The sequence below is a fragment of the Anticarsia gemmatalis genome, chromosome 20 (genome assembly GCF_050436995.1).
Source record: "Anticarsia gemmatalis isolate Benzon Research Colony breed Stoneville strain chromosome 20, ilAntGemm2 primary, whole genome shotgun sequence".
NCBI classification, from domain to species: Eukaryota; Metazoa; Arthropoda; class Insecta; order Lepidoptera; family Erebidae; genus Anticarsia; species Anticarsia gemmatalis.
In genome coordinates this window covers 11,257,706-11,394,475 of record NC_134764.1, presented here as the reverse complement: position 1 = coordinate 11,394,475, position 136,770 = coordinate 11,257,706, and the positions used below count along the sequence as shown (strand labels likewise).

The 136,770-nt window shown below is 38.5% G+C and overlaps 17 protein-coding genes and 3 long non-coding RNA genes across 28 annotated transcripts; 9 read left to right on the top strand and 11 right to left on the bottom strand.

The window, feature by feature from the left end:
* Positions 1 to 6,082: 6,082 nt before the first annotated feature.
* On the top strand, positions 6,083 to 16,300 carry LOC142981714 (poxin-like). Of its 7 annotated transcripts, none has more exons than XM_076127802.1 (5): positions 6,083 to 6,231; positions 14,462 to 14,611; positions 14,855 to 14,968; positions 15,222 to 15,413; positions 15,793 to 16,298. In XM_076127802.1, exons 2-5 carry the CDS (start codon positions 14,468 to 14,470, stop codon positions 16,063 to 16,065), a joined length of 723 nt encoding a protein of 240 aa, XP_075983917.1. In that variant the 5' UTR covers positions 6,083 to 6,231; positions 14,462 to 14,467; the 3' UTR covers positions 16,066 to 16,298. The 7 variants fall into 7 exon arrangements, with proteins under 7 accessions (XP_075983917.1, XP_075983912.1, XP_075983918.1 ...); XM_076127797.1 differs by lacking the exon at positions 6,083 to 6,231 and adding an exon at positions 8,162 to 8,283 and having other exon boundaries at positions 15,793 to 16,300; XM_076127803.1 differs by lacking the exon at positions 6,083 to 6,231 and adding an exon at positions 9,269 to 9,505.
* A 1,493-nt stretch (positions 16,301 to 17,793) lies between these two features.
* On the bottom strand, positions 17,794 to 21,367 carry Pex12 (peroxisomal biogenesis factor 12). Its single transcript, XM_076127872.1, has 7 exons — positions 21,177 to 21,367; positions 20,309 to 20,417; positions 19,810 to 20,012; positions 19,462 to 19,691; positions 19,231 to 19,372; positions 18,789 to 18,874; positions 17,794 to 18,689 (listed from the first exon to the last, which is right to left on the bottom strand). Exons 1-7 carry the CDS (start codon positions 21,294 to 21,296, stop codon positions 18,578 to 18,580), a joined length of 1,002 nt encoding a protein of 333 aa, XP_075983987.1. The 5' UTR covers positions 21,297 to 21,367; the 3' UTR covers positions 17,794 to 18,577.
* A 1,908-nt stretch (positions 21,368 to 23,275) lies between these two features.
* LOC142981447 (uncharacterized) lies at positions 23,276 to 40,049 on the bottom strand. Its single transcript, XM_076127377.1, has 11 exons — positions 39,734 to 40,049; positions 31,419 to 31,481; positions 29,451 to 29,617; positions 28,992 to 29,112; positions 28,781 to 28,902; positions 28,488 to 28,705; positions 27,599 to 27,731; positions 27,395 to 27,520; positions 26,551 to 26,722; positions 26,299 to 26,385; positions 23,276 to 26,074 (listed from the first exon to the last, which is right to left on the bottom strand). The coding sequence occupies exons 1-11, from the start codon at positions 39,917 to 39,919 to the stop codon at positions 25,982 to 25,984; spliced, it is 1,488 nt and encodes a 495-aa protein (XP_075983492.1). The 5' UTR covers positions 39,920 to 40,049; the 3' UTR covers positions 23,276 to 25,981.
* Positions 40,050 to 40,675: 626 nt separating this feature from the next.
* Positions 40,676 to 45,834, bottom strand: LOC142981915 (uncharacterized). Its single transcript, XM_076128056.1, has 12 exons — positions 45,737 to 45,834; positions 45,395 to 45,534; positions 44,941 to 45,244; positions 44,578 to 44,689; positions 44,376 to 44,463; positions 43,940 to 44,115; positions 43,572 to 43,757; positions 42,930 to 43,109; positions 42,267 to 42,414; positions 41,713 to 41,890; positions 41,190 to 41,332; positions 40,676 to 40,956 (listed from the first exon to the last, which is right to left on the bottom strand). The coding sequence occupies exons 1-12, from the start codon at positions 45,813 to 45,815 to the stop codon at positions 40,843 to 40,845; spliced, it is 1,848 nt and encodes a 615-aa protein (XP_075984171.1). The 5' UTR covers positions 45,816 to 45,834; the 3' UTR covers positions 40,676 to 40,842.
* Positions 45,835 to 46,724: 890 nt separating this feature from the next.
* On the top strand, positions 46,725 to 47,525 carry LOC142981963 (uncharacterized). Its single transcript, XM_076128161.1, has 2 exons — positions 46,725 to 46,768; positions 46,993 to 47,525. Exons 1-2 carry the CDS (start codon positions 46,739 to 46,741, stop codon positions 47,488 to 47,490), a joined length of 528 nt encoding a protein of 175 aa, XP_075984276.1. The 5' UTR covers positions 46,725 to 46,738; the 3' UTR covers positions 47,491 to 47,525.
* A 2,709-nt stretch (positions 47,526 to 50,234) lies between these two features.
* On the bottom strand, positions 50,235 to 58,652 carry LOC142981754 (uncharacterized). The gene is made up of 2 exons (XR_012959945.1): positions 57,665 to 58,652; positions 50,235 to 50,477 (listed from the first exon to the last, which is right to left on the bottom strand). It is a non-coding gene; the product is annotated as an uncharacterized LOC142981754 (long non-coding RNA).
* Positions 58,653 to 58,762: 110 nt separating this feature from the next.
* LOC142981752 (uncharacterized) lies at positions 58,763 to 62,268 on the top strand. The gene is made up of 2 exons (XM_076127851.1): positions 58,763 to 58,868; positions 60,740 to 62,268. Exons 1-2 carry the CDS (start codon positions 58,842 to 58,844, stop codon positions 61,928 to 61,930), a joined length of 1,218 nt encoding a protein of 405 aa, XP_075983966.1. The 5' UTR covers positions 58,763 to 58,841; the 3' UTR covers positions 61,931 to 62,268.
* An 819-nt stretch (positions 62,269 to 63,087) lies between these two features.
* On the top strand, positions 63,088 to 64,652 carry LOC142981753 (uncharacterized). The gene is made up of 2 exons (XM_076127853.1): positions 63,088 to 63,224; positions 63,953 to 64,652. Exons 1-2 carry the CDS (start codon positions 63,198 to 63,200, stop codon positions 64,436 to 64,438), a joined length of 513 nt encoding a protein of 170 aa, XP_075983968.1. The 5' UTR covers positions 63,088 to 63,197; the 3' UTR covers positions 64,439 to 64,652.
* A 10,944-nt stretch (positions 64,653 to 75,596) lies between these two features.
* LOC142981914 (uncharacterized) lies at positions 75,597 to 78,210 on the top strand. Its single transcript, XM_076128055.1, has 2 exons — positions 75,597 to 75,648; positions 76,315 to 78,210. The coding sequence occupies exons 1-2, from the start codon at positions 75,622 to 75,624 to the stop codon at positions 78,208 to 78,210; spliced, it is 1,923 nt and encodes a 640-aa protein (XP_075984170.1). The 5' UTR covers positions 75,597 to 75,621.
* Positions 78,211 to 80,063: 1,853 nt separating this feature from the next.
* LOC142981600 (uncharacterized) lies at positions 80,064 to 81,300 on the top strand. The gene is made up of 2 exons (XM_076127614.1): positions 80,064 to 80,188; positions 80,389 to 81,300. The coding sequence occupies exons 1-2, from the start codon at positions 80,162 to 80,164 to the stop codon at positions 81,196 to 81,198; spliced, it is 837 nt and encodes a 278-aa protein (XP_075983729.1). The 5' UTR covers positions 80,064 to 80,161; the 3' UTR covers positions 81,199 to 81,300.
* A 2,597-nt stretch (positions 81,301 to 83,897) lies between these two features.
* Positions 83,898 to 85,050, top strand: LOC142981624 (uncharacterized). Its single transcript, XM_076127658.1, has 2 exons — positions 83,898 to 83,990; positions 84,187 to 85,050. Exons 1-2 carry the CDS (start codon positions 83,964 to 83,966, stop codon positions 84,907 to 84,909), a joined length of 750 nt encoding a protein of 249 aa, XP_075983773.1. The 5' UTR covers positions 83,898 to 83,963; the 3' UTR covers positions 84,910 to 85,050.
* Positions 85,051 to 85,981: 931 nt separating this feature from the next.
* On the bottom strand, positions 85,982 to 88,106 carry LOC142981642 (uncharacterized). 2 transcript variants are annotated; one of them, XM_076127681.1, is made up of 3 exons: positions 87,997 to 88,079; positions 86,760 to 86,991; positions 85,982 to 86,541 (listed from the first exon to the last, which is right to left on the bottom strand). In XM_076127681.1, the coding sequence occupies exons 2-3, from the start codon at positions 86,787 to 86,789 to the stop codon at positions 86,239 to 86,241; spliced, it is 333 nt and encodes a 110-aa protein (XP_075983796.1). In that variant the 5' UTR covers positions 86,790 to 86,991; positions 87,997 to 88,079; the 3' UTR covers positions 85,982 to 86,238. The 2 variants fall into 2 exon arrangements, with proteins under 2 accessions (XP_075983796.1, XP_075983795.1); XM_076127680.1 differs by having other exon boundaries at positions 86,760 to 88,106.
* An 837-nt stretch (positions 88,107 to 88,943) lies between these two features.
* LOC142981833 (uncharacterized) lies at positions 88,944 to 90,516 on the top strand. The gene is made up of 2 exons (XM_076127959.1): positions 88,944 to 89,087; positions 89,404 to 90,516. The coding sequence occupies exons 1-2, from the start codon at positions 89,070 to 89,072 to the stop codon at positions 90,298 to 90,300; spliced, it is 915 nt and encodes a 304-aa protein (XP_075984074.1). The 5' UTR covers positions 88,944 to 89,069; the 3' UTR covers positions 90,301 to 90,516.
* Positions 90,517 to 91,984: 1,468 nt separating this feature from the next.
* On the bottom strand, positions 91,985 to 93,763 carry LOC142981676 (uncharacterized). Its single transcript, XM_076127746.1, has 3 exons — positions 93,615 to 93,763; positions 93,070 to 93,273; positions 91,985 to 92,619 (listed from the first exon to the last, which is right to left on the bottom strand). The coding sequence occupies exons 1-3, from the start codon at positions 93,627 to 93,629 to the stop codon at positions 92,488 to 92,490; spliced, it is 351 nt and encodes a 116-aa protein (XP_075983861.1). The 5' UTR covers positions 93,630 to 93,763; the 3' UTR covers positions 91,985 to 92,487.
* A 121-nt stretch (positions 93,764 to 93,884) lies between these two features.
* Positions 93,885 to 99,404, bottom strand: LOC142981675 (uncharacterized). 2 transcript variants are annotated; one of them, XM_076127742.1, is made up of 6 exons: positions 99,340 to 99,404; positions 97,086 to 97,710; positions 96,422 to 96,601; positions 95,336 to 95,434; positions 94,861 to 94,966; positions 93,887 to 94,691 (listed from the first exon to the last, which is right to left on the bottom strand). In XM_076127742.1, exons 2-6 carry the CDS (start codon positions 97,098 to 97,100, stop codon positions 94,513 to 94,515), a joined length of 579 nt encoding a protein of 192 aa, XP_075983857.1. In that variant the 5' UTR covers positions 97,101 to 97,710; positions 99,340 to 99,404; the 3' UTR covers positions 93,887 to 94,512. The 2 variants fall into 2 exon arrangements, with proteins under 2 accessions (XP_075983858.1, XP_075983857.1); XM_076127743.1 differs by lacking the exon at positions 94,861 to 94,966 and having other exon boundaries at positions 93,885 to 94,691.
* A 1,073-nt stretch (positions 99,405 to 100,477) lies between these two features.
* Positions 100,478 to 101,242, bottom strand: LOC142981783 (uncharacterized). The gene is made up of 2 exons (XR_012959947.1): positions 101,051 to 101,242; positions 100,478 to 100,696 (listed from the first exon to the last, which is right to left on the bottom strand). It is a non-coding gene; the product is annotated as an uncharacterized LOC142981783 (long non-coding RNA).
* A 2-nt stretch (positions 101,243 to 101,244) lies between these two features.
* On the top strand, positions 101,245 to 103,966 carry LOC142981784 (uncharacterized). The gene is made up of 3 exons (XR_012959948.1): positions 101,245 to 101,464; positions 101,790 to 101,848; positions 103,643 to 103,966. It is a non-coding gene; the product is annotated as an uncharacterized LOC142981784 (long non-coding RNA).
* On the bottom strand, positions 103,086 to 104,981 carry LOC142981782 (uncharacterized). The gene is made up of 5 exons (XM_076127887.1): positions 104,802 to 104,981; positions 104,261 to 104,308; positions 104,105 to 104,134; positions 103,634 to 103,776; positions 103,086 to 103,205 (listed from the first exon to the last, which is right to left on the bottom strand). Exons 1-5 carry the CDS (start codon positions 104,968 to 104,970, stop codon positions 103,104 to 103,106), a joined length of 492 nt encoding a protein of 163 aa, XP_075984002.1. The 5' UTR covers positions 104,971 to 104,981; the 3' UTR covers positions 103,086 to 103,103.
* Positions 104,982 to 105,716: 735 nt separating this feature from the next.
* Positions 105,717 to 111,675, bottom strand: LOC142981913 (nose resistant to fluoxetine protein 6-like). Its single transcript, XM_076128054.1, has 9 exons — positions 111,448 to 111,675; positions 110,497 to 110,639; positions 108,785 to 109,103; positions 108,420 to 108,531; positions 107,604 to 107,691; positions 107,169 to 107,329; positions 106,564 to 106,749; positions 106,069 to 106,248; positions 105,717 to 105,897 (listed from the first exon to the last, which is right to left on the bottom strand). Exons 1-9 carry the CDS (start codon positions 111,524 to 111,526, stop codon positions 105,717 to 105,719), a joined length of 1,449 nt encoding a protein of 482 aa, XP_075984169.1. The 5' UTR covers positions 111,527 to 111,675.
* A 1,450-nt stretch (positions 111,676 to 113,125) lies between these two features.
* LOC142981671 (nose resistant to fluoxetine protein 6-like) lies at positions 113,126 to 125,223 on the bottom strand. Its single transcript, XM_076127730.1, has 12 exons — positions 125,119 to 125,223; positions 118,227 to 118,369; positions 117,539 to 117,866; positions 117,195 to 117,306; positions 116,988 to 117,075; positions 116,732 to 116,898; positions 116,267 to 116,452; positions 115,831 to 116,010; positions 115,324 to 115,474; positions 114,871 to 115,048; positions 114,435 to 114,577; positions 113,126 to 114,170 (listed from the first exon to the last, which is right to left on the bottom strand). Exons 1-12 carry the CDS (start codon positions 125,168 to 125,170, stop codon positions 114,063 to 114,065), a joined length of 1,836 nt encoding a protein of 611 aa, XP_075983845.1. The 5' UTR covers positions 125,171 to 125,223; the 3' UTR covers positions 113,126 to 114,062.
* Positions 125,224 to 136,770: the final 11,547 nt, after the last annotated feature.

The window sequence follows — 136,770 nt, the reverse complement described above, 5'->3', positions numbered from 1 at the left end:
TTCATTTCATTCATTTCATTCATTTCATTCATTTCATTCATTTCATTCATTTCATTCATTTCATTCATTTCATTCATTTCATTCATTTCATTCATTTCATTCATTTCATTCATTTCATTCATTTCATTCATTTCATTCATTTCATTCATTTCATTCATTTCATTCATTTCATTCATTTCATTCATTTCATTCATTTCATTCATTTCATTCATTTCATTCATTTCATTCATTTCATTCATTTCATTCATTCATTTCATATGTAGTAAGATTTACGATTTCATGAAGCTATTTAATAATTTCAAGGAGTTAAAATATCATTTCAGGGAGACGTTATAAGAGTTCAGGGAGTCATAATATAATTTCAGAGAGATATAAGATTTCAGGGAGTTATTGCATATAAGATTTCAGAAAGACATTATAAGATTTCAGGGAGTCATAATATCTTTTCAGGGAGATGTTATAAGATTTCAGGGAGATGGAATAAGATTTCAGGGAGTCATTATATCATTTCAGGGAGATGAAATAAGAATCCAGGGTGATGGAATAAGATTTCAGGGAGTCATTATATCATTTCAGGGAGATGTTATAAGATTTCAGGGAGATGGAATAAGATTTCAGGGAGTCATTGTATCATTTCAGGGAGATGGAATAAGATTTCAGGGAGATGAAATAAGAATCCAGGGTGATGGAATAACATTTCAGGGAGATGTTATAAGATTTCAGGGAGATGTTATAAGATTTCAGGGAGATGTTATAAGATTTCAGGGAGATGAAATAAGAATCCAGGGTGATGGAATAAGATTTCAGGGAGATGTTATAAGATTTCAGGGAGATGTTATAAGATTTCAGGGAGATGTTATAGGATTTCAGGGAGATGGAATAAGATTTCAGGGAGTCATTGTATCATTTCAGGGAGATGGAATAAGATTTCAGGGAGATGAAATAAGAATCCAGGGTGATGGAATAACATTTCAGGGAGATGTTATAAGATTTCAGGGAGATGTTATAAGATTTCAGGGAGATGTTATAAGATTTCAGGGAGATGGAATAAGATTTCAGGGAGTCATTATATCATTTCAGGGAGATGGAATAAGATTTCAGGGAGTCATTATATCATTTCAGGGAGATGGAATACGACTTCAGGGAGTCATTGTATCATTTCAGGGAGATGGAATAAGATTTCAGGGAGATGTTATAAGATTTCAGGGAGATGTTATAAGATTTCAGGGAGATGAAATAAGATTTAAGGGAGTCATACTTTAATTTCAGGAAGATGTCATAAGATAGCAGGGAGATAGAATAAGATTTCAGGGAGATGAAATAAGATTTCAGGGAGATGAAATAAGAATCCAGGGTGATGGAATAACATTTCAGGGAGATGTTATAAGATTTCAGGGAGATGTTATAAGATTTCAGGGAGATGGAATAAGATTTCAGGGAGTCATTGTATCATTTCAGGGAGATGGAATAAGATTTCAGGGAGATGAAATAAGATTTCAGGGAGATGAAATAAGAATCCAGGGTGATGGAATAACATTTCAGGGAGATGTTATAAGATTTCAGGGAGATGTTATAAGATTTCAGGGAGATGTTATAAGATTTCAGGGAGATGGAATAAGATTTCAGGGAGTCATTGTATCATTTCAAGGAGATGTTATAAGATTTCAGGGAGATGAAATAAGAATCCAGGGTGATGGAATAACGTTTCAGGGAGATGTTATAAGATTTCAGGGAGATGGAATAAGATTTCAGGGAGTCATTATATCATTTCAGGGAGATGGAATAAGATTTCAGGGAGATGTTATAAGATTTCAGGGAGATGGAATAAGATTTCAGGGAGTCATTATATCATTTCAGGGAGATGGAATAAGATTTCAGGGAGATGTTATAAGATTTCAGGGAGATGAAATAAGAATCCAGGGTGATGGAATAAGATTTCAGGGAGATGTTATAAGATTTCAGGGAGATGTTATAAGATTTCAGGGAGATGAAATAAGATTTTAGGGAGATGGTATAAGATTTCAGGGTAATGTTATAAGATTCCAGGGAGATGAAATAAGATTTCAGGGAGTCATACTTTAATTTCAGGAAGATGTCATAAGATTTCAGGGAGATAGAATAAGATTTCAGGGAGATGAAATAAGATTTCAGGGAGCCATAATATCGTTTCAGGGAGGTGTTATAAGATTTCAGGAAGTTATGATGTAATTTCAGGGAGCCATAATATCAGTTTAGGGGGGTTCAAAAACAGATTCAGTATTGGATATGGATTCGGATTTGGACATCACGATCATTTCATTCATTCCATTCATTTCATCAATTTCGTTCATTTGTGGATGAATGACCATCTCATACACATCGAGTTCCTTCGTGTTTCAGAAGGCACGTTAAATTGTGGGTCCCGGCTGTCATTTTCGAAGATCTTTGACAGTCGTTAACAGTAGTCAAAAGCTTGAAAGTCTGACAAACAGTCTTACCGAAGGGTATCGTGCTATCCCAGGTAACTAGGTTGTGGAGGTCAGATAGGCAGTCGCTCCATGTAAAACACTGGTATTTAGCTGCATCCGGTGAGACTGGAAGCCGACTCCAACATAGCTTGGAAGAAAGGCTAAGCTGATATATATCATTATAGTCATTCGTTTCATTCATTTATTTCATTAATTTGAAAAAGGTTGGGTTACAAGCAGAGAGATAGATAGTAGATAGATGAATCTGTCGATGTTGCGTACGCCCGTAACAAAATGTTTGTAGTAATCGCTTCACATTTTGTGTAATTGTTACGTTAACAGCTCATTGTTGTCGGCTCAATTGATGACGTAACTGATTTAATATTATAAAGTACTCGTACTAGCTGATCCGTGCGGCTCTCACGTCAATGTAGTACTGTTGCATTCGTTACAGCACACTTAGAGCTACTCTCAAAATAATATACCTATATGCAAATGCGCTAACGCTGCAGATTCGGTACCGTTTCTTATCACCTGGTTATTTTTAAACATAATCAATGTACAGAATTGACCCCTCCACACATTTATTATAACTGTACTGTACATTTGTATTAGTGTTAAGTTAGAGAGTTTGGTAGAAGCTCGATTCTCTACTAGTATCGACTATTGACAATCTCTTACAGGTGTCGTAGATACTGTTTTGGCAGTACATTTGATATGTCAAAGTTTCGATACTCGACAGTACCGACTGTAAAGCATCGCGCTGTAGTTACAAATTATTATTTTTAAGTGTTATTCGAAAATGAAGCATTTGCAACATTCATAACACAGTTGTGATAAGGGGGGCAATCATAAATTACGTGAGTATATTTACTTTAATTTTCTGTCCCTTTTTGTTCCCCCGGGTAAGGTGTCGTGCGGTTTTACATCCCCTCCCCCATTCCCCAATCTCACGTGAGATTTTTCAAAACGTGGGTTTCTTAAGTAAACACGTGGGATTATTATTGTAAGAAAAAAAAAACGATTACTCTTAAGATTAAATCTTAGGCATGTACAGTCTGGATGAATTGGATCAAAATAATAGGTGATATTTGCGGGGACCCCCACTCTCTCCAATGTAATGTTAGGTGCGATTTGACTTGACATCCCCCCAGGACGTAACGTAATTTATGGACGCCCCCTTATGGGATGGAATCATTCATTCAATCAATTCATTCGCACTCGTGGTGTCGTAAGTACGTTGTAGTGCAGCAGCACCGCCGCGCGTGCCAGCGCCGCGTCACCACTCACCATCACTAACTACACGAGCACAGACAATGTAGAGCAACAGTGGCACGACGCGTATCATCTGTGCCTGTGGGAGGGAGTTCCCCGCAGCACCGACTGAGCAGATTGATCGCTACTATTGGGTACACTCGACATGGCGGTGATTGCCAGCGCGTTCATGTTTATTGTAGGGGTCAAGAGGTTGAGTTTAGCGTAAACATGTTTACGATAATGTTGGACACTGCGACGTATTCTATGAATTAGTATTACGTGTAAGGAGGTCGAGGTCACGCGTTGATGACGTGGAGGGGCGACACGGTCCGGGACGTCAGGGCGTCGCAGGATTCTCTGGATATTTGTCGCGCCACGAACGGAATCAGAGTTTTGGTCTTTTGAGATAAAACAATATTAAATAAATAAAAACCCATTACTGTCCCACTGCTGGGCAAGGGTCTCCTAATGAGGTAATGAGGGAGGGGTTAGGCCTTGAGCCCACCACGCTGGCCAAGTGCGGGTTGGGGACTTTGCATGCCCTCAATAAATGTATTAAACATCACGATGTTTTCCTTCACCGTCGGAGTATGTGACAATCATTTCTAATGCACACATAACTTCGAAAAATCATTGGTGTGTTGCCTTGGGTTCGAACCTGCGACCACTTGCGTGGGAGGTGTTAACTTATAGGTACCACGCGGCTATCACGGCTTAAGACACTAAAAACTAGTATTTTAGGATATTCCGGGATAAGAGAAAACGGGACACCACGCAGAATTCCGGGATAATCCCGGACATCCCGATGCCATCTGGCAACCCTTGCGACGACAACGCTCTTGTAGAATTTTTATGTAAAGGTATAATGTATGTGTTTTTCGCAAATGTAAGGATTCGACCATTCACATACATCCTCGTACACGTCGTGGTATTCGTCTCCGTCTCGTAGATTCACACTTGGCTCACGAGACACCTCACATTACACCAACCTCGTTAGCAAGCACATATTTGTAGCAGTGGCCTCTGATAATAGTTTGGGAAGGAAGGGTATTGGCAATAGAATGAAAACTTCACTTTCAACGCAAAGCTTCGGAATATTATAAACTTACTCATAGATCTTGACCTACATCGAGACCTTTTATTCTAACTTATAAATGATTTGCAGCTCAGAATAGTTTTGATTAAATTACCTATTGCTTGATACGCACATCGCAGGTAAGTAGTGACGTTTTCATTTGTTCTACGCTTAACTTCCGGGAGTTCCCCGAGCATAGATAACGTAGCTCTCATCTGTGATCTGTCACATCACAGAGTACGCGCTATTCTCACGTCTGTTATCAGTAGTATTGCCTAATCACACAGTCGATTGACGTCGTCTCTGTCTTGCACAGTGAAAATATTCATGTTGGAAAGAGAGCAAAATACAGGCGGTACTCTTGCTTATAAAACTCGTATTGTAAACTAGGGCCGTGTCGAGGGTGACACACGCCCCGCCCACTAGACAGTCGCAGCGAAAAACTTATGTCTGTCAATTATTTGTATGATGTTTATTTATCACCTGACTGATCATGCAGAAAATAATGTGTGTACCTAATAAGAAACAAACATGGTCCATTATGTATCTATGACATTCTTGTGTACCGGGAAACAGAAAGAAAAATAAGGTCGAAAAATTTACCGTTTAGGATGTAGGTAGGTATGACGATTTAGTCATGGTTACTGGTTAGAAACGCTTACCTTACGCTAGAGCTTAAAAAAAGTGGGTAGGCATGTAGTGTGTATAGTTTAAATTTAAAAAAAGGTCTAATTATTAAGAGGAAAAAAGAAGTATTAAGTACAGTCAACTTGGGTAACTTTGAATCATTTGGGTAACATTCAACGTGGGAATTTAAACTAGTTTCGATTATTTTTTCATATGACACCAACACAATTGATAAAGATGCATTTTAGGTTTGCAAACTTCTTTCAAAAAAAAAAGAAATGTTGTCAAATTTACAAGGTCTCGCATGTGGTGTGTGTCCTTCAGGAAAGCGGCCTCGAGATCGCGGCACTCCCGCCCTTCTTCCTGACCACTGACGCTCGTGGCGTGCCATGCTTCACTTGTAAGGCGATAGTAAGTCTGGTGACGAGTTGATGATATATTACGATCACCTGTGCATGGTGTTGTTAGTTACTGTACAATGTACACGTGTGAGCGTGCGTCGCAGAGTGAATCATAGGTGATGTCGGTAGATGCGTGGTCGCGTGGGTGTCGCGGGTGTCGCGGGAGGCGCTACTCGGCGGCTGTCAACACTCAACACTGAACACTCGACAGTGGCCACCCTCAGCCGCGCTGATATAAAGCACCGGCTCTACCACCTCGCCACATTCACCACTCACTCGAGGGTGCAAGTGGTGCTGAAAGCTGATCTTACAGTATATTACAGTATAGATTGACTGAATTGTTTGTGTCGTGTGTCACGCAGTCACCCAGTGTATATTCAACAGTACAGTGAAAGTATTGTTGTGTTGTGAACCTTAAGCTGAGGTAAGTAAACTTAAGTTGTTAACATTTTACATAGATCAGTATTCCTACCTTTACTCGTGTTTAATACGTTTTATTTTACTTTTTTGTAGGAACAATTACTTTTATTTAATTACTTACAATAACGCTAATGTTCATAGCAAATACATTTAATACATACATACTTTTTGGTAAGGTAAGACCTTTCAAGCATAATGTACTTATGTATAGGAAAACTTCCTTTAAATATTGTGAAAATCCTCATGTGATGTAGCTACATCATACCTATGTATATGTCAGCGGAGTGAACGACATTTTCAGCGTAGTATCAATTTAGGTAAACTTTTTGGTGCGGGGGTGCCTGCTGAAATTGTGCGGGACGACTGTCTGAAGAGATTATATTATCAATTAAAAGAAGTCTTGCTATTTTGTCATCTTAATCCATTGATTTTAGAGGTCTATCAGGTAACAGTTCTGTGCCAGCTATTATTTCAGCTGTAGTGATTTGTGCTCGGCTACAAGTAGGTAATTCCTTAATTAGGTTGTTTTACACTTTGTGTCAGTCATGTTGTAAGATAGGGTACATTCACATAGGGTACGTAAGGTCGCTCACCAACTACACATATAATAAATATCTGCGCTATCATTCAATAGCTTTACATTGATTTTCTTTTGGAAATAATCAAAATCGGTATATACTTGCTTTTCTACGTAGGAAATGTAGTAAATACTTCAGCTGTGAGGAAATTCCAACACTAATGAGTTCACATTGAACTGTTGTATTAATGTGATTGTATGCATCACGCCTGTATTTTCCCCGCGACTACGTATTTAGCTGAGCACTCTATCAGTGTTATTCGGTGCAACAACGATCATGGTGCAATACATAGCAATTCCACTCTAACTGAAGATTTATAAAACATTGAGCATTCGGGATTGAAGCTTTTTGGACCGAATGTTAAAAAACACTGTTAAATACTGATGATATCAACATGAGAGCAGGCAGCCTGGGTGTTCACGCAGCTCGTGCCAGCTCGCCCGGGGACTATAACAAAGAACCCTGTCCTCTCTACTCAAATCATATCTATCAACCAAGCGGTCATGGGTTACATTAAGTATAGTTATAGATAATCGTTTATAAATTTAATTTCAGTGCAGCGTGTGTTCTGTGTTTATCCTGAAGTATGTAACTAACTGTTTAGACGAAATGATTTGACTTGACCAAATTTTAATAATTCTTGTATAATAGGAGGACAGTACAAGTCTGCAGTGCAATTGACAATATTAGTGTGTGAACGAGCGATGTTCTGAGTGCGTCCTCTGCCTAGTACATACTGCCTCTGTGGCGCGGTCGGTAGTATATGCGACTGCGGTGCGAGAGGTCTCGGGTTCGAATCCTGGGTTCGGGCCAAGAAGTCTTTTCTGAGATTTTCTGTTAAGAATTTCCTAGAGATTGCCCGGAGTTAGGAAGTTGAGGTCGAAGACCTCCGTGCCTCAAAGAGCACGTAAAGCCGTCGGTCCTGCGCCTGACCTCTCACTGGTCGTGTCGGTTATCCGTCCCACCAAACTATGAGAGTGATGGAATAGAGAGTGTACCTGTGTATTGTGCACACACTTGGACACTATAAACAAAGTCCTGCACAGATGGCCAGTTTCAATGAAACTGACCGCCGTAGCCGTATATCGGCTAGGAGGACATTATTATTATTATTACATCTACTGCGGCGAAAATTATAACAACCTACTTTTCCGACGAAACGTCCGTGTCTCAAAGTATTCAGGGAACAACATATTATTGAATGATGTGGGAAGTCCCCCAAAAACAAAATCTTGAACAAATATGCGTTTCTCGTGTTTTTCGCCGAGATTCGCGATAAACGATCGATTTCGCTACACTCAGAATCAGTATCAGTGAGCACAGTACAGTATATATAACGTTTGAGCTCGGCGCTAGGATGTAGTGTTAGTTGAGTGACACACAAGTACACAGCACACACGATGGGTGTCCAGTTAGTGATGTACTCGGCGCTGCAGCTGCTGGCGCTGCACGTGGCGTGCTTCACTGAGGCTTCCGTGGTGAGTGTTAACTGGTACCACCAATATGTGGTGTTGTATTGTTGCATGTAACCATCATTGATGGAGGTTATATTGTGCTGAGTCTGCGCTGGCCAAGTTGGGCCATTTCACAATCAGTTGCGGGTTGGTAATGGCGCAATCCTTCAGGAACTGCTCAATGAACTGTCAGGCGCGTAAGGTGACATCGAGTAGTCATGGCTGAGCAAGCGATGATACATTTGTTCTGACACTGTACACACATAACTTTGAAGTCATTGGTGTGCCTTAAGTTTGAACTTCGATCACTTGCGTGGGATTCGAATGTCATTCTTTTGCATTCTACCAAAACCAAAAAAGGTCAGTGCGCGTATAAACGCAGACTCTCAGGTTTTTTTTAATAAACTTATATTCAAGCGCACTGATGCCTGATATGTTCAAATACGTAAGAACACGTGAGGGCATGGAGCATGGTAATGAACTCACGACGATGAAGGTGACGTAGCGAGATGACGTCACTCCTAGCTGAGTTGTAAATAACCTTGACAGGTCATCATTAGAAATGTTCAGAACTTTGTCAAACAAGCAACGCCAGCTAGTAAATGATACATTGTGACGAGTTAATGATTTAACTGCGTTTTTTATTACTTATATTTCTATTAGCTATATTGTCACTCACTGTTAGTTTAGGATTTTTTTAACGTGCGCAGAGAATGATACTAAAAATAATTAGTTAGTTTTTGTTATTTATTGATGGAATAATAAACAAAACTGCGCATAAAACTTATCCTTTACATTAGCATCACACTTGCGCGTTTGAGTGTGGAATGTATTTTTAAGTACTATCTTAAGTTTTCAATTATCTTGTTAAATGTGTTAAAATTCCTGTAGTTTTTTTATTGTTGGCAAACTAACAAACGAACCTATTTTGGGTAGTGCCGCTTACGCGCTTGTGTCATACATGTATGTATGAAGTGCGTGATTGAATGTGTATTGTCTTTGGTAGATGGTAAATGCGCACAAACTGACATGTGTGAGATAAACTGTACGCTATGATATGATCTGAGATCATAGCAGCGCGGGCGAGATCTATTCAGTGATATTTATATAAGTACAAATGTTTTCGTGTTTCAGACTTTAAACAACTTGTAGTTAAATGTGTTGATTGTGAAAGTTTGAAGTGAAATCAGTATGAATAGTGTTAATATATTCAACTTTAAGTAACATTTATATTGTGAGGTTTGTGGTAAGTTTATTGACAGTTAAACTGGACGTGACGCTTGTCAAACAAGCCTGCTCCACTGCTCCTACTTCATTATATTTGTAAGTGGAACGTCATTGTTGTTACATATTTTAAATATTTTATTTGTAAATGAAATAAAAGAACACGTCTTTCTTACTAAAATAAAATCGTGGTCGTACCTCTTTTAAAAAATGTTAAAATTAAAAAAAAGGATCAGAAAGGGGGTAGTGCGGGGATGTTTACAGTCTAGTCATTAACCATTGTTAAGACAAGTAAATAAATGTGAGTGCCGTGTAAATTAACATCAAACTGCGACGACCACTGTTCATTCTTCACACACCACAGTCACCACAAGCATCTCAGTGACAGTGCATCATGACTCATAGTGTGTCACACTCGTGACAACGCAATGTTAGCTGTTACAGACACTACTTCCGTTTACACGATTCACGTAGTATAAATAAGTAGTTCTTAATTGTTGAGTAAATAATCGTACCATTATGGAGGACATTGTGAACTACCTACCTTACATACAAACAGCTCATCTCGATGAGATTCAACGACCTTTGTATGAGTAATAGGAACACATAATATGTAGGTAGCGGTCCCAGTTTGCCGCCACGTCTCACAGGAATCCCCTGTGATTTGAGGACGTTTTTCCTGTCAACGAGTAGTGGACTAGTGGTGATAACGCAGGAGAACAATAACATTAATCACTGCACTGTAGCGACATGCGTGCCGGGAGAGTGTGTATGAGTGTGCGTCACATGCGTCACATGCGTCACACGCGTCACACGCGTCAGTGTGGTACTCGCCGGAGCCGCCAGTCCGCGGCACATGAGAGTCATGAGACATTATGAACAGTTACAACAACATTTCACAACATGAAGTAAGCCGGCAGACGCGCGCCGCTGTCGATTGAGTCGTCCGTCCAGCGAGCGAGCGACGAGACTCGAGCGCTACCACGAGCTCTCAACACAATACCTCGCCATCATCCGTCTCTACATTATAACCTTATTATTATAACGGTATTAACAAGAGTCTCACTCAGGTCAGATTAAAATTAAATTAAAATATTTTTACCAATAAAAACATACTTACGACACACACAAATGATTCCTGAAGCGACTGACTGTATCTAAATAATAAAGCTGTAAAAATCTCGGAATGCGGGAGGTGTTATGCTTTAAATACGCTATCAGATAACAAGGAATTAGAATGAGCGTGGTTATCCGTGGAGCTCATCAGCTCAGTGAGCTTAGCTAAATCCTCTGAGATTACAACAAACAGTTATGTGAGTTATCTACCAAGTAAGTACGCGTGTTGTTCACCTTTCTTAATAAAACCTGAAACAGTGTAAGATTCTGAAGGTTTATTCTTTAGTAATATTATTATATAAAGTATTTGTTTTCTGTGTATTTGTTCCGTTAACAGCTCATGGTAGTCGGTTAAACTGGTGACGTTAGCGTCCTAATGTTATAAGGTATCATAAACATTACTAGGCTGAGCCTAGGTGCTTAGGTATTGTTGTAACGCGAGCGACTCCGCGGGGAACACCACATTGTCGTAATTTCAGGAAACGGAAATGTGCCGATGGCGAGTATCTGTCGATCATCAGAATGTGTCAAGAGTGCGTGCGGCACCAAGTTTAGTTGCTGTATTGATACTACAAACTGAACAAAATGATGCAACTACGTAATATTACAATACATTTGTTTCCTAAGTGTGTCAACTGCTGTCTCGCGTCTGGAATTCAATGAGATGGCTCTCTAAGCTGTCACACCGAAACCGATAGATTGATGCTCAGTTGTTTAGGACGATTGCTGATAACGTACGCAAAATAAAACACAGTACTTACATTTCAAGATACTTTAACATAAAAGCTACATAGGTTTATTCTTCAGAATGTTTTCCTAATGTATTCTTTAAGTATCAATTTTGAGGTTGAACCATATCATTATGATACTTATGGAAAAATATACATTTGCGTTCGCTGCGCCGTCTTAATGATTGATATCTGGATATTTCCCAACTGTGTTTTATTTGCGAAGAGGGGATGAATGACTCATATTTTATTATTAAGGTAGATAATGTTTTATTACGCGTCGCGTCGCGTCAGTGTGACAGAGTGCCGATCAGCTCACACTGCTCACACCGACACACCGGCTCAGTCACCGTATCAATAGTAGGTACCTACGTACTACGTATGTACGACGTTCACCTGTTATCAGTGTTAAGATACTGTTATCGTGCAGTGGTCCACTGTGACACACTCCGACACTCGCCGGCACTCTCGCCGATTGTCTCGCGCTGTGTGTCAGTCTTCGTTCAACCACAACCACTTACTTATCACAACACTAGGTATGTTGACGAGACGTTTATTATTTTATCAGAACAACTTGATTCACGGATTTTGATTTGATTTCATTACTCAATTACCCTTATTTAATATTAGAATAAATTTCGAACTAAACTTGTGTAATCCAAATATATAATGAATACGGCTAAATGTAAATAATGAATGAGTGTGACATGTACGATGTTATCAGCTGTTCTCATGTTTTCCTTTCTCTGCTCTTTACATATTCTACATAACAAACCATAAGTAATGAATAAGTAGTAGAGACTCGGCTGAGATAATTAAGTACTTATTTTTTATATTTTTAAACTGTTTCCAATAATATATTGTTTATCATTTCTGATAAAAGTGTAATTGGCAGTGGTTTGGTTTTGTTATCAATATTATTAATAAAATATAGTCATTATTGTTGTCGCGCGGCCATTGTGAGACTGGAGTAAAGCGGTAGTTAAGGTTTAGTTTCGGTTTAACTAAACCATGGTTAAGTCGTAGCGCGGTTCCGCGAAGTGGCTAAAAGTGGACGCTTCCATTCTATGACAATAACTACTGTGCACACTGATTGCTGAATTATAATTGACAAGTTTGAATGCAGGTGCCTAGTGCAGGTACCTAGTTTGTGTCAGTGGTGATTTGGTGATTATATTCTATTGTGTATCGCGAATTCGCGTCTCTTTTCGTCCTGTCGGGCGTCAGGGTACAATAGCATTTAGGTACAAGTAGTAAGTAAATGAGAACAATAATTAATTAAATGTGATTACATATTTATGTTAGTATTAATGAATGGTAATAATAGTGGCGTTATATGAAGTATGTGGGAATGTTCCACGAGTATTAAGGTAATCTCGTAATTTATTGATATAGGTATTATGTTCACGGCTCGTGGCGGGTTGATTTTGTCAAACATGCTTGTGATTGTAAGATCGGCCATAAATATTGAAACAAAGGAACTGTAGGATACTTCCATTGTTTTTATTTTTATTAGTTTCTGCGTGACTCACACGACTGACTGACTATTAGAACACGATGAACCATGATTCATGTTTAGATTTGAGTTGACTACATACTTGGATATTGCTCGAGGGCGCTGCGGCCATGCAACTGTTTCATCAAGTAATGTGTTGAGGCTGGAAGTGCATGACTCCACTACACTGTCGCAAGCTTTATGGACTCTACTATCAAATATGTCACGTACGTCGCTCGTCGCTCGCCGTACGAGTACCTACATTGTGGGTGATAGCTACTGTTGCCACCTGCCCTGACTGAAGGACGTGATTGTTGTTATTTGTACGGAATATTCGAGTCCGGTATCAAACTAATATGTTCCTGAGTGAATAACAATCAGATTTGCTCGATCCATTACTCGTTATCAGCGGGGAGTGGCAGTCATCTGATTGTCACAAACAAACAAACGACCGATAATTAATTACTTTCCATTCAATTATAATATTCTACGTCTGTACCTATTATTTGTATTATAACGCGCATGGAAAATTTTGTTTCACGGAACCTACCTAAAGTAATATTTGACTTATTAATGTATCATTCCCCTCACGACTGTGTCGTTCTCTCACTACACTCTTAAACTACTTACATTGTACCTCCACCACTGAGCACTGATACAAGTGGATTGTCTTTAAACAGTTTCAGTAGCTGGTTGTCAGCGCAGTCGGATGGTTTCCTTGTAAGACATGTCCCTATCATCTCAAACGATAGTATAAGTTAAAGTATCACGATAGTTATTCGTGTGTAGTTACCGGAGCGTGACGCGGGACCTTGATGCCTTAGTCCAGGCGTTTTTGTAACTCACGTCTTACACCTCACTGCTCTCGGATACATTCTGTTTTGTTCCACGTCTGAATCGGTGCAGGCGTAAATATTTGTAGTGAATCTCTATAGAAACATGTCAAAACAATGTTGATATATAATGTATATTATTTGTGTAAGACAGAGGTGCTCAATGTTAGCCGCGTTGATTCATTCATGAATAGTTTACGATCGCTAGCGACTGTGAGACTGTGGCGCGTGGCGGGTGTTGTACTCATATTAACGTAATACATTTAGTGCCGCATTATACATATATCTTTATTGTGAGCCATTCCGTCGTGTGACGTAGGCGATAGCAGATCTTACTTCATTATTAAACGTTATCGTCACATTTGTGAGTTTTTGTTAACAGTAGGTCGATATTTACTTGCCTCCAGAAAATTTGTTTATTTTGTGCTGTAAAAGATACGAAAGATCTGTAGTTTATTAGAAAAATAAGTAACATCTCGAAAATAGTTAAAACAACAAGTTGTATCTGAAAGTAGAGGCGTCCATAGCCAGCTGCGTTCACCGGTTAGTAAACAATCTGTGGGTTAAGCAACCCTTGGCGCGGTCATTCCATAGATGGGTGACCGCATAGTGGTATTTGAGCTGGGCGTCTCCGTGCTTTGGAGGGCACGTAAAAAGACGGTCCCAGCTGTAGTCAAGGTACTTAGATAACAGTCGTTAAGCCACGTCAAAGGCCTCTCGGGCGGCTTGAACAACTTTGACACAAGGTTGACGACTAATTATACGACAATCAAACAAACAATGTGAAAGTAAGTTGTTGTTGTCAGTTAAAGATGTCGAAGCGCACGGTGCTGAACGAGAGCTACAAGGGGCTGGTGGAGCGCATGTCCATCCCGGCGGAGCTGCACGAGCGCGCCGGCCGGACCTACGCCAGCTTCGGCTCCGTCGTGCCCATCCACTGCTGCACGCCCGAACAGGTACACCACTCTACGTGCACACGCGACACTAGGAGCTAACAGCTTTACTTGTTACATACTTAATTATCACTGCACCTAAAGGTCGCGGATTCGATTCCCACACGGATTAATAGTTAATGCTATAAATAGAAACAAGGAGATGTTTTGTAACATTCATGTAAGAAACTCAGAGAGAGCGTTAGCATCAGCCGGTTTGTAACGGAGTTGATTGAGTGGTGTGTAATGTGTTGTTGTGTGTTGCAGGTGAAGGAGATGTCGAACACGACGCACCACTACTGCGACATATTCTCGGAGCAGGTGCTGGCGCCGCTCGGCGAGCTCGCCTACGTGCGCCTCGACGAGAACACCGCCGAGAAGGTATGCAGCCTCACCACTACGACTACACCACTACACCACTTGTACACAGTCACTGACATACCTCCACGCAGACGGGAGAGATGATCGTCTTGTCATTACGAATGATGCTTTGCAACTGTCGAGAGTCAGTCACCCGTCTCGGTATCTCTCTTTAGGACGTTTTCAGCGACCTCTACGGGACTGTGGCGTTCTGAAAGCGCTCGCAGCAGAGTGTCAAAGTAAACACTAGACGTTGTTATTTGTTGCGTGGCAGGTGTTCATAAACCGCACGAAGCGCATCCTGCTGGTGTCGAGCGACGGCGTGCTGGCGCAGTGGCGCAGCGCGCCCACCTTCGAGTCCGCCAACCTGTACGTGGCGGGCGCACCCATCGTCAACAAGGAGGGCGAGCTCGTGTCCGTCGTCACCGCCAAGCGAGGGAACCACTACGCGGTCTCTAATGTCGTGGTCAGTGTCACCTCACTCACCTTATTATAACACTGATTCATTTTTGGTCCTACAATCACTCAGAGAGAACTCCAACTCAGTAGATTTGCCGACTTCAAAAAGTAGAGTTCCCATTTCTAAATTATTCACCAGTAGGTATGCGTATTACGTATCTCAGTTGACGATTAACGTACGTCAAATCGTCGGTCACTGTTCAGTAAATCGCCGCTTCGACGAACGTGTTTGTGACTCGTCTGACATCACGTAACGTTCTGTGTAAGTACTATGATTCAAGGGAGAAAACAATGTAGCATAGTGGCTTTCGAATAGCCGTCAACGGAGATACGCGATAGCCGGCTGGTGTTCTTAATGTTAATATCGTTGGTGGGCGTGGTGGCAGGGCGACGGCGGGTACTTCGACACGCCGGAGCCGTGGCGCGTGCTGGACACGGCGGAGGGCAGCAACATCTACGGCGAGCGCACGTTCGCGAGCCGTGAGCTGCTGCGCCAGTACGTGGCGTCGCTGCCGCGCGCCGAGGTGTCGGCCGCGGCGCCGCCCGCGCCCGTGTGCCACCGCGGCCAGTCGCCGCGCATCGCGCTGGTGGCACACAACGGCCGCCAGATCTCGCACCAGTACATACACGGCGTCGCCACCGACGTCGAGTACCTGTAGCCGGCGCTCACTGCGCGCACTGCGTCACATGCGACCGTGCGAGGAGTCGCTCTCATCCGTGGCGAGCGACCGCTTGTTCGTTGCTGCGACTGTGCCTATATACATTAAGTCGATGTTTAGTTTCAACACACTGTGGTAATATCGTCCCGCCGCGTGTAGTGTTGTGACGATATTACCACGAGTTATTAGTTGTACGATTGTATTTAAATTATAGTTTGTATATTTTTACTTTATTAAACTGTTGTAAATATAAATCTTCTTTTATTTACACGCAATGTGGAGCAATCAACGCCACCTACCTAGTGCTGGCGAGTTATTGTAGTGTAAGTGTATGTTATGTTACATGCTCATTCGTCAAATAATATCGACGCCCGGGATAGTCTGGAGATGCACCCTTCAGTTCACCGACACTTTAACATGTTAGGTAGTAATAGTATTTTAAACACTTCCTGCTTACCATAATACAAGCGTTCTACTATGTATTATGCGTATCTTATCAGGGAACAGCAATGGTAATTGTTTCACAATGGCTCCAAGTAAATTATCACACCGACTAGGTTCAGTGTTATCTATTTAAAAAGGAACAATTCTTGTAACTCATACATATGTAGGTGTTACATTGTAACACAACCGGTACTTACACTGTAGTGAGTGTAGTGAGAGACGCGAACATGTCTCTGCGTATTTTACTCTTCACTGTGCTTTGTATCATCAAAGTGAATTGCCAGCCAGTATTTCAATCGATAAACTACGAACAAACCAGACATATCGAAGCGTTCAAGGATATTTTGATACAAAACTTAATCCTGACCACAGACAACCTCAAGTCTATCCTACATTTAGAGAGAGAGTTCACTCGCATTCATATCGAGGGTGCAGATACAACAGAAATAAAAGAAAATGAGAAAGTTGTCAATAATCTAGACATACTGGATCTACTAGCGAAGAGATCTGCACAAGATAATAAAGTACCAACAGGAATTGAACTGAGAAAGCTTCCACCGTTACATTCAAACGATATGGAGAGTAATAAGATGAGAGGTGACAAGCGATCAGGCAGGCAGGCGGAGCCGGAGGGCGGTGACAGTCGCGACGGTATCACGGACGTGATCAGCGGCGACGACACGCAGGTGGTGGTGGGCACGTTCCAGGGAGTCATGAGATCCACTCGGCTGGCCGGCCTCATGCCGACACAATAATGTAGAGCTACGATATCGTAGAGGTATATTATATTGTGTGTTTCTTTTCTGATAGTCTGCCGGTGACTACACTACCTTAAGTGCTATTATAGTCAAAATTAGGTTTTTATGTTTTAATTTGTATAAATTGAAATAATCAGTAAACAGTTAATTGTGTATTATGAGTTTCTGGTAAGCCAAAACAATAAATCACAACTTGGAATCGTTTTTCTATTTGCCAGAGTATGGCGTTAACATTGTACAATGTACTGGGTACTGGAGTACTAAAATTAATATTAACCATTAGTTACACAAACTGTATTATTTATGCTAAATCTATAAACATACAAGCAATAGGTCACGCATCACGAAATTTTAAATTTCGCGGGATATTTTTAGGACGTAGATTGCTCGGACGTGGAGTTTGTGAAAATCGACAACATCGCGATTTCACCAATAGGAGTGGAGCAATCAGATAAGTTGTAAACGTACTCGAGGCCGACCGCTGGTTAACTATTAACTATAACGCTGCAGAAGGTGAAGCGAAAAACTAAGAGAATGACACATTTATAAATGAAACTAAAATAATAATTTATTAAACAATAACGAGCTATAAATAATAATATGTACAAGTATAATAACACTACCGGAGCCCTTACACAGTAAGGTACATGTGTACGTAACGCACTGGTAAACAGTTCAACACTAACCACCAACAAACTTCAAATTAACCTAACTACTAATGTTCATCTACCAGACAAACGGAAATATATTTTCACGAGTTTTTTTAACGCTATAATAAGTGATATCACTTATAAGTATATTTGTAACTGTCATAGTATTAAGAATTATATAAAATTACAATACATGTAACTATGACGACAGCATGGCTGCGCATCCACCTGTCGTCTGATCGAGTTCTTAAACAACAGTGATGCTATTAAGAAATGTCCCTTAACCGTTTTCACCGCAACCATAAACAAAGTAAAGAGAGCTATAGACAATAATATAATCAGGCTCTATGGCCTACTTACGTACTACACTTACGGTTCAGTCTGTTAGCCTACATATTTTTATACTGATGTTGCCCTGACATCACTCGCATGGAATGTGGCTTACGTTTTATTAATTTTCTTCTGATTTTGCTGATATTGTTATTATATCGCCGAAAGCGCATTCTTATAAGTAAGTGTAAAGCACACAAAGCATTGGGACTGTTCGTAGTGAGCGTAAAATAAGTTTCGTCGAGCACTATCTATGTGGATCAGGTACATACAATGATACAACTACTGTGGTAAGGTGGTGTCAGGGGTCACGCGTTCTGCCGTCAGCGCTCAGTCGACGTAGAGGCGGACGAGCTCGGCCTCGGCGGCGGGGCAGCGCGTGACGGGACACGCCGAGTGCGCGCGCACGTGCCGCGAGATGCACACGTAGCAGAATATGTACCTGCACAGTGCAAGCACGTCAGCGTCCGTCAGGTTACACGTTATGTCTGTGTATATGTTACATATGTCTGACAAGAGAGTGTGGCTACTGGCTACTCACCCGGACACCGGCAGCACAGTGGGTATCTTCCAGGACTGCAGACACAGCGGACACTTGTTCTTCCATCGCACCGCCCGCTCGTCACGCTGACAATGTCACATACATGTTATTATTATCTAATGCCACTCGTGCACTAATCGTCGTATTCTGAAGCACAAAGTCCATACAAATTCAATTCACGTTAGGGGACCGAGACTAGGTCTTCGTAACACTACCGTGATAACATTGACGTACGAAAGAAGCTCGCAAGAATGAGTAAGGTGTAATTTTGTTGAAAAGAGTGGAATAACAAAGTGTAACAAAATGTATATAAATATCATAAGTTTGTGAGATTATAAAATTTTAATTATGAAGAATAATTCTATCAAAAGCTACGCCCGAACCACCGATAATCGCATTACCGGTAGTTCAATCAATACTAGCTAAACGAGCGGCGGCATACCTGCGGCGGTTCAGGCGGCGGCAGCGCACTAGACTGCACGTTCCTGGTGTCCCACCAGCGCAGGAACTGCACGCCGAACGCGCCGTACTCCACGCCGCGCAGCGCCAGGCCGCCCAGCATCGGGAACGTGATCACCGCACTCCTGCCGGCCGGGCGAGAGAGAACGATTACGTCCGAAGGATAACACGACACAGAGCGGAGAGAGACACGCCACTAGAACGTAGAACTGACCCGATCTGTCCGGAGACGAGCGCGCGCAGCAGGTCGGGCCACGTGTGCTCGTCGGGCGGGCGCGGCGGCGCGTCCCGCAGCGCCAGCCCCAGCAGCGCCAGTGAGGGCGAGTGCCCCACAGCGGCGCCCGCCACGTAGCGCGCCAGCTGCACGAGGCGGGCGCACGCGGCCACCGTGTGCACTATGGAGTACGTGCGGATGGCCGCGCGCCGGAGAGCGTCCGATCGACTCTGGGGGTTTAAGTGTTCGTCTTATGACTCGTATCAAGTAGTCGGAAGAGTATCGAGGATAATGATTACAGTTCGGCACGACCACTGAAAAATCCTAATCGTTCGAAAGAGAGCTCACCTTCCCGAGGCGGCCGTCCTCGTCGTCGTCCCTCCAGCGCTCCACGAGCCGCTCGGCCTTGTCCCGCGCGTAGGGCAGGAGCACGAGCGCGGCGAGCGAGGCGCGCTCGAGGTGCACGGGGAGGTGCTGGCCCGTGTTGAACTCGCTCGTGAAGTGTGTCGGCACGCGCAGGAGCCCGTAGAAACTTTCCGAAAATGATGCCGCTACAAAATACAAAATTAGATCAGTTATTTGCAAGGAAAACTGATTATAGTTACCTCAAATAAATAACACATGGCAAAAATTATTGCAATTAATCGATCACTGAACCATCCATTGACCATTTACCCTAAAAGTAAAAGGAATTGCCTGTCAATCTATTATACTTTAACTAAAACAAAATCAAAATGTGCTTTTGAAGGGTCCAAAATATTTAAAATTAAACTTGAATTGTGCCAGTGAGTTCTTGTGAAGTACTTATCTATATTTTTAGAATTAAATAATAGAGAGCAGTACTGACCATAATGCTTGAGGTAGTAGTACTGCAGGAAGCAGTCAAACACCAGGAACAGCTCGTCAAACCACCGCACGCACCAGCTGCACTTGTTAGGATATGTTGCTGCAAGGTACTGCAAATCAATATAATTGTGTTTTAATGTATGTTGCATAACATGTACATACCCCACATTTTTCATTAGGAAAAAATACTGGAAAGCCCTTAGATCAGTACAGCCTGATAGAATTATGTTTCTATGCAGTAAAAAGCCCACTTGTTGAAAATGTCACTTATTTGGTGATTCTAGTGTTGTAATTTAACAGATTGTAACTGCATGTGTCTAAGTGCTACTACTGATTATGATGCTCTGCCATGTGTGAGGGAATTGTACAACCACACAGTAAGTGTTCCATAAATAGGTTCACAGAAACAGGGTACAGTAGTGTAACAGTAATGTAAAGAACTAAATATACATAACACACTATTAACTGTATCGCGTATCTGTATCAAGCCCTCCCAAATATGTAAATACTTGAGTAACAGTTATCTGTGGACGGCTTATAGATAATAGATTATTATACAATAAATGTGATGCTAATCAATATATTATGCTTGATCTTTTTATAGCTTTTAAGATATTAAAATTTTAATATGACATTACAACGACACGCTATATTTTTGAGACCTTAAAAAAGTTTGTTTTCCTACTTTCTATTAAGTAATCTCGTTCTGTTTGGTCTTCACATGTGGTTTTTATAAATCAGATTAAACTCGTTTAAAATCTTGTGCTTCTTCCATATATTTAAGCAGATACATAATCCTTTCACGAAGAGTGCATAAAAGCTCATAAAAACTAATGTTTGCAATAATATAGTAATCGAATGAGTGTTACCTCGACAACTTTTTGTAGAGCAGGTTTAACCGTGGCTCCGAGTGCTTCCTGAGCGGTCACTTGGAATATGGACGGAGTACCTTGTAACGTCCTCGTCAAATGTGCAGCGTACACTGCCATTATCACTTTATTTCAATAAAACTCCTCGTTCACAAAGTCCAACACCAGTTTGTTTATCATCTGATCCGACAAGTAACAAACTGACGTAAGGTGTCAAACTCAACACTCACATGTCAACTGCGTTTAGTTTTTGCTACTGTTTATGCTGATCAGTTTTAGGAGTAAAATATTGCAAATCGTTTTGGTATCCCTTAGGGTCAGCGCAGATAGAAAGGAGCGCGGCGGAGAGGATTTTATTAACGCACTTGAAAATCAACTTTAAAATTATTAAAATAAAGTATAAATGCATGAACCTGACAAAAAATGCTCGCGCGTCCTAGAAGGTACGCGGGAATCCCCGCGCGGCATCGAGTCGCCGCCGGCATCTTACTAGTACTTTCAATGTTGTCACTGACTTTAAAGAGGGAAAACGTCATTTATTTAGATTTTTAATCCATAGTAGGTACCTGCATACCGAACGCAAAATTTATATGTTTCGTATCATCTCACGAATTTTGTATCATTAAACATTATATTAATATGTAGGCTTGCGCGGTCGCGCGCATGCTCGAGCATACGCGAGCCACAAAGAAAATGCCCGAGACCGCGCGAGGATTATTCATCTTGGTCTACGCTGAGCCTTACTAATTGTTTTGCGACGTTCGTCGTTAAGATCTGCCATTAAATTACGTCATTTTCAATTGAATCGACTCTTCATTAAATGTATAAAGGCCCATTTAGACGGGGAGAGTTTCTCGTACGGTTCCGAGCGAGAAACTATGCGCTACTATCACAAGCAATAATCGCCATAACACAATCGTATCAAAATGTTTACATGCAGGAAAGAACTAAAATCTCGCCTACGATAATGTCATACGAGATTCGCTTATGACTTATCGCTAGGCGATAATTGCCTATGTTGGTTTACACAACGAAGGTGTAGTAAGTAGATTGTTGCTTACGAGAATCTCAACTTGTATAAACACGATCTCGTGTGACATATTTTCAAGTTGATACGAGTATCGTACAAATCAGTTTGAATCGTTTTTAGTGCGAGATTTGTCATTCGAGTTTAGTGATCCAATGCATTTTCGAGAGCTGATAGCGACACACAGTGGTGGAATTCAAGCATGCAAGATGACTTTCCAAATGATTCAACGAATGCACAATATTAATTTTTTTCCTAATATCTCTATATTAAGTTGATTTATTATAAGCTAATTGCCATTTATTTGTTTTGTAATCTACCTTATTAAAGCAAGACTGATTTTGAATAAATACTTAGATAATCTTTTGATAGTTAAGTGATTTTGAAATTAATCGTGTTTTAATCATACCTTAATGAAATCCTCCAATGCTATGTAAATAGCTTGCAGAACTTCTACCAAAAAGTAACTTATGGTACACCATGGTTTGAAATGAATCTCCTGTAGCCAAATATTTTAAAGTTATTTCCAATTTTGTACGAGCGGGTATAGCTTGACGCATATTTGTATCATTTTTTTGTATAGATGGTCCAATTTCTTGAAGTAGATATATGAGTTGAGTTTTGGTAACCCGAAATATATTTTTGAATGTCTCTTCATCTTTCAATTGTAATTCAAGGCACAACATGTTAGATGCTCCCAAATCATTTCTTCTAGCTATCCATTTTCTAACCCAACGCCTTTTCTTCTTTTTCCGTTTACCTTATTCTTGCCTTAGAAGAGCAGATATAATTAAAACACCATCGCGCACTGCACTCATAGTAGCAACTGGAATAAAATCTCGAAATACGATTATTGCTTTGAAATTATGTTTACACGGACATAACAATATTACATTGCAAGGCAATTCTCGCCCAAAGCAACGAGCGAGGAGAGCGAATGTTTAGACGAAAAAAATGTTTTATATTCTTTCGATAATCGTATCTTCGAGACGAGAAACTCTCCCCGTCTAAATGGGCCTTTATTAAGCCCGGGACTCGTAGGAGTATTTGTTACAAGAAATAAAAGGAGAAATCTTATTAAAATACTTTATTCATTATTAAAATTAACATTTAATATTATAATACACAAAAATACTTATCTACAAAGCGATCATATAGCACCTATGATACATTTACGAAGCGCATGTGTCTGACTGTGCACTGTTATAGTTACAAGTGACTGTCGTTATTGACTTCACTGCCTGTGATGTCTCTATATAAATATTAAAACCTTATAATTGCTACAAACTTGTAAATTGAACACATATTTCGCGATCTTAAATAAATTGTGAAAAATAAATACATGAATTTATTAAAAAAAACCGATGACAGCCCATCTTGTTTTCCCCCTGAATATCTAGACCGCGAACATTTTTTATTGCCCACATTTCAGGCTAAGCCCACCAAAATCGTACAACCCACGAAAGCTGGCCTTACATGAAGATAGTGGAGCGATAACGTGTTGGTCCTTTTATTTTATTAAACGCCATCTATAAGCGATATAAACTAAGTGACTCGCGAATATGGCTATCTAAACAATGCTAGGAACGATATAATAATTAACATTAGTCAACACAACAGACCGGCAACTATCTGTTGACGAACTTGTTGCTTGAAAGTTGCTCGCTTCAATACATACACTTTTATTTAGGACACAATGTTTTGCCCGCGAACAATAACTTTTGTAAATAAATAGGTATTGTCGAACCTTTTCTAGGCTGAACATACAATACGTATAGTTAATAATATCAAACATGTGACATACGAATATTTATTACAAATAGTGGGGTTTTCTATAAATATTTAACATACATAATGCTCATTTGGAATTGTTATATTGAGCAAAATCGTGGCGTTAAAAGCTTTTACCAATTACCATTAAACACAGAAATAGGACTTCATCTGATAAGTATCTAATTAGTCGATACAGAAGTTATAAATTGAATAAGCATCGAATAGGTGCAAAACAGATATTGAATAGAACGAACATAGAAGCAAGTCGTAACCTCGTGAAATCAAAGCTATTTAGATAATAAATAAATATGACTAAGTACAATATGGGTACTTGTTAATAGTAATTGAAGGAAAGCTAGTCATTAAGCAGGAAACATGGAACAATATTTCTTAACAAATACTTGACACAAAGAGACTGGGAATTGACGTTCACTAACATACTTGTGTTCTTAAAGCCAGCATGCATGTGGCACGGGACGGCTACTCTCCGTCCCCTCCTCTCAAGCCGCGTCACGTCGATCTGCAGGCTTACATTTTTATAATGGAAACTTTTTTACACTGGACAATATGAGAATTAATCATAAGCAGATATGATACAAAGACCGTACAAAACCGGAAATCATCTATGACGCCTCATTTTTACACAGTGTGGTTCTACAGTTCATAAAGTACAGTTGTCAGAGGGATATAAGAAACGACAATCAAGCCAAAGTAAATATGCAAGAGCCAGAAAATCCCGATACAATATTAAACAACGAGTGTAATAACGTCAACAAACTGTAAACATATGAAGCTAATTTAACAAAGAGTTCAATAAATGTTCAACACGTATTATTTATTGAGAAAACATTGAACATTATTTAACTATTGAAAAAAGCCGTGCACGGGTGCAAGTTAAAACAGACAATAATAAAACATACGTACTTCACACATACACACAACACATTCCTTTGGATACAAGCCACTTCTTGTGGCACAACAATCGCGCGACAGTTGCGCGACTGTTGACCGATACAGATCAATATTAAATGTTTCATTGTGTTAGCTCTAAGCCCATACATTATGTTTACTTGTTAAAATATTAATTACTTAGTCTTTTTATTTACTCAAGGCTTTCGGGTTGTTTGTCAACCCAGTACAATATCATCTATATTTTTGCTAAACATTAATTTAATTTGGTATTAGTATGAAATTAATTACCATCAGAGATTTTTATAGTGTTGCAAGTTTTGCATGATGCATCTCTTTTCTTCTGAGCATTACGGAAAAGGACAAAACATTTCCTTTATTGAGAAAGTCAGAATACTCATTAGTATTGAATCACATTATAAGGTAAATTGTATAATACAAAATGATATCATTTTACAAGACGATATATCGCACCTTTCACGTTACAATGCGGGCTACGCACGTTACGCCTTCATCGAATGCCCTTAGTCAGCACGCAATGTATAAATGAGTACATACTTTGAGTTTGTAGCATGAACAGTGAAAAATATTAATTATTTAGAGACTACAGTCAAACATGTATTTAGTTTGTTTAATGCTTTAAAAGAAACTCACATGTTTGTTTGAACAGTTAACAGTAAGAAAGTGAGACCGATATATTATTTTAATAAATAAACTTGAAACAAATGAATAGTAGGTAATAAGAAAGTTGTGGCGATGTGTCATAAAAAATATTTAGTTTGTATCTTCATATATTCACTGTGACCCTTCGACACGTGGTATCGAGTCGCTAATGTAAACAGTGCCCTTAATATATCTATATAACTGTTATTATCGTGATATGAACATTCCATTGCCGTCTCCCTTCAGTTTTAGTCATTAAGTCGGAGTAATAAGTCGTTAATGTATAATTGCTTGCCGGTACCACGGTATACGAAGGATTAAATAGTGTAACCCTTATAATCGCCGTAATTCGTTATCCATTGCTGCGTGCGTCCGGCTTGCTGGACGAGTGCGTGGTAGTGAGTCGTCAATGTAACGTGTTCATGGGTGGTGACTAGCTCGCGGAGTTGTTGTACTGGGGACGGCCGGCTAACTCTAAGAGGTAGCGGTCCGGATGCTCTATCCAGTCGGCCGCCGATAACTTAACCTGGCGATAAAGATATACAAATAGCTATATACATATTATACACCTTTTAAACAAAACTTTGAACTTATTTGAAGAAATATTAACATAGATATTGGGTGCTTATCTATATGGGCAATAATAATGACAGTTGTATGTATATATAAGCGCGGTCCCTAAGCGTGGTCAGCCAGGCGACGACACACACAGCCGGCCATATTAGTATAGTAAAGTATCAGGTGACATACCTGTCGTTGTCTCTCCGCCTCTCGCACTTGCCACTTTTTGATTTCTAGCTGCGTCTCGCGGGACGCCTGGTCGCCGCAACCCCACACCTGTTACACAAGACACAAGACACAGTTACACCGGCACGTTGTACTGATGGAATAGAGAATATAACTGTGAACTTTGCACACACTAGGCCACTATAGACAAACAGTTGCCAAATTTGTTAGTCGAATTTATTTAGTTTTCAGTTATAGAGAGAAAAAGCGACTCACTTCAATATTTTGTAAGGGATAAGGAACGCCCTTGAAGGTCAAGGAGTCGAAGTCCTCCGCGATGTTGAGCAGCGGCTTCCTGGGGTCGGAGCCGGCGCGCAGCCCCTTGGGGTAGCCGCGGATCGACGTGTTCAGGTACAACATCTTTGCTGCACGCTCTACTATACTGAAACTGTAGCACAACATATTGATTATATTATTGTTTGTTTGTTTGTCGTATGGTTAGTGGTCAACCTAGTGTCAAAGTTGTTCAAGCCGCCCGAAAGGCCTTTGACGTGGCTTAACGACTGTTAACTTAGTAGACAACAACCGGGACCGACTTTTAACGTACCCTCCGAAGCACGGAGACCCCCTGTTCAAATACCACTATGTGGTCACCCATCTATAGAATGACCGCGCCAATGGTTGCTTAACCCACAGATCGTTTACCGACCGGTGATTATATTATTAAACTTAAAACTTTCGCGCCAATCTAATATTAGAAGGGAATAACTAAAGTTAATGCTATCTAAGATTTAAGACCGGGTCCTACATGAGAGCCCTGTAGAACACCATATTCGACGTGATATTTCAGAAACTTAGATAGATTCGAGGTTTATTTTCGTAACAGATTTTAAGAACACTTTTCATAACTAACGATGTGCAATCATTACATAAAATATACAGTCACATTACTAAAATAAATTATGTGTGGGAATAAATCGAAAGCCTCATCAAATATTAAATTAAAAGGAATTTACACTGGTTGTGCTATTGACGCGTATCACTATTTTGTATAATATAAGAGTTAAGTAATCAATCGTAGTAGAATTAGAATTGTGTGTGAGAGGGTGTGGGATCTCACGTGGGATGTATCTGCAGCAGGGCGCAGTCAGGTCCGCCCCAGTACTGATGCGTCTCGCGCCACTCCTGCGGGCTGCACACCACTATCACCGACTCCTCCGCCTGGATCAGCACCAGCGTCGGACCTCTGCGACATACCACGTTATCAACATTATATATTATAACCGACGACATGGAAGGCTGCGAATCATGAACCGCGACGTACCTGTAAGCGAGCGTGTGGTGCAGGAAGCGGTTGGCGCCGAGCCCGTGGTCGCGCGACGCGTACAGCGGCACCCAGTGCGACGGCACCGCGCACACCAGCCGCGCCAGCCACGCCGCCGACGCCAGCCCGCCGCCTGCGCATGCGCTATTGTTGTACACCTGCGTCACCTGCGTCACTCACACAGACACGGGCTCCACGATGCTCACTATATAGTGCACCACATGCGTACATTCTGACATCACGCAAACGGATTTATTTCGGTAATTATCATCGAATATCTCATACTGTATGGAAAAATGCTATGAACTCGTGGAAAAATGTATATAACATAGTAGACATGCGCAAGTAATGTGCGAACTGTACAGGAAGAAGTGTTTCGATACCTATATCTAGGATCTGAGGATCGATCTTTGGCTTTGAATGTCTTTATTTTGTGTCTTATTCGCGAACCTCGATCCAAATAAAATTGTTTCCGATTCGCGGTCTCGGAATGTGCGCTCGAGTTTGCGTGAAATTTGGATTTAAATAAAGAGCTAAAGCGATCGTTTTTAAATGCCAATTTTTATAAACAGTTTTGTAACATAACGAAAGCACAGGATAAAAAGCCGATTCTAATTCTAGTGTCACTGACGAAAGGAACCACGGCAACTAAGTTTGAAACATGCAATGCGTTATCGACACAATAGTTCGGCTAGATCCGACGAGGCAGGCAAACAGGCGGCGCCGAGCTTTCGCGCGTAACGTACCCAATTCTGCGTCTGCGTAGGTCGGCGGTTCCACCCCGCGACGAACAGAATAAATATTAAATATCACATCATAAACTGGTAGATAAATACATAGTTATAGTACGGCACAACAATATATAAGCAGTAAGTAGGGGGCGCGTTACCGGTGGGCTGGTGCGGCGGCTGCGTGGGGCGCGAGTACAGCGGCGGCGCGGTGCCGGCCAGCAGCCAGGCGCGCGACAGCGGCATGAGCGCGCTGGCCACGGACCACGCGCCGCGCTCCAGCACCGGCGTGGCCAGCTCCAGCCCCGCGCCCTGCCCCAGCGACTCCACGCACGCCTCCATGTCGCGGTGCCGCGTGGCCAGCATGTGCACGCAGTACCTGCGCACGCCCACCGCTACCGTTATACCGACCCTCACACTCGCTCGCTCGTCACCCCGACCGAGCGCGACTCACCTGTGAACGGGGAATATCAACCGGTGACAGTGTTCTTCGAGCCAGCGCACCACGAAGCCGACGCTGTGCGAGTCTTTCTTGTTGAAGCATCCGTTCACTACCGCCGATAGTGTCTTGTTGATCTATGTGTGAAGAACGAAAACTATAAGCGCTTTGGATCCGAGTGACCTAGGCCTTAACTCACACTGAATAGGCCGGTAAAGTGACTCACCATTAAACAAGTCTGCGGCCCCTCAGGATAGTGGTCCATGGATAGTTTGTAGCTGGTGTAGAGCAAACTGCGGAGGCCGTCGGGAGTCACCGTGTTCTCGTCTGTGTCGTCGCTGAACATTCTGCGTCGAGATATTGCATTGTTTATCGCTTGTCAGTTATATCCGAAAGTCTCTATTTCCAAGAGAAGACAGGTGGCCAGCAGTGGGACAGTAATGAGTTAAATCTGCTTAACTAACTACATTTATGTAGGTTGTGTAGCTATCGTCCGAGACTGGACAGCCCAATTGAGCAGATATATTGAGAAGCTGATGGGTGACGTAATGGACGGACACTGATTGGCACACGACGAACATTGTGGTAATGTGCTGATGGTAAATTAGTACCATTGTGAAGACAATTTCTTACAGTTATGCAATAGACTTGAAACTTGTGTGGAAGTTAGGGAGAAGAGTGTCACCTGACGTATGTGTCGATGATGACGGCGTCGTCGAGCATGGCGAGGATGCGCTCGCACTGCTGCCGGAACGTGGACTGCGGGATGTGCTTGTTCTTGCACTTGCCCGTCTTGTGCACGTACTTGTAGAACTGACGCGCCAGCTCCGGGTACATCGGGAACAGGTACTTCTGCAACAATACACTTCATCACCTAAGGCTCCAGATGCGGGCAGATGGGATAAAATATCTAGAAATGGCTTTAGCGCCCTTGGTACCAAATTTTTACTTCTAAAGTCTTGATATTGACGCATATTCGCGCAGGCCAAGGTTAGGTATTGCGGGTGGAACAGGGGCATAATAAGTAATCAACCCTCTGTTCTCGTCTACATGCATATTCATTTATATCGATTTGCGAAGTTAACGCCATGTCAACATACAGTAAAGTGTACAATCTGTTCGATTTCCTTCTTTTGTGTGTGTATCTTCAAGGCTGTTGGTTCATTGGTAACGTGCAGTATATTATATTTTTCCATTGAACCGCTTCACATATGGAAGTCATTGTGCGCGACGTTTTACAATATAATTTGGCTCGCATTCAATGTACTTTTTCCTATGTACCTATAATTACTTAAAGGAGAATTTATTTTAATTTGTTTCGTAAATAATTCAGTCGTGACTCTTGTTAACCTACCTAAACTAGAACCAAAAATTAAGGGATATAAAAAAAGAATCCAAATTTTTGGGTGATTTTCAACAAGCTGTAACTCCGAGGAAAATGGTCGTACAGAAAAAATAAAAGAAACAAATTGTAGCTCCAAGTGTCTAGTTTTTAGATATGACCATGAAAATTTTTTGTCATGGCCAGGTCTGGAGAAATCCAACGAAAACTACCAAAAAAAAATTTTTCCAAATTTTTTCCCTCCTAAAAAAAGGTCTACGGGCTTCAAAAAATTTTTTTGATTCTTTCGTTCTAAAGTTCTTTTAGAAAATTTAATCCTCTTTAATTTGCCGTGTTCAAAAAGCCTGTACGACGATTTGCCACGGAGTTATCGTCAATCAAAGCAAAAAAGTTCTTTTTGACTTTGATATTCAATAACTCCGGAAATAATGATCGTACAGGAAATCAAAGGAGGGTTTTGAAAACTGCACAATATTCTCTATAAGAAAATGTAAACATCTTCAAAGAAAAAAAATTTTTTGAATTGAAACCTCGGTCTGAAAAAAAGACAAAAATTCGCGAAATTAAGGATATTTGGATAACTTGGTATAACTTTGGATAAAATGGATGAACGAAGGATATCGTCGGTAATTTTTCAACCTCAAAGTGTCCCCTAAAATCCCTCAAAAATTCAAAGCGCTGCGATTTTTTTTTCATTGCGCCCCGAAGCTTCAAATTCTTTGTTGTTGCAAAAATCACCATTGTGAGCAATTTTGTGATTTTTATTCATTTTTTTTATATTTTTTTTTTTCTCTCTAAAATCTTTATTTTTTCGATTAAAAAGCAAATCGCGTGCCTACGCTCACTCCACGACATCGTCGAGCCCGATTGGCTTATGTGCATGACCATCACGATTGGGGTCGTAGACAGTGGACCAGTGTCTTATGGACTGACGAATCTCGATTTTGACTTCATGGCAGAGATAGACGATCTCTCGTTTTGCGATTTGTTTTTTAATCGAAAAAATAAAGATTTTAGAGAGAAAAAAAAATTACTGGACACTTGGAGCTACAATTTGTTTCTTTTATTTTTTCTGTACGACCATTTTCCTCGGAGTTACAGCTTGTTGAAAATCACCCAAAAATTTGGATTCTTTTTTTATATCCCTTAATTTTTGGGACTAGTGTATATTTACTCAGATGTATTATATTACAGGTTCCGGATGGTATCATCTTATTTATCTTTTCAAGACGACCAAAAATGTGTGATAGTTAAATCGTAGTGAAATCTTTTGTCCTACCATGATATCATACTCGTATAGCACAGACTTACTGTGAAAGACTTCTCTGTGACTCCGTTGATTCCATCTTCTTTTTGTGACCGCTGCGCCAGTAACTGTAACAACACAATATTTGATTAGCGACGAGAGCGTGGGTGGTCCAGTATACCGTGAGAGATTCACAAATTCCTTGCGAATAAGTTCATACAAATGAACATTTCGGTACACCCACCGCCGGAGCGAGGTACAATAGAATATATACGCGTATATAACATGCGTGTACTAATGTATTGTACAGACACAAACACACGATGTACTGGGATTCGTTAGAGCTCGTTATATTGTTGAGATTCAATATTTTTAACATGTTACACCTGTCTGAGCACGTGGCTGATGTAATACCCATTCAAGATTGAGTTTATTGCGATCTGCTTAAGGCTTCTGCTAGCGAGTTTTTGCAGAAAATTCTAATAATGGTACGAAAATGGTATAACAATTAAATGCAGTGACGGACAGAAGGATGGACTAAGGTCGAGACGCAGTGCGCAAGCCAAAAACGCAAGGTCTTTTATTTAAATGAACTTTAAATAATAAGGAAAATCCGTGTCTGCGCCGCTGTGACACGTGCCGTCTGGCTCGGCCCAACGTACCGGCCATCCCATGTTCACGCAGAACCTTAATAATGATTTTTACATATTACCTACACAATACATCATTGAACTACTTCCGCTTCCACTATTAAAATTGCTCGAGTGTTACCTTGAACCACGAAGCGATCGAGTTATTTTTACGATAAGTAAACAAACTGGCATCGTTTACTACGATAGTAAGGCACTAAGTATAGCCGCAGATACAAGCGCACATGACTGCGCCGACTCATCGCCACTCACCGACTCTCACCGACTCTCACGTGAGCGTGAGTCGGATCAAGCGCGATCAATAAACAATCCGACTTATGATCTATTGTATCTATATCAGCATCATCGTGGAATTATTTATCGCTTCATCGAGGAAAGGGTAATCTGGGGGCACGGAAGTGCCCCCGCAAGTCGAGCAAAAAAAAGCGGCACGGCCGTAACATCCTTTTCTCGAAGCAATTCGGGCTATTTTTGACACCCCTATAATTTCGTTGTGGATAAAACAAGAAGCCTGGATTTTCAGCAACTAATCAGTCATTGTATAAACACGGTATATTTAAAATTTCAGTCAATTTGAACCAGTAGTTTAAGAATGACAACTTGTTAAAATTTTGAATTTTGTCACTCACTGATTCACTGACTCACTGACTCACTGACTCACCGATCATCAAAAGTCTAAGGTACTTCTAGCAGACTTAGAAGCTTAAAATTTAGAATACAAATAGGGTTTAGTGTTTTAATCATGGGAAAAATTTAAGATTTTCTAATTTCCGTCCAGTTTTCTAAATACACCAACTGCAACAATAACTTTGTAATCCCATATAAAAGTATAAGATTACAAGGTTACATTTGCAGTTAATGAATTATTATTACTGTAGAAAATAAAATAAATAGGTGTAAATAGGTACCTACTATAGGAGGCATAACGGGAGGGGGTAAAGGGTGGGTAAGGGTGTTTAGCCCATGAAGCTGAACAACATTCCCATAGGGAAATATGTTGAATTATGAAAAAAAAACGTCTTTTCATACAAATTGGACTTATGTTCGCTCTACAAAAAGAAGTGAGATGCCATCAAAAACATTCTGTAAAAACCTCAAGTCTCGCCGTAAAAAGTTGTGAGATCAATATAATACCAAGTCGATTAATCTATTTAGTCTCTACTTAAAGGACCTTCTGTCTTAAGTTATTACGTATGTTATTATCATGCCAATTAAAAAAAAATACCTTTAAAACAAATAGATCGACTTGGTCATCGCAAGAAAACACAAATTCGCCATTAACATTTCAGGAGCGTTAACTAATCAAATCATGCGATGGCCAGGTCGGTCTATTTGTTTTAAAGGTATTTTTTTTTAATTAGCATGATAATAACATACGTAATAACTTAAGACAGAAGGTCCTTTAAGTAGAGACTAAATAGATTAATCGACTTGGTATTATATTGATCTCACAACTTTTTACGGCGAGACTTGAGGTTTTTACAGAATGTTTTTGATGGCATAAACTCTTATATCTTAAAGTTACGTCTATATTTTTCACGTAAATTTCGCAGTAAGTTTAAAGAAAAGATCAGGCTTTGATGAACTCTATTCTTTTTCTATCTCTGGTGTGACTTCAGATCAGTCACAAGTTATAAGCGCTACCGGGAGGAGATGGACTTGATTTAGAATTTGAATAAAATAAGTATAACTGCTATAATAGACACCGGACAGGCCCAGCACGTAACAGCATAGACGTAATCTATACTAATATTATAAAGCTGAAGAGTTTGTTTGTTTGTTTGTTTGAACGCGCTAATCTCGGGAACTACTGGTCCGATTTGAAAAATTATTTCAGTGTTAGATAGCCCATTTATCGAGGAAGGCTATATATCATAACGCTACAACCAAAAGGAGCAGAGTACCAGTGAAAAATGTTACAAAAACGGGGAGAATTATGATTCTCTTATGTGACGCAAGCGAAGTTGCGCGGGTCAGCTAGTGCATAAATATAATAATCATTTCCACGGGGCATTAATACTAGAGATAGCAGGATTGAACAAAGCAGCTGATTAAAATCAAATAAAGGTTATATCGTACAGAAGTGCACATGATTGTTATCAGTTATCGGTCATGAGCAGGGACCGGCGCGCGGCACAGCTGGGAGACGGTAAGCACTGTAGGTAGGTGGTAGGTGGTAGGTGCGGTGATAAACACAATCAATCACAACTAGCGAACATTGTTGATAACAAGCTCATTAATGCTCGACTTGCTACAAATAACATACGAATTAGCAGGATTACTTGCGCCTGTGAGCATTGTATCTTTTCTATAAAACGTATTTATTACAGGAATTAATGATGATGACCGCCTCTGTCTGGGCAGTAGTGTAAACGACAAGTGATCATTAGTCCCGGGTTTGACATTCGGGTCGGGCAAAACGTTATAGATATTTTCCAATTTAAATTAGATTATTTCTAATGGTAGCCCTGGGTATAAATCATGGTTTTGGCAAATTTTCCATAATAGGTTCGGACGGAACTCGTAATGGAAATAATGGACAGTCGGACGGACTAAATCTCTATCACATCTAAAATAAGTATCAAGTAAGGTTGCGGATATACCTATTGGTAAGAAATATTGATACAATTTGAAAGCATACACAATTCCTACAGACTGTATAATACCACAACTAGTAAGTATAGCACCTCGCGGCATCTCGCTCACAGAATAAACCAGTAAATAGAGTGAGAGACCTTGCAGGTAGGTCCGGCAGACTTCCTCTTGTTGATCCTGCTCGCTTGGATGCCCAGCGCCGAGTAGCGCAGGCTCCTCGCCTTCTCCACCCAACGCTCCATGTTCACACAACACTGACCCGAGGAAGGCACGCCCTTTTGTTTACTACACGTTCATTGATCAAAACATTTCAGGGCAAGAGAATTATTTTATTTGAATCACATAATTTTAGTTGATTTTTCTTTGGGATCACAAAATGTATGTGAATTAAACACTTATTGCCGTGTCTCCTTCAATTAACACTATTTTTTTTCTATTTACTTATAGCACGTGCAGTTAACACAATATTCTTTAAATCCGTTGTCAAACTGTGTGTACATTGTTGAGAGAATCAGTGCTATCAATCACAGATGTTCGATAAGATTGGCGACTACGCGAATTATTTGATAATAACATTATATTAAGACTCGCTCCGGTCTGCTAATTGAAGGCAATTGTTTTGACGATGGCGAATATACGAGTGTTAATCGAGTCGCTCGTTAAATGATCGAAACGTAACGATCTCATAATGAAGTGCAGTTACTGTTGCGTTGTGATCGTAATGTGGTGCAGATAAGTATGACGCATCGCTCTAACACTGTACGTCACAAGTGATTATCCTGAATCCTCTTTAAAGTTCTCATTATTGCTCAAAAATTGACCTACAGAAACAGACCAGGAGAAGATTATATTTTATGGTAGGTAATTTGTCAATACGCTCTCGACTCTTATTAAGGTGACCAGTGCCATAAGTGAAAATATAGCCAGTTATAATAAGAGCTAAGATGCACTGAATCAACTTGACATTTTAATTTTATTAGGAGACTTAATAAGTTTTAGCAATACCCACTCAACAAATGAACTCGTACATCTGTCCATACCCGGGCTGTTCCCTATGATGTCATACAAGAGAAATCGTCAAGCATTTATATTATCGATAGTTGCGTCGATTCCTACAACAATCGCAACAAGTTGTATGAGGGCACCCCTAGTGGTTGCAGTCCATGTGATGGGCGGCGGCCGGGGCGGCGGCAGCGGGCTCCGTTCATGACAGTAGTTATATGTTGTATCACATGATGCCGGGCGCCGCCGCCGGTCACATGACGCGATAGAGCGCTAGTATCACACAGTGCGTGATAACACCGGTGCTAATTACAACGACCACAAATGTCAGCTTATCAACCATTACACCTGCTTATAAATAGAGCCGGCTTACTGCGAAGCTTACACCACTTAATCCACTTAAAGTTTGTTTTTAACAATATCTTTTGGGAATCCAGCAATTTTTCTTGGTGCACTACGTTTTCTTTATGTAATGTCTGTATTGTTGTTAAACAAGGGTTAAGAAACGAAAGGTATGAAACCTTTTAATATTACAGTGGTGTTGGAAGAGGGCAACTCTTTCTTCCCTCGTCAATCCATACTTATATTATAAATGCGAAAGTAACTCTGTCTGTCTGTCTGCTACTCAATCACGCCTAAACTACTGAACCAATTTTCATGAATTTTGGTATGGAGATCCTTTGATACCCAAGAAAGGACAAAGGCTATACATATATCATCACGCTACGACCAAAAGGAGCAGAGTACCAGTAAAAAATGTTACAAAAACGGGGAAAAATTTCACCCATTCTCTCTTATTGGACGCAAGCGAAGTTGCGCGGGTCAGCTAGTTCTTTATAAATCGGCAATAGAATGGAGGAGATTATGGGTCTTTAACCGTTCCTTTGTGGTACCTACCTAATTTAAATATAATGTAAACGTTCAATTAGATACACTAACGCGTTTTGTTCAAAATAAAGTGCTAGAGCGGAAAACTAATCGCAGTGGAGCTAGCAGTTAATTAGCGTTACTTTGAACTTTACACAGATGATTATCAAGATGTAGCTATTAAGCTACACGGTGAAGTTCATATCACCTCACGCACGGAATAATACTTGAAATATGATGTAAACACACACAGCCGGTAGTTGACGCGCCAATCATAATAATATTAGCGTGAATTCAACCTTATTTATAGATCACAGTCAAGATATTTCTTAGTAGTAGTCCCACTGCCGAGCAAGGGTCTGTTGATCAATCAATATTGTATAAAATGTCTGTTATCACTTTCTTTAAATAAGCTATACAGATTTCGATGCGTAGGTAGGTAGGTACCTACTTTTGTTTATTTGTGGAAAACTATGCTGACATGGCTCTAAGACGCTAATGTGTTAAAAAAAAAACAAGCGACAGCAGACGTGAATGTTGAAGACAGTTCGTGTCTTCAAAATTTACACCATTTTACACCACTGCTTGTTTTAGCTGCTGAGTTAACTTGAGCTGACTTTCCGATTCCATACCGGCGGGGTCTTCACGGTCAAGTTCAGCGTCGAATCCACTGTAAACTTGGTCGTTCATGGCCGCCGTCCATGGCCGTTCGGTTGACGTCTACAGATCATTAATCAAGCAATATTTGCATAAGCACAGTCCGTATTTCCCACTCGCCGCTCGCCGCCACCGCGCCGCGTCCGGCGCAGTCTGTCGTCAAGATTATGTTATCTGAAGCGTCACAAGTAAGTAACTACTAGCGACAGACACTCTTGCCAATGACTCATGTCATTGATTTCTCACGTTAAAGCTGCAAGATTGATTACCATTTGACGGCATTTTCCATTAGCCATACAATTTATTACTTTGTAGGTACCTAGTTACCGTCTGAAAATATTGGACGTGTCTCTATGGCGGACTGACGCTCACGAATTCGATAAATGATATAACATTTCCATACAAAATGAGAACAGTAAAGAAAAACTAAATATTAACAAAATATAATTCTATGTTTTGAACATGTCCTTAAATTAAGTTGGAATTATCTATTAAAGTATATTTATTAATGTTTACATTATTTATAACTAGGTATTTAGTTTTTATTGTTTGTTCTATATTTGTTAGTTGGTAACCTTGTAATAACATTGAATTACATTGAGTGTCGAAAGTCTTAAATGTAATAAGGTATAAGACAGAATATTATTATCATTATTTTTAACTTTAACAGAGCACATAAACTATCAGTGTTACAATTATAACCTCGTCAATATGCCTATGTTTGGATTACAGGTTCTCTTTTTCTAAAGTCAAAGTAAATTGCTAATCACTTAAATGTCCAATGACCCTGTCAAATAGAAACTATAAATTAAATACAATGTTAACTCCCATAATAAGACATCTAAACAAAGGCAAACATTATATTTATATAATAACTCCATTTAACAGCAGATAGCTTCCTAGTTGTAAAGTATTTATAGATTTGCTGATTGATATAAATGTACATTCACACAGTAGGTAGGTTATACTATAAGTGTTTCAATTGAATAGATTGATCAATTAGATAGGATTGAGAATGTCACTCAGTTTGTTACAGTTGTTATGTAATCTTGTGATTGGCTACAGGTGGCTGCCTTATTTCACACTTCACTTTCAGTTTATTATGCCATTGTTCAATTGTAACTATGAAGCAATACAAAAGAATTAAAATTGTAATAATCTATATCATCTCAATTAATATTTATAATCATCATAATTTCAAAGTATATAGTTTATAATTGTTAATAGTACAGTATAACATACTGGTTACTATCGGTTTTCAAAGATTGTTGATCTCATTAAGAATAATATTGTGAGCATCTACCAAATGAGTCGTTTACTCAGCAGTGGGTAGAATTGGTCTGTGAATGATCAGGATGAGATTTATCACAAACTCATAAGTGCCTACAAAAATAGATGGTGAACAAGACCTATACAATAGTGATCACAAATGACCTTAATCTCTAAATTATGAGTGTGACCAAAATAATGTTAGATGGATAAAGAGAGATTATCTTCAAGAGGAAAAAGATGTAGCTAAATTTGTATCACAGCTGGTTTAGGTACATCAAGTCACTACAAGATAACTTGTGATAGTCATATCTGTCCATACTGCTGTCTTTGGAACAGACAGACAGATAATATCTCTACTTATCTGACATGTTCATCACTTCATCTTTTGTAAAACTACTTACGTTCTTATTAATTTCCCCATACACCCTGATTTACAAAATTATTTGTAATAATCAGCTTTGATTCATGTGTTTCTAAGTGTAATTTATGAAATAACTATTATATCAAGAAAATTTAAGAATCATAAGAGATATCTTACATGTAGTAACACCATAGAGTGAAGTATAAACAACGTGTATCTAATAATGTTGTATGTAGCAAGTGACATAGAACCTTGCTGGGTGAGGTCGTCTGTGAGCCTCTGTTGTTTATGTCTGGGTCAGTGAGTGCCAGTGACCAGTGTCAAGAGCACCATATATATTATGTACACTGTATCAACTACTGACATAAACTATACTACGCTACTTGTATTCAATATTATATCACATGTTGTTCTCCTGAAGAAGGCCTAATACAGTAGGCTAATGTTTCAAGTAGTTATAATTACACACACTACAATACATTACCAAATATTAATGTGATTTACAGATTTACTGTGGATAGTAAAAAGGAAACATAAACATAAGTAGGTAATGAGATTCCATTGTAGATACCTATTAAGTTTGTTTTTTTATCATAACATTAAATCTACCTATTATTATGAAACTGTCATACATTTCACCATTTCTTAGTTATCAATGATAAAGCAGTTAGTAATGACTAATGGTTTATCTACCTAATACATGACTACTTGAGATCATTCAACGAGTATCATTGACATAACAACATCACTCAAACAACTGACTGTCTGCAACATATGTCACCAGTTATAGCTCACTTACTGAGCTTGTTTACACATTACAACTATACGAATTAACGGCTCAGTCGCGACCCAATCCCAAACTGTCAAATACGATGATTTGTAGATAGTCGCGTTATCAGCGCGAATCAAAACAAACACTACGAGGAAACGTCACCGCAACCCTGACGAGTGACCTCAAGTAGCGCAGCTCACTCACCTTGCCGAGCTTCTCTACGGGGATCATAGACGGCGGGGGCTTCTCCGAGCGCTCGGCCAGGCCCTGCAGGTCGCCGCCGGAGCCGGAGCGCGAGCCAGCGCCGCGCTGCGAGCCCCGCGGCGTGCTTGTGCCGCTGCTGCCCTGCTCTCCGCCACCCTTCGCGTCGTGGCTGTGGTGGTTGCCCATCGCTGCACTGTCGCCCACTACACTAGCACAGAGCCTTAATTACGTAACGAAGCAGCCGGAGCGGAGGCTGCATCAACAACAAGATGCGATCACTTGGCGAGCAGACGTCATGTGCGTGACAGACAGCTGACGTCAGATGTCAATGTCACTTACGTTGGGTGCGTTCAGATATTATAAAAGAGAAAAATGTTTGGAAGCATTCTCAAATGAATATTATTTATTTTATATTATATTGTTGCAAGTTTTTTGTTATTAGACGAATTTGTATTATTATAAAAGAAAAATGCAAAGGTCTTTGAATTATTTATTTTATAAATTATACGTAATAGCATAGGTACACAGTACACTTACACTTAAGTATGACAAAATGAAAATAACACTTACCTAGCATGTTTAATAAAACAAGATTGGGACAATGTGGACATGAAGTAAAGTTTCCATAATTTTTGGGAAAACTTAATAAAAAATAAGCACAGATTAGCGAAAGACAGCATGAGCACTAAAGACTAAATAAGTAAGTACTAACTCAAGACTACGATTAAAGCGAATTGTTAAAAATTAAATGTTTGATTACTATTTGCATGTTTAATAAATCCTCATCAATTAATTCTTATTACTGGGCAAGGTTCTCCTCCCAGTATGGAGAAGAAATCAAAAAATTATTCCATCACGCTGCTGACCAAATGCGATGCGACCAAACTAAATGTTGGGTATTTTGCATAAATTCAAGAAATAAATAAATAACTCTGAAGCATGTAAGATCCGATCAAGATGTGTTCTTTATTTGTTGGAAAATGTGGTTATTATTTATAACTCAAACATAACATCGAGATGTAATTGTTGTGATATCTTGGGCTCTCCTCCCTGTGCAGGCGTGGGAGGCCTATGCATAGACCACTCGGCTATCTCGCGATGAATTCTTATTATTTTATTAAAGTAACTGACTGTAAAAACCTCATTATTGGAACTTCGACGAGTAAATGCAGAGGCACAGCGGCACTGTAGGTTATTATTATCGTGGTAAACCAATGTCCTGTCTGAAAATAGAAGTCAAATTAACTCTCTTTTAACCAAATGAAACTTAAGAGCATCAGTGAAAAACAAAAGACTTTAGTAGTAAGTGTAGTCCGCAGCTGTAAGTAACCTAGCTACTTTACAGCTGCGGAATACAGTTAACATTTAGCTCATGGTCATTATTATGTAGGTACCTACTTGTACCGTCTACATTGTGGAGAGGTCAAAGTGCTCTAGTTCTGTACTTTATACTCACAATAGCAGATATAGAGACTTCGGTGGCGTGGTTCCTGGCCGCCACGAGCGTGAGCGCCGGCAGCCAGTGCACCAGGTAGATGGACAGCGACAAGCGTCCCAGGATCTGCCAGGCGCGCCACGATGAAAACTTCCACAGTAGAGCTGAACGAAATCAATAGATACAACATTAGAGACATCTATACCTACCCAAATAATATGCATGTTTTTTTAAGATAGATTATTTTATGTTTTACTTTAACGTGTAGGATAATGGATGAGAGAACCATAGATAGTGGCGTACTAAAGGGAAGGGTTATACTCAGCAAGTCAGCAGTGTGTAGAAGTAAGAGTGTGGACTGATTAGATAGATTGAAATATCATTCAGGTACCTTACCTATTGATATTATAAACATCAAAAAAAAAAGTGTATTGTTGATTTTTCTAACTTTGTTATAACAATAGCAGGCATATCGCCAGGCACACGAGCGGTATCTAGATGTGGTCCATGGTTGCGTAGCGTACGTAAGCGGAGTAGTACTCACAGTCAACTTTGTTGATGAGGCCGTACATGAGCAAGGCCACGAGCGCGGTGAACACGGGCCGCTCGACGGCGGCGTACGCGTGCGACAGCAGCGGGTGGGACACCAGGCGCAGCACGTAGCCGCTGCCGATCCACAGCGCCGCGGCCGGCCACGACGCGCGGTACACCACGCGGTATAACTGACACATTCATACAATCTTCAGTAGCACAATGCTGTACAGTCGGTACTTCCGACTATCGAGAGTTTGACATTTAAAATGTACTTCAAAAATAGTTTTTACGACGCCCACTAGAGGCGCTGAACCGATTGACATAAAAATTTTTTCGGCAGCTAGCCGGTTGTAGGTAGTCGATAGTCGTAGGGAATCGAGCACGAGAACAGCAGTCCTATCACTAACCAGAAAAAAAATCCTAATAACAAAATAAGTAAGTGTTATGTACCTATAGACTTGAAAAATCGCATACTTATATGATTATGTTTTGTTCAACTATAATCTATTATATCGTAGACTTTATACACGATCTCATTAACTATCGTTCGTAAGTTAGTCGTACCTTACTGTCGGCAGGTGTGGAGTCCTCACTCTTGTTGTATTGTTTGAAGGCAACAAGCACTCCCGTGAGCGCCGACGGCAAGCTGCTCCACGGCACGCTGTACTGCCACGTGAATGAACGCACACCTTTATATTTACCCCTTATTGTCCTGAAACAAATTGAGGTATTCTTAGAATAGTTGAGACTAGAATCAGAGAACGTGATATGTATTTTTTACTTAACTGACAATGTTATACAATAAACAACGATTGACGGCTTTATGTGTCACTAGCTGACCCGCGCAACTTCGCTTGCGTCACATAAGAGAGAATGAGTAAAAATTTTCCCCGTTTTTGTAACATTTTTTGCTGCTGCTCTGCTCCAATTGCTCGTAGCGTGATGATATTGTATACTGTATAGCCTATAGCCTTCCTCGGTAAAATACTCGGCTATCTAACACGTACAAAACTTTTCAAATCGGACCAGTAGTTCCTGAGATTAGCGCGTTCAAACAAACAAACAAACAAACTTTTCAGCTTTATAATATTAAAGTATAGATTTAGGCACATTTATGTTTGAGCAAGATACCCCCAGGAACAACTTTTGGACACGACTGGGAATACATACAACTAACTGTAACTAGTCAGTACCGATGAATCCTGTTTAGGTACGACATATACTCACTCGGGAAAGTTATAGTCGATAATGGGCTCGAGGTCCCAGAGCCATATGACGATGAAGTTGATCAGCACTACCGCGAGGATCAGCGCGGCCAGCAGTTTGACGGCGGCGCGCGGCCGGCGGCTCACCGCCAGCGTCACCGCGCAACACACCAGCAACATCTGCATGTCTACTGCCAGGTACCTGCCCACATTCGTAACACGACACGATTAGGACAGACTCAAAGTTGTTTTTGGCTGAGTATGGTGTTTGCAAACATATAATAGGTCGGGGAAAAAGTCTTTTCTCATTATAGTATGTATGAACTTCAAATAAAATCTCTTTGGCTTCAAGAATCACAAATGAGTACACGGTTCATTAGGTTTCTTTCAGTGAGCTCGTGAGGTACCCAAATATTGAGCTAACGAGTGTAGAGAAAAGATTTTATTACAAGTTCATACATACTATAATGCGAAAAGCCTTTTCCCCGACCTAATACGTACCTATACCAAATTATATTATAGTTAACAATATTATGTATTATAAACGGGTTAAGGTAAAGAAGATCTGTCGAGGCTGTCGATACAGTCAATCTCATCGGTAACCGATGTAAATCGGTTTGAATAAAATAGCTACTTGAAATACATTTTGCTTTGGTATGCTCACCAGGTATGAGGCAGACACCTGACGTCGGGCTGCACGAAGTTGTTGACGTAGAGCGCGTGCGCCCACCACTTGCCCCTGCAGGCCGCCGTGCCCGCCTCGATGAGCGGGCGCCACAGCGGGCCGTCGCCGGCGTGCGCCCACCACGACGACACCACGCCCAGCATGAACATGTACACCGGTGTTATTCTACAGATCACATCAAGTACATACTAATTAGTTTATCATACTTATTTTGTGAATTGAAAATGTGTCAAAACTTCGACACATCATTAACTGTATCAGTTGAATGTAATAGCAGCGAGTGTGTGCCGAGTATTCAATAGAAATGTACTAGTACGGACCCATTACTAAGCGCCTTGCAGCATTACCTTAAGATTCTAAGTATGATACATTTAGGCAGCATGCTCCAGCTGAGTGGTGTCTTGGGGTCGCGCTCGGCGTGCAGCAGCAGGTTGTACGCCAGGAGGAAGCCGGAGATCAGGAAGAACACCTGCACCAAATGCGAGCCGTTCAGGAGGAACACCGCCACGGCCTCATCGTTTAACTACAGGAACGAGTAACAAAATGTAAATTAACATTGTAAATGAGCCTGCTATACTTAGAAGAGGTTTAATGAGCCATCGTTTACGGAGTTTTGAAAGGGTGTTTGTTTGTTTTATAGAGTCAGAAAAATAATCCTGATAGTCTATCATATTATTTAGATGAGAAAATGATTAAAACAACTATCTACAGAGCCGTTTATATTATGTAAGTGTGTAACAACACATTGCAGGCAAGGAAGTACGGTGTGGAGAAGAAACTCACTTTCTCTAAGAACTGTGGGTTGTGCAAGTACGTGAAGTAGAACACGAGCGCCGAGTGAGCCATCAGCACCTGGATCAACGATATCGCCCTGAAACATCAACGTGTATCAAACACCTTATACCAACTAGTCGAGACTACATAATAATGACCGTACGTTTTGTTTAATCAAAATATATTAGTAGATGAATGATGATGTAGTTACTTCATTCCATGTATAGGTCGGAGAGCGTCTCGCCGCGGCTCGTCCTCGCCGCCCGCGGCTGTCAGACGCCGCCAGCTCGCTATCACGGACCACGCTTCAAGCTGCTTGATAGCTGACAATTGAATATTCACTCTTGTAACTTTATACTACGCTCCGAAAATTTATTAAGTTTGACTATCTGTTAGTAATTCAGCCACAGAGGCGGCCTGGCCGAATGTACGGCACAATACTTATCTCTATTATTCCATCACTACTTAATAACAATAAAAGATGAATTGCAAGAAAGTGCTGTCTCAATAACGAAAATATACGTGGAAGGGTATAGGCTAGCCCTAGATGTGAGACAAACATCTTAATACTCACGAGGTCGCTCTTTATTTCTGAGCACGTCATACAGGGTCCCGATCACATTGATGAGTACGAGCAGCGCGACCACACTCGCGAAGGCCACGTCCCACGTGTCCACGGGGCGCTCCCTGCGCGCGCTCCTGCAGTAGCTGAGCTCGGCGAGGCGCGCGCCCAGCCCGTGCCGGTGCTCCGTCAGGTCGGCGACGCAGCGCTGGAACCGCGCCGGCAGCGAGGAACCGTTGACGCTGGAGCAGGTGCTCGACACGCAGATACCTCGATACATCTTCGTGTGGTTGAAGTACTGTTTGGTGGAGTACCGCTGGAAATAAATACTTGCATCAAACTTATTAGAATATTTTTGATGCAACTTTGATAACTTCATGCCAGTTCTCCGCAGAAAGACAGATTATTATCGCTTTTGCCGCTGCCATCTCGGTGTGATTTGAGCCTGAATGTTCGAGATACTGACCTGCACGAGGTCAAAGAGCGGCTCGTTGGTGGACGGCTGCAGCTCGAAGGTGCCGAGGCAGAAGGCGCCGCGAGGACTCGCCAGGCACTCCTCCATGTCGTCCAGGTGGAACAGCTTCGGCATCGTGAAGTACAACTCATCTAGAAATAACGAGCCATTATGACCGACTTAGTTAATTTCTCGGAATATTAACATGGGAAAAAGACTAAGTGCTGTTCACATTCTGTCTACAAATAAAATGCTCTTTATATTATTGATAACTTAAAGAATACAAGATATACAAGAATAATTCAAGATTTTTAACAGCAATTTCATATGTACGTATCGTGAGCATATTCTCACCGCCAGGCCGGAGGTGGTCGCTGGTGGCGGCCCCGGGGCCGGCGAGCAGCAGCGCGGCCGCGAGCACGCAGCCCAGCATCGTGTCGCGCGACCTCGCTCGTCGCTCGCTCCGCACTATGTACACCATGTAGGCATGTATGTACACACGCACTGACCACGCGACCGCAGTGACCACGCATCACACGCCGTCACACGTTATAAACTCCAAATTGTGTTTAATATATTTTTTGTGTTTGTTACAATGGTATATTTTTTTAAATCACCTTATTTTTGTTATAATTACATGAGTTTGTTTTTTGTCGTCGAAGGTAATCATATCTATATCTTTATATATATATAATTCTTCTGTAAGTGTGTATGTCACTGAACTTCTCTTAAACGACTGGACCGATTTTGATGAAATTTCTTGTGTGTGTTCAAGGGGATCTGAGAATGGTTTAGATTCACAATTTTGTCCGCTGGACAATGTTTTTCTTATTAATTTTTAATTTATTAGTAACGTGTAGACAGGACAACGTCTGTCGGGTCCGCTAGTAAATATATAAATGAATATAAAATAAATATATAAATAAACCATGATAACTTTAAAAATGCAGACAAAATACAATTAATTAATAATAATATATGTAAATTTTTTGCTTTTAGATTTACATCTAAAAGCAAGAAAATAAAATAACACTACATATCTTAACTGAAACGGCGTAAGCGACATTTAGAAAAGATTTCATATAAATAAAATATCTGTAAATGCTTTGAATAGAGCTGAATAAAACCGTCAATAAATAGCAAAACGGAACAATAGCTTTTATGTTTAATAGTATTATTAGTTCAACAGAAATAAAGCTTTATATAATATACGAGTATAGCAGGCTATTTGTAAAAACATATTTACTTATAGAATGTCGTGCAAATATTTGTTCTGTGTGTATTGATAGAGTAGTACTTAAGCGCAGTGATTGTGTGAACATGTACACATGTAGTTAGAACACCGAACATCGGAACATGCATCAAGTACAGAGCTTTATCACTTTGGTAATTTTCACAAATTGTAAACAACATCAAATCATTTTGTAACATATTAACATTTCTTTCGGATTTAAGCGGGAGGCAGTCTCCACCCACTTCTAAAACAGCTTAGAGCTCGAACAATCATTAAAAAGAAAAATTACGTACTTTTAGTTTTTATTATAATTTTCTAAGTTTAAAAGTAGTAATAATATGATTTTATGTAATAACATGTTAATTTTCTAATACAGATCCCGTATTGTTTCCTGTTGGCCGCGCCGTGGATCCTGTGTCAGCCGTGTACCAACAGTAATGGAGCTAATGTTGTCAACAACAACGGACAAACCAACTACAACAACAACGGACAAAGCAATTACAACAACGGACAATTTAACAACAACGGACAAGTGAACAACAACGGGCAATATATCAACAACGGCCAAGTGAACAACAATGGGCAAGTCAACAACAACGGTCAAGTCAACAACAATGGGCAAATTAATAACAATGGACAATATAACAACGGCCTAGGCAACAACGGTCAGATCATCAACAACGGACAGATCAACAACAACGGTCAGAACAACGGCTTGTGTTACAACAACGGGCAAGTGGTCGCGACCGGCTGCTACTACCCAACTCCGTGCGCCACTCAGACCAACGCCGTGATCATCGCCACCACCACTGAGCAAGGGCTCGGCGATGCTGTGTCGCTACTGTTTGCTGGAGGACTACTTTCCATAGTCTAAATAAATCTATATCAGTATATTAGTTAGTACGTAAATGTAATAGTGTGATGAATTGATAACATAATTAAATGATCTGATTATAAATTTGTATTTCATGGATAACAATACCCTTGATAGTAATTCCTTACGAAGCTGGAGCATTTAGTTGCTTATTTGTAGGTACAGGTCGCGACTGCGGGCACAGCAACAATACTAACTTGATCGCGGTTATCCCGATGTTATATTAGAACCTATGAGTGAGTTTAAATCTCAGTTTATAAAATTACCACTCTCTCGATAAGTTGAGCCAGTAAAATTAATTTACGAGAAGTTCAAACTAACTCGTAAAATAATAAAACCAAATCACTGAATTGGTCGACAAATATGTCACAATTGAAGATATGCGAGGAGAATGTAGTTACTTATCACAGCAAAAACTGTCGACGAAAAGGTTGGACTAACTACCAAATAACATCAATCAGCCTAGAGTCTGGAGAAACACAAAGCTCAGTCTCTCTTCTTAATATGATAAACGATGTTTATGTTATAGATTTCTATATAAGTTATGAATAAAACATAATTTCTGGTAAATAAGAGATAATTTCTAAAAAATCTGAAGAAGAAGGCCATAAAATAATCCTTCTAGCAGCCGTGGATGATAATGATGAGCACAATAATAGTGGTAAGGTGGTAGAGGACGAACACGGCACAATAACGTATGTAAAGTTGTCTTAGTTAAAGGATCATAACATTCAACATTTAATAGAAGCTATAAAATTGAACGGTGAAATCATTGACTTATACATTACTAAGTATATATCTAAATCTGTACTAATATTATAAAAGTGTAGGGTTTGTTTGTTTGAACGCGCTAATCTCAGGAACTACGAGTGCGACTTAATTTTTTTTTCTGTTGGATAGCCTATTTATTGAGGAAGGCCATACGCTGTAAATATGTATATCATCACGCTACAATCAATAGGAGCAGAGTAAAAGCAAAAACTGTTACAAAAACGGGGAAAATTGTAACCCATTCTCTCTTATGTAAGGCAAGCAAGTTGCGCGGGTCAGCTAATAAGTTATAGAAATTCGACCACAATTAAAAAAAATAAATTAAGAAGTCCGATTAAGAAAATCTCAGGCAGTCGACATTAACTCAGAGCTGTAATCTGTACATTCTGTACTATCGTATAACTGTAAATGCGTGGTCAAACTTTAACTAATAAACCATTTTCTATTCATTTTTAATCTGATATAATGATGTGCTATGGGTTTATTTAGCACAGTTTAGTGAGTTAGTGAACATAAGCCCCAGCTCCCCGAAATACAGAGCAAACAATGCTGTAATCCCATAGCAGAGGGTGAACCTATGGTTACCACATACCGAGGACGTTACCGACATTTTAAAAGACCAATCGACAGAGTAGACCGACAAACACCTCTGTCCGGATCGGGAAGCCCTCGTGATCGGAGGCAGTTTATTTGACATTACATCATCTTTCTAAAAAACAACAATATGCCTGATACACAAAAGTGTGTTGTTATGTTATGTTGTTATATGCACGTCAGACATAACCTGAGAACTTTTAAACCTAAAGCGTTTATCTAAAGCGATTTTTGTAAAAGAAAATTAATTCTTAATATAGGAGTTATCTTTTTTTACATGAAAAATCTAAGTATAGACAACAAGTAGGCTCACGTCTCATTAATTACATTAGTTAGCGTCACGCAATATTCCGTTGGTAATTAAAACAATGTAAAGCTATAAAAATATATTCATAAATACGAGAAAAATAGAATATGTAATTAAAATTAACTTGTTTGTACAGTTGTGAATATTAATAACATGGTTGTGTTGAAAAACGAAAGGGTTTAAGCGACATTTTCTTTGTTACCGTCAAGGCCTCGCGAGACAAATAGTTTGATGGTAATTGTGAATGATATCAATGAAAACGCCCTTAGGGCATTTAGTCTATCTATTAGTATCTATATATTTTAATTTGTACTGTTTTGTATTTAAAGTGTTTAAATAAAACAACAAGAAATAATGATAAAAATACAACTAATCACAGGATGAGGGTTTAAGCCGAGACATCAATCTTTTGTTTGTCGACGTGTTGGCGTCAATTTATTAAAATCTTTGATTGGTGCTACATTGTTTACAGGAACATGCAATTTGATACCTTGACCTTGACCTCCTGTTCTAGGAATTGTTTCATAAGGTTCTATTAAAAACCCCTATCAAAAGACTTTTTTAAGAAAATATCGACCCGTGGGCGAACGTCTCTTAGAAGTACTCCTCTCACGATATCTCTCTTTCCTGACTGCAGACCTAAAATATTTACACTGTAATAACTATTTACTCATGTCTCCACGTAAATAGTAAATTATGATTCTTAATTTTATACAATATCGCGGGCCAGTGGGCCCAAAATAAATTACCACTTTCCCCCTTCTCACTCTTCGTGTGTTAATGGCGTCATTATCAATAATTAAATAAAACTTAACAACGGTAAGGACTCATTGTGTGGTTATTATTATACAGGATCTTTATATAGCAGGCTTTTTATAAAACAGATTTACTTATAGAAATAAATCTATGAATGTTGTACAAATATTTGTTCTGTGTGTATTGATAGAGTAGTACTTAAGCGCAGTGATTGTGTGAACATGTACACATGTAGTCAGAACATCATCATGCATCAAGCACAGAGTTTAATCGTGTTGGTAAGTTTACATTCTACAATAGCAAATTAAATAAAATGTTGAAGAAGCAAATATTGAAGCATATTTATTTTTGTATAGATCCCGGTATGTTTCCTGTTAGCGGCGCCATGGATCGTGTGTCAGCCGTGCGACAGTCCGGTGGTGTGCAGCAAAGCGCCCGTCACCACGCTCGTGCCGGCCAACAACGTGGTCACCCCCGTGCTGCCCGCCGTGGTGCCCGCAGACATCGTGCCCGCCGTCCTGCCCGCAGCGTCCCCCGTGCTCACCACCAACGTGCCGTACTACAACAACGGAGTGTATTATAACAACGTACCGGTCAACAACGACGGCCTTAACTGTAATAATGGACAGTATTACAACAATGGCCAATACTACAACAACGGCCAGTACTTAAACAACGGACAGGTGTTAAATAACGGGCAAGTCATCAACAACGGACAAGTAAACAACAATGGTCAGTGGAACAACAACGGGTTGTGCTACAACAACGGCCAGGTGATCAACAACTTGCCGGTGTGCACTCAGACTAATACGTACGTGGTTGAGACTAGTCCTACTCAGTCGCTGCCCGACGCACTCTCTCTACTGTGTGGTCTTGGACTTTTTACATTAGTTTAATGTCATACAGAACTCTCCATTACCTTAACTATGTATAAAGTAACTGTTAAGTAAAGTGATTCTTATGGATCATGTAGGTATACTATAAGTATGAAGTAAGTGTAAGTAAAGCGTGGTATGTAAAATGATCTTCAAAATAGAAGATACCTGTTGAAGAATTATCTCTGTGTTGCCTCGCTTCCAAACCATTCGCATAATATCAGCGTTATAAGACTCATAAGTAAAAATAAATGATATTAGCGTGAAAATTGATTTTCATTCAATGCTATTCATTTGTTTCTTGCAAAGCTTACCCGAAGCATAAATATAGTCTTGCATAAAAATCATCGAATCAGGTACCTATTCACCGACAATCAACGGGTTATTATGTTCTACGATGCTTGACAGTCTATAAAGTTAATTAAAAACTCTAGTCAATTATAGCCCAACAACTTAGCATGGAGCCTAGCTAGCAAGGTGGTCAGAGATGTATAAAATCAGAATATAGAACATTATAGCGTTTGCAGCCGACGATGGTACGATGACTGTTTGATACAGTTATTTATTTTAGAAATACGCAGAATCAATAATAATGTAGATAGATCTTGCCAGATAAGACTTCCTATTAACTTGTCGGACTATATTGTTCAAAGTTTCTAGAAGTATGTACAATCAATTTAGATTGTTGGCTACTTGTCAAATTGTTGTTAATCATAATTTGAGAGCGTCATCAAAGTCTCCTATTTAAACAACGTTTAAAAATAGGTTGGACTCATAAAACAATAAGTAATAAAATCGAAAAAAAAAAAACTACTGTTTATTTCTTAATGTGTGGAAAAAAATGTGTTAATGCTGTGTGATTATCCGAGCACAGTTGTAGGAACTTGACTCGAATTTACTTGACGTCATAGTTAACATATTGACGTAGTTATCAGATGGGTATATTTCCAGTGGTCCTCTAACCCCTCTATCACTGTCCCCCGCCCCAGGGAATAAAAGTAAGAAGAAAATTCAATAAAATTTAATTTAAAAAGTAGTTTTGGACAACGACACATTTACTGTGTGAAATTGTAAGAGGCGTTTTTAGGACAGAGATCAAATACGATCCATCATGCTGAATGTAATAATAATAACATAAGTAAGTTAATAGCTATAAATTAGTAATATAATAATTGTAAAGAGTTGTTTGTATAACTATATATAATATAATGTAATTGAAACAGAGCGCCATTGTCGCCAACAAACTGTTATGCAGTTTGGCGATTTTTTGTGAAAATTTAAATTTTATTGTTAAACTTGAATAAATGATTTAAAAAAAAATGTAGGTCAACGTAGAACTTGTCTTTACGACCATTTGCATGTGGCCACGGAAAACCATTAAATTTAGAAAATAACGTAAATAATAAAAGAATTAAAGAAGATCCTTTTATTTTAAAGTTGTAACCGCAAAAGAATTTTGACAAATGATCTGAGTGAAGTGAATTGAATTAGAACTTAAACTGCTAAAGGTCGAGTCAAAAACATCAACCTGCAAGTTGGCGCAAGACACATGTTCAGGTAGTTTTGTCGTGAGATAACTTCTGTCCTTTAAGTCACCTGAACGCCTTTCTTATCTTCAGTTTGGATAGCTCGTGGAAAAAACTAACTGGAAACTCATGGCTAGGAACTAACTAACTCATCCAGAAACTAATTATAATCTACATTGTGTTGCAACACTGTGATAGACCACGTGAGAAGCTAGGCTGAGTCTACGTATAGGCAGTGCTTAGTAGTGTTGCAGCGAGGTAATGAGTAAATGTTGAACAACGCCTGATCAATATCATTGGGTAAGAAGTGGTGTGTGAGTATCGATAAATAAGAAACCGCTATATTATAAAATTATAAGGCGCTACTTTTACAAAATATTTTGTGGGCTAGAGCATTTTGAAATGAAAATATTTTCAGGAACCTCATTTTCGCGCACAATAAAATTCATGTTGTGTGTCAGACTTGAGTATAAGTTAAGTTTCAAACTTTACACTTTTGCACTGTATGATCTTACTTTGCACATAATTTGATCATTGAGCATCGTCCTCTTTTTTGGCAACCAAATAAATTAGACTAAGAAATAAGTAGAATTGTGTATTTCATAATGATCATCGGCAACACCGCAGATGTGGTTATATTCATGAAGATATATTATTCTCTCTCTTTTTTAGAACAAATCTTAAAAAAATAAATTGGGCTGCAGAGTTGATTTTTTTTTCTTTCCATAAGATAATATCTTTATTGTTGTTATTACAGTGAAAAATATCTTGAGAAATTTACGCTATGATTTAGTTCTATTAAAATATAACTTCTGAAAGTCATTGGTGTGCCGACATTAGAACTAAATAATAGCCTTTTAATAAAATTCTATAAAAATATTGGTTACATAAACAGAGATAAAGAGCAAGTGTTATTTTGAAGCGAAGCAAATGCTTTGTTTGAGAAAGTTGTTTTCATGACGTTATAAGCTTCTTCAAACAAACAAGCTATCAATAACTACATGAATACAATTATTTATATTATTTACTTATTTCATTTACTTAGCGACAGCTGACAGTTATTGTGCTATATATCACATAAATAGTGAATTTTGACAACACCGTGCTATTCACTGCACGGGCATCGAAGTGGCGACATGGCTACACTTAGCTGCATTATTTTGGTAAGAATACTTTAATTAAACACTTATTATCCCGAGTCCAGTGTTCTCTTCATGAGTCACAAAACTTACCTTTCTTCTTAATTGCCCCCTGAATCATTCCTAGTTGGCTTGTTCTGGTTTTCAATTGATTCAACACAGTTGAATCTGACCACGAAGACAAATAAAAGCTCTCTTAGTTCGTTCACTTTTGGTCGGTTTTAGGTGATAGGTGACGATTGTTATAGTTCTATAATACAAACAATGTAAAGTAGGAAAAAGCCCGAGTACTTGAGTGGAGGCGCACGGGTCGGCTGTCGTTAATACATTTGTATTTGTTTGCAGATATCAGCATGCGTGCTGTCACTCACACCGGCCATTGAGTCGTGTCCCGCTCCAGGCTCCACTGGATGCTTACCCGTCCCACTCAGCGGAGTGCCCGGCCTGTCCGGCGGAGTGCCCGGCCTGTCCGGCGGAGTGCCCGGTCTGCCCGGCGGAGCGCCCGGTCTGCCCGGCGGAGTGCCCGGCCTACCCGGCCTGCTCGGCCTGCCCGGCGGCGGCATACCCGGTTGCTAACTTTGTCTCATAGACATATATTCATTAAATTGTTTTAGCAAAAATAGAAGCGCATTTAGGTACTTGTCTGTGTTATCATTGCGTAATAAAATGCTTTCTAAGCTTGAGTCAAGTTTGTAAGAAATATAATATTTCTTTTCGACTTATTCGATTAAAACCGACATTTAAGATTGTTTGTAAATTTATTTGATACCAACAATAACACTAGCTTGTGACGTCACTTTGATATTGTGTTTGATGTCCATAATATAATATTTGTGACGTTTCATGAAGAATCGTTGACTCCACCTGCAGATAAGTACTTAGTTGTAATAATGCTGTATTTATTCAATGATACATATTTGAATAAAATTTTCTCCCGTGGTTTCTGGTTAATTTGAAGAATAAAAGTATATGAAAATGGTACATTTTGTTTTATTTTCTTTAATCATATTTAACCCATCACATGAACATGTTCGCTACATACAAGATAAGTATATACTTACGAGGGAACGCTTTAAGACATTCATTTAGGTCCAATATGAACTGATTAATAATGCTTTAAATTATTGAGCAACTTTGGAAGGTTCCATTATTCAATATTTGTGAACATCATCATAGAGACGTTTCAAATGTTTCAACAAATGGTTTTATTAAGCAAAGTACTGAGTAATTTCTCTTAGTTATTTTGCGTTATTGGCTTTACCGCTTCTAAATAATGAATGTCCGTTAGCGCGTAGGTTCCTGATCTCTTATGATCTACCGCCCCCGCCTCAGGAAAAAATTAACCCAACGTCACCTATTGCGTTGAGATTTTATTTAATATTCTTAATTAAGAGCCAGTTTGTGGTTTATTTTTTTATTTTGAACCTTTGATTTGTGTGCCCTAATGAAAAAACATAGAAATACCTTATTATATTGAAATACTAGCGGACCCGACAGACGTTGTCCTGTCTACACGTCTTTAATTTGTAAAAAATAATTAAAAAAACATTGTCCAGCTGACAAAATTATGAAACTAAACCATTCTCAGATCCCTTTGAACACACCCAAAAAATGTCATCAAAATCGGTCTAGTCGTTTAAGAGAAGTTCAGACATACACACTTACAGAAGAATTATATATATAAAGATACCTGTAATTAATTAATGAACCTATGTTTTACAAACAAATATAGTAATATTCTGATTCTAACTCTGACCTAATTCTGATCCTCTTGTACAACGGTTTTAGCATAATCGTAGGTTTTGTAAGTTATCATCTATTTGGTCCTTCGACGCGTCACCGCTCCTCAAAGCGCCGGCGGGGGCGGTACTGCCCTTGTTGGGAGCTTCACGTATCAGGTGGACTTTTGACAGTCTGTTATGTACACCATCTATTACCCTATCCATCGAATAGATTATCTTATTCTTATCTTCAAGTTGTGAAACTTGTTGAAAACGTACAAAGTATTCAGTTATTGTATTACCTTCAAAGTACATGTTAAGACACACACTCGGGAGTCTGATATGAATATATTAATCCTACTAATATTATAAACGAGACAGTTTGTGAGTATTATACCTCTAGATGTTTGTCTCTCTTTCCTGCAAATACTTTTGAACCGATTACGATAAAATGTGTATAATACGTAGGAAAACGTAGAATAACACATAGCACACATTTCTAGCTCGGAGTTCCCGAGGGAGTAGGATTTACATGGGAAGGGTAATTACGCGGGCGAAGTAGAGGGCGGCCTCTAGTATGTTTATAAGTTTAGTAACACACAGCTAGCAGTAAACAGAATCAGTATCTAAGTAAACAGTCTGTTTTCTATAACTATTAATTATAAATATGTGCACACGTGTGTGACTCATTTATAAATAAACAAATAATTCATTGTCTATGAAACATCGACGTAAATCCATAAACAATTGTAAATAGTTAAATAAAAAGTTACAATAACAATCGTATTTGTTTGTAACTATGAATTAAAATATGAAGGGCAGAATAAAATAGTTCTTGAAAAAGTAAACCTTTATTTTTTTTTTCGAGTTCTGGTGATTAAGGTGGGGATAAATTAATTAACACCTGAGTGTTTGAAAGTTTGCTCAAGTCGCCGTCCAGCGAACACAACTAATTAACATAAATATAAATTTTAAATCATAGCTTGGCAAAGGTAAAACTCGACGGCTACTATTATATTATCTAACATGGTATTCGGAGACGCAATGTCTTACGACAATCTACTGTCATTAAAATTTGTCAACAACCGGCTAGCTAACGACGACAGAGCGCCTAGGAACGAATTGTTGGGTACATTTTAAATGTCGAAAATAAAATTGCCTCTAAGCAATTTCTAAGGACTATCTGCAACCTTCCCTGTTATGCAAATAATGTATTAAAATCCAGTCTTGAACTATTTATTCAAACAGGTTACTATGTTACTACGTCAATCGTTCGCTATATTATTGATTCCCGTGATTCCCCACACTGCACAGTGGTACCGTAGTAGGTCACAGGGCTCCAATCACAATGCTTGATTTATATTATTTTACCTCGCTTAATTACGCACTATTAGTCGTACTATCTGAGGCCAGAAAAAGTTTAGCAATGAATAATTTGTAACACTTACTTTTGTGTATCGGAAGTGAACGCATCGCATTTGTTATTATATTATCTGACGAGTGTTGTTCCGAGAATAGATAGTTTGTGACTTGTTGTTTTGCATATGGTGCTACGCCACAGTAATATAATTTTATTTTTTATTCGTAATTAGTTTTCACTGAAGCTTCAACTACTTTGCCACACGAATCTACATTACAGTCCGATATCAATATGTTTCTTAATATGTCTATATTTGAATAAAAGAATATTTAGCTGCGACTAGTTGCGTCGGAGGGTGGTTATAGGGGCTCTACGCCGTACGATCAACCCCGTAGCACTTGCTACGAGATGTTTGGGTTTTTTGATTAAATGACTATTTTTTGTTTAAGGTAAGGCTATTAAGGGTTTTTTCACAAAAATGCTAATACTGGATACTTGGCTATCTGTTAAATGTCTCGAGTTAACAACAACACCGATCTTATACACAGACTTCTTCTTAATTCTGATCCATTTACTTCTAGCCTAAGGAAACTACCAAAAAGAAGTTTTTTTATCAGTAGAAGTGTTGTGTTGAATTTTATTACCTATATCATATTGATGTGTAAAACTTAATATAATCTAGTTATTTTATGAATACTAAACATAATATAGCATAAAACTGTGTATTTAAACAGATTAACATCGATTAAAATACTCCTTAACTGTGCGAAACCTCTATGACCGCCCTTCTTAGAGCGCGGGACCACCGTGCACTGGGGGACATCACGATTCAGAGAGTGTTAGCATACATGCATGATGATACTGAATTCTATTAAGGTTTTTAGTGGGCGTGTAACGCTCATCTACGTTATGTTATGTATAGGTTTGTAGTTGGACATGTAAGTATCCTCAATGTTAATGTAGAATAGTCTTGCAAATAAAACACCCACAAAGCTACGACTGCGTGCAGTGCTCCTGGGTTCCTAGATTATTTAGCTCTGGTGGATTTTTGTGTGAAACTATATGTATAGCGCAGGTGGCGTTTATAAAAATAATAGAAAACTGTATCAATTATTATTCACGTACCTTGATTACATAGCCCTAAAATCGCCACCGCAGGTTTTGTTTCTTCAAAATAACAGCAGTGAGATGAAATTATTGATGACGCTTATTATACTGGGTGTGGCATAAATAATGGATAATCCTTTACCAGCGGATGGGCGACCATCCGATTGATCTAAAAATTAAAATTTATCTCTGGCACACGTATCATAGTTCATGAAATTTCGGCCATTTTGTATGTTTTTTAAGAAAGCGATTTACGCTCGTACTTTTTGATGCTGGAATCACAAAGTAAGGTGTTTTTTACCGTTTTTTATAAATAAATCCTGAATAGACGTGCTTTTGAATTTAGAATCTTGTTTTGTTATTACTACTTGTTTTTTATTTAAATCATGCATTCAAAGTTAAATTTTATAATCTTTCAAAACTTTTGTGCAACTTTGAGCACTTGTGGTGAAAAAAAATATGTATGGTGGCGTGACTGCCCACGACATAAATAATTTCTAAATTTTATTAGGATTCTAAATTGGTATAACATGTAGCATAAATACCGATTATTGTCAAAATATTACAAACAACTTAAATTATTAACACTTTTGCCGGTCGACTAATTTTATTATTGCACGCTAAGCGCGTTATAGATTCAATCGGATTTAAAAAAAAGGCTTAATTTGTGATCACAGCATCAAAAAGTACGAGCGTAAATCGCTTTCTTAAAAAACACACAAAATGGCCGAAATGTCAAAAACTATTATACTTGTGCCAGAGATAAATTTTATATTGAGATCAGTCGGGTGGTCGCCCATTAGCTGGTAAAGGATTATCCCTTATTTACGCTACACCCTGTATATCTCCCTGTTAGTATTGAACAGCTTCAGTAAGAGTTTTCATGTCTACTTTGAGAGATACATTTTTTATAATAAATATTTTCAGTAAACACTAACAAAATTAAACCACGTAGACTGAAATAGGTGATCTTTAATCTACAACTGTCAATATGAGCAAGTATCGACGTCAGCAAACATCGGTACTAACATAATACATTCTTTATTAGTTATATCCATTTATATTATAACAATGCAACAGCTTTTTTATTCTAATAAATAAGTATTTGTTTTAAATGACGTTCTTTACAGTAACAAGGTATAAAGCCACAAAGTTGTGATTTTTTTACATCGTGTGTTTTTTACAGGCAGTCAAGATGGTTGCGCGGTTTGTGTTGCCCTTGGTAAGTGATCATTATATCTGTTTGTGAATATTTGAATGTATTTCTAGAACCGATCAATGTGTACTTCATTAAGATTTATGTGCCTCAAATGGTTTTAATAAATGTTACGAGTACTTACCTCAAAAGTGTGATATAAATCCTGATTTTCACGGCTTTTTATTTGTTTTTTAAATATAATCCAGCTTAAAGAAGACATAATTTTTTATTTTTCCGTTATAAATAAATAAATTCATTTTGTGCTGACGAAAAATAAAAACTTCAATACATTTATATCCGGTTTATTCATGGTTGACGATAATCAGAATAAGAAACAATGAGCGGGAACTTTGATTTTTTTATTGTTAGTTTTTTATTATTTTCAGATTCCGTTATTCCTATCTATCGGTGTGCTTATTACCCCAAGCATACTAAATTTCCAGATTGGTTTTCCGGTTGCTAATGCTGGATCCACCAGCGGCTCGCTAGGCGGCGCTCTCTGTAGCGTCGGCGGCCTCGTCTTCAGTGTGGCCGACGTCACAAGTGTGGTCGATATCACAAGTGTGCTCAAAGATTTAATTGGGCAAGTCGCAGGTTCGGTCACTAACGCTGGGACCTCACTTGACAATGCTGCCGGTGCGTTGACTAACGCTGGGAACACACTTGGCAATACCGCCGCCGGTGCGTTGACTAACGCTGGGACCTCACTTGGAAATACCGCCGCCGGCGCCGCGATTATCGCTGGGAACTCACTCGGTAATGCCGGTTCCATACCTGACGTTGGAGCCGGGGTCGGTAATGCTGTCGGTGGCGCCACAGCTATCCCTCTACTACAGACTACAGTCACCGTCGTGTCGATTACAACGGAGACGGTCACTGTCACAGCTTAACGCTCCACCCAGACCGATCTATTGTATGAAAGAAAACGACGACCTACGAAGAGTTTTCTCATTTAATGGAATACTTAAAATTTTTAACATTATTGCCCAGTACGCTCGACCATAAAATTTAAGAAAAATACTAGAACAATAGTGCTGACTGTCCCTCCAAACCTCAAGAACGAGAACTCTGTGATGATGAGGGGAAGCTTTGAGCGGTGTGAGGGGTATAAGTATTGATATGCAATCTGGGAACGTCAATGGATCGGCCAGTGTCTGCTGTAACTCTTCTGTCTCTTCAAATGATTTAATATATTATGTTAGAGTATGTTTAGAAAGTAGTGTAATAATTATTGTTAAATAAACTAATTTTATTATTTAACTTGGTTTTACCTTTTTACTCCCGTATCCTCTTTTCATATAAGTCACCCAAGGCTAAGGAATCCATTTAGTTTCGAATGCGGTAGCACTCGAATGATCGGTCACGTTTGTTATCTTTAAATGTACCCGTCTTTAAGTCAAGCAAATATTTTACTTGTACATTTAGTGAATCCATATACATAACTATCGAAAGCAACTGTTTTATTAATGCAACTAAACAAAAGTAAAATAAAAACACTCCTACATACGAATGCATCGCACGCTCCCAGGAGGCCTTTAATATATCTCAATTGACAACTATTTGACAGTCACCATGCTGTCATTAACTCGTTACGTTAAACCAGAAATGTATTGAATAATGACCGTTAATTTGACGTACACTAGTGGTCAACTGAGATACGTGATACGCATACGGATCATGTAGCTGATAGCTGTTTAGAGCAACTCATATTAAGTCATTTATGTGCATTCAAAGGGAATTATTGATATGCTATGTATCGTATGTATGTTCTGTTATTTTATGAGTCAAGTGTAACACTGCGGTGCTGCAGCTGCCATGTATTTAGTGTATGTATGCCAGTGACAACCCTAGCTATTATTGTAACGTGTGTCGTAATTGCATGTGTTCTTTTCCAGACGCTGTTGGTACTATGTAGCTCTGTACAGAGTTACCCGAGCATTGTGTCCGTCTTTGAAAAATCAGTTTTATGTGGCCATCCCGAAAATAAACCAGACAAAAACCCTGGGAACAAACCAGACCCATGCGACAAGCCTGGGAATAAGCCAGATGAAAACCCAGGGAACAAGCCAGACCCATGCGACAAACCTGGGAACAAACCAGACCCATGCGACAAGCCTGGGAATAAGCCAGATGAAAACCCAGGGAACAAGCCAGACCCATGCGACAAACCTGGGAACAAACCAGACCCATGCGACAAGCCTGGGAATAAGCCAGATGAAAACCCAGGGAACAAGCCAGACCCATGCGACAAACCTGGGAACAAACCAGACCCATGCGACAAGCCTGGGAACAAACCAGATGAAAACCCTGGGAACAAACCAGACCCATGCGACAAACCTGGAAATAAACCAGACGAAAACCCTGGGAGCAAACCAGACCCATGCAACAAACCTGGAAACAAGCCTGATGAAAACCCAGGGAACAAACCGGACCCATGCGACAAACCTGGGAACAAGCCTGATGAAAATCCAGGGAACAAACCAGACCCATGCGACAAACCTGGGAACAAGCCTGATGAAAATCCAGGGAACAAACCAGACCCATGCGACAAACCTGGGAACAAGCCTGATGAAAATCCAGGGAACAAACCAGACCCATGCGACAAACCTGGGAACAAGCCTGATGAAAACCCAGGGAACAAGCCAGACCCATGCGACAAACCTGGGAACAAACCAGACCCATGCGACAAGCCTGGGAACCAACCAGATGAAAACCCTGGGAACAAACCAGACCCATGCGACAAACCTGGAAATAAATCAGACGAAAACCCTGGGAACAAACCAGACCCATGCGACAAGCCTGGGAACAAGCCTGATGAAAACCCTGGGAACAAGCCAGACCCATGCGACAAACCTGGGAACAAACCAGACTCATGCGACAAGCCTGGGAACAAGCCTGATGAAAACCCTGGGAACAAGCCAGACCCATGCGACAAACCTGGGAACAAGCCTGATGAAAACCCAGGGAACAAACCAGACCCATGCGACAAACCTGGGAACAAACCAGACCCATGCGACAAGCCTGGGAACAAGCCTGATGAAAACCCTGGGAACAAACCAGACCCATGCGACAAACCTGGAAATTAACCAAATGGCTATTAATTATTGATCTCAAGATGGATTGCTGTTTGGCTTAAATTATTTAATGTAAGTATAATAGAATACGGTAATTTGCGCGAACACGCATTTTACCTTAAAATTTTCAAGACCCGTATTCTATTATACGTTAAGCATGCAAAGCGAGAGTTCAAAAGTTAAATGATTTATATTTTGTAAAGTCCTTATTTGATACTTTGGTAAATGTTTTCACTGCATGAGTTTCCTTCAAATAATGTAATACTTTGTTCCTTTCGTGTTGCCAAGAATTATCTCTGACCACAAAATATGACGAAAAAAATAAAGTTTTTGTTTATATTGATACCTTATTAATTGTTTTTGTTATTTGTAGTTAGCTCTAGCTCACACAATATAACAACAAGAGAAAAGCAAAAGTGTATACGAATACGAGGCGTATTTTATTTATGTTATTTTAACGTATGGTTAAATGCCACTTTAATGTCAAAGTTGTTCAAGCCACCCAAGAGGCTTTCCATAAGGCTTAACGAGCGTCGTTTTGACAGACAACGGCCGAGATCAACTATTAACGTCCGAAGTACGGCGACGCTCAGCTCAAATATCATAATGCGCTCACTCATCTATGGATTGACCGCGCCGAGGGTCGCTTAACCCACCGATTACTAGTATATCTAGCGGTGAGCTTCAATACAATAATCCCGTGAAAGTAATGTATTCACACTCAGTCACATACGAAGCAACTGTTTCAATAAAACAACTAAAAACAAATAAAAAAATATCCATAGATATAAGTAATGATATAATGAGAGAGCCAATATTAACCTTATACGAGTACGTGCACGTTTATATGTTTTAAAGTTTGTATGAAGGTTACCATAAATGAGTCGTAGATGTGAGAGAAGGAGCGATATCCTAACTCTACTTATGAGCAATTGCAAGAATGCATGCAACACTGCAGCATTTTGCTCACCTACAGCTTATGATGTCAGCTAAGGTCCTCGTGAGTAATTGTGGGAAATAAATTAAAAAAAAAAAAAAAAAAAATTTAAATTATATTTACTTTCTTTCAAAAAAAATAATATTATGTTCTCCGCATTTGCAGGGTTTGTTATACGCAAAAGTAAATAAAATTAAACATAATGAAATAATGTTTAGCAAATATTGATAATATGCGACTGACACATGTGACCTATGTCATGCAACAAGTCATGCTCGTCGCTCAGGTATATAAGTGTGAGACGTGACTCTATCAGTCATAACTCAGTCAGCATTCACAAAGATGCGTTCATTTATCGGTTTCAGTTTGGTAAGATAATATTTATATTATAATAATATACAGACTTGAATAGAAATCAATGCTGTTTTGGCGTAAGAGAGTTTTAATTAAATATTAAACCTTAGACGATAAAGACATTTAGAGGAGTTCGTGGTTTAGTTAACGAGGTGACGTGATTTCGGAGGCACGTCTAATTGTGGGTCCCAGCGGTCATTCGAAGATATTTGACAGCTGTAACAGTAGTCAGAATCTTGAAAGTCTGACAACCACTCTTACCGAAGGGTATCATGTTATATCCCAGGTAACTGGGTTGTGGAGGTCAGATAGGCGGTCGCTCCATGTAAATCACTGGTATTCAGCTGCATTCGGTGAGACTGGAAGCCGAATCCAACATAGTTTGGAAAAAAAGCTAAGCTGATATATAGACGACTAGGGGCCACCCGCGACTTCGTCTGCGTGGAAACCTTTCCCATGTAAATTCCGATCCCTCGATAACTCCGGGATAAAAAGTAAGGAAGCCTGTGTGTTATTCTGGGTCTTCAGATACCTATGTACCAAATTTCATCGTAATCGCTTCAGTAGTATTTGCGTGAAAGAGTAACAGACATCCATACATACATACATTCTCACAAACTTTCGCATTAATAATATTAGTACAATTGTCAGGCCGGACCTTGGATCACTTAACACATGCTATTGTATAACTCCGTAGCTGTTAGTCGTCACGTGTAATTAAATAGTATGTTCTTATTTTTCAGATGTTGTTGGTGTTATGTAACTTTGCACAGAGTTACCCGGATCTTTCAGTGTTTGACCCCGGCTTCATACTACCAGACTCATGCGAAAACTCGAAGCCAGACTCAGGTGAAAATCCAAAACCCGATTCATGCGAAAAGCCGAAGCCGGATCCGTGCGATAAGCCGAAGCCGGACCCGTGCGATGAGCCGAAACCGGAACCATGTGAACCACCAAAGCCCGAACCTTGTGAACCACCAAAGCCCGAACCTTGTAAACCACCAAAACCAGACCCATGCGACAAGCCTGGAAATAAGCCAGATGAAAACCCTGGGAATAAGCCAGACCCATGCGATAAGCCCGGAAACAAGCCAGATGAAAACCCTGGGAATAAGCCAGACCCATGCGATAAGCCTGGAAACAAGCCTGATGAAAACCCTGGAAATAAGCCAGACCCATGTGACAAGCCTGGGAATAAGCCAGACCCATGCGATAAGCCTGGAAATTAACCCAATGACTATTAACTAACGATCTAACGATGTATTGCTATTTGGCTTCAAATTAAAATTCTTTTCTGATACTTTGTTAAATGATTTCACTGCATGAGTTTCCATCAAGTAATGTAATACGACACTACTACACTTTGACCACAAAATAATAATACATCGTTTTTATTTATATTTAATTCCTTGATTTTTTTTTCGTTTGTACGTGCAAAATTTTAATTTAATGTACTAATTTAATGTTTAGTTTTAATTATTATTCTTAAATAGATTATTACTTAAAAATGTAAATAATTAAAATACATCGTAAAAATAAAATGCTTGTTTATATCGCTGCCTTATTTCTTGTTTTAGTTGTTTATTTGTAGTTAACATATTATTATCGGAAAGCGTGTATAACGTGTCCGAGATGGTGACGATCTTCGTCTTACCGTGCTTTGGAAACCACGTTCATTTTATAGAGTTTGACTCTTAACTATAAAGTAAATATTACATCAAGTCAAATGCGTTGAGCAGGCGGCCAACTATGATGACTAGCTCACACAACATACGATACCTTTATCTTTAAATTAACTGTGCGTAGTTTAATCTATATGTATAAAAATTAATTGCTGTTCCTTAGTCTCGCGAAAACTCGTGAACATCTGAACCGATTTGGCCAATTTTGGTCTTGAATTAATCTTGAAAATCCACGGTTTTAAATAAAAACAAGAAAGTGTGAGCGGAGCTGCGCGGGTCAGCTAGTAAATAATAAATAATTGATTGCTTGTAGTTATATTGTTATTTATACCCATTTAGTTTAACTAGAGAATGTAATGATCGGCTGCCTGCAAAATCTATAAAGGTCTGAAATAATTTGTTAAGCCACTACTAGTTAGTGTTACTGGTAGTTAATCCAGTATCCTCTTCTAATATTTACAACACTGAATTATACTTACATAAAAATTTGGTATTCTTAAGCCGGTGAAAAATTTACGTAATTTATTTTTCGTGATTTGTGTAGGCGTTTATACAATACCAAACTAGTAGCCATTAATGTGTTTCTATAAATGTGAATATGAAACAAGGAAATGAGAGCAGCATTAATTCAAAATCGCTCCAAATATACAAGATATCAAAAGCATTGCCTTTGAACGTGGTAACGATGTCAGTCTTCTGGGCGCGTCACCCGAGGACAGCGATGCGAAGGTTACCGTTACATTTTAAAAGTATTAAAAAACCAAATAGATGGAAATATTTAAAATTGATGTTAAACCAACAAATAAAGAATTGAGAATTTCGGAAGACTATTCAATACTTATGAGATTTTTTCGTTTAATCTGACGCGGAATGACTTTTATGTTCGCTGTCAAAAAGAAAATCGACAGCATAATATCGGTGGAGCGTCTCCTGGCGGGCTTCTACTCCGCCAGCCGGAACGTGAAACAATCACGAAGGCTAAGGCGTGAGCTTTGCTTTTGTATGTTTGAACCTCACCAATTTTATTTAGATACACGGTAACGTGATGAGCCAAAGACTATAATATAGACATATCGTCCAGCCGACCAAGTGGGACCATTCCTACAGATTATATACAGGGTGTAACAGACAGCCTACCAAAAACGAAAAAAAATGACTTTAGACACGATTCTGGTGCTTATGGCGTTGAAAATTTTCATCGGTTATTTCTTGATTTTTCCGATTTTTTATGCGTTTTTTTTTATTTTTTTTGGTATTATTTCGTTAATACTACACAATGCAACATGAATATGAAAAAAAATCCGTCATATTACTGTTTTTCACAAAAAACAGCAATGGATAAAAACAACGTATAAATTCGCTATCAGCTGTTCGCGCGGCGCGGCCAACGACACCGCGCCGGCGGCGGCCGGCCGCGACGGTCGACGTCACGCCGCGTACCTACGCGCGCCACACAGACACACGATTACGCACACAGCCGTCAGCCTCACACTCACTAGTATGCAGCGTTACTTAGTAACGTTTGTTCTATGTTAAAAATGAAAATTACATAATTATCCCGCTCTCCGATAAAAGGTAAATTCATAAGATTTTAAATGTGTGATATCTTATTATTACACGTACAAATACATACAGAACGACAAAAAATCCTATTGATATTCTTTAATGCTATAAAAATCTCTAATAAACAATTTAACATGTATTGTCGCTTTGTTGCATTTACATTTGTTCTTGCAAAATTCTATTCGATATTTACACGCTCATTCATACTTCATACAAGCGCGGTGCGACTCGGAAAAGTAGATGGCCGTAGTGACGCGTGACGCCGCGACCGCGCGTGGATGTTACATAGATGGGATGCGACAAAATGGATGCTTAGTAATTTTCCGGGGATTATGAATTATGATAAGTTAGTTTCTCTGATAAGAATATTAATGGATATTGATTGTTATCATTGTTATGTACCTACATTTTTTATGGTTTAATTAAATAAACGTTTCGTGTTTATTTTATTTACTTTAAGCTGATTTTATGTTATAAATATCAAAGTGTTTTAAACTTACATCAATAATGTTTGTAATGTTATTCGATATTTGAATAAAACTACAATGCAACCAGTAACAACTGTGACAAGTAAAAATAGTAATGCCACATCAATATTTTATTGAATCTAATCTCTCGCTGGGACCCTAACTCGTCGCTCGTCACCAAAGCGCGGCGCGCGCGCGGACGTCGCGGAGGGAGCGGGTGGCGCGGGCGAGGGGCGGCGCGAGTGAGCGGAGAGGCGCCCGCGCCGGCGGCTCTCTTTGATAGTTCGAGCAATAAACAATTTAACATGTATTGTCGCTTTGTTGCATTTACATTTGTTCTTGCAAAATTCTATTCGATATTTACACGCTCATTCATACTTCATACAAGCGCGGTGCGACTCGGAAAAGTAGATGGCCGTAGTGACGCGTGACGCCGCGACCGCGCGTGGATGTTACATAGATGGGATGCGACAAAATGGATGCTTAGTAATTTTCCGGGGATTATGAATTATGATAAGTTAGTTTCTCTGATAAGAATATTAATGGATATTGATTGTTATCATTGTTATGTACCTACATTTTTTATGGTTTAATTAAATAAACGTTTCGTGTTTATTTTATTTACTTTAAGCTGATTTTATGTTATAAATATCAAAGTGTTTTAAACTTACATCAATAATGTTTGTAATGTTATTCGATATTTGAATAAAACTACAATGCAACCAGTAACAACTGTGACAAGTAAAAATAGTAATGCCACATCAATATTTTATTGAATCTAATCTCTCGCTGGGACCCTAACTCGTCGCTCGTCACCAAAGCGCGGCGCGCGCGCGGACGTCGCGGAGGGAGCGGGTGGCGCGGGCGAGGGGCGGCGCGAGTGAGCGGAGAGGCGCCCGCGCCGGCGGCTCTCTTTGATAGTTCGAGCAATAAACAATTTAACATGTATTGTCGCTTTGTTGCATTTACATTTGTTCTTGCAAAATTCTATTCGATATTTACACGCTCATTCATACTTCATACAAGCGCGGTGCGACTCGGAAAAGTAGATGGCCGTAGTGACGCGTGACGCCGCGACCGCGCGTGGATGTTACATAGATGGGATGCGACAAAATGGATGCTTAGTAATTTTCCGGGGATTATGAATTATGATAAGTTAGTTTCTCTGATAAGAATATTAATGGATATTGATTGTTATCATTGTTATGTACCTACATTTTTTATGGTTTAATTAAATAAACGTTTCGTGTTTATTTTATTTACTTTAAGCTGATTTTATGTTATAAATATCAAAGTGTTTTAAACTTACATCAATAATGTTTGTAATGTTATTCGATATTTGAATAAAACTACAATGCAACCAGTAACAACTGTGACAAGTAAAAATAGTAATGCCACATCAATATTTTATTGAATCTAATCTCTCGCTGGGACCCTAACTCGTCGCTCGTCACCAAAGCGCGGCGCGCGCGCGGACGTCGCGGAGGGAGCGGGTGGCGCGGGCGAGGGGCGGCGCGAGTGAGCGGAGAGGCGCCCGCGCCGGCGGCTCTCTTTGATAGTTCGAGCAATAAACAATTTAACATGTATTGTCGCTTTGTTGCATTTACATTTGTTCTTGCAAAATTCTATTCGATATTTACACGCTCATTCATACTTCATACAAGCGCGGTGCGACTCGGAAAAGTAGATGGCCGTAGTGACGCGTGACGCCGCGACCGCGCGTGGATGTTACATAGATGGGATGCGACAAAATGGATGCTTAGTAATTTTCCGGGGATTATGAATTATGATAAGTTAGTTTCTCTGATAAGAATATTAATGGATATTGATTGTTATCATTGTTATGTACCTACATTTTTTATGGTTTAATTAAATAAACGTTTCGTGTTTATTTTATTTACTTTAAGCTGATTTTATGTTATAAATATCAAAGTGTTTTAAACTTACATCAATAATGTTTGTAATGTTATTCGATATTTGAATAAAACTACAATGCAACCAGTAACAACTGTGACAAGTAAAAATAGTAATGCCACATCAATATTTTATTGAATCTAATCTCTCGCTGGGACCCTAACTCGTCGCTCGTCACCAAAGCGCGGCGCGCGCGCGGACGTCGCGGAGGGAGCGGGTGGCGCGGGCGAGGGGCGGCGCGAGTGAGCGGAGAGGCGCCCGCGCCGGCGGCTCTCTTTGATAGTTCGAGCAATTCGCTCGCGGAAGACGGAAGCTCTTCACCGGTGTCGTTCGTTATGTCCTATTCGTCGTGTCGTGTGTGAACTGTTGTTTATTATTACTTGTTATTGTTCCGGTTTTGAGTTGTTAGTGTTTTTATTGTTATTATTTTTGTTGTTATTGTTTTCGAAGTGCAGTTGTGTTCGTAAATAGGAAGAAATGTTGATGTGTTATGTATGGTGAAGCACGTGGAAGTGCACGGCGTGCTCTGCACCTGTACGTCCGGATCCAAAGGTACTCAAACTCTCGCCATACACCAGGTATTTGCGTGTTGATAGACATTGATAACAATTTGTTTTAGCACTTCCTTATTATTGGTTACATTTTGCTATTATTGTTTGATTTCACGTAAGCCAAGTACGTACTTACAATTTTACTATGAGCTATTGTAACATACGGGCCTACTTACGATACCATAAACGATACATAAGATTGTTATGTAATGATAGCGTTGCATACTAGTGAGCGCATAGACGTGGTGGTACGCGTACGTACCTACGATGCGTCGCGACATGTCGTCGCTCAGCGCGCCGCCGCCGCCAGAAATCTCGTAGGCATGCGCGGAGATACATCGCGTTGTTCACTATACATTGAACGCTCAAAAATGACTAACTCGGGAACCAATCATTTCCGAGAAATATCGTTGGAGTAAATTTCGCGCATACAGTGTCACAAACTTACCAGTAAAGTTTTCGGTTAGCTGTCATTTACACCCTGTAGAGCGTTAGACTGTTGGCCAGAATAATATGCTATGATGCGGTACGTCGAGAGGTGAATTCGAACGCTACGAACTGAATCATATCAAATCTAACTCGGATTTTTAGATCTTTGATTTCGGATTTGGATGATTCTAATACATAAATACCTAGTTTTTGTAGCCGTATACACCGACTACCGACTGCAACAACCCAGACCACAGAGGCGGTCATTGAGAAATAAGTACATCTGGCACAAAAATAACATCTCAATCTAATTGGCCTTTTTAGAGGCATTCAATGAAATTTATATCCTTTTTAGTAGCTAGGTTCATTCGCAAACAATTTTTGTTTTATTCCACGGTCGCATACACCACCATTTAAAATTACCAAGTATGTTATGAAATACAACCACGTTATTACGTGGCAGTATGACAGAAAATCCTAATTATATCAAGAACTTTATCAAATTTTGGCTAACGATTGAGAATTTCGGTGATTGAAATTTCTTTCTGTAGATGTCAATTCGAAAAACTTCGAAATCTTATATTACGAGATCTTGTGATTAAGAATTTAGCACGACCCACCAAGGAGTGATTTGAAGCAAATCAACGTGAAAATTTTCACATGATGGTGTTATTCCCGCGTTTTAGATGATAACTAAGCAACGCGAAAGGGTAAAGTTATCACACAACTGTTTCAATAAAACAAATTGAAGGCAAATAAAAAATATATTTACAAATATGTATAGTGTATCAAATATATGTTGTATAAATAAGTCAATACTAACCATAACATGCGTATATTATGTTATATGCTGAGGTTAATATGGAAGCTTAAATTAAGTCGTCACGTCACGATGTTTGGGCTAATAGTATGAAAACATTTAGTTCCAGTCAGTCATTAATTGATAGTAAAGATATCTTTGGTAAAGGAGTTCCATTAATATTAAAAACGGGAAATAACACGAACATAGATTTACAATTTAATCTTATAATAATAGACGTTTTGGAATTCGTTTAAGTTAGTGTCGCTTGAACGAGAGTTACCTGCAACACCTGAAACTTGTGGAAATAATGCAATCAGCCATCGCATTTCAGGGTTAAAAAGAAAATTAACTTAACAAAAGAATAAGTATTTAGTAAACATTTACTGCAGTAGGCAACTGACATAACTTGACACATGTGACCTATGTCACGCAACATGTCATGCTCGTCGCTCAGGTATATAAGTGTGAGACGTGACTCTATCAGTCATAACTCAGTCAGCATTCACAAAGATGCGTTCATTTATCGGCTTCAGTTTGGTAAGATAATTATTTTCTTTTTGATATTTTTTACTTGAGTTGTGGATCTAAGCAAACTCTAAAAATATTTGATTCAGTACATATTTGTTCTGAGTCTGCTTCCAATACATAATGAGAGGTATTAATTAAATAACTAACTAATTAATTATTTTAACGACATAATTCAATTATGTTTTTAATTTCAGATGGTGTTGGTCCTGTGTAATTTCGTACACAGCTACCCGAATCTTTTGTCTATTCTTGATCCTATTCTTAAAATAGATACATGTGACAAATCGAAGTCATGCGTAACACCAACACGAAGCTCATGCCAAACGCCAAAACCAAGCCCATGCCCAAAACCAACACCAACTCCATGCCCAACACCAACACCAACACCAACTCCATGTCCAACACCAACTCCATGCCCAACACCGACCCCGGATCCATGCGTAACGCCCACACGAGTACCATGCGGTCATCCTCAGCCATGCTCATGCGGCAATACTAATCCAGATCCGTGCAATCAACCCAGGAACAGCGATCCATGCGATAACGGAGGAAACAAGGGCATTTGTATATCTTTACCCGGTTTACCATTTGATCTTAAATAAGAGTACATGAGTATTCATTGCTCTAGTTATGTATTCGACCAGACCAAAGATAGAATTGCAGAAATAGCTGTCGATACACAGACACTCCATCGCACGTAGGAGCGTACAGGATTACGCGCGGGAAAGCAGCGCGGTCTTCGCTCGCGATTTTTTTTGCGGGCTTGACAGATGAGCGCTGCGCCACAGAATAATAAGTTGGCTGCGCGTGGTCTTTCCTTTCCCCTTTCACGCGCGATTGTTGTTTCATGCGCGATAGAGTGTGTGTGTAAATGAGTGTTCACTACAGACGATAGTGAGGACCACTATGCTAGTGACGGCGTTATTATAAATATATTATACAATTTATGTTCATGATATACGTTGCTGTACAATCTATGTTCTTCATAATGTTCAAATTGACTGCTATTTCTGAGTTATTATGCGATAGTGATATATTCTGTTTAGTTCCAATGTACTGTGGGATTCGGGTTAAGTTAAGTATAAATGTTTGTTAAGTTCTTTTCAGAACAAATGGAATAAATGAATGTAAGTCTCTATGTTTAATTAAACTTTAAGGTATATTTCAGCTGTTTGTCAAATTTAGATGTGTTTGGCCATAAAATGTGTAAATAAATAATTTATTGCTTTTAATATCGACTTTATTCTTACCTCTTTGTTCCACCCACAGTTAGTGCAAATAACAACTGCCTACTCCAAAAACGTGCAAAGGCTGATGCAATGATGAAAGCCTACTCATGTAGATACTACTTATACTCGTACTTACCACGGCACTGATACGTCGAGTGACATGGGGCACATTTTTTGAAACACAGAAAGGGACAACTTATTATTTAGACCGACACATCAGCGATGTACAGAGACGCCATCTCTGAAATGTCCCAGCCGGAGATGATAACTATTGAAGCCTTCTGCTCCATACACACATACATTCTTGCGGAATAGTTTTACTCGAATATTCGTTTAATCATTGCGTAGACAACAAAATCAAAACTTGTTGCCGCCCATCGTAAAGAGCTTGACTCGATCGAACGAACGGACATATAAGTGACAATTTTATAAAATGCAGACAAACTATAATATTGAACACCGAACAGGGATGCTAAAAGCAGTCAACTAAACCTAAACATTAATTTGATTTGAATCTCGGAGACACTCAGCTGAAATATGACTAAGTCTAGATTTGACTAAGCGATCATGTAGGTATGAAATATCCAAACCAAAAGTTGCTTAACCCACTGATATGAGTGGCCAGGCGTTTGTTGCCAGCTCTTCTTAATAGCCCTGCCTTCTGAACTGGCGGGAAATTCACTTTATGTATAATGAAATGATACATGTGATACTTTATGACTTGTGATAGTCAATGGACTATCATAAATGTCAACTTTCGACCTGAATGAATTAATGATTTGTGTGAGTGTTCAAAGAGCAATAGTGCTTTGCTGCTTTTGCGCGCTACAAGAATAAAAATGCACAAATGTCCTAAATAATGTATTACATGTATATTTTTGTTGTAGTTTACGTTTTATTAAGCAATTGTTAAATATAAATATGTTGTTTTAATTAATAATTTTAAATACATAAATAGATGCCAAATAACGACGCCTCAATATTAGCTTGACAGATAACAGATAAGCGTTTTTGTCTTTTAATCTGTTGCTGGTAGTCAGCCAACCTAGCCTTTCTTCCAAACTTTGTTGAAGTCGACTTCCAGTCTCACCGGATGCAGCTGAATACCAGTGTTTTACATGGAGTGACTGTGTATCTGACCTCCACAACCCAGTTTTAATCTGTTTCTGGTTATAAGTACATAAAAGTTTTTGGTGTAGATGTTTGCAGGTAACTTATCCTGTATCTAGTGAGTTTTCTAAGCTAATACATGTTTCTTCAGGATCTATTTAATTACCTCCGCATTTCATTTTTCCACATTATTGTTGCAAGTGACTCAATAATATAGTATATTTCTACTATTACTGTAATATCATCAATGTAATAAGGGCTACATTACATAAATAGTGTAATAAATATTGACATAGTGCTACATAATAAGTGTTACTAATATACAATAATAGTTGTTGTGACACGGGTCAGGTATATAAGCGTGAATGTTATTTCGAAGCTATTATTATCACTGACATGGCGTCAACAAAGATGTCTTCTTTCATCCAGCTTGCTTTGGTAAGTGTTTCTATACAGAAAACATAATAAGTTTTAAAATCCACCTGAATGTACCAAGTGTCGCGTGTCTCGTGTTTGTAAGCCAGTCATATTTATGTTCCTTTCTATTCCTCTATTAAAACGCATTCAAATTCGCAACAAAGAGTTTTTCTTAACGATTATTCTGTCTCACTGCTGCAAGGGTCTTTACCTGAAAATAGTACAAAACGCTGATAGGGAGTTGATGTAACTATTGAAACTTACATAAAAAAGCCAAGGACATGACTACTGATACAAAGAAGAACAAATAATAACAACATTTTAATAAGCAGTACGCGTTCTTTTCCTCAGATCGTGTTACTCCTGCTGCCAAAAGCGCTGTGTCGTCCGAATCTCGAGCTACTAAGTTTGGGTAGCAAGCCGACGCAGTCATGTGGGCAGTGCGTGGAGCACCCTGTGGGCGAGTGTAAGAACAACTGCGGGAAGGAGTGCCACAACCCCCTCTGTAACAAGGACTACTGCGCCTGCAAGGGCGGGGCCGTGAAGACCTGCGGCCAGCAGACACCCATTACCAATATTATTGGACTGCAGCTGTAGACTTGTAAATCAATATAATAATTGGATTACTTTACAACAAAACTTTAGAATGATTCAGACATATAACATATGTAACTCGTCTCGTTAATCTTACTAGCTATTTTTTTATTTCAGTTTTTATTTTTATTGTTTGTAATAATATGCAGTTTTAAGCCAAAACTTTAATTTCTCCTTCAAAGATTGATTTTAATAAAGTAAATTCACAAAAGTGTTTATTATTCAGACATGGAATCTTGTTGACTTTAACTTTGTTACAGTGCCAGTGGTAGAAGTGGTTCATCAAGTGATTCAATCTGTCTTTATAAAAACAAGCCATGTTTTTTTCATTTATAGGTTGTTGCAGATATCGCGCTATTGAGTACCTAATTGCGTCTACAAGCACCTGTTCCAATAGTGAAATAATAAATGAATTAATAAATGCAGGTATTTTTATACATGACGCAAATATTAACCTGTTCAGTGACTGCGCTTGCGTCTGCTTCTTTAAGTGTTGTTCTAGACAAGTGTAGTGTCAGGTTGAGATCTTGTTAGCCTTTAAGGGTTCAGTTCTTTTAATTTTTCTTCAAACACTTTTTAATGACAGGTAGGAAAATCGTGAGCATTCATCGAACTTTTTCCTTTATATCGTTATCATTATGTTAGAGAAAAGACTTTCTCTGCAAGACTCTGGCTTCATCCAACGATTTCTAGCAACCATTGTTAGGTCATGAAGATGCAAGTCATGAATTCTATCTAGTCACAACTTCGAAAAGTCACTGTATTGTCCCTTGTTTTTTATTCAGCTCTTTCGCTGAGTGAATGCTCACTAAGTAAAGGGCGAAACAACAATCATCAAAAAAATAAAAGCTTTCGTAGTCTTTATTTTGTATTCATTCAGATATGTCATGTGGTGCATTAGGTCATAGAATATGATCGTGTTATAAAATGTTATTCGTGTTATAATACATCGAAGGGTTTGCGCTATAAATAGCAATAAGGCAAATAGACGTAAGTCGTATACAAATATGTACACATTGCACTGACTCAACGCTTATTATAGTACAGTGAAAGTATATAAAGTGTAGGCACGGATTTGTGTATCACGTAGTACCACGAGAGGTACGTGGTGAAGGTATTGTGCAAAATGACGTTGTTCATTAGGTTAGCTTTGGTAAGTTTTTTCATGTTTTTTGTAGTTTTACGGCATTGGTAGCTCCTGTTAATATAAATACCTGGCTGCTGCAACTGTGACTAGAGCGGGAATTCTATTTAAAAAGGGACACTTGCTTTTACCACTAGCCACTCCTGAGGGTCTCTTCTCTGAATAAGCGTTAGATCAGACCTTGGGACGATAAAACACTGGAGGCTTTGTGCCTTCAAAAACTGCTTTATAGTGTTTTCTGACATGTTTGTTATTTCCGTGTAATAGAACCGTCGCGTATCAAAAATGTGAGTATGACTCACGAACAGTTTTCGTAGGTCTAGTTAAACTTTGTATCTGTTGTTTGTACGTTGTTTAATGGCCCTAAAGTTACGAAATATTTTCTTTACTAAATCTATACTAATAATATTAAGCTGAAGAGTTTGTTTGTTTGAACGCGCTAATCTCAGGAACTGCTGGTCCGATTTGAAAAAATCTTTCAGTGATAGATAGCCCATTTATTGAGGAAGGCTATAGGCTATATACGACCAATAGGAACAGAGAACCAGTAAAAAACGTTACAAAAACGGGGAAAATGATTACTCATTCTCTCTTATGTGACGCAAGCGAAGTTGCGCGGGTCAGCTAGTACTTTATAAACAATCAAATCATATCTATTTCTTTTGTAATTTACAGATACCCTTATTCGTGTCAGTGAAGTTAATTGATGCGTGTTATGACACACCGAACTTTGCTGATATAACGAATGTACTGGGCACATGTGTTCCGAACCCGACTGCTACAGATCCATACAGCGGAGGTGGTCCCGGAGTTGCGACAAATACGGGAACTGCAGGTACGACGGATACCTGCAATACGGATTCAACAAATACAGGAGCTCCTAGCGCTACGGACACCAATGCCCCAAGTGATACCGATACAGGAGCCCCTAACGGCACTGATACCGGTGCCCCCAGTGCTACGGACACCGATGGTCCTAGTGCTACAGATGCCCCTGGTGCTACAGATACCGAGGCCCCTAATACAACAGATGCCGGAGTCCCTAGTGCTACAGATACCGATGCCCCTAGCGCAACTGATAATGGAGCCCCCAGCGCCACTGATACGGGAGCCCCTACTACTGTAGATACAGGAGTCCCTGCTACTACAGATGCCGGAGCCCCTGCTACTACAGATGCCGGAGCCCCTGCTACTACAGATGCCGGAGCCCCTGCTACTACAGATGCGGGAGCCCCTGCTACTACAGATGCCGGAGCCCCTGCTAGTACAGATGCCGGAGCCCCTGCTACTACAGATACCGGAGCCCCTGCTACTACAGATACCGGAGCCCCTGCTACTACAGATACCGGAGTCCCTGCTACTACAGATGCCGGAGCCCCTGCTACTACAGATGCCGGAGCCCCTGCTACTACAGATACCGGAGCCCCTGCTACTACAGATGCCGGAGCCCCTGCTACTACAGACGCCGGAGCCCCTGCTACTACAGATACCGGAGCCCCTGCTACTACAGATGCCGGAGCCCCTGCTACTACAGATGCCGGATCCCCTGCTACTACAGATACCGGAGCCCCTGCTACTACAGATGCCGGAGCCCCTGCTACTACAGATGCCGGATCCCCTGCTACTACAGATACCGGAGCCCCTGCTACTACAGATACCGGAGCCCCTGCTACTACAGATGCCGAAGCCCCTGCTACTACAGATACCGGAACCCCTGCTACTACAGATGCCGGAGCCCCTGCTACTACAGATGCCGGAGCCCCTGCTACTACAGATACCGGAGCCCCTACTACTACAGATGCCGAAGCCCCTGCTACTACAGATACCGGAGCCCCTGCTACTACAGATACCGGAGCCCCTGCTACTACAGATGCCGGAGCCCCTGCTATTACAGATGCCGGAGCCCCTGCTACTACAGATGCCGGAGCCCCTGCTACTACAGATGCCGGAGCCCCTGCTACTACAGATACCGGAGCCCCTACTGATACAGATACCGGAGCCCCTACTGATACAGATACCGGTGCCCCCACTGATACAGATACGGGAGCCCCTACTACCATAGACACAGGTGCCCCTACTGATACAGATACGGGACCCCCTTGTACGACTGATACGGGTGCAACAGATACCGGGAGCCCTAGTGGCACTGATACAGCTACAGATAACGGAACCCCTATTGATACAGATACGGGAGCCCCTACTGCCATAGATACTGGAGCCCCAAATACTTTCGATACCGGAGCCCCGAGCGCCACAGATACCGATTCAGCAGGTGCGACAGACACCGATACAACGGATACTGCCTGTACTCTACCAGAATCTGATACACCCATAGATACTACTCAAGTAACAGATCTTTATACACCAATCAACACTTATTGTATTATACCGACTAAGAACTTACATACGAAGAAGTGTAAGTGCACTGCGGGCCCTCGCTTCCCTACAATAGACCTGCCAACAGATGTCTCTGATGTCTATCCTCGGTATGTAGCTATGCCGAATCTACCCGCTCCAGTTCGTGGTTATCCTAAGTACGTACCTCGATGTGGAAACAAGTTTTGGGTATAAGTATATTTATTTTATGATTTAATAAACTTTTTTAGTATTTTGGTCTTTAATTTAAGTTAACTAGCTACCTCGCCTGTGAATTTGTGAATACTTCGGTTACTCATAGAATCCTATCCCTATTTTGAAAGGAGACCTTAGTCAAGCTACAGGACACAATAAAGTTATGATTAAGAATAAATTAGCCTTTTAGCACTGACTAGCAAAATGTAGTAAGACAGCATAAATGTGGACCTAGTACGAGCCCCTGCCCATAAAATTAAATAATAAATAATAATGCAACATAGTTCAGCAATGTGATCGTTAAATAAAACCAAATTTTATTTTATATCCTTGACTCCTGAGGGGTACTGGTTAGGAGTCGAATTCATCAGAACATTTTATAAATTGTGAGATCAAAAAACACCTGCGTATTGCAAGTTCTTGAAAAGTGAATTTTACTCGCATAAGACAAGTGGACAAAAATGATAACGTATATATATATTCGCTTAGCCTTTGTTCCAAACTATGTTGGAGTCGGCTTCCAGTCTCACCGGATGCAGCTGGATACCAGTGTTTTACATGGAGCGACTGCCTATCTGACCTCCACAACCCAGTTACTTGGGTATTAACACGATACCCTTCGGTAAGACTGGTTGTCAGACTTTCAAGCTTCTGACTACTGTTAACGACTGTCAAAGATCTTCGAAAATGACAGCCGGGACCCACAATTTAACGTGCCTTCCGAAACACGGAGGAACTCGATATGTATAAGATGGTCACCCATCCACGGAACAACCTCGGCAAGCGTAGCTTAACCTCAGAGATCGGTCCGTGCGGCTGTTGTAAACTAAGCCACGAGCTCCTCTAACAAAAATGATAACGTATCAAACGAATATTTAAGTACAATAATTATAACTTTATTTTTTGAAGAAAATATGTATCGACATATTTTCCATAACTGCAAAATGAAAAACATTTTTTTTCAGGCGTTTTTATACATGTATGTATAATGTCATTGTGTAGCAATACCAACTCCTTACGGCGTACACTTGCGTTTAAAATGGAATGCCTTTAAAAAATTATATATATCTACACCTATATACATAGTTAGAAACCAACAGTTAGGCGTGCGTCTTCTCGCGAAATGAGAGCCAGTTGAAATCATGATAGTCTCTGTGGTCTATCAGTAGTGTATGACGAAAGGCACAGGTAAGGCAGAAATATCGTGATCAGAAAGCCTTTTTATATCATGACGGACATTAATTTTAGGGAGTTTTTGAAGACGGTTTTGAATCCATAAGTTTTAACTCAATAACAAAAAAGGCTAAAAGGCTAGAAGGGCATTGAATCAAGGTCAAAAGCTTTTCTTTCAGAACAATGTGTTCGAAGAACAAATACCTTTTTGTTCAAGAAAAAACGATTAACACAATAAAAACAATAACATACATACAAATATTAACCAGTTCAGTAACGCATTAACATTTTTACGCTTTTTAAAGTTTTGGAAAAAAAATGTTCAATCTATTATAAGGGCGGTAGTCGAATAACTATGCAGAGATGTATATCTAATATGATTTTCTTCTTTATGAAAATAACAGTGTGCTGAAGATGCACATTAAAATCAGGATTTCGGATTATTTTTCAGCTTTACTGGAACTTGGTCAGAAAATAGTGAAATATAATATGTTATTCACTGTGTTTTTACGTTCTAAGGAACTTCTGTAACCTTTATAAGTCATTACTTAAACTAATGGTAATTAAGGGGACACCACATTTTTGGTAATCAGTAGGATTCTTATGAGTTCCCGACAGTGAAGGGTTTAATGCATAAATAAAATAAATGGGCAATAAAAGTATTTACTTAAGTTAACAAACACTTGTATTATGTTGAACACGTGTTCTAATCATATTGAAAACATATAAAAGCGAGAAAGTGACGAACAAAAGTATAGTGTTCTTTATCACGAACAACATGGACTGCTTCATCAGACTTGCATTGGTAAGATACTTACATTTGTTGTTATGTACAGACGTATATCTCTTGTTAATGACTGAGATTGATATGAGTCTAAATATCTATCATACGAATATATTCACGACTTGTCGACATATTTTCAAGACGAATTTTATAATTATTTCTCATCCACCGTAATGTTATGGAACGTAAAGTATATAACTTACTTACATTTTGTATTTCAGATTCCGTTGATCCTGTCGACCGGTGCGCAGTGCAGCCCGGCGCCGGAGCCTTATCACACGCCCACGCCTTGTTGTACCAAGACCGTCACGACCACCAAGACAGTGCCGTCCACCACCACGCTGACGGTGACAGACCCCTGCTGCACCACCATCACCGACACCAAGACCGTCACCACCACGATCCCCACCACCATCATCGTGCCCACCACCGTCACTGCGACAGAGACTGAGACCAGTATCTCCACGGAGACCATCTCCACCACATACACTAGCGTTTCTACCTCCACCATCACTAAGACCAACACTGTCATCAAACCGACCACGATCACCTCAGTGTCTACCAGCACGACCACTATCCCCACCACCATTACCAACACAGCCACAGTTACAGAGACCAGCATCATAATAAAACCGACCACGCTCACGGAAACTGTAACAAAAACTAAAACAAAGACTCTCACGGCGACCGTCACGGAGACTAAAACGAAGACTCTCACGAAAACGGTCACTAAGAGCATACCTTACACCATCACGAAGACGAAGACCATCACTAAGACGATTGTGAAGCCCACTTACATCACGAAGTATGTTCCGATCACGGTCACGGACACAGTGTTGTACCCTACCACTGTGGTGATCACTTCGATAAGCACCACTACGAAGTGTTGCCCGCACTCGACGACGACGGTGACGGTACCTACCACCATCACGGCCACCACGACGGTGCCCACCACCGTGTACAGCACGGTGACAGTGTCCTGCTGCACACACACTAAGACTGTCACGGTGTCACCGACCTGCCATCACTAAGTACTACATCCACATGGCTTACAATTTTGGTGACGTTTCGCTTGCTGTTGATTTGTTTTACAAAAGCCATGGTTAATCATGAAATAAATTTAGTGGAAAATATGTTGCTTTTTATTATTATTGCGAGTTATTAGAAATGTAAGTATAAGAACCATTACTTTTAAAGTTGGAATCTGCTTCACCTGTGAAAATAGAGATAATAGATATGAACGACTACCGCGGGTGTATGTTCCTAAACTGCTTGCATCACGGATGTGAACGAAAATTATTACCTATTTACAAAATAAAAGTAAAGTATATTTGTTTGACTATACTACCGATCTGATAAAAAATATAAAACTATATTCGAATAGGGATGGAGAAGGAAAACACACTACTAGTCTCACCTAAAAATTCTAACGCGTGTGGAATCGTGAGCTAAAGCTACTTTCGACAGTATCAGCCCAACGCTCTTGCTTCTCTTCGACCCCACCTGCATGGATAACGTGCAAATCTATACTAGATATCTCCTTTCCACTCGCCTCACAAGCCTTTCATCACCTTTTCGCTATCAATGTCAAAGTCAAAGTCAAATATTCTTTATTTCATAAACTTTAACAAGTATTTGAAATTGTCAAAATATTTTTCATCTACCATTCGTCATTAAGGTATAATCAATATGTGTATGTAACATAAGCCGATGTCCAGCTTCAGCGTGTTAATTATTCAAGACGATGCCGCACTCACCTGTAGCCCAACTAGAGTGAAAATCCCTTGTGCTTCTCGTTACTGACAGTTCTGTTGGATACAACTATGTTAGATAGTCAACTACAAGATAAACCGATACAGCTCTTAGAGCACTGGTTGACGTCTACTGTCATTTAGTGACTGGCGAGATAATAATGTCCTCCTAGCCGATATACGGCTACGGCGGTCAGTTTCATTGAAACTGGCCATCTGTGCAGGACTTTATTTATAGTGTCCAAGTGTGTGCACAATACACAGGTACACTCTCTATTCCATCACTCTCATAGTCTGATGGGACGGGTAACCGACACGACCAGTGAGACGAGGTCAGGCGCAGGACCGACGGCTTCTACGTGCTCTCCGAGGCACGGAGGTCTTCGACCTCAACTTCCCAACTCCGGGCAATCTCTAAGAGATTCTTAACAGAAAATCTCAGAAAAGACTTTTTGGCCCGACCCAGGATTCGAACCCGAGACCTCTCGCACGGCAGTCACATACACTACCGACCGCGCCACAGAGGCAAAGAGATAAAAATATGATTGTCCCTGATGAGGGAATTTCATTTAAACAATGAAGGTACTCTGGCCCAGTTAGAGATTATGTTAATAAAAACAACTTTGACCAGGTATTAATAAAAACTTTCATTAAAAAAATAACAAAGAAAGTCTTTTCCTGTAGCTTTCTGTTGGCCGTAGTCCAAAGTTAGTTGGAATAATCTTCACAGCAGCCCAGAGTAAACACGCCTGTTGCATGATGCAACAACATGAGACCAACAATATAAGCGATGACATGGAAGCATTTTATACAATTTGCCCATTTTATACACCTTGTTGTAGTTAAGAATCAACTACTTTATAAGACAACGTTGGGTATTCATTTGAAACTAATACGGATGGATTCGTTACAGTGTTTCGTTCAATTCAATTTAAGATTTGTAAACATTTTCCAAAGTACAGGAAATAGTATAACAGAATACGGAAATTAACGCGAACACGTTTTACCTTAAAATGCCTAACGTTTCGGCGCATGTTGCACTCGCCGTGGTCGCTGGCTGACTGACTTCTATTATACATTAAATATGCAACGCGAGAGTTTAAAAGTTATGATTACCGGAAATAGATTAAGTGAGTTTTTAATCCGTGCTTTGACTTGATTTGTTAGTTAGTTGTTTATGTAGTAGTAGTAAGTTGTAAAATAAAACTTAAAAACAATATAAAACAATGTGTTTTGTCTGCCGCCTGCAAAATGCGCTTGCGTCAATAGCTACAACATATGTATTTACCGCAACATATTCTGCAAAGACCACTATTATTATTGAAGCATGATGTAAGTTTTTATTGTATTATTTTAAAAGAAAATTTCCACATTATAAGGAATATTCCGGGAGTTCTACTAACATTCACACATAATACAACATTATTCCAGGAATTGAACCCACGACCGCGCTCCTGTCCGTTTCGTAGACAAAGCGTCAGCAAGTCAGCTATGATATATTATATAATGAGTAGTTACTTAAAATACATTACAGCAATTATGAGTGGTTAATTTTATATGTTACATACATATTACCGGATTTAAGTTTCGTTTTCGCTTCCAAGCTTAAATCTTTTGTAGTTAAAGATTCTAGGAATCGATAACCGCCACACCAGATCAAACATATTGAGGCACTTAATACTTCTTATTCACCTGACGGTGGCTGAAATAAAAGACGAAACTGTCCCCAGCAACGTTGCGCAGGTCAACTGTTCGCCGTCGCAGATAAAAAAATATCAGGGTTTCTCACAGAAAACAGTCTTCGTGTCGCTTCGCCTCCGGTTCGCTTCTAAACAACAACGTGTTGTCAGATGTTGTTTTTTTGCTTTATTCAATCAGTGCTGTAAAGTTTAATACTTTAATAAATAAATTAATTGTAAAAAATATTTACTTAATAAAACAACAGATTTTTATTGCACTTTAATATAATAAGGCTTTAGTTCTACTGCACGTATAAAAGCGTGAAAGCCGTGATTCAAATCACAGCGGTTTTTATCGTTTACAACATGGTCTGCTATATCAGGTTTGCTTTGGTGAGTTTATTTTTTATTTTATTTTCACCGACTACACTTTCAGTATGAAGTAATAAAAAAGAATGCATTGACCTTTCATTTACGTAGAATAAGAGTCGAACTGAATACCAATACCTCTAATATACTGAGCGCGTTACTGAATTGAGTTGCTACTGAGGATATTAAACAGAGACTAAACAAATGTAAACTTTTTCAGATTCCATTGATGCTATCAGCCGGCGTGCTGAGCATCCCGAACCCGGCGCCGTGCTACACGCCGCCCTCGCCGTGCTGCACGTCCACGCGCACCGTCACCGTCACCACCACCAAGCAGGTCCCCGGCCCGACCACCACTGTCACCAACCCGTGCTGCTCCACCGCCACCGTCACCGTTCCCTCCGTCACCACCTCCGTGGTCACCAGCACTCAGACCGTCACGGTACCTACCACCATCGTACAGACACAGACACAGACCGCTACTGTCACCAGCACTGTTAAAGAAACCGTTACTACAACATCGGTGTCCATATCACCGACAACAGTCGTCGAAACCTCTACCATAACAGAGACCAAGCCGGTGACGACCACAGAGACAGTCACGAACACGGAAACTAAAACTGTGACTGTAGATAACACAAAGACGGTCACCACTACATCGGTACAATACAGTACGATATGTTGTACTCAAACGGTTACTCAAACCGTTGAGAAGCCTTACACAGTGACGAAGACGGACACGAAGTACGTGACGAGTACCCTCCCTGCCAGCACGGTGGTGGTGACCAAGACGGCCACGAAGACGGTGACGCCGCCGCCGAGCACGGTCACGCAGACCAAGTACAGCACCGTGAACACTTGCTGCCCGGTCACCAGCACCGTGACCAGGACCAGTACTAAGACTGTTTACACTACTTCAACTACTAAACCGTGTGGATGTTGAACACGGTGATATAATGCCTTCTTTCAAATTGTAACTTTTAAATTTCTCTTTTGTATGATCAGTATCCAAAGGCATTATAGCAATCATGTATTTTATTTATTTGGTCTTGACAATAAAATAATTAATTAAAATGATATAAAACGCATTTTTATTATCTTTATTATCTTAATAATATTTTAAAGTCTAGTAATGAAATAATGAAATGTAAATAATTTGGTATTGCTATCTTGAAAACATTTAAACACGAATTCACTGAAGTAGTACTGACACTGAAGGAAGCCTACAGAAGAAGACTACGGAACAGATTAAAGCTGGATGCAGCGACCGATCACTGTACCCTGCCGGCCTGCCTACTAGCGGATGCCGATCGCTCTATTTTGATGGCTACTGAACATGACTATGTAGGGATGACGAAGCAGTAAAGCTTATGGCGGGCTCCAACTAGCGTTGCAACATCCATGTAGACGTAAAGCCGCCGCTGAAGAATGTGAGCGGTCTCCAAAAGGCGGCTGAAGTCTGCAGTTCAATACGCGAAAGAATATTTTAGTTTCAAATGTAATAATTGCACCAAGACGAACAGCATTGATGTGAACAGGCCACTTGTAATAACACAATAATAATTAAATCTTATAATTAAAGAATGCACCGCAGTGCCAACCGACAGGTGCAGCTATTATATTTTACATCGTTATATTCGCAGCTGGGTAAATGATATATAATTTGTATACAATTCTAACATTTTGCTTGCAAGGACTGATGGGTTTACAAAATACTATGTTCAACCTTGATTAAATTATACAATTACTTTACTGGCACAGTGATTCAAAGGCCTTGGGCGAAACTGTAGCACTATGAAATAATTATATTGCGATCTGTTATGAGCGGTCTAGAGTTAATCTCCATAGTCACTCACAGTATAGTTTTCATTTTTTAAAGAAAAGCAAATTATTCTACAGGAAAACATAGTTATGTATGTATGTACAAATGAGCTGTGCATATTTTTTGGCTTACGCTAAAAAATACACATGTTTGTAGTGTGTGTGCGTAGTCATTGAAAAAAAATATTTATGCATAGGTTTAATAGTTTTTATTCAAAACTTAATTACTACAACGTTTTTGACAACTCAGCGAAAGCTTTGAACATTAACATCAAGCCTAATATTTCTGTAAAGGTATCGACCAGCTTAATAAATAAACGTCACCAAAGCTTTTTATACACCTATTTGCGGATACTTGAATCTACTGTATATTTCATCCATAAACAGAAACCAGCTCTCTGTTTTATAAATAAAATGAAAATAATTAAAAATGCTATGATGTGAGTCACGTTCAGGCAGCTGGAGTTGCTGCCGGTGCTGCAGCAGGGGCTGCTGGAGCCGGCGGTGCAGCGGGAGCTGGTGGCGGCGCGGGGGCGGGCGCAGGTGGCGGCGCGGCGGCGGGCGGGGCCACTGGCGCAGCGGGAGGAGCTACAGCAGCTGGCGGCGCGACTGCCGGCACAGCAGCCTTAGGGATAAAACTAGAAAAGGCGTTGCAAACAGCAGTGGGGAAGGCAACCGCATTCTCAGCAAATTGGTCCCAGAACGTTGGGCAGCTCTCCGCGTACAGCGGCGATGACACCAACAACAACGACACCTGGAAGTTAAACATGATATCATTTAAAATGTGTGTGCTTTTACAAGCTCATGAATGACTAATATTGTAGTTTGAAGCGAATTATATTATTGGTAAATAAATTAAATCTAAGTTTTACTGATGAAACTACACATTTCCAGCTAATGACCAAATAATCTTATAAACATTTTTTAATATTTATAATGTCGAATATCAAAATAATTGTGTTGTTTACTTACCAAAGTGATACATCTGACGACAGCTGCCATAATTCAAGTACTAGTCAGCTGTAGACTCAATACTAATATAAAGTAGCTGCTTTATATTTAAAAGTATGTTGTCGGTAAACAAATGGTAACTTTTGTTTGTTTTGCTTAACCCTCCGTGCATCTGATCATGTATGTATTTATCATAATTGTACTACTCTATTAAAAACTTTTGCTAGTGACAATAAGAATGGCTGTGCCCGGTCTGTGAGGTACATTTAGCGATAGTTTATCTATTCAATAGCGTTTAATCTGACTTAAACATGTCAGTTTAAACGGATAATCTCCCGCTAAATGTGCCTCTGAAACCGGGCATAGTACGTACACGTAACTATGAAACCGTATGTCTACATCCTACTTAGATATATCATAATGTCACGTCTTTTACACCTGAAGGTGAAGGCTGAAGTATATTCAAAGACTCCCGCGTTGCGCCATTTACAACGTTAATCCCCTGTACCAGCATTGGAGTCTATCACCACATATCGGGTACATAATATTTGTAGATAATATTCAGACATAAATTATAAAAGGCCAGTACTTTGCCCGGTCCTGGAATCACATGCAAGCGATTTTAAGTAATATTATAGTCTGTTTGCTACGCCTTGCACAATACATCTCAGCAGCGTTGTAGGGTTAACTTTTTATTTTTCTTTTCTTACGTATTTCCCTTGCTAAAACATCTGGTATGATGTTGTTTAATTTTTACTAAATAGACTCAAGCGCATATGAATAACTAGCTGACCCGCGCAACTTTGCTTGCATCGCATAAGAGAAAATGGGTCAAATTTTGCCCGTTTTTGTAACATTTTTAATTGCCACGCTGCTCCTATTAGTCGTAGCGTTATGATATTATATAGCCTATAGCCTTTCTCAATAAATGGACTATCTAACACTGAAAGAATTTTTCAAATCGGGCTAGTTGTTCCTGAGATAAGAGCGTTCAAACAAACAAAAAAACAAACAAACACAAACAAACTCTTCAGCTTTATAATATTAGTATAGATTTGTAAACATTAATAAGCTTATGGCTGTAACTCAGAAACTTTGTTGTTATGTACTTATCACCGCCGATATCTTTTTCTTGGGGGCTTCAATATTCCATAAAAAAATCTATATTTGATAACGGATCCGTATGTGGCAGTAGGTTCGCTTTGGCGATTACATTAGGCCATCAATATAACGACAAAACGAATTTCTATATGCCTACATATCACACCCCAGTTTGATTTCTTGATTGAATATTTCGCACTCGTCTTCAAAATATGAAACACCGAAGTTAGATTTTTCCACAGCTAATTTATTTTTATACTTTGTTATTACAACTATGATTTGCGTCAATATATTGCATGTACAGGTGCAACGAGTATTTATTCAGTGGAAGATATAATAAGCAATTTGTTTGTTAAAAAACAAACTATAAGTGATTGAATACACATAATTAAAGCCTTTGATTGCATTTCACATAATAGTCACAATGCTGGCATGATGTTATGAGTAACCCTACATATGAGTTCGGATTGCTTATACCAAGATGATAAAATTAGTCGTTGAAAAATTCTGTTGTTGAATAATGACGGCCAATGGCTCAGTTGATCAGGTCGCCACGCCAATACCATTGCGTCGAGAGGTCGTGGGTTCGATTCCCAGATTGTCTTAAAAGAAAGATATTTTTTTCACATATTGATTTTGATAATTTTTCTGCTGAGAGTACCTCAAGGATCTATCTTGGCCCTCGTCTGACTGTTACCATTTTTTTATTTTATTGTTTTGGACTGCATATTATTATGTGATTCTTATACTTTTAACAACGAAAATTCCCTGCTGGATTAATTTGTCCTGTACACAGGGTTGTCTAGTTCAAAATTTTTAATACATATTATTATTGGGATGGATGTTTGTGTGTGGTCCATAAATTTGGTCGTAACCACTGTAAGCTTTCCTAATTTTATTTTCAACAATGAAAAAAATAAATCAGATACTTTCACACCTTTTTTTCAAATACTTTGATAAATCACAGTTACTCAGCGATGGCGTGACCAATAAATTTTGTCACCAAGTAAAGTTGCACCACACTTGCAGTGTAGGGTTTAATTGCAATAAATATAATACAATGTTTTTTTTATTATTTAAAAACTCTATAAACAATTACTTATTTGCTATAATAATGCTCGAGGTAATTTCTATAATTCTGTTGACTCAAGAGGGCTGTTCTACTCCAATATAAAAGAGTAGGAGTGAGGTCCGTGGAACATTGTGCAGTGATCGCCAACCAACGGAACAATGATCAGGATTGCAGTGGTGAGTACTAATTACTAATTAAAAATCGTGACTTAGTTTAAAGGTGTTTATCCTAAGTAATAATTATGACTTGTATTCAAAGCTTATTTGTCTTTGTCAAACACCTTACGGCTTTTTTAACTTTACTTAGCAGTGATGTATGGCATACATCCAGTTTTCTCTACTTAAAAACGTGTCAATAGAACAGCAATGACAATAATAATCTTTTACTAGTAATCTCCTGATTTAGTAATTTACTAAGTTAAAGACACTACAGTTATGGCGACGGGCGCATATTAGTTCTTTCCTCGATTTAATAATACTTGATTTCCGCCAGGTATCGTGTATGCTGATAGCCGCAGTGCTGGCTCAGCCTAACCCGTGTGGCACGTGTTGCTACACTCCGAAGACAATCACTGTGACAGCCACGAAGACCGTCACCAAGTCCTGTCCGCCGCCCATCACCAAGACATCTACTGTTACTACGACGCTGCCTCAAGTCACTAGCACTAAAACCGTTACGGAAACCCCATGCCCTGTTACTCAAACTCAGACAGTCACTCAAACCGACACTGTAACTCTCCCAGCTAGCACTGTAACTGAAACTTCGACTGAAACGTTACCTGCATCTACTGAAACTATCACTTTACCAGCTGAAACTATTACTGCAACTGAAACTGAAACTGAAACTCAGACAGTGACTGCGACTGAAACTGAAACGATTACTAACACTGAAACTTCTACGGCAACTCAAACGATTACTAACACTGAAACTTCGACTGTAACTCTCGATCCCATAACTTCTACACAGACGGTAACTGCAACTGAAACTAAAACTGAAACAGTAACACTTCCGGCCCAGACTGTTACTTCAACTAGCACTGAAACTCAGACTGTCACTGCAACTGAAACTACAACGTTACCGGCTTCTACTGTAACGTCTTATGTAACTCTACCTGCCCAGACTGTGACTGAAACTTCTACTACAACGTCTATATCGACGTCTACCGTGACATCTACTGCGACGGCTACAACCACGGCTACGGTAACCGCTACGTCGACCTCTACGGCAACGACTACGGCTACAGCTACCGTAACTACGACATTGCCTGCCTCCACGGTCACTAAAACTAAGACAACTACTACGACGGTCACTCCGTGTCCTTCGACAGTCTACAAGACTAAGTACTTCACCACTACCTTGTATCGCTTCCCACACGGCTGCGGCTGTTAAATACAAACAGTCTCTTTCATCACTTTCAAATAAAATTCTATAAACATTTTGCTCCTTTTAGATCTGTCAGTATACTTTCGGCCTGTAGTTTTATCCGTTAAGGCAAGTAGTTACCTTCGTCTTTTGATTGTTCGCTAAGCAGGAGCAATAGTGGTATGTTTTATTGCCTGATCTTTTCGAAAATAATTTACGAAATAAATAAACACGTTTGAAGTATCTTTGCGTTTTCTTTTTAACCTCACTAACAATTTTGGGGACAGAAGAGAATTTCGAAATATTAGAATATTATTTACCGTTTTTCGCTTGACACTTTTGTCAACTTTCACTGACATAGATGCTATACACGTTTATTTAAAACGTCCTTAAAATTAGTGCATCTTTCAAAATCTGCATTAATTATAACTTTTAAACTCTCGTGTTGCATGTTTAATGTATAATAGAATACGGGAATTAACGCGAACACGCATTTTACCTTAAAATGCCTACGCACTCGCCGTGGTTCCAGGCTGACCAGCCTGGGACCACGGCGAGTGCAACCTGCGCCGAAACGTTAGGCATTTTAAGGTAAAATGCGTGTTCGCGTTAATTATACCAAGACCAACATAAAATAATGCAGATCTTTCTCAATATTTTATTTATAGCCTAGATTTTACAAGCTGCATCTGCTTTGGTTAAACTCATATGTCACTTTGACTTTAGGAAGTCGTTTATCTCTTTGAAAAGGAGATCATCCATTTTGGGCCTTTTTTCAAAGTGCCGGCCAACAAAAAAAAGTGGCATTTATCGATAGAGCTAGCCATTTGAAGCAATAGTTAGTATGGCACGAAACCGGTAGGATCGCTTTGAACCGAGTTATACAGGTTTGAAGATTCATAATATTCAAACATTTATTCATTTCTGAAAGTGCTGTGAAACATAAATAATGATTGATTTTGCTAGAATTAACTATCTGAGGCAATTTTCATTGTGAAGCGACCACTCTGAAGTTGATTTAAGGTCGTAAGCACACGTATCAACTCAGAAACGGGTCGTCACCGTATCAACTCGAGCTCATCAGTATTATTTGTATGTAATTCCCTACTGTAACACACTTATCGGAATCGTTATGTGATCGCCCCGGCTCACGACGATGGGAGTGGTGCGTATACGCATTATGCATACACAAGCACCCAGGGTGGAGTGCGGGCCCTAAAATGTATGGAGCCTGGATGATCTCCGTTAATAACCATATTACGGCTACATGTGAAATGGCTGCTTATACCTTCGGCTATAACAGGCGTCGGGAGATAGCGCTATAAAACGAATAGATAACTGAAGAATTGGCAACTCCAAAAACATTGAAAAGTCGTTTCGTTGGAATGTATTGCATTGGGTTCGATTCCCACTCGGAACAATTATTTGTGCGTTCCACATATCAATGTTTCGGGTCTGTTTGTACTTTTGTCCGTTGTTTGTACGTTTATAAAAGTCTCTGCGACACAAGAGCTATTCTTAGTGCAGAAGTTGTCTTTATAACACAAAACGATTTTTTATTTCACAAAGCCTTACCAGCTTATGTCTTGTGTCTAATGTCAACAATGAGTGTTGTCGACAGCTGGCTTGTATTCTTGTTTACTTGACTGTGTACGACTCATATATGTGTGTGAACGTACGGTGCACTTGTGTAAATAAAAATAAATTAATTAACAATTATTTTAATGACATACAAACTTTCCCCTTCTTTTCTCTTAATTTTAAATTAGGGATCATACAGATGTACATGTCAGTCCTACGAACCTTGTAAAGTAAATTTTAATTAAACAAACTCCATTAAACTAAAAGTAGCTTCCGAGTTACATGTTTAACTTACAAAATATGATTTAACATAGTTAACATACCCACATCGTACTTATTTGTCTCGAGCTCCGTCATTGAATTCTTTCTTGTACACTGAAATCTTAAAACTAGCCCTTCCCCTTTTACGATACTAAAAATCTATTTAATCCTTCCGGGGATTAATAAACCAATAAACATGATATTATTATGCTTCCTAATTTAAATCAACGTTCTACAACAACATTTGTGTTATTCAACTTACTTGAATTAAAAAAAATGTGTAATTGCAATAAGATTCCTTAAAACCTTCAAAATGTGTCTAGGTATGAAACAAAATTGTGGAAAATGCACTGCACAATAGACTCATAAGGCCTAGCCGTTGTTGACCGCGGATTGTATGGCGCTAGCAACCTGATTAGCCACTTGACTGAGCGCGTCTGCCGTGCTGTTGACGGCCTTTGTAAAACTCGCGAGAGGGTCTTCTGGAGGTTTCGGCACCGCTGGCTGTAAAAAAATAATAATTAATTTGAATGACAATACATAATGTAGTCATTTTTAAATACGATTATGTGTGTAACAAAAAATGATTGGTAAAATAGTATGTGCTCATGTCAAGAAGAGAACATATTGTGGTATTAGAATAAAGATAGTGATGTGATAGTAAAAAAACTAGTAGTTTGTTGATATAACGTTCCCAAGCACGTAAAAACATTCTGTTGGTAACTCGATAATGAAACAGTGTAATTACATGCACGATGTAATTACACTGTATGAAATGCTACAATGTTATTCATAGCGATATTAAGTACCAAAAACCGGAACACTGAACTCGTCGCTAGCTTTTTATGCTAGCTCTTTACTTATTTCTATTCCAAATTAACCGCAAATGTTCCTAAAGTAACCCCATTTTACGGTACTTGAACCTTCGAAAATGTGAAGAATACTTCCACGTACCGAAGTGAGTGCTGTGTTATTCACAGGAGCAGTGTTATTGGAGGCAGCAAGATAACTAGCGCTGGCCAGCTGTTGTGCGGTTGCAGAAGGACATTGCTTTGTGACGGCACTCAACCCTGAGAGAAGTGGCCCCAAGAGGAAGTCCGGTAGACTGAAGAACTGAGTGTAGGAGCTGATGGGAAGCAGCAAGAGGGAAGTGAGAACCTGTGAAAGGGAGATTGTTTTAGTGTAGACTTATTCAGCAAGTGCAACGAATATTAAAAATAGTTACTTTCTTGAACCATCGCTGATGAAAGTTTTGAAACAAGAAGACACCGAGGGCGGTTTGTGAGTATACTCTCTAGTTCGACTTAGTAGAGAGCCTTGGTACGCACGATTAATCAGTATCATAATTAGCAATGTTATTTCAAAAAAGAACTATCAGTTAGCAGGTCACTGATATCCAAAATGTAAAATGTTTTGTATTTTTGACAGCCGTGAATCCGGCACACAAGGCTCTCTTGTAAGTTGTTTACCCATAGCATATCATAAAAGATATCACTCACCAAAATCGACTTCATGTTAAGTATTGTCAGGAACTAGTGCAGACAAGTGAATAAGTGAAAGGTTGATGTCTCAATGATGTACAATTTGTAACGCACGTCTGTATTTAACACGCCCTAGACCCTATTGTACCGAAACATATTTCATTTTGTGACATTTACAATAACATTCAATATTAAATATTCATAAGCAAAAATATTTTTTATTGTTACGGTCAACACCACAATATACATTATTTATTACAATAATAAAAAGCCTTAAACATAGCCTACACACTAATATACTAAATACTGATTGCATTTTGCATTAAATGTAGTGGGTGTGTCCACTACACTTAATGCAAAATGCAATCATTTCGAACACTTCACGTCGTATCACCCGAAAATTTCATATTATTATCTATATATCATTCACCTACAGCGTATATGCCGCGATTTGGCCAGAGCCCGCGAAAAAGGCGCTTAAAAATGTTCTGAATTAATAAATTAACTAAGTAACCTACACAATGACAACCTAAGAGCAAAAATGATATGATTTATATGAAAATATTTTACAATAAAACTAGTTTACTGTAAATAATTCATCAAAGTTGGCCAAATCAGTCTCATCAAATAAACTACACTCACTACAGAGGCATTTATCTACAATTCTTCCAAATAATCGAATTTAAAACGCCCCTAGTGAGTTTTATGAGAACTAAATCTGACAAGTGATTTTACATGTCAAATATTTGATGTACAACAATAACTACTGTGGCACTCCGCAGTGGTTCGTTGCTACTTTCCTATAAAAAACATTTTCTTTTTTCAATCATACAATAGTAAACGTTCGCACAATACGAAGATACGATAGTATCAAAGTTTCGAAGCTTGAAACTTTGTCATCGTGTTAATAAGTGAGTTAATGAGTGATAGTATTCATGGTTAGTGTTTTGTTTTGTCCTTGAGGCCGAAGAAGCGCTGGATGGAGATGGGCGGCGGCTCCGGCTGGTCGAAGTCCAGCCTTCGGTCGAACAGCCGGAAGATGTCGCTGACCCTTCCTGGCTGGACCACGCTCCCTGCCTGCGGGTTTCCTAGGAGCTGATGAGAAGCAACGTTATAGTTTCTCTATTATTTTGGTTTTAGAAGTCGGTAATGGTTATAGTTTTCTACAGAAGCGATCCATGGGTCTAAACCTTGACAATGATTTGTTAAAATGTATAAAAAATGAGTGTAGTTCAGTTTATCCGTGAATAAGCTTTATACCTACCTAAGAGTTGTTTAAAACAGTTCTTGAAGAAACGCGAGTTTTCCACCCCGCACTTGGACAGCGTGGTGGACTCAAAGCCAAATACCCCCTTTATTCCGAGAGGAAACTGTGGGACAGTATAAATAATAATGAATAAAATAATTTAACCCATTAATATCTTACAGGTGGGCAGGAGGAAACCATTTCCTCCCAGAATGAGGAAGGGGTTAGGCCTTGAGTCTATCACGTTGGTCAAGTGCATGTTGTGGTCTTTTTATACTTTCAAGTTCTGCGTTAAAGAATTTTCAGCCTTGAAAGGTTTTCTCACGATGTTTTCTTTCATCGTTATATCAAGTGACTGAGAAGTTATTGGCATGTTACTTCGGATTCGAACCATCAAACAGTTGCTGTGTGTGTGTGTATCACTGTGTGATATGACTACGTATTTCGTAATCTATCTTTCTTTTATCTTTATTTATGTATGTAATGTACTGACCGTGTTTAAGTCTGGTGGTGCGAGGTGATACCACAGATTGTACAAGCTGCCAGTAAATGCTCCGTCTTTGGGATTTAGCTCGTCCGGCGTTGGCGAGGCCTGTCAATTAATAAAACATTCAGTCAATATAGCGTACCTTTAGCGTAGTTTTATCAATGACTCAAACTGAATTTATCCAAAAAAAAAAAAAATATTCCTTATCTGGTTCTATGAATAAAGTAATGATATAATTCAAATGAATCGTTTTTACGTAGGAAAAAACTAAGTGATCTAAAGAAGAAATCTAGTGTCAAATGCATTTAAGCCACCCGAAGACCTAAAAAATGGCTTGATTACATTTATTATTGACGATACTCGTGTCTGACTTTTAACGTACCTTCCGAGGTACGTAGACACTCAGTTATAAACCACTAAGTGCCCACATAACTACAGAATGTCTTCGTCAATAAACACAATTTCTAAAGCTACTTGTTTCACATCTAATAGTCACAGTGTGTGTAAAAGCACTGGACTTGCAAAAATACGCATATGATTGACTCCTTCATATGCGCTGTTGTTTTGAGTTGCCGGTGATGTAGTGTTCGTTCATGTTGCCGTATTTATACTGAACTGGGGAACGAAACGATAGCGCGATTCAGAAATATGAGTACAACGCCATCTATCGGACTGTAGGGCAATTATTGCTGGACTCTAGTATGTTGGGCGCTCAGAATACAGGAACGTCTAAATGTGTTACGTAAGCCATTTGTGAATGTGATAACATACTATGTTATTTGTTGATATGTTTATCAAGAGAAAATATATATTTTCGGGCTTTTTCGGCTTTGATTTAGAGAAGAATATTTATCAATTTTCCGTTAATCGCCACCATACTCGATAAATAACATGCACAGCCTGAATTTTGTAACATCAGTATCAACTATCAGTCGGAATTTACCATATTTCTTGGATAAAGGTAGACTTTTTCGGATGACATGCCAAAAGTTGCCTTGTTATCTATCGCGGTTATTAAGAATTTTAGCTATTAACTTTGACACTAGGTTCACCGTGAAAGCCATAGTACAAAATAGAGAATAATGGACTCACATCATCAAAATGCAGCCTGAAGCCGTCATTCCCGCTGAGCATGGAGCGCACCAGCGACATGGGCACGCGGCTGCCGCGGTGGTGCGCCGAGGGCAGCGGCTCGAAGTTGGGCCCCAGCAGCTTGCGGACCCTCGGGTCCCGCCAGTTACACGAGCTGATGACCAGGACGTAGGAAAGCACCTGCAGACGTGCGTTCAACAAATAAATCCTTTGCACTTTCATAAGTTTTAAACTTCCGTGTCGCATGTTTTACATATAGGAGACGGAAATTAACGTGAACACGCATTTTACCTTGAAATGCCTAACGTTTTGGCGCAGGTTGCACTCGCCGTAGTTGCAGGTTTTCATAAACAAGGTAATTTGTAACTTAAAATAATCCTTATACGGAAATCTAATTTCAAACACAGTAAAGCTAGCCAATCTGTCATCCAGTCGATACTTGTATACTCCATACAATTATTTTTATCTAAGTGATGAAAGATTATCTTGCTCATTGCACAAATATTTAGTAGGGATGGTATTCCAAATTGCTTAGCAGAAGTGACAGTTACAAGGTTAGCAGAGTAATCTAAAGGATCAAGGGGGTGCCAAGCGTTCACATTGAGACATTAATTCATAATTTTTTTTTGAGTTTGAAATAATGTATGTAAGATGTATTACTCACTACAAGACGCAGCATCAGGAGCTCTTGATAAATCCTCGGCGCAACAGCAAATGACTTATTTCTATCTAACTTCCTATTTTAATACAACATTCACAACAAACACGTCTATTGTTTAATATCATTTATTTTTGTTCATATGTTACACAATTATTGTTATTAGTTGTTATAATAGTTATTGACATATTCTCTCATTCTTTATCTTGTAGGCTAGGAGAGAGGCTCGGAAGCCTAGGATAAAATTAATTAACAACGGAATTCCTTTTACATTCTTACCATATAAAAATAGCTAATATCACTTTACTAGTGATAAAACAGTTACAGAGGAGGTTAAGCTTAATAATATTAAAAATATATATGAATTTATTATTTATTTAGTTTTAATTATTAGGTACTATGTTGTACAGGTAAGTGAATGCAGTAGTAAGTTATATAAACGATAGAATTTAAAAATAATTAATTATGTTATTAATTATCCGAATAAGTAGGTAGAATTGTCTTTTGCGTACAGTATTTGTGTGAGGTCAATTAGGAAACTGTCATATTCTCCAGTAGCCGGTGTTCCATCTTTGAAGAAACACAAAACTTGCAGGCTCAACACTGTGACCAGCAACACTTGAAGAATTATCTGTGAAATATAAGGTCTTAAGGTGAGTCTGCACAAAAAGAGTAATGTGCTTAATGAGCGAAAGTCCGTTTACAGAGATTTATTGAAAAACATTCGGGATCGAGGATCAAAAACCACTGTTTTAAGCATCCCGGGATTTGAACTCGAAACCTTCACTTCGTTGCAAATAATGGTCATGCGACACTAAAGTTTATAGTTCCTCCATGTTACAACATATGTAAAGACTTTGAATGTAGAAGGGCGTGAGTGGAAAAAGATGGATGGATTGTATGTATAAGGACATGGAAGTGAAAGGGGTTAAGGCTGAATTTACAGCGAAAACAAATAAATTGAGAAAGACAACATGTTAATATGGAACAAAGGTCAAGGTAATGAAGAAAATGCACTAAGAATGCTCAAATATCCTAGTGTTATAATAAAGAAAACTGTCTCTAAACTGAAAATACAACAAATAATCTGGGGGCACGGAAGTGCCCCCGCAAGTCGAGCAAAAAAAAAGCGGCACGGCCGTAACATCCTTTTCTCGAAGCAATTCGGGCTATTTTTGACACCCCTATAATTTCGTAGTGGATAAAACAAGAAGCCTGGATTTTCAGCAACTAATCAGTCATTGTATAAACACGGTATATTTAAAATTTCAGTCAATTTGAACCAGTAGTTTAAGAATGACAACTTGTTAAAATTTTGAATTTTGTCACTCACTGATTCACTGACTCACTGACTCACCGATCATCAAAAGTCTAAGGTACTTCTAGCAGACTTAGAAGCTTCAAATTTAGAATACAAATAGGGTTTAGTGTCTTAATCATGGGAAAAATTCAATATTTTCTAATTTCGGTCAAGTTTTCTAAATACACTAACTGCAACAATAACTTTGTAATCCCATATAAATGTATACGATTACAAGGTTACATTTGCAGTTAATGAATTAAATTATTATTTCTGTAGAAAATTAAATAAATAGGTGTAAATATGTATCTACTATATGAGACATAACGGGAGGGGGTATAGGGTGGGTAAGGGTGTTTAGCCCATGAAACTGAACAACATTCCCATAGGAAAATATGTTGAATTATGAAAAAAATACGGCTTTCCATACAAATTGGACTTATGTTTGCTCTATTCGCTCTACAAAAAGAAGTGAGATGCCATCAAAAACATTCTGTAAAAACCTCAAGTCTCGCCGTAAAAAGTTGTGAGATCTATATAATACCAAGTCGATTAATCTATTTAGTCTCTACTTAAAGGACCTTCTGTCTTAAGTTATTACGTATGTTATTATCATGCCAATTTAAAAAAAAATATCTTTAAAACAAATAGATCGACTTGGTCATCGCAAGAAAACACAAATTCGCCATTAACATTTCAGGAGCATTAACTTCTCGTCGTGCTGTGTAGTGTGATACATACTAATAATCAAATCATGCGATGGCCAGGTCGGTCTATTTGTTTTAGAGGTATTTTTTTTAAATTGGCATGATAATAACATACATAATAACTTAAGACAGAAGGTCCTTTAAGTAGAGACTAAATAGATTAATCGACTTGGTATTATATAGATCTCACAACTTTTTACGGCGAGACTTGAGGTTTTTACAGAATGTTTTTGATGGCATATAATATACTTACAGCAGTTGTGTTCATTGTGATAGTAGCAGTACCGGTGACCTCAGACAGGTGCTGTTTAAATGTCGTTGTTTCAGTGTTATTTTATATACAAAGTAGCCGTAACTTTTTTTTAAAATTATGCGCAAAATACATACGTTGCGGCGGCTTTTCTTGCGTTAAATCATAGCGATAATGGTACCTTGGCGAGCGGCTTAAAAATCCTTGGCTGCTGTACTGTAGGAGAAGGCTTTCTTTTTAGGTCAAATCAATAGTTTCTGGGAACCTATCATTTTATTATATTTGTCATAGATGTATGATTCCCTAGTTACATACTTTCCCAATAAACTAACTTTCTGATGTTTTTCTGATTGCGATACGTGAATAGAGAAAATAAACTTCCTCCCATTTCAGAAAACAGACAAACAGCCATACTAATGAACATAACATTAAGAAGAAATAGGACACAAGTTATATTGTATCTATCATGACCAATTGATATGAAACAATTGCATTTTGTCGTCTTTTCAACTACAAATAATTGTTCCTTATTCTTATATGTATTTTCATAAACAATACTTTAATTCCTCACAGGGTAGTTCAACGCCCCTATGGGGTCGATGACCTTGAGTCCAGTGTACCTTGATCTCTTACTACTGCTTTTAATTCATTGATGGTATTCATGAACATCACAGTGAATTCCAAGCTAGTAAGGAGGCAATGATGAGAGGATAGGAATTGCTCATTATGTTATAAAATATTGGCTAGCACTGTATTGATTCACCAAGTTTTTTGTTTATTTTTTGTTTTTTAAAAGACAATTCCCGCACTAAGCGCGCTTGCGTCGCAGGGACTTTCGCAGACATATAAACAACGGAAACAAAGTACAACCAGACCCGAAACAATTATTTGTGGATCGTGATAATTATATTTGTTCCGTGTGGGAATCGAACCCACGACCTCCCAAAACAATGGTAGCGGCATGCAGATTTAAACCACTGCGCCACGGAGGCAGTCGCTGATACTTGATGATCGCTGAACTGATGTAAGACTGATGTGAGACCATTAAAACATATTGATAAAGACGACACTACTTACTTAGATTACAAAGTTGGTCACATTCTAGTATTCAGTTGAGGGAAAAGTAAATAAAACACAAATATTTTATGTTAAACTGTTATTTTATTGTTGCCTATATCACCGTGCCTGCGCCAAAGACCCTCGTCACCACGCCATCTACTTCAGCGTCGAGTGGCTCCCACACGGTGCCCTCAATGAAGTGGAACGCTGGACCGACGACCGTCGCCTGCCACTACGACAGCGTCTTGAAAACTGGCTCCTGTGAAGTAGCCAGCGCGCAGCCCAGGAAGAACGGCAGTAACTACGAGTTTAACGTTTATAACATTGTGTTATAGACAATGCAGTTTAATGAGAAATGTAATTCAATGGAAAATATTACTTTTTTGACGAAGTAGCACTTACATTTTTAATTTAGTAATATGACTTCTGCTATATCAAATGTTATGTAGGTTGAAAGCCTATTATCACACTTATATTACAATATACACTATTGAGAAGAACAACACAATTTGAAAACATAATAGTGCTCTGGCCGACTTCATGATCGTACCCAAGACCATGACAAGAGATTATGATCGGTAATACATGCTCTACCACTACCACGGCCATAAATACAATATTTTTTTTAAATAATTAATATACTTAAATAACATACCATAATAAACTTCATGATCCGTGTTGTTGCAAGAAGCGTTGAACAACGTATGTCACTTGTTTATTTAAATGTTCTTTAATCACGCGTTAGTTCAATGTCCCTTCCACATGTCAATACATTTTTGAGAACAATAAAAAAAGAACAAAAGACACGGGCTTTTTATTTTATACAATTGGCTTATACTAAAAAATAATAAAAAAACGGAAATAAAAAACAATTAAAATATATACATATATTACTAGAAAATCATTTATTAACAGACAATATTATAATTATCTAGGTACTTTTGCCGACATGTTTCTAACTTCATTCAAGATGTAATTTTAACGAACTTTCACAATCACACCACACCAAAACCACGTTAAACCATGTTATTTCTACGACGGAGTGATTTCCCTGCGCCCGGTTTCTGAGGTACATTTAGCGGTAGTTTAACTATTCAATAGCGTTCAATCTATACGAATATTATAAAGCTGAAGAGTTTGTTTGTTTGTTTGTTTGAACGCGCTAGTCTCAGGAACTACTGATCCGATTTGTAAAATTCTTTCAATGTTAGATAGCCTATTTTTTGAGGAAGGCTATAGGCTATATATCATCACGCTACGACAAATAGGAGCGGAGTAGCAACGAGAAATGTTACAAAAACGGGGAAAATTTTGACGCATTCTCTCTTATGTGACGCAAGCGAAGTTGCGCGGGTCAGCTAGGGATTTTATAATTTCTTTTTCTTATCTTACAGTTGTACAACCTGCTTCAAGATGGGCTTTCACCGTCGTGATAACTGTCATATCAATGCAGGTGAGATATTTTAGCTGTCAATCGAAATATCTTGACAATATATCCGACAGGAACTTTAAATGTTTACTCTAGGTAATGTATCTGAATGAGCCTTTGTGTAAAATATTTTTTGCTATAACTCAAATTAACTAGGCCAACGTAGTGGACTCAAGGCCTAACCCTTCCCATAATACGGGAGGAGACCTTTGGCCAGCAGTGGGACATTAATGGGCTGTATTTATCTCTTAAATGTTGGACTTTTAAACAAAATCAATGAGTGCTTGAAACTCTTTATAGCTTTGTTTCATATTTATTTTGTTTGCTAGCTCTGCTCTAAGCAATAATTCCATTTAGTTCTGATACACTATATTTATTAGAGAACCAAATTAATCAAATCATTAGCACTCTATAAATACATAGCAGAATTTCAGCAAATAGTATTATTTATGGAGCGCTAATGAAAAATAATAAAGTCGAAAAACAGAGTAAATAACTAACATATAAATAGCGAAAGTCTGTCCGTCGGTTTGTAAAGCATCATATATGGAAAAGTATGTTTGTCTGCTACGCTCTTAAGGCTAAACTGCTGAAATAACATTTGCTGTTGAGACAGTTGAAAACGCAATCCTATTGTATAGGTACTAGCTGACCCGGCAAACGTTGTTTTACCAAAAAAAAAGAAGAAAAAAAGTGTCGTTTAGGGGCATGAAAAATAGATGTTGGCCGATTCTCAGACCTATTCAATATGCTCACAAAGTTTAATGAGAATCGGTCAAGCCGTTTCGGAGGAGTACGGTAACAAAAACTGGGACGCGAAAATTTTATATATTAGATGTAGTAGATTTAGCTTAATTGGAAACTTTTAAATAATATAAAATAATATATGGTAAATATTCTAAATCTATACTAATCTATACTAATATTATAAAGCTAAAGAGTTTGTTTGTTTGTTTGTTTGAACGCGCTAATCTCAGGAACTACTGGGCCGATTTGAAAATATATTTCAGTATTAGATAGCCTATTTATCGAGGAAGGCTATAGGCTACATAACATCACGCTACGGCCATTACTAGCGGAGTAGCAACGAAAAATGTTACAAAAACGGGGAAAATTATGACCCATTCTCTCTTACGTGACGCAAGCGAAGTTGCTCGGGTCAGCTAGTCTCATATAAAAATGGCAGATTCGAATCTCATATACAAACGCTATTGAATATATAAACTACTGCTAAATGTACCTCAGAAAACGGGGAGGTAATAGCCTAACAAAAACCATGTTATTTCTTGGAGATCAGTTTAGTGAAAGGTATTTCGACACACAGCGTGACTGGAACAGCTAGCAGGTACGTGAAGAACGCTGTTGCTATTGTGTCTACTGCCTGAAACAGAAATATTGCACTAAATATCGTGGAGTTCCAACAATAAAAATGAGGAAAATAGCTTTTACTGAGCAGACGTGTAGATGTAGCATATTATTTTTCATTGACTCAAGGTAGAGTCAATGAAAAAGTTCTTCTTTTTCTTTTATAAAAAACAACTTCTGCACTAAAAATAGCTCTGGTGTCGCGGGGACCTTTAAAAACAACCAACGGACACAGAGTTCAACCAGATCCGAAGCAACTTTTTGAGAATTGCATAAATGTTGTTGCTTGACGGGATAGAACCCACGACCTTCCGATGCAATGTCGTGGGGACTCATAATTGACAAAAATTATTTGGTCATTCTTTTAATGACAGCTCTTTTAATCACTAGTTGTTACATGTTATTGCAGCCTTAAGAAGAGTAAAAACTACAAAAGGTTGATACCATTTCCAGTAGTGTGCTGGTGACGGGCGTGAGGTTGGCAGCCTTGAGCAGCATGTTGACGCTCCAGTGCAGCATCACGACGGACAGAGACATGCGCCCCAGCGGGTACCAGATGCGCCACGAGAATATGTGCATCAGGAAACCTGCACAGAACAGTAGCGTTCTTATCATTTATGCCCGGTTTCTGAGGCACATTTAGCGGTAGTTTATCTATTCAAACTGTCATGTTTATATGAGCTTAAACGCTATTGAATAGAAAAACTACCGCTTAATATATTCCAGAAACCGAGGGTAAGTGAGCTTTCCATTTAAAGTCGGCAAAGATAAAAATAAAACTCATTTTTCAATATCAGTTAACTGTCACAGTTTTATTTAAACCGATTCAGAGCTAATTCTTTAAGGATGCCCAGGAGGTCAACCTGGGGTAAAAGTTATTTTTTACCGCTTCCAGCAAAATAATTGTAATCTTACCATGTGACCCAGATTTCTTGCTTGCAGTTCCTGAAAGAAAAAATAAACTTTAAAAACTTCAATAAAATGTTTACTATCTAATAGTATCGAACAATAACAAATTCAACACCTTATTCACAAATAATAAAATATTTTAATGATTTATAATATGCTCACCATTACTATCGCTATGTCCATTGGTAGCTGATGTAGATGTGACTTTCTCTGAAGAAGATATAACATTTTATTATTAACATTGACTTGCTCTGTGGTCTAAAATAGTCTTAATGGTAGTTATTTTTACTAATCAATAGGTCCTTTAGTAGATTTTCAATTTGGAATTAGCCAGTAGCTAAGATTTATTTACGTCCCCGGCTTTCGTTTCGACAGTTCATATTATGACCTATGTGTGTTCGGTAGTGTAGGTAGCAGCTTCTTAGATCATCAAAGATTTATACCTAATAGAAAGATTGTTAAAATTAATTGGCGATTAAAAAGAGTGGCCTGGAGTTTCTTGCCAGCTCTTCTCATTGGCCCTACCTTCCGAACTGATTCCGATTCCGTAAATTCACTCTCTGTATCATTGACTATCATAAGTGTGAACATTTGACCTATATGAATAAATGATTTGATTTTGATTTGATTTTGACAGACAATGGGTATATTTCTATACACCTCTACCTGTATGACAAGCATGAAATTTAAATCAAAATCTCACTGATATTCTTCCTGCTCGTATCATTATAAGTGCCGAAGATGAGCGCGGCCCCGAGCAGCACGAGCACGGGTCTCTCGAGCGCGATGTACAGCGCGTTGAACTCGCGCGACGTAAAGTCCCGCAGCAGGTGGCCTGACGTCGTCCACGCCAACATCACCGGCACTAACATCTGACACGATGATATCAACCACTGGAATTTAACAAAATACAAAATTTTATATAACAAAGATATTTTATTTGCATATTGCAGTGGAGGCTAATATTTGGGAAGGGCAGTCAAACAAAAACGTAGTAAAGGTTTAACTCACGGGCATTCATGTTAAGCTGGGTACTCACACACGGTATTACTCGATAGTATTACTCGAATTCAAGTAAAAATCAATGTGTGGACCGCAAAACTCACAGCTCGAAGGCTCGCATCGAGCCGGCTCGATGGAATTAAATAAAACTAATTTCCTTCGCACTTACTCGAAGCGAGCCGTCGAGCTTGACTCAAGCGTGTGTACGTAACCGCGAGTGGCGCGATTCGAGCGTCAGTCCGCCATTGATGATCGTCGTGAAAACACGTGTAGAATAAAAAAATGGATTTACGAGTTTATTCCAAAGGTGTTTCTTTCATTTTCTTTAATTCTTTTATAATTAAGAACTGCGAGACTTGCTAAATACAGCCACCGTTTCCTTTGTAGCACAGACATCCTTTGGCTCGAACGGACCGGTGAATACTGAACGGTGCGCCTCACTCGATAGATAAATGCTGAATGTGTGGACGAAAGCCCATGCCATGGGTTTTACTCGACAGTTTAGCTCGATCGAGTAAAACCCTGTGTGAGTACGGAGCTTTAGAGTAAGGAAATCAGCACTAAACATAACAAAAGATACGGTAACAACTTTACAGAATTTCATTTAGCCATTTCCTCAAGCATTGTATAATTGTCGAATGTTCACCTTATGTTCGTAAGCCTTGAACCCTTTCTCATTGAGTTCCCGCAGCAGATGAGCGAGGAAGACTCCTACCAGCATAGTGGGCACACTGCCCAGAGGACTGATGTAGAACGAGTGGAATGACGGATCACCTTGGAACATGCTACGCAGGTGCCTGCAACGATAACGATGAAGGTTCTGTCTTCTATCATTTTCTGATCCTTTTATTACTTCAATTTTATTTTGTTTTTTTCTTCAATACAAGAATCCTTGACAGTTTTTGCTGTACCGTAACTTGAGCTATTGATAAATGATTCAAGATACTTGATTCAAGGTGTCTACTTACTCTGGTCCAGACATGAACATGACAGGCTTCCAGTGGTTGATATAAGCCAGCGTCGCGTTCAGGAGCACCGTGATAATGAACGCGCCTCCTAACAGTGGAAGCGCTATTCTCCTCACTCGTGACAAACATAACGTGATGATGCCGGCCAATATGTATAGCTGGGTGTCTACAGCTAGAAACCTGAAAAATTGGTAAAATGAAATATACTGAAATGTATTTAAAGATCTTTACTCTATTTAAAAAGATTATAATTAGTACTGTAAATCAAAATACGGGCAATCACGTTTAGTTCTTCAACTCGATTTCCCAAGACTTGTGGGTTTACGTCAAAAGTGCAATGAAGGATTCGCCACGAATGAAGTCAAGTCTATTTACTATCATACAATGAGCAACAAGACCCACTAACCATTTGCTTACTTGGAATTTAACCTAGGCTTTATCAGGCTTTAAAACTTTCGTCTTTTCAGCCGTAAAAATGAATAAATATAATCTCACCAAGTCTGTACAAAGCAGTGTTTCTCAGGCTCCACGAAGTTGTGTACAAAGAAGAAATGAGCCCAGAACTTGCGGCGACAGACGTGACTCTCGGCGTCGACGGCGGCGTGCCACAGCGGACCGGTGCGCAGCAGCGGCCACCACGTCGCGCCGAAACCTATCACCAGCAGGTATACTGGCATTAACCTGAGAATATAAGAAGATTCAGATTTCTGTTAATGAACAAAATCAGCAAATGGTAACTCTAGATTGAGGTAAGTCAGAACTTCCAAAACTTTAAGAAATAATGCTTTTGAAGAATTTGAAGGAAATCCCGCTCTTGTTTCCGCTGTATATTCTTAGGATGTATCACCAGGAATATCCCCAGAGAAATACTAGACTTCAAGCGAAGTGACATGTTTATAGCAATTTTTGTTTAGTTTTGAATTCTGCGTGTTTCGAAATATAAGAAAATGCATACTTTTGTCACGACTATTTGCATTACACTTCATGATCTGAAAACCCTCTTCTCAATAGGTACTACTTTCAACTAAAGAATAAGTCAGTACCTTGATTAATAAACAATGAAGTATATATCACAATGTAACTAACACAATTAATTTCACCTCAAGAGTCTCTTCGCCACGAGTCGCGGCAGCACTCGGAAGCTCAGCGGCTGGTGTGAGCTGAGCAGCGAGTGCGCGAGCAGGAACGAGGACAGAATGATGAACAGCTGCACCGCAGACGTGCCGTTCTGCAGCGGCATCATCAGCCAGTGGTGGGACATCTGAACAACATTGAGACATGTTTGACGATTTAAACACGTTAGTTAGTATTTTTTGTATGTGTTCCCATTGTATATAAAAATATTAAAGCGTAGTCATTCAGTTTATAGTTACACTTGAGTGCTCGCGTAGTACAACACATTAGTGCACTATAATCAGTGTTTCGTCTTTTTTTTTTACTTGATCTCATAGTTTTGAAACTTTAGAGCTATATGACTTTTAAGAAGTGACGTCTCTATACTCAGGACTACTTAGGTGTAACGTGACAGTACGTACCTCCTCGATATACTTAGGGTTCTCCATATAAAGCCGATGATGTATACATCCTGAATGTGTAAATACCACCATCATAATTAGGAACACTCTGAAATATAAAGTGGTTTAGTCGGATCAGTGTACTTTGTCTGCTCAAGAACTTATTATTCATTCATCTCTCTCTTGACTCTTAGTTCAAATACAACTATGCGGCTATCTATAGATGTAGACCACGGTAAGGTATAATGGTGACGGCTTACTAACTGGTGAAAATAGCCACGAGGGCCTCAACTTATCATTATCGAGACGGATTTTGAGCTACGCATCAGATTATAGTTTTTTCATCTTCCAGCAACAATAATAAATAAATAAATATCATTGGACAACTCACACTCGGTCATTTGATTCCAAACTAAGCAGAGCTTGTACTATGGTAACCAAATAACTGATAAACATACTTATATACTTCTAAATACATACTTATATAGATAAATTGACATCCAGGCTCAGAACAAACACTCGTGCTCATCACACAAAGATTTGTCCCGGGTGGGATTCGAACCCACCACACGCGGCGCTACGGTTGTTGCGGCGAGGTGACCGCTTAAACCACTGCGCCAAACGTGCAGTTGAAATGAAATAAGTATTCATCTTTATTCATATTTACTTCCTTGCGGTCGGTGTACCGTATAATTTTATTACAAAAGTTGAACCACTTTGTTCGTACTTACAACTAATGATTTTTTCTTATACTATGTTTTATTTATAGCCTGCCACACCAAGTAAGACATTATTAAAGTTTTCCTGTTCAATGTGGCTGCTTGGGTAATGTATTACCTGCCTCCCTCTAAGGGTAGTATCGCAGCGAGTCTGGGGTCTCCGGCAGGGTACGGACCCACCAGCTGCGGCCAGTTGGACACCACCGACCAATTAGTTAACCATTTTATTTCTGAAACATAAATTATAGAGTATTGAAAGCGCTGTTCATGATTTATTATAGTTTTGTTGTGTTGAAGACTTAATTAACTTTCGTAATTATATTAACAGGAAATTAGTTAATCCTAATTATCTTTAGACTCAGTGGTGCATATAAAACTTCAACAAGTATAAAACAATGATGTTTCTGAATTACGTCTTATGCTCAATAAGTACTAAAAAAACATTTGCGTTATTACTGACTACTAAAACAGAAAACCACTAACTTTTTTCATCCTTTTTCATCACATCATAGACCGTCCCGATCGCATTGAGCACAAAAATAGCAAAGACGACACATAGGAACACTACATGCGGCATGCCTATAGCATCAATGTTTGGTGCATGCTCTTCTGCATGAGTGCGACAGTAGCTCAGCTCTGTGAGCATCGCGCGCATCGAGCGACGCTTCGCTTGCAGCGCTGCGCAGCGCTCGAAGCGCTTCGACGCGTCGTGCACGTGTGAGAGAGAGGGACAGCGCGAACTGACGCAGTATCCTCGGTGGATCAGTGTGCGGTTGAAGTTGTGCCGGTCCAGGGAGTATTCCTTGAAAAATAGAACTTTACTTAAAAATAAAATATAGAAACCTATTTATGGTGCATCGCGGAGCAAGGATATCCAAGGATAAAGGTTTAGCCTTGATTTTCACCATGCTAATTTCAACAACTTAACATTAAAATATTTGTGTGTATATTGCCTTTTGTTATTTCGGTGCGTTGTTCTTACTAAGATGACTTATAATTATCATTACTTAATTAATTAGTTTTGTCATTGACGCCAAAAGGGCATAAACAATGACCACCCGCGTACCGAGATTCTATTGAAAAACTGAGTGAAAAACTAAATGTTTGTCGATGCGTATCCATCACTCATATAGCACAAGATAACTCTACATCATGAGATTCAAAGTTTACTGACCAGTCAGTTTGTTACCTGAGTTCAATACGACCACCATTCATACTTACATAATAAAGATCATTTGTTTTTATGCAGTTTTTTACATGTGCTTATCTTTCAAAAAATCACAAGGTTTATAAAATATTTTTAATATACAAATAATGTTATTTACTTGTGCCGTATAGTAGGACCAACATTTAGGCTTCGATAGAGCTACCAAAGTCCAGAGCAAACTTGTCACTATAAACCAATAAGTGAAATATGGAAAGTTTGTAAACATCGTAGCAAGTGGCGTTCTTTAGTCTCTGTCTACCTCTATGGGAAAAAGACGTGAAATTGTGTATGTATGTACTTATACAATGAAGATGATTAAAAGTCTTATTTACGTAAAATATGCTTGCTTATGTTACGTTAATAAAATAACAAAATTTTATGAAATTGCGCGAAGTAAAATTAAAAAAAAACCTTTAATGCAGGTAAAAAGGTATTTTGTTCCTTTTGTGTAGTGACAGTATGGGTAAAGTCCCTTGACCGCAACCACTAGTGATTTATTTCTTGGAAACTTTTTATTCGAATAAATATCAGTGATTTGTTGTGATCATAAAATTATCTGACATTATTCAATTTTATGGATTTAGGGATTTTCCCAAAGCCAACGACCGGGCGGCTTTATGAAAAATCCCTAAATCCTTGTTGATATGATGGAGCCTTCATGTTGACAGAGCTTTATCATGAGCAGTTTTATTTATAGAACAATTTTGTAACTTACTGCAATTATAATTAGTGCTGACCTTCGTAAAAATAATTTTGTTATGACTAAATGATATAAATATACCGGAGTTTTTAAAAATAGACCTGAAGAGACCGGTAAAGCCTGATTTTTTATATTTTGTATGATGTACTCGTATTCAAACATAGTTTCTAAAATCAAGGTCTGAATAAATTAACTAAAAAACTGGGCTTTAATAAGACAGATACTGTACTTCATAGTTTTTTCGCTTTTACATAATATAACGGCTAAATCTTCAAGGTCAGATCGTACCTTCATGAGTTCATAGGTGGGGTCTCGTTCCTTCATAGTCCTGACATGGAAGGTGCCGACGCAGTACAGTCCGTCTGCGGCGCCGAGGCAGTCCTCGTAGTTGTCCAGGTGGAACAGCTTCGGGAACTGTGCGTGCTGCGCGTCTGATGGTATAATGTCATTTTCAAATATGTGTCGTAACTAAGTATTTTATAAGTCAAAGAACGGCGATTAAATTGCCGTGAGGTTCCCTAGCGGGGAAAGAATATACAATTCTTTAAAACAGTTTTTGAGAGGATGCAAAATCTCCCGGCACTGGACAGTGGACTTATGCCTAACCGATTCCTCATTACGAGAGATGACCTCTGCCCAGCAGTGGGACATAATTAAATTATTTTTTAAATCATTTGGTAGGTCAGGTGACATTTAAAAAATGTATTTTCGCTGCTTAGCGTGAGTTTCCTCTCAGAATAAGAGTGGACTCAAGCCACTATGTTTTCGCAGTGGGTTTAACCTTTGCTTTCCGTATACAATCAATTACAATCCTTTTTTTCGAACTTGTTTTTTATTATTTTTCAGTTAAGAGTTTTTGTTTTATTTTTATTGATATAAGGCAGTTTTGTAACATTGAAATAAGAACTACTATTAAAACTGATTGTTTGACTTTCAAAATACACGGTCACGGTCCTTTCTTCGATTAAGCATACATCAATCTTGGTGTTTGTAATTACTTGTGTTGTTGAGTTTTTCCGAAGATTTTTAGTCAAGTTATGTTTGGCCCGCACTTGAGAATATTGTACTATGCCTGATTCGTGAATTGAACCAAACTCTCCGTGTAATCAACAGTCGCATGTTTACTTACAAAGGCATATTGTTTACATAAAATAAACTTACGTCTTGTTTTTACGTGGGTAAACGAGTCTACTTGTATTTTACAGCATAATATATATTGAGATACAAAAATATACATACATGTGATATCCATTGCACTGACGACACTCGAACCTGTGACCACTATCACCAGCCATCTCAACACGTCTTCATTTAACATTTTAATGAAAACCTACACTACCACTTTATAATGTCCACAAGTTAAACACCACACTCGTCTTTGTGTTTCAGAAAATAGGGTTTATTATTACTTGAACAGAATATACATTACTGATTTAAAGATTAATACATTTTCAGTTAAGGCACCCTTATCTCTGAAACGACAAGTCCGATTTGAATAATTATTTCTGAATATAAAGACCACATTTAATAATATTTTAGTATTCAATTCTCGGGAATCATTTGATAAAAAGTTGTTTGTTTAAATTAACGACAAAGGCCGTAGACTATCTAAACACCACGCAACTGTCATTTTTTTTTAAAAATCACTGTAAATGCGAGAGAACCCGCAGTACAAAGTTATGTATTAAGCAGTTATTAAGATAATGTATTAACCCTTTCGCGATATATAACCGACTGCGCGACGGAGGCATATAACTTAGTGTTAAATTGACTCTTATTTTCAGAACAAGTTTGCATAAAAAACGACCTCAAGTTACACGATTAACGTGATTAGTGTTCCGTACAATTTAATCTACATACATACATAACATCACGCCTGTTATACTCGAAGGTGTAGGCAGAGGTGTATACATGAGGTCCACCCACGCTATAAGCAATCTTAGTCTTATGTAGTAAGGGGCGAGCCTAATGTCATTTGCTGGGCATTTAATTAATGTTAACAAAATTAGAGCTATGTATTATTGAGAACTAATCTGTATGTTTGGCGCAGCGGTTTATGCACTTCGTCGCAATAACCGTTGAGCCGCATGTTGTGGGTTCAAATCCTGCCGGGGACCAATATTTGTGTGATGAGCATCATTTTTGAGCCTGCTTGTAATTTTTTCTATATAAGTATGTATTTAGAAGTATGTTTATCAGAGGTTCGGTAAACATAGACAAGCTCTACTTACTTTGAATTGAGACGACCGTGTTCACATACAATCGTCTAATAATTCCGTCTTAGTCGTCTTATTAGTCGTAGAATCTAACTAGTCGTCTTACTAGTCGTAAAAACCTTTACAAATTTAGAAAAGGTTCAACTTTTGAAGAGAAACTAGAGAGACCTGGTACTGTGTCCTCATCCAAGTCAAGATCTCTGAATAACTGCAGCTCTGACGTCAATGACAGTAATATTACAATTCATAAGCAAATAAAGATAAATAATGAGAATAAATGAATGAACTCGTTACACGACCTTCAGCGCTGTGTTCAGGTTTTAATTAAGGCCAAGTTTCACTTATTATAAACCCTATATATCTGCCCTGTTTGGCCCAATATGAAGATAATCAAATTATAGTAGATAGAACATAGCCGTGGCAATAGGCTTAGTTTTCCCGTATAAAGAAGGATCGGTATCGTGACAACCTCTACACAAACCCCGTTTGGTTTTAACTATAGAATTTTGACGAAGTTTTTGTAAACCGGCTGTCAATTTTGGTAATCTACCAGAACATTATGTAATTGGTGTCTTACAACCTACAACCATATAAGTACGAAAATATAATGGTAATAAGTGGTCGGCGTCATGAAAACCATGACACCGACCAGTGGGTCAGTGTGGTTTGAATAAAAAAAACAAAATAAGTTCACAATTTTATTACCTACGTTTTATCTTATATCTATCTTAAGTTAATATTAACTCTAATTATCACTTAGCGCCATATTGGCGCCATTCACTGCACTTTGCATTATAAGTACATTAATATTACAATATATCACTTTTAAAAACAATCACATATTTCCTTAAAAGTTTCATTCGATGACACACTTATTTAGTTAATAATTATAATGCATCAAATTATTTTAATATAAATAAAGCCAAAACAATTGATTCTAAAACACGAAATAAATTATGGTTCCTAAAAAAATATTTATTAAATTGTCATCAAGTCAGAAAGTTATTTGAATTAAATCAAATTTTCAATTTATTTTAATTAATCGCGCTACAGATTACAATATTCATGAATAAATTCGGTGGTTAGCCTGGAGATCTACTCTAACGGAAAATTATTATGCGACAAAATTTTGTGATCTGTTATCTTTATAGAATTCCGAAAATTAAAAATTATGGTAAACAAATGAAAACAACTTCTTTCATTTACGAAATGTCGTTTTGAAAAACTAGAGTGGACCTACTGTTACGTTCAGATTTAAGTTCTAAACCTGAGAAACACATCACCAGGCACTTTTAATTTAAACGTTTGTTATGATACGTTATCACTACTTTACGTTAAATTTAAAAAACAGCCGTAGTATTAAAGTCTTTAACCTAGCCTTTACATGAACAATAAGGAAATGGCCAAACACTATCAAGTCACTATCGAACCGCTACCGAGCAGCAATCTAGTGGCTTTAAAAAGAACATGCTCTTACTAAGTGAGAATCAAGCGTTCGATACGAAGAGTCGATAGAATCAGATCTTTTTAACCACACTAATAAAAATACTGTCATTGCATAACCAACTCGCTTCAAGGATAAACCCGTGCAGCCCCTGTGAGGGCGGCGTGAGGGCGTGAGGGCGAGAGGGGCAGAGATCAGCTGAGCAAGGCGGTGATGAACCTCTGCACCGGCATCTCCACCATGATGGTCAGTGGTATCGCCACCACGTATGAGAACCAGCCCGTCGCTATCCAGTCTACCATCTGAGAATAAAATGTATGTTATTCGAAAGTAACGATATAATAAATTCTCTTTTTAAATGTAGTATTGTAGGATAAACATATTACAACTAAAAGCTGTGATTTTAAAAGGAGCAGAAGTAAACTTAATTCCTGAGCAGCAAGACTACTCTCAGTTAAAATGTAGTATCTTTTCAAAAAAGTATTCTATTCAAAAGATTAGAATTATAAGTGTATAGCAGACAGACAACAGCGGAAGTTTTTACTTGGGTTGGTAAAACTACTCACCACACTAAGTAAGGAGGTGGTGATGGGTTGTGGTCTGGAGGCTGCGATGCTCATGTTGATGCACCAGTGCACCGCCAGCACTGAGAGAGACATGCGACCCATCGCGTGCCAGCCGCGCCATGAGAAGTAGTGCTTCAGCCAACCTGGTCAAAAGACGATAATACTTTACAATGGTATTTCGAAAGGACTTTGGATATTGGACACTCTATTTAAAAATTATCAAGCAACACGCACATAATGCCGAAACTTTCTCATGTGGCTATGATGAGATAAAAACTGATTCAAGACAGAAGTTTCTTGAAAAAACCAGCGGAAAGCTTTACATCTTTATAATACTTTAATACTCTATACATATAATACAGATATTGGTATAGATCAAGCAAGGGTACAAGAACAGTATAGTTAACAGAAATAAATCAGCTCATGGCAACCCTACCTTCTAGTCCATTGATCATGCCCAGGAGCGTCACAGCGCCGAGCATGCTGAGCACGGGTCTCTCGACGGCCACGTACGTCGCCATGAACCACGGCTCGCTGAACTGGCGCAGGTAGTAGCCCGACAACAACCACGACACCATCGCGAACGGAGCTATGTGGTACGGTACCTTCAGCCACTGGAATATTGGAAAATTATTTAGACTCAAGTTATATTACAACTAATTTGAAGGTTGAATAAAATTGTCGACAAGAATTTAAATTACATCAAGACATAAATATTTATCGTTCTGCTAAAATTTATTGGTAGAGCAAAGATTAGGAAAGATTTCTGACTGAATTCAACTTAATTGTTACTTTATCACATTTTTCGTAAAAACTTATGCTTATGTCCAGTTATTAGGTGTCAATGAATACTCTATGCTTACAAGTTCTCATGTAATTATAACACTACCTTGTACGAAGCCACTTTGACGCCAGCCTCCTGCAGCTCAAAGTGCAAGAACGCACAGAACAGTCCGATGAGACACCCCGGTAGACTGGCCAGTGGAGACTGATACAGGCGGGAGAACGACGATATGCCTTTGTACATCGTGTTCAGAGTCCTGGAGAAAAAACATACAGTTTAAGGTTGCAATTATATGTAGATCATGTACGAGAAAAAAATAATGTTATAGTTTTTCGGGAAAAAAACATATGCCCGCCTCCAAAACAATGGTAATGTCTTATAATAATGTAATGTAATGGTAATATCGACTAACATACGATTACAAAAATAATAAGTTGCTTTGAAATAAATACTCTAGGGGTGCTAGAGGCGCATTCTGCAGAAATTATTCGATGGACAGTTTGAAGACGTTTAATGTTAGTTAATGAAAACACAAGTTTAGACAGATGAAACCGTGGGCGAAAACTGGTAATTTACAAAATGGTAACATATGCCTCTCTTCACGGTAATTACTTAGGATAGGCGAAGAACATGAGTGACTGCCAGTTAAAGATGTAGGCGAGGATTCCGTTGAGCAGTGAGAAGACCAGCACCAGGGCTGCCAGGATCGGCAGCGCGCGGCGTCTGAGCGGAGCCAGCACCAGCGTCAGAACCGCTGCCACTAGGTACAGCTGCATGTCTACTGCCAGGAACCTTATGAGGAAAGAAAAATATAAATTGTTAGTATTTCTTTCTGCCTTTCTAAGTCGCCATTTTTCTATCTTCTTTTTCCAAAAAGGTTAAAGACTTAACTCAAATGAAAACACAATGGAAGCTATGAAGTTTTCCCTCTGTTTTTGCAAAGGGCACTTTGTAAATACAAAAAGAATAAAAATCTGGCTTTGAATAAAACCCACCTAACTACAGAAAACTTCAGCTACCAACCAAATTTTATTTTGAATACCCTTACCAAGTCTGCACGAGACAGATGTTATCAGGATCAACCAGGTTGTTGAGATAGAAGGCGTGTGCCCAGAACTTGTCGCGACACACGCCGCTCTCGGCGCCGACCATGGCGGGCCACATGGGGCCGGAGTTGGCGCGCGTCCACCACGTCGCCGCGTATCCCACCACCAGCAGGTAGACTGGGGATATCCTAGAATTTGAAAAAGGCTTTATTTATTACCTCTATGGGAATAATAAAGTTTTGACGGCTGGTCAGGAATTTGAAAAATAGCCTAGAAAGTGCCAGTATTATTTACTCAACACAGGGATTGGACTTAAATCCTCAGGAATGGCGGTTTTGCAGGCTACCACTCGGGCCAGTAAAATAATAGGTCAATGATACCAGACTCCACACTTCAACCCACTGCCTAAAAGAACATGTCTTCGGCTCTAGGGTTTTGTTTCAAAGTCCTGTATTTTTTATTTATACCTGGCGATTCTCCTGAGGGTGATAAGCGGCAGTAACTTGAGCGTGAGGCGGTTGTTCTTGGCGAAGAGCAGCATGTTGTAGGCGAGCAGGAAGTTGGACAGCATCACGAACACCTGCACCACCGACGTGCCGTTCAGAAAGATCATCAGCACTGGGTGACGAGACACCTGGAATGAGAAGGTGCTATTAGTTTAAGATAGTTTAATGCGGCTTGCGTAATTTAATAATTAATATTTAGTATTCGTTAAACACTTACTTGTTCCACAAATCTGGGATTGTACAAGTATAGCATGTCATGAATGCACGCGCTGTGAGTTGCCATTATGAGAGCCATCAGAAATACCCTGCAACGGAATAAAGTAATGATAGAGAAAATATAAAATTCTTAATATTTTCTTTTTAAAGATAAATTGTCCGTATATACATTTGTTTTGCTACGAAATTCGAAGCAATTATGGGTTACCTGATTCCTTGCACAGGAGAGAGAGCAGAGAGCCTCGGGTCTCCGTCCTCGTAGGTGGCCGTCAGCCGCTGCCAGTTACCACGGACAGACCACACCGCCAACAGTGGGTTCTCTGAAATTACACAATGAAAGCCTTTAGTTAGATTTGACGATATTGAGACAAATTACATCATAATTCTCTATGTGTCTTTAATTTATGTCGAAACAGCTAAATCAATTTGAGTATGATCTTATACTAAGTTACACGACTACTACTAAGTAGTGAGTTCTGGAATGAAAAACTATCGGTAGAATCGTGGGCATGAGCAAAAGTTAGACAGTTATGAAAACGTCACAGTACTCACTCTTAACATCATCAGCTAACACCGCATCGTACAAGGTCCCCATCACGTTCATTACCAACAGTGTCACTAGCACATAAAGGAACACTCTGTGCGGAATGTCCAGCGGCTCCGGGTTGTGCGTCCGTGCGTACTCCTGTGCGTGCGTGCGGCAGTAGCTGAGCTTGGCCAGCGTCGTGCGGAGCGCGTGGCGTCGTGCCCAGTGCGACGCGCAACGCTCGAAGCGTAGGGAGGCGTTGCGCTCCTCGGATAGGGTTGGACACCGGGAGCTGACGCAGTAGCCGCGGTGCAGCTGAGTGCGGTTGAAGTGGTGAGGATCCAGGGAATACTCCTGAAATGTGGTTATTAATGATTAGATTAGTCTTTCCTAAATACAACTACAGCTATTACTGAACACAACTGCAGGCACTTTTGACTAACATACAAATTAATATCTACAATCTGCCTCTGTTGCTTGAACAGTAAAGTTTGTGACTACTTATTATGTGGTCTTCAGGTCAATTTTCATATCAAATAACTGTTTGAATATTTATAATCGTAGCCCAAAGTTTGGGTCACCCGCTGCCACATGGAACTAACATTGTTAGTGGCGAAGCATTGGTGTAATTCTTCTACCTCTACTTACACAATCTGGGTTAAGAGGCACAATGCTAAAAAAATAAGGTTAAATAAGTATCTACAATAAACAAACCCTGATCATATGATAGATAGAGTGCTGTTCCTTGAGCGGTGTGATGTGGAAGGTGCCGAGGCAGTACAGTCCGTCGGTCTGCGACAGACAGCTGCTGTAGTCGTCCAGGTGATATAGGCGCGGGAACTTCGCGTACTCCTCGTCTGAAAGGAAAGGCACAATCATGATGAATTTGTCATAGAACATCATCATCTATCAACATTACTAATATACAATGCATAGTAACCTCAACAGCCAGACAATTCTGACATCCGTGTTGGGTAATATTGGTGGTAGCTCTTTAAATAATCAAATGGATTGTACATAGCCGAAAATTTAAAAAAAGATTGGCTTGTGTAGACTGCATGCACTGACAAATTATTTTGTAAGTTACGAAGATCCGACGTGAAGAATTCTTGGTCTATAAATTATATATCATTGTCAACCAGAACAGTCATTTTAACATATCCTCGTGTGAATACAATGCTGTATTTTCCTCAAACTATAAAAATAATCCAAAACTAAATGATTGGTAAACAATTAAGACCCTTCATTTAATTTAGACTTCCACGAATTCATGCAAAGTAATGACGTCAAACTCAATAATAAAAGGGTGAATTGATGTTATTTACTTACCCAATGACGTACAAAATATTTTCAATAATAGTAATAAATTGTACTTTGGCTCTGCATTTTTTTTAGAATAAAACGAGTGACGGTATATCCTGAACATATTTATGTTACATTTTCGGAGGAAACGGTTTTAAACCTATGTATGTATGTATGTAATTACTAAAATAGGATTCATATTTAAACGGTTTTAAAAATTTCCTGTATTGCCCTTAAATTATTTTTACCTTGAACTTTATCAGTAGGTACCATTTGTCGATTATAACAATGTACCGTGTAATATCAGACACGCAACACATCATCAAAGTGTTGAGAGTTTTATAATTTCACACCTTTTATACCGGTAGGTATTGAATGCGGCGAAAAAAACACAATAGCATTTTGTTGGACTTGGGAATCGAATCCAAGACGTTGTGATCAGTCACTAGTCTAATTGCTTAGCATAGTAGTTACTGTAGTTAGCTGTGTTATTAATAGTGGAACTCCGAGTGAATGATAGCGGTGCCGGCGGTGCGCGGTGGCTAAAGTTGCGAGATTCGGAACGGGGTCAATGACAACTGATCAAATTATCTCATCTAAGTGTGGCTCTACACTCTAACATAAATAATTAAAGTTTGAGTCAGGTTATAAAACTTACATGAACTGTGATTTGATTGACACCCAAGTTTAACACAATGTATTAATATAGAAATGGTTTTCTTAATTTTAGAGCTTTTTCACTTAGACACATAGGTACTATTTCTTGAAAAAAAAACAAATGCCGTTATACCCGAAGGTAAACATTTCATAATTATCTTTAATTATGTCTCCGAGTAACCAACCAGAATTTCTTCTTTTGTTTCTCAATCAACATGCTAAATGTATACAATAAAATGAAATGAAAGATGTAGTACCGTCTGTACCCGACATAATGCGCGTACGCAACTTCGCAATAAGTTTCAAGTTTACCAATGAATAAACTCTTACACGATTACGGACACGCTATACAAACATAATAAAAATTAACAACAACTATTCATCATTTTTTAATCAGAAAGATAATAATATTTTTTGTTTGTTTATTCGAAATTCGAAAGATGAATAATGTTTTGTCAAAAGCTACTTAATTATAAGTAATACTTAACGATTACTCTTGTGTCGCGAGGACTTTTATAAACATAAAAAACAACGGAAACAAAGTACAACCAGACCTGAAACAATTACTTGTGAAACGCACAAATATTTTTTCCGTGTAAGAATCAAACCTACGACCTCTCCACGCAATGGTAGCGGCGCGGCATGGCGACATAAACCACTGCGCCATGGCGGCAGTCGAACCCTCATCGCATTTGTAAAAATGTTTGGTGTTACTTAATTTGTCTTAATTGAATGCAAAATCTATAACGTAATACATGCGACATTTTTTATGCGTAAATATTGACAAACTAGTGTAACCGGTTACATAATTATATTTATAGACTGTTGCTATACCATTTATATCGAACATAGGTCATGGATATTCTATCTCAACTAGCAGAATAATAAAAAATGCAAGGCGCATAGTAGATACTTGTATACAAAGTTGAATTTCAAAATAGTTAAAGGCCGGACACTACAAATCTAATTAGGAAATTTCTTTGACAAAAAGAAACGAAAAATATCATTTCGAACTGAAAAATTATATCACAATCTTATGTTATTTTTGGGATCCGAATAGTGAACATTTTCAAAAGTAGGAATTACTTGTATATTGTCCTACAGGCAAAGCCGCAAATAACAGCTAAATTTGACTAAGAGAGAGATATAATTTTGACGACCTTGCACCTCTATCGGAGAATCACAAAATGTCCATATACTTAAGTCATAAATAAACCCAATACTCCTAATAAGTAGCAAGCGCGTCAGATCCGTCTGATGCGTGGGCTCAATGTCCAAAAACAAAGGACAGTTTGATTTTGGCACAACATTGACACTGACCCTGCATACATCTCAAGAACAATCACACGACTTTAATATGACATTGGACTTTTACATAATTGGCTTTGTTTTGAATTACAACAGGAAGGTGACTTCCTACCGGTATCGACTATTGATCACCGAGTACTTAACGCAAATTGTGTTATGGAGAACTGATGAGCGCCCCTAGCGAATTCTGCAAGAAGCAATTTTTTATCTAAGTTTTAAGTATCAAAACACTCTATCGATAAGTTCAAGTACAGATATATAAGTACAGAATACGCATTTAAAATCCAAATGGTTTACGAATCATTTAAAATTTTCGTTTGTGTTATAAAATTTGACTTTTGAGAACTACCCACATATATTATATTGCCAATTTATATCTAAATCAGCTCACCTTTTTTACCATAACATTGGAACACACAAACATATCTACGCACTTCCGTCTTTCTTCATATATGCGGAGATATCCTGCTCTTCAAAGGTGTAAACTTACATCGTCCTTGCCTTCAGTCGTCACCCTTACACTCGTAATATAAGTTATACAACGCGAGTAACACTGCACTCATGAATGTTAAGGCCGAGGTACTTGACAACTGGTTCACATCGTGATTTACTGATCCGTATGTTTATCTTGCTTATATACATAACATCACGCCTGTTATAAAGTAAGGTAAAGGTAGAGGTATGAGAAATGCACCCATGTTGCTTCACATGTAAGTTTTAATCCTATGTAACAGGGGACGAGCCTTTTATATCGGGCACAGCACTATATAGAATATTCTAATATCAATGAGAAAATCCCAACAGCATATTCCCCACCTTGGATTCGAACCCATGACTTCATGATACGACCACAGATACGACTGTATCTATGCACAAACGCCCATACCACAGAGGCAGTCATTAGGCACTGGAGTACCTACTACCTACCATACCTTAAGTTACGTATGTTTGTCAACAATGATTCACATAGAAAAATTGTCGCGTACTGTAACACACCTACATATTTTTATACCACAAAGAACTAAGTACAAACCACATATTTCATATTGAAATGAACCGGACTACTATTTATAGAATCAACGTTTAATATAGTAACGGAAACTATACAATCATGCAATTACCCACATATCTTCCGTAAATACTTTTACTTATGTATTAATAATATATGTCCTCTTGCCCGATAATTGGCCACCCGCGTAGCTAGTTTTGATTATATTATGTGTTTATTGGATACAAGTGAAACACTCCCTATTTCATCACTTTTGTAAGCTGGTAAACCGGTGGTGAACGGCTTTACGTGCTCTCTGATTAACGGGGGTCATTGACCCCAACTTCAATACTCAGGGATATTAGACAGATTTTTTTTCTTGTTCACCTAAGTAGAATGTAAATAAATAAAAGATCGTCGTACCAAAATTCTTCAAATTCATTACAAGGTTTGTTTTAAATATTACATTTTTGCAATGTCAAGGAAATCTTTAACTTGCTAATTAAGCCTCGTATCCACTAGGCAACATTTGGCGCGCGACACGTGAATCTCAACATGTACGGCAACGCTGCACAACAGCGCGCGACGTTGCCAGCTACCGCGCAACGTGACGCGCGGCTTGTTGTTTGTTTAAAGTGCATCGTTAGTTGAGCATCAATTGTTGTCGAGTGGAGACGTGACGCACAACAACCTTCTTTTTGATTTCGATAAAATTATAACCACTGCCGCTGAAATCAACACAAGTTCCTCTGGCGACATGTTGTCGACGACTGAAGAATGTGTGGACAGACAACGTTGTTAAACAAATGTTCCGCGTCAACATTCAACAAGTTGCGAAACATGTTGAGCAACATGTCGCGCGTCAAATGTTGCCTAGTGGATACGAGGCTTTACCTGCGTTGTCGTGTGTCGTATTTGTTAAAGTAAAGCCTCGTATCCACTAGGCAACATTTGACGCGCGACATGTTGCTCAACATGTTTCGCAACTTGTTGAATGTTGACGCGGAACATTTGTTTAACAACGTTGTCTGTCCACACATTCTTCAGTCGTCGACAACATGTCGCCAGAGGAACTTGTGTTGATTTCAGCGGCAGTGGTTATAATTTTATCGAAATCAAAAAGAAGGTTGTTGTGCGTCACGTCTCCACTCGACAACAATTGATGCTCAACTAACGATGCACTTTAAACAAACAACAAGCCGCGCGTCACGTTGCGCGGTAGCTGGCAACGTCGCGCGCTGTTGTGCAGCGTTGCCGTACATGTTGAGATTCACGTGTCGCGCGCCAAATGTTGCCTAGTGGATACGAGGCTTTAGTACATTGTTGTCAACATCCAAATAGCAAGATTCATTCAAATCTCTGCTTTTAAAAAAACGGCTTAATCCATTCCGTCGAACGTTGGCAATAACTCGTAACTCAGAGAAAGAAGTCATTCTACAATCTAAACAAATATGATAGCCTTTCTCGTAAAGTGGCTGTGATAGACACAACATATTTTTAAACCTGACTGTAGGCTATCTAACATTTCACTTTGACCTACGGAAGTGAAGTAGCCGCAAGTGAAACTGCAGGGCTCAACTATGTAGTTGTTCTCAATAAAAGCCTTGACAAATAAAGTTTTGTGTCACCTTCCTAAAAGAGCCATATCCAATGTGAAATGTCAGTTCATGAGGAAAATATCACAAACATACTGACATTGAGCTTTTAGTTGATTGGTTTAGAGCTTTATTGTTTTCACAGTATTACACGTAATTTATAATAAGTATTTCTAGTGCGTGGTGTTCTTAGAAAACAAAAGTTTTTGAAAGTCTAAGCAAAGTCCCCAACTCGCACTTGGACAGCGTGGTGGACCAAAGACCTAACTCCTCCCTCGTCCGGGAGGAGACCCTTGCCCTACAGTGGGTCAGTTACGGGCAACTTTGAATTTTTATGTAGCCAATCTTTCAGTCATCAGATAATTTTATTTGAGAAATAACTTTTTCTCAGATACTTAATTTTTCTCATGAACGTCTAGAATATACTTCAAATAGAAACAACTTATAGGATCACCGGCTCTACACTTTACGTTTAAACAACCTACCATTCATTAGATTACATACCTAAACTATAACAAAAATCGTATACAGCATACTTATAGCTATAGAAACCCTTCGCACTTCATAGTACTTAGGTACCTATCAATCAATCAGCTTTGCGCTTTGAACTATAATATCATAACCTTCAGCAGGTGTGTGGTGTGTAATCAAATTACACAATTATTAATGGTCACGGGCTGTCAATTGAACACGAAATACCGGAATTATAATAACTCATGGTAACGTACTGAATTATGAGTGTAGAGGTACTGCCTGTTGATTTGATAGCTAGCAGGGTAAGCTAAGAATTTGTAAATAACAATAAATTAAGTTATTATTCAAAAGCTAGCTGAGCAACAAGGTTCCGCCCACATATAATTTTGGATAAAACATTAAAAAAATCATACATATTTGACCCCTGTCTGCAAATACAATCAAAGACCAGACATAAATGCAAAAGATACTGATGCTATTTTGTAGAAAATATTACTAAGAGGTTCTAACTCTGCCACGGGTTTATTGAAGCACTTTACCAAGATTTTTTTAAAGCATATGTCTATTATACTTTAAAAGAGAGAGACACTGAGCTTCAATTTGAATAATTAATGTGTAATCGAGACTGCCTGACCTGAGAATCAAATCCAAAAATATGTATGATCCACTGAGACTACTACCGGTCAGATCGACGAGACAGTATATTTACATCTCAAAACTCGATGTGTTATGTAAAATGCGAATTTATTTAAAAATATGCAAAATAACATTGCAATGTTAAATATTTAAATAATAATATAATTATGTGTAACAAGCAAAGTTCAAGATCTCATAATATAGGCCGATTGCACTTGGAAATATCTAATCAAATTGTTTTTGTGAAAAAAAAATTGGAATAGGCAGGTGAAAGCCTCAAAGGTATTCTTGTAATAAACAACCTACTGCTAGGATGTATCGCTTCGCTCTATTCATTCAATAGTTATCAAAATATCAACATTGTAGTTTGTAAGATGTCAAACAAGAAAGTTCTATAGTTCAAGAAAATTACAGCAGAAGTTTTTTAACGTAAGAAGTTTCAGTTAATGAAAGTTTTACAAATTATTTTCCAAATTATAGACAAAAAGCTATTTAAAACTCCAAAACAATGTTAGAACTATGTAAGAAATATTATTTGTAAAAAACGTCACTAAAATCCAACAACCTCATTAAACATAAGTCTAGCAACAATCCGAAATAATCTAAATCACAACAAAACATAAACAAACAAACATCAAAACATTACCGGTGACATCTCCCGCGGCGGCCGCCACCGCCAGTACCAGCACGAGCCACATGTTCACACACTGTCTGAGCTCACCACACTGTGACCACGCACCACTATGCTCGACCACAGTTGACCACGCGCGACCACCGCTCACCACACTTGCGCCACGCGACCACGGCAGGGTCGCGGCCGTACTCTTTATATCAACACTATCTACGTTGTCATTGACCGCACATTCTTTGATACGCCGCTAAACCCTCTGAAGGCAATTGTTTACTACTCTTTTTGTTTTATTTTTTCAGTTTTTAGAGTTACTAATTCGGGGAAACCATGAAATTTTACGAGTATCAAGACTTTTAGGCTAATATAGCAGGAATATAGGTGGCGATAGGATAAACCCCAACGCAGATGACAGAACGGTCTAGACACACAAGATGTGATGAAGAACGGAGGAACGCCAGGAAGTCAATAAAACAGGTCTTTACTTGACAGTGAGACACTAAGCATTTTGTTCAACAAAAGCTTTTCTACATTATACCTAACAATCAACAGCCCAGTCTTTCCTCCAAGTATGTTGGAGTCGGCATCTAGTTTCACCGGATGCAGCTAGATACAAGTATTTTAGATGAAGCGACCACCTATTGGACCTTCGCACTTCACAGCCAAGTTATTTGGGTTATAACTCGATACCCCTCGGTAAGACTGGTTGTTAGACTTTCCAGTACATCTAACCAACAAGCAATTTTAGACCAGTTTTTATTTAGGAACAACTTCTAACCTAATTGTTGCGAAGTTATACATACACCCAGACAATAACTTGTATATTATTTGCAATTAAATCATCAGTGACAATACATGAAATAAATCACCACTAGTTACATATAAATAAGTAGTAATAACTCATAATACATCTAAATATAAACAGAAACAGCCTTCATTATTTTCATAACTACAAACAAATATAACTTTTACATGATATCTGGAGGCCATCTTGTGTCAAAATAAGTAATGAGCACTAAACACGATAAGTTTATAAAGATTATTATCAGAAGAGGAAAAGGGAATTAATTATGTCACTCCATACTTGAAGAGTAATGATAATTGTCCTTAAACGTAGACGAACACATCAAAAACTACGCGCATTGAACGTGGATCCGACTCTCATATGAAACAATTGGTTGTGTGGTCCACTAATTATATATAGATGTTTTATATCTGGTTGTACTAAGAGCCCAATGAAAATACCAATAAATACATACAATATTGGTAAAAGTTTAGTGTGGTAGTGACTTTACTTTTGCAGAAGTTAACAAAAAGCACATATTTTTATTATATTATGTTTGTGATCATTAATTAAGACCGCACCGATGGCCCTTTAGACGAGTTCCGAAAAGCGCACCCTTCTGCTTTCTATGAGCACACCCGAGACGGCGAGATAAACGGTCGAATATACAGTAATGTGAACCTATGTACTGTCAAATCTACAAAAATAAAATAAAACCAACCTAAGCACCGATTTAGATGTGAAATATATAATCGGTTTGCAAAACTAGCGAGTTTGCGCAAATGTATTAACGCGAGCTCCATCGAGCCTCCACGCTACACGCTTACAAAATACACGCACATTCGAGATATCGTTACGCATTCTGTATTAAAATGTAGTCAAAGGATATTTTTTATATTAAAATTTATTTATAAGACTATTTTGTTATTTGGGTAGTAGTGGTATTAAGTTCATTTTCCGGGTAAAGCAAATAGATTTTCTTTTTGTTAGATTTTTAGTAGATGAACTCGATCGACACAAGCCGAAAGTTTTATTGTTTGATAAATATTGCCGAACCGAATATGTGTGTAGCAAGTCTAAGAGTAACGTTTGTTTAACATTCGCCTTATATTTTATTTATAAAAACAGTAAAATAACTAAAGAAAATCTAAGCTTTTAATCAGGAACATATTGCACACACTAATTGACACTTTACATTAGTGACGCACAAGCATAATATTAATATTGATGTTATAACCTAAGTGACAGTATAGCACTAACAATTTATTTGTATGTCCCTGTATAATTGCGTATACTTCCGTTTATTTCAATTGCATCTAGATGCTTCATAAATATGTATACAGGTTCTATTAAATGTGCATTTTCCATACTTCGAGATGAAAATAATATACTTATTATTAATGCAACAGTGTGGATGATTGTTAAAAAAAAACTCCTTACTTTTCATGTCCTTGAGAAATGTGGTAAAGAACTTATGGACAAAAACAAAAGTAAAGTAAAAATTAATGTTTAAACAAGGTCTTTAAAACCTTCGTCGCTTGTGATACATATCATAATGTGTCCGACAATGGTTTGATATGAAAGCCTGTCATGTCAAATAAATGAACCTACCCCGTTTGTAAGTTCTATAATTATAACAAAAAAGAAAGATCAATCTTTCTTTTTTGTTATATTATTGTTATTTACACACCATTTGAACTTGAGTTCAAATGTAAATGTAAACTGTTTTGAGATTGAGTGATATGAAAACCGAGAACCCAAGAACTTCCTAATACAATATGAAGTCTTAGACGAAGTAGGCATTGTTTGTAATTTTCATAGATATGTATAAACCTGTTATTAGACAGATGTTATTTATTTATTTTATACTTCATGTACAAAGTTGTATACAGACGTACTTAATGCTAAAGGCCTTTTGTACCTATCTCCCTTGGCTTGGTGGAGAGATTAAATAAAGTTTATTATATTTTGAATTGGCTATCATGTACGTAGTTATAAAAATTATAACAAGGTATAAAAATGTGAAAGTTTGTTGGGATCGTCAATTGATCAAGTTGCTTCCTCGCTTAACGGCGTGTTGCCAACCCCCATTGAAACACGGTGTGAGTTAAGATATGTTTTTATGTCAATTCGAATCTAAGCCTATAATCTCGGCATGTAATGTTTACCTAGTGTAAACAACATAGTACCGGTAGTGTTAATTACTTAATGACCGCACAGACGTCATACGACGCTGCGTTATTTGTTACTTTGTTACGTATTTACACATTACATTACACTGGAATTACTGTTATTTCGCACCCTAGGATAGGGCTGTCAGGAAAGCGTATGACTCATAGTTATTTCCGCGGTTACGTACACAAAAATATACATGTATTCAAAATAAATTTGAATACCATAATTTTCAAAGTCAGCTTGTGGTTGCCCATTTTGACCTCTTAAAGCCATCAAGAAATCCAAGTTAGGATTTACCACATGTAAGCTACATGTGGTAAATCCCATGTAATAAATATTACTACTACTAAACTAAATACTATTATACTTGTAGATTACCAAGAAGTATCGGGTAAGAATTTTCAAGTTTAACGCGACTAATTTCCCGACATACTTAAATAAAAGATACACACAATATTCCTCAATATTCGAATAACAAAATACTAAAACAAACAGTAAGCAGCTTTTACCTATAATTCCGCAGTTATTTTTTCTCTATGCCAGCCCTGGCAATTAATCCCGATTTATGTAACAGTGTAATCATGCTCAATGAAGGTTACGTTGTGATAATAGCTGATAATCATAATGTAAGCATTAACTGTCAACAACATCTAAACCACTTAAAGCAATTTTTATATTTTCTTAGAAAAATAACCTTACAGGCGCTTATGAAAGTTATAAGTCTCTAAATCCCCTCGATTTTCGTAAACGAACGAAACTCATAGTTTGTTTATGCGCGTATGCTTGCTTTATTTTCTTTTCATTCACGAATACGGGGAAGGCAGTAGTGTAACTTTTTTTCCAGTGCTTCAATGATTGCTCTTAAAGAGTGGGATGGCAGTGAGAAACACATTTTTTCAATCGATATTCAGGAATAAAATAAAATTCAGTTTTAACAAAATTAATACTAGTATAAAAAATGTATTTAGATTAAATTATAAAATGTCTGTGTCATATCACAGCCTCTTGAAGGTTCAACATAAAATAAGGAAACTAACCTTCTGAAATCCGCGTCATTGTTTCTCAAACAATCACAATAACAATAAACAAATAAAGATCAATAACAAATCCATAAACGATATAAAATGTCCGCCATTTTGGAATTTCCCCACATTTATTTACTTTCAATGAAAAATAATGTCCTCTTGACCGATATCTATACAGCCAAATGCACAATTTGTTTATTAGTGTCCAAACATGTGTACAAAACACAGGTACACTCTCTATTCCTTTACTCTCATAGCCCAGTGGGGCTGTGGTCGACACGACCAGTGAGAAGTCAGGCGCAGGACCGACGGCGTCTAATGATTACCGAGGCTCGGAAGTCTACAATCTCTATTTAATTCTCTGGATAAACATTGACTTCTTCGACTGCCTCCGTGGCGCAGTGGTTAAGGTCACGACGCCGCTACCATTTCGTCGGGTTCGATTCCCACACGGAACAATTATTTGTGCGATACACAAATAATCGTTTTTGGTCTGGTTGTGCTTTGTGTCCGTTGTTTGTATGTTTATAAAAGTGCCGGAGTGGTATTTAAAAAAAAGAATATCATAAAAGAAAATGGCGCCACCTAGACTTCAAACCCACATTTCTATCAATCTCGCCAGACTTTAATCACGTTTGCGATACATAAGCGGTCATTACCGTTTTAGTTCGGCGAGGATCAATATTATCAGTAGTCAGTCGTCAATGGATGTAGTATAAGGTCACGCTCCTTTACAGTGCAGTGTGGGTGTAAGTTTGACATTGACACGGTCAATGCCAAGATTTTGGACGATCTGAATCACTTTGACTTTGACTAGAATGGATTATGTCAAATTATGAATCATGGTAATTAATATGTAATTTTTATTTCCTGGAAAGATTTCACGGACTTTTATAGGCAAAGATATGTACATCTTAAATTAAGGATACCTGCAGCGAAAAACTAACGGGAATTAGAATTTAAAAAAGGTCCTATATGATTACATATCTATTATTACCAATTTATAGATTGCTACCGGAAAATGATTCATTCTTATTTAGGAACACTAGACGTTTCTAGCATGCAACAACAGAGCTTTGAAAAGCGCACTTGAAAACTACTGCGCTTGGATTACGATTTTCACACAGCCACACGGTTTTTAACAAAGTAAATTATAGTTTTACAGTTCTATAAATGACTGTTATCATTTGTGCTGTAACGTAGCGGCCGCGTATAGAGTCGAAAATTATGTCTGGATAATAAAATAAAATTCATAACAATTTCATATAGTTAGGTATCGTGTGTGAAAGTTACATGACCTCGTGTGTGTGTTCAAATGTAGACACCATCGTAAAAGTGATTTCCTTATACACCTCACCCGGATACACTCACAATGTGAAATATTTTCCAGGATATTTACACAAACACTTTTTACAACTTGTTTGACATTTCACCGAGTGACGCTATTACTGCGCCCACAAATAATGTACATTTATTCAGGTATCATATCATATATTGTTCAGATTTAACTACTTACGCTAATAAAATACAAGTTAGCGATTGTTTCGTTACCCATACAGCCGGTGACTTAAATGTATTTTGTGCAGTGCATTAAATATTCAATATTTAAAATACCATAGAATTTGTCACAGTGACGTGAGTCTTATTAACCAGTTTATTTTTCTTGATTTATGAGTGATATGACATCTAGTCCATATTTGGGAAATATTTATAAATTATATTTAAGTGTTGTTGAATGTAGACTACATTCACATAATATGTTATTTCATTACTTCTTGTCTTTGTTAGTGCGTGGTGTTCCGGGTTCGATATCCAGATAATGCAAAATGTTGATGCAAACATTTTTGTTAAAATATTTAAATACACAATTTTTATTATAACCCTTGGCGGCCTTCAAGTCACACTCGGGAAGGGGTTGTCGCCTCATCGCCACTAGCATCGAGTCAAATTTATATTTGTGGCTATATACATTACTGAGACTCACATATTTCTGGAAAAGAAATGCGAAAACGAAACTGTGTACAAATGTGATAAAAAAACTAAGTGTGTAACACGAAAAATCTGAACTTTTCTCTAGAACAACGAAAATCAAAAATCGTAATAAAAACCAAATTATATCTTCTTTCATCTAAGTCTATTGTCAACACTTATGTTATTCGTTACAATTACTGAATCTGCCACTAGCTCTGAAAGAAGAGCCGTATGAAAAACGCTATCAAGATACTCACGGCCACTCTTACGGCTATCTAGATATTTGTTGTTAGACGATCCTAAAAAAGTCATTATTTGTTCCAAATCGAAGGTTCTACATCCTACGAATACAGGAAATAATAAAATAAAACCTTATTCTGTATCATTTCTGAGTAATTCGGTCCAAGGTGACGATATAACTAATTACTTGCGACTAATTTTGCGATGAGTTCCATATTAGAACATTATCCTTGTGGCCTAAATATTATCATATTAGATCATTGACTCATTAAGACGTTGTTATATAATATTATTATCCTTCTAATATTATAGGTAAATGCGAAAGTTTGTGAGAATGTATGTATGTTTGTTACTCTTGCACGTAAATACTACTGAACCGATAACGATGAAATTTTGTATATAGACAGCTAAGGACCCAGAAGACCCAGAATTATTAATTTTATAATTACTTTGTCCTGTTCTTAAAAATATTTTATTTGTTCCGTGTATTAGGAACTTTCGATTTCTGATTACGACATTTTTTTTTACCCGAGACGTCATTGGGTTTTTCTGTAAATTCTAAGAAGTTCGTTAATGATCTACACCAATGATTTTTTTGATAATACATATCTGGGTTTAGAAAGAAAACGGCTTTAACAACCTACTACCTTTATCATTTGGAAAGGACCTTATCCGCATTTGGTATTAGACTTTCATTCATCAGTCTTTCATGTAAGATAATTATCAATAGTAGCCCAAAGTTGGCAATAGTCAAAGTGTGTGGCAATAGTGTCACTCCCTGTTACATGGAACTAACGTCTTTAATGGCGGAAAGCAAGTGTATTTCATTTGCCGTCAGCTCACTTGCCTTCGACTAAACAGGCATCTACTAGTCTTTAATAATGATGTGTTTACTTAATGAAGTATAATAAAACTCATTTACTTAAGTGATAATGTAAGCATGCGTTATACCTTCCGTATGTCACAGTACTGAGGTGATAGATACAATCGTTATTCTTAATGTTACAGGTTGTTCAGTTCCTTATTATGCAGTCTTTCATGATGAAAATAAAAAATATGTAATTTTTCAAAAAATACTATATATGGTAGAACTATATAATTATGGTTGGTAGTAGTATATGCGTGTACGTAAAAACTGTAGAATTGGCAACAAGTTTCAAGTTCACAGGTTTGATTCCTGCGTCGAATTATGTTCATCTTACCTTTTAAACTCGCGCGTTGCATGTTTCATCTTCTTTTCATACAAAACTTAACTATAATTTTCTACAGTAATGTTTAACTTTAATCTAATAATTCCTTTTTCTCTGAATTTAAACCTAATGAGTTCAGACATTTGTGAGACCTTTCTAAAAGACTTACAGAAGATTCACCGTATTTTTGAGACAGTTTGATAAATGAAGATTGTATTTTCATCTCATAAATAGAGTACAAAGATGTTAATCAACGTGATAAGTGTAGTGCAGTAGTGTGTAGTAGTGGCCGGATATCTGACGATGTCCTTAGAGCTCACGCGTAGGTCATCAAGTGACAAATGACTCGCGTTCACAAACATGTTGGAAGAAAGTCAAGGAGAATCACGACAAATGCTTTATGGTTCAGTTCCCAAATTACGGCTGCCATTTATTAAGTTTTACGTAAACTTTAGGACGAATCGAGATTGTTTCTGTCTAAGTGGATTGGATTACCGATTGCTGATAGCTAAGTTTCGAGTTCCTTCTTCGGTAATCCGGTTTAAATGCAGTAAATGGAATTGCTTGCGCCCGTTTCATACCTGTCCAGTATATGGTAATTGGCTCGCCCCCTATGACATGAGGACCACATGATAAAATACTAAAAGTGTTTCATTTATTACCTATCTATCTGTATAATTTAAACGCTCACACATATAAACACATTATCCAAATCTAAATAAACGAATCCAAAGGTCTGCCAATAACTTCAGTACCCCAACTAAAGCAATCTTGAAGGTGAATGCTGAACAAACCTTAAAAGTTTATAACTGAATCATTCTCAACTTATGATACGACGATGATGCCTTATAAATCCCTGTCTTACAGGGATTTATAAGGCATCATCGTTAATCGCTTAAGTCAGCAGCTGTAAATTAACTGGACAATGTAATGTACCTTAGTGTCACCTTAGTGGTATTTTTTGCTGATCATCTTCATATTTCATAAGAAATTTTAAAAGGATGTCCTTAGTTCTTACTTAATAATGTAATAGTTACGCTAAGATAAATAAGTTTTGGGTGCATTTAACACGAAAATAGTACTGGTGATTGTTAAAAAGCATAATGTTTTGTGCTTGAAATATTGCTCATATATATTTGGCAGGCACTTGAACAAGATAAGGTTTAAAAGTGTGAGTAGAAGCCTCGGTTTTGAGCAATGTTATAAAGGGCCTTACCGTACACAATTAAATGACTTAGACCAATTAAAACTCACTTAACAACATAGCGCATTTGTACCTGCCTACACCAACTTTAAGTATCATGTAAAAAAGCGCCTGATCAAATTATATTAGCAACACTTCAACTTACGACTATTTTCTTATATATAACATTCGTTCACTCTTTTTCTCACAACATTGCTATGTAGAAAATACACTGGTCACTGATTGAGCAGTTAAAGCGGTCATCACACCGCAACCAATATGCGTGGAGGAAAGAAGATTTTAGAATTGATAAGCACCCACAACAAACAAAATAATAAGTATTTGCATAATTTACAAATATTGTTCTAGTGGAATCAGTTGTTCTCTGATTACATTGTTTAAATATTTGGATTAGCCCTTGCTGACCTTAATTCTTCCTGGGACATTTTACCCTATTAAAGTTAAAAAATAATTAAAATGGGGTGAAATAAAGAACCTGTTACAGTTTTGCCAAAATTTCAAAATTTTGATTTTATGGATGCGGTGATTAATTCTAAATAATAATATGTAGTACCTTACGTTAGAATATGAGTAACTATAATGACTAACTTTATTTATAACTTTCAGTTACTTGCGCATAAAACTGAATATTTAGTAATAGAACTATAAATAAACGAAGTGTTGAAATGTGGATCACTTTAGAAAGGAAACGGAACATCGCTGAAATAATACTTAGTCATTATGTATGTGTAATAAAATCCTATTAACTCAAATAATAGTAAGTAATGTCAGATAAATATTATCATAATATAACTAATCTATCTCTTCCTGTCAATCTTATTAGATGTATTATTTTCAAATCCATGTAAGATTTTTATGTCTTCAGGCCTATTATACCCCGAAGGTGTAAGCAAGATGTATGAAATATTTACACGTTGTCCCATATAGCAGGGGGTGATCTAATGTTTTTTGTTAATGTAATTTCAAACTAGCTAAGCCCGGAGCCCTGGCAATCGGCCTTGCAATATACTTCACTTTGCCTGACATGGAAATCGAACCTGAGACTTCGTGATATAATACACTACACACATTTTCTTAGAATTTAACTATGCTAAGATTTAAAGCATCAAACCTAATAAAAAACTTTCTACCCTTACAATATAACCGGGCTAAAATAACCTACTTTGTACAAAGTGCCATCTTTCGACCTAAATATGAAACATTAGCGCGACATGAGCAGTGAGCAGTGAGCACACAATTTCAAGTGTATTCGCAAATCGTTCCGATTGCCGTGTCCGACATACGGACAGGTCTAACTCGATATTCGCAACACGTTATGTAACAACTTGTTATTGATTCATACACACTAATGCTCGCTAATCTTTCCTTATTTCGTGTTAAACTGGTGGTTGTTGTTTAACTGAAGGTTAAGTTTTAACTGGTATAATTTTTTTTAAACTATCGTGACCTGTACACATCATATTTAGTTATCTATCTGTGTGTATTTATTTCATCAAAATTCATCCAATAGGTTTCGGAGGGCAAAAGTTTCAATAATAATATACGCACATAAATTTATTATTTATTAGTAGGACGGGATTATATTCTATCTGGAATTTAAGAGTCTAAAAGTTTTTGCTATTCTTTAATTAAAAATTTCAGTATTTGCTTTGACCTACACCTTCGGTTATAAAATGCGTAACAATAAAAGAATAATAAGTGTTTATTACAAAACATAACAGTTAAATAACAGCGTAAATAAAGATAATAATAAGTATATTTCATTAAGACATAAGTACGTCATTATACTCATTATAATGTCATAACATTTAACAGTTGGGCCAGTGTGTCAGCACAATCAGCACTCGACGCGAACGACGGTAAACACCGATACCGACCCCTTACGCATAACAAAAAAACACCTTTTAATTTTTGTTATTAAATTTATTTTTAACTAGTTGACCCGTGCAACTTCGCTTGCGTCCAATAAGAGAGAATGGGTGAAATTTTTCCCCGTTTTTGTAACATTTTTTACTGGTACTCTGCTGCTTTTGGTCGTAGCGTGATGATATATAGCCTATGTCCTTTCTCGGGTATCAAAATATCTCCACACCAAATTTCATGCAATTTGGTGCAGTAGTTTAGGCGTGATTGAGTAGCAGACAGACAGACAGACAGAGTTACTTTCGCATTTATAATATTAAGTATGGATTAATAATTTTATCATGACTGTTGTGCTGCTAACAAGAGTTTCTTTTCGGAATAAGGGAGGGATAAGGTTTGGAATCATCAAACAAAAAAATAAAACTACAACTACGTGTGTAGGTGCAATGGGTAGAGAGAGTAGTTGATATGGCGCAAAAAGGTCATGAGTTTGATTCTAAATATGAATGTGTGATCCATAAATTCATTTTCAGACCTGGTTGTACGTCTTGTCCGTTGTTTGTTAGAAAACGTTTTCACAAAACTGTAACATTTAAGTACTTAGTGAAGGAAGGGTCTTTTAAAATTAACTACTATATTTGATGACTGTTTCGTGTTCGACATTACTTATTAGAAATATAGCCCACTTGTAGTTTTTATAAACTTCTAGCAGATTCTAACCCCGTATTATAACAGTGAAAAGACGACCACTGAACAATTGCACCGACGGTAACTTCACACTCGCGGACAATGCGACCTCTACCGTCAGACGGATGACTCTCACAATCTGTGCTAATGGTATGCAAATCTCGTCAATTACACATTGACTCCTCGCCGCGGCTGCGGTCAACGCTCCACGCTTATGTAATACGCTAATATATTATATACTTGCGTACAATACTAAATGTTCTAACACCAATTAAGGTCAAACTATTACAAACAAAGAAATAAAAAACAAGACCTATTCAACTTAAGCCGCAACGACAGTAGAACTTTTCAGGCGAAAAGATTTTTTACTAAAACAAAGAATTATGTACCTCTCCTTCTTAACGTATGGTTAGTGGTCAACCTAGTGTCAAAGAAGTTCAAGCCACCCGAAGGCATTCGACGTGGCTTAACGACTGTTACCTTAATTGACAACAACCGAGACCGACTTTTTACGTGCCTTCCGAAGCACAG

Coding starts and splice junctions, on each gene's coding strand:
- LOC142981714 (XM_076127797.1), top strand. CDS start 8,206: ATGGGTGTCCAGTTAGTGATGTACTCGGCGCTGCAGCTGCTGGCGCTG. Junction 14,969..15,221: donor ACGAGAACACCGCCGAGAAG/GTATGCAGCCTC, acceptor GTTGCGTGGCAG/GTGTTCATAAACCGCACGAA. Junction 15,414..15,792: donor ACGCGGTCTCTAATGTCGTG/GTCAGTGTCACC, acceptor GCGTGGTGGCAG/GGCGACGGCGGGTACTTCGA.
- Pex12 (XM_076127872.1), bottom strand. CDS start 21,296: ATGGCAGTGTACGCTGCACATTTGACGAGGACGTTACAAGGTACTCCG. Junction 20,013..20,308: donor CTACTACCTCAAGCATTATG/GTCAGTACTGCT, acceptor TGTATTTTGTAG/CGGCATCATTTTCGGAAAGT. Junction 19,692..19,809: donor AGGACGGCCGCCTCGGGAAG/GTGAGCTCTCTT, acceptor TTAAACCCCCAG/AGTCGATCGGACGCTCTCCG.
- LOC142981447 (XM_076127377.1), bottom strand. CDS start 39,919: ATGGGCAACCACCACAGCCACGACGCGAAGGGTGGCGGAGAGCAGGGC. Junction 28,903..28,991: donor GGCCGCAGACTTGTTTAATG/GTGAGTCACTTT, acceptor CTTCACACATAG/ATCAACAAGACACTATCGGC. Junction 28,706..28,780: donor TTGATATTCCCCGTTCACAG/GTGAGTCGCGCT, acceptor GGGCGTGCGCAG/GTACTGCGTGCACATGCTGG.
- LOC142981915 (XM_076128056.1), bottom strand. CDS start 45,815: ATGCTGGGCTGCGTGCTCGCGGCCGCGCTGCTGCTCGCCGGCCCCGGG. Junction 45,535..45,736: donor CGACCACCTCCGGCCTGGCG/GTGAGAATATGC, acceptor CGTTATTTCTAG/ATGAGTTGTACTTCACGATG. Junction 43,110..43,571: donor AGGTGTCTGCCTCATACCTG/GTGAGCATACCA, acceptor GAATGTGGGCAG/GTACCTGGCAGTAGACATGC.
- LOC142981963 (XM_076128161.1), top strand. CDS start 46,739: ATGCATCAAGTACAGAGCTTTATCACTTTG. Junction 46,769..46,992: donor TACAGAGCTTTATCACTTTG/GTAATTTTCACA, acceptor TTTCTAATACAG/ATCCCGTATTGTTTCCTGTT.
- LOC142981752 (XM_076127851.1), top strand. CDS start 58,842: ATGGTTGCGCGGTTTGTGTTGCCCTTG. Junction 58,869..60,739: donor CGCGGTTTGTGTTGCCCTTG/GTAAGTGATCAT, acceptor GTTCTTTTCCAG/ACGCTGTTGGTACTATGTAG.
- LOC142981753 (XM_076127853.1), top strand. CDS start 63,198: ATGCGTTCATTTATCGGTTTCAGTTTG. Junction 63,225..63,952: donor CATTTATCGGTTTCAGTTTG/GTAAGATAATAT, acceptor CTTATTTTTCAG/ATGTTGTTGGTGTTATGTAA.
- LOC142981914 (XM_076128055.1), top strand. CDS start 75,622: ATGACGTTGTTCATTAGGTTAGCTTTG. Junction 75,649..76,314: donor TGTTCATTAGGTTAGCTTTG/GTAAGTTTTTTC, acceptor TGTAATTTACAG/ATACCCTTATTCGTGTCAGT.
- LOC142981600 (XM_076127614.1), top strand. CDS start 80,162: ATGGACTGCTTCATCAGACTTGCATTG. Junction 80,189..80,388: donor GCTTCATCAGACTTGCATTG/GTAAGATACTTA, acceptor TTTGTATTTCAG/ATTCCGTTGATCCTGTCGAC.
- LOC142981624 (XM_076127658.1), top strand. CDS start 83,964: ATGGTCTGCTATATCAGGTTTGCTTTG. Junction 83,991..84,186: donor GCTATATCAGGTTTGCTTTG/GTGAGTTTATTT, acceptor AAACTTTTTCAG/ATTCCATTGATGCTATCAGC.
- LOC142981642 (XM_076127680.1), bottom strand. CDS start 86,789: ATGGCAGCTGTCGTCAGATGTATCACTTTG. Junction 86,542..86,759: donor TCGTCAGATGTATCACTTTG/GTAAGTAAACAA, acceptor TTTAACTTCCAG/GTGTCGTTGTTGTTGGTGTC.
- LOC142981676 (XM_076127746.1), bottom strand. Junction 92,620..93,069: donor ATAACACAGCACTCACTTCG/GTACGTGGAAGT, acceptor ATTTTTTTACAG/CCAGCGGTGCCGAAACCTCC.
- LOC142981675 (XM_076127742.1), bottom strand. Junction 94,967..95,335: donor CACCACCAGACTTAAACACG/GTCAGTACATTA, acceptor ACTGTCCCACAG/TTTCCTCTCGGAATAAAGGG. Junction 94,692..94,860: donor CTGTTTTAAACAACTCTTAG/GTAGGTATAAAG, acceptor GCTTCTCATCAG/CTCCTAGGAAACCCGCAGGC.
- LOC142981782 (XM_076127887.1), bottom strand. CDS start 104,970: ATGTTAGTGCCGGTGATGTTGGCGTGGACGACGTCAGGCCACCTGCTG. Junction 104,309..104,801: donor TACGAGCAGGAAGAATATCA/GTGAGATTTTGA, acceptor TATCTTCTTCAG/AGAAAGTCACATCTACATCA. Junction 104,135..104,260: donor TGGACATAGCGATAGTAATG/GTGAGCATATTA, acceptor TTTTTCTTTCAG/GAACTGCAAGCAAGAAATCT.
- LOC142981913 (XM_076128054.1), bottom strand. CDS start 111,526: ATGTTAAATGAAGACGTGTTGAGATGGCTGGTGATAGTGGTCACAGGT. Junction 109,104..110,496: donor CCACCTATGAACTCATGAAG/GTACGATCTGAC, acceptor CTATTTTTCAAG/GAATACTCCCTGGACCGGCA. Junction 108,532..108,784: donor GATGAAAAAGGATGAAAAAA/GTTAGTGGTTTT, acceptor TTTATGTTTCAG/AAATAAAATGGTTAACTAAT.
- LOC142981671 (XM_076127730.1), bottom strand. CDS start 125,170: ATGTGGCTCGTGCTGGTACTGGCGGTGGCGGCCGCCGCGGGAGATGTC. Junction 117,867..118,226: donor CTATCTATCATATGATCAGG/GTTTGTTTATTG, acceptor ACCACATTTCAG/GAGTATTCCCTGGATCCTCA. Junction 116,899..116,987: donor ATCCCAGATTTGTGGAACAA/GTAAGTGTTTAA, acceptor TTCTCATTCCAG/GTGTCTCGTCACCCAGTGCT.